The sequence below is a fragment of the Artemia franciscana genome, unplaced genomic scaffold, assembly GCF_032884065.1.
Source record: "Artemia franciscana unplaced genomic scaffold, ASM3288406v1 PGA_scaffold_166, whole genome shotgun sequence".
Classification (NCBI taxonomy): domain Eukaryota; kingdom Metazoa; phylum Arthropoda; class Branchiopoda; order Anostraca; family Artemiidae; genus Artemia; species Artemia franciscana.
Window position 1 is genome coordinate 1 of NW_027062637.1, and position 144,179 is coordinate 144,179.

General features: G+C 35.9%; 4 protein-coding genes across 11 annotated transcripts in view; 2 read left to right on the forward strand and 2 right to left on the reverse strand.

The window, feature by feature from the left end:
- Positions 1-4,836: 4,836 nt before the first annotated feature.
- On the reverse strand, positions 4,837-55,238 carry LOC136041346 (transcription factor IIIA-like). Of its 7 annotated transcripts, none has more exons than XM_065725985.1 (5): positions 55,215-55,238; positions 30,931-31,036; positions 19,638-19,741; positions 11,092-11,271; positions 4,837-5,092 (listed from the first exon to the last, which is right to left on the reverse strand). In XM_065725985.1, the coding sequence occupies exons 2-5, from the start codon at positions 31,027-31,029 to the stop codon at positions 4,867-4,869; spliced, it is 609 nt and encodes a 202-aa protein (XP_065582057.1). In that variant the 5' UTR covers positions 31,030-31,036; positions 55,215-55,238; the 3' UTR covers positions 4,837-4,866. The 7 variants fall into 7 exon arrangements, with proteins under 7 accessions (XP_065582057.1, XP_065582051.1, XP_065582052.1 ...); XM_065725979.1 differs by lacking the exon at positions 55,215-55,238 and adding an exon at positions 55,079-55,212; XM_065725980.1 differs by lacking the exon at positions 55,215-55,238 and adding an exon at positions 55,084-55,210.
- A 44-nt stretch (positions 55,239-55,282) lies between these two features.
- On the forward strand, positions 55,283-101,085 carry LOC136041345 (uncharacterized). The gene is made up of 6 exons (XM_065725977.1): positions 55,283-55,404; positions 75,021-75,262; positions 77,263-77,519; positions 77,926-78,177; positions 86,316-86,840; positions 92,963-101,085. The coding sequence occupies exons 2-5, from the start codon at positions 75,039-75,041 to the stop codon at positions 86,339-86,341; spliced, it is 759 nt and encodes a 252-aa protein (XP_065582049.1). The 5' UTR covers positions 55,283-55,404; positions 75,021-75,038; the 3' UTR covers positions 86,342-86,840; positions 92,963-101,085.
- On the forward strand, positions 71,999-72,691 carry LOC136041343 (uncharacterized). Its single transcript, XM_065725973.1, has one exon. It carries the CDS (start codon positions 71,999-72,001, stop codon positions 72,689-72,691), a length of 693 nt encoding a protein of 230 aa, XP_065582045.1.
- Positions 101,086-117,728: 16,643 nt separating the features above from the next.
- The window catches only part of LOC136041344 (eukaryotic translation initiation factor 4 gamma 2-like), a 61,165-nt gene continuing 34,714 nt past the window's right edge, over positions 117,729-144,179 (reverse strand). For both annotated transcript variants that reach the window (XM_065725975.1, XM_065725976.1), the window contains exons 11-15: positions 137,013-137,304; positions 133,675-134,087; positions 128,188-128,374; positions 126,763-126,884; positions 117,729-118,171 (exon numbers count right to left, since the gene is read on the reverse strand). In XM_065725975.1, coding sequence (XP_065582047.1) covers positions 118,112-118,171; positions 126,763-126,884; positions 128,188-128,374; positions 133,675-134,087; positions 137,013-137,304 — 1,074 coding nt within the window. In that variant the 3' untranslated portion in view covers positions 117,729-118,111. The remainder of the gene's footprint in view (positions 118,172-126,762; positions 126,885-128,187; positions 128,375-133,674; positions 134,088-137,012; positions 137,305-144,179) is intronic.

Sequence of the window (144,179 nt, forward strand, 5' to 3'; positions counted from 1 at the left end):
ATCTTAGACAAGTTTTTATTCTTCCCATCCAGTTTCATCCTGATCTCACAGCTTTAAGTATTTTCTAAAATTTCCGGTCCCCCCAACTGCCCCCCCCCCCCCAATTACGCTTGATCCGGTTGAGATTTAAAACAAGAGATCAGAGTTACGAGGTCCTTCTAAATATGAAGTTTCTTGAAGATCCGATCACTCCTTTGTAAGTTAAAAATACGTCATTTTTTCTTGTTTTTCAGAATTACCCCCCCCCCCCCCAATAGATCGGATCCGTTCCAATTATGTAAATCACGTATGTAAGACTTCCGCTTATTTTTCCCACCAAGTTTCATCCCGATCCCTCCAATCTAAGCGCTTTCCATGATTTTAGGTTACCCCACCCCAAACTTCCCCCAACGTCACCAGATCCAGTCAGGATCTAAAATAAGAGCTTTGAGACACCATATCCTTCTAAATATCAAATTTCATTGAGATCCGATAACCCGTTCGTAAGTTAAAAATACCTCATTTTTTCTAATTTTCAGAATTAACCCCTCCCCCAACTACCCCATAGAGAGCGGATCCGCTCCGGCTATGTCAATCACGTATCTAGGACTCGTGATTATTTTTTCCACCAAGTTTCATCCCGATCCCTCCACTCTGAGTGTTTTTCAAGTTTTAGGTTTCCCCCTCCCAACTCCCCCCTCCTATGTCACCAGATCTGGTCGGGTTTAAAATAAGAGCTCTGAGCCACGATATCCTTCTAGATATCAAATTTCATTGAGATCCGATCACCCGTTCGTAAGTTAAAAATACCTCATTTTTTCTAATTTTTCAGAAATAACCCCCCCCCCCCCCCCCAACTATCCCAAAGAGAGCGGATCCGTTCCGTTTATGTCAATCATGTATCTAGCACTTGTGTTAATTTTTCCCGCCAAGTTTCATCCCGATCCCTCCACTCTAAGTGTTTTCCAAGTTTTAGGTTTTCCCCTCCCGACTCCCCCCCCCCCAATGTCATCAGATCCGGTCGGGATTTAAAATAAGAGCTCTAAGACACGATATCCTTCTAAAAATCAAATTTCATTGAGATCCGATCACCCGTTCGTAAGTTAAAAATACCTCATTTTTTCTAATTTTTCAGAATAACCCCCCCCCCCCCCACTACCCCAAAGAGAGCGGATCCGTTCCGATTATGTCAATCATGTACCTGGGACTTGCGCTTATTTTCCCCATCAAGTTTCATCCCAATCCCTCCACTCTAAGTGTTCTCCAAGATTTTAGGTTTTCCCCTCCAACTCCCCCCAATGTCATCAGATCCGGTCGGGATTTAAAATAAGACCTCTGAGCCACAATATCATTCCAAACATCAAATTTCATTAAGATCCCATCACCCATTCATAAGTTAAAAATACTTCCTTTTTTCTATTTTTTCCGAATTAACCGGACCCCCACTCCCCCCCCCCCCAGATGGTCAAATTGGGAAAACGACTATTTCTAATTTAAGCTGGTCCCGTCCCTGATATGCCTGCCAAATTTTATCGTCCTAGCTTACCTGGAAGTGCCTAAAGTAGCAAAACAGGGACCGACAGACAGACCGACAGAATTGGCGATTGCTATATGTCACTTGGTTAATACCAAGTGTCATAAAAAACGATCACAAATTAAACGAAAAAGAAAGTTTTTTTTAAAGTGAAAGTAAGGAATAACACTAACACTTAAAACGAACATAAATTATTACGTGTATGAGGGGGTTCGCCCCCTCGCCAATACCTCGCTCTTTACGATAAAGTTGTTTTTAGTACTTTCACAAGAGCTATTGGTTCTTACTAAACGGCCTTTGTGCTTCACAGGTCATTCTTAAAGAATTGGAACAAAATTGGAACTTAAGGAATTCAAAATCAGGAAAATTAAGGAGTCTAATTCAAAACCTGCATTTATTCAAAAACGTTCAGAAATTAAATAAAAAACAAATTTTTTTTTAAACTGAAAGTAATGAGCAACATTAAAACTTAAAACAAACAGAAATTATTTGGTATATGAAAGGGGCTACCCCCCTCTACGCCCCGCTCCTTACGCTAATGTTTGACTCTTTGTCACAATTCTGCTTTTTAAAACAACAAAAAACTTTAGTGTAAAGAGCAGGGCGTTGGAGAGGGGGCAGCTTCCTTTCATATACAGAATAATTTCTGTTCTTTTTAAGTTTTAATGTCGCTCCTTACTATCAGTTAAAAAACTTTTTTATGTATTTAATTATCAATTTAAAGCGGCTTCAGTACTAATACGGTTCAGAAATTCTGAAATAGCTCGAGTTGTTTTCGAAACAAAGATTAAACTAGCAAAAAGTGCAATATTTTTGTCGGAATAGCTACCAAGAAAATGCCGTGAAGTTTTAAACGCGGCAAGAGACTGCTTTGATATACTTACTGTGTGAACTGACCGCAGGCAAATTCTGGCCAAAACATCTGGTCCATTAATGATACGAAAGATTCGATCATTCGCATATTGTGTTTAGATATAAGCAGTTTTTTCATCATTTATTATTTTTTGTTATGCTATATTTTTTTCTTGGTTTCAAATGTTCATTTTAACATTTAATGCCAAGTCTAGAATTTGTTGTGAAAATTTTGCGCTTGAAGGGCCTTGAAATTTTTTTTTTTTTTTAACAATCGTGCTTCCCATGTATCGGATGCTGCTCCAGATAATGAAGTTGTAAGATTTCCGCCTTCTAGTATGAGCAAGTATGTTAATATATCAAGTGACAATGCAAATGATTTTATAGTTTGTAGTTGGAATTGCCATATTACTGGTTTTTAGTATGACATAATTCCGTCGCAGGGTTTCCTTCTGTTAATATTCTTGCAATTTGTGAAATGTTTTAACTGGGAATACTCTGCTGCTGTCTTATAAGTGCCAAGGTCCGTTGAGGGTGGTCTAATCTTGTAAGTATCTGGTTATCTTCTCTATTCTCTATCTTGAATCCCAGTTTACGGATATTAAATCACAAAATAAGGATCTTAAAGTTGGTAATGTTAATAGATCTCCGATTGGACCCATCTCCTATTTTCTTCAGATCCTTAATGAGCTTTTGGATTTAATAAGATGACGTTTATGTGACCTTGTAATAATGGGGACTTTAACTAGATCCTGACTGATGTCTCCTCTACTACGGTGGATTTTTTTTTTCAACTATGCTCGCTGCTGGGGCTCTGCCAGCAGCCTGAAACCCGATACGTTTAACTGATGCTTCATCGTCTTTAATCTATAACATTTCCCCCGTATCTTAATTTGGTTCAGAATTCTGCTGTAGTGAGTGACATTTCAGATCATTTTCTTGTACTTTCCAGTTTTGGTCTGGTTTGGTCAAGTTCGGTCAAGACGAAGATTGGAATACCCCAGCTTCTGTTTCAGCTTCTTTTAGGTCTGTTTTGAATGAACAGATCCGCCTCTGATCCCATTTACCTGATAATTCATGGAATATTTTTGGCGAGGAAAATGATTTCTGTTCAAAGTTTGATTCTTTTTATGAGTCAGTGAAAACGTCTAATTTTCGTTTATGTGCACTGTCCCTTTCTACTTCAAGGTCAAACAGATCTGTTTCTCTTAACCTATGGATGACCCCCTTCTTATAAGTTGGGGGGGGGGAATATGTAAGTCAGCAAAGCCATCTTCCATTACTGCACGTCTTTTCAAGTTCTACACGAATGTTTTTACCTCTTTTTGCCGGAAGACAAAATCCTATATTATTTAAAAAAAAAATCGCGAAATGCGGGATGGATATCCGAGAAACCTGGCAACGGATTAAATCCGTCCTCAAACGTTTTTTTTCAGGCTCCTTTTGTCCCTCCAAGTCTGGTAGTTGATAGTGTGGTTGTTGAGGGTGGTCCTTCTATTCAAGAAGCATTTATATCATATTTTACCAATATTGGGAAAACTATTGCTTCTTGAGTCAGGTCTTTGTCGTCGCAGCCAGATTACAAATCTTATGTAGGACCACCTTGTCTCAAGTCGATGGTGTCGTATCCTGCTTCTCATGTTGAAGTAGTTAGGATCGTCCATACCTTCCCCAGATTTCTCCAGGTACCCTTTTAAAGCTGGGTTGACTCTGACTGAGGTTAGAGAGTCACGCAACTGACCCCCGTCCCAAACCAAAGAACTGGCTATACCAGGGATCGCACCCGTGCTCCTTGGACAAAGAAGTCTCAAACCAGCGCGCTAACCACTTAGTACCATCACTATTTTACCAGCCTGGGCATTACAGTCCCTTAATAAAAAATGCTACATTTCTAACCAGGATACTGTTCTATTCTAGCAGTTTCTAGGACACCTACTATCACTATTTTTCCTTACTGGACATTAAAGTCCCCTAATACTATCTTTCTAACCTGGATCTTGTCTTGGCCGTTGTGCAGCGGCACCACTATTCTGTTAAAGCGCCAGCCAGCCTCGGTAAACCGAAGTCTAAGAAAGCATTTGACAAGCATATTATTTCCTTTTGCGCTCTTTTTATAGGTGTGTCTGTTTTTATGTTTTAAAATAAGAATATTTTAAGGTCTTACTTATATAAACATTTAAATCTTATTTATAAGAGTATGTTTTATTCAAACTGGCTTCAATCGCTTTTGAGCACCAAATAATTTTTGCCATCTTACATATTTTAAGAAACAAAGCACGTAAATAATCAATATGGCTTCAGAGCAGCTTCGTTTTTTTTTGTTCTTTTTTTTTAATGCTAAGATCGATGACACACAACAATTTACATGCACAGAAGCACTTTATTCTACAATCTCCCCAAAGTTTAAAGATTTCTCCATAAGTTTTCGATATCAATTACAATTTACAGGTTCTGGGCACTTTTTTCGAAGCTTTACCCCCGTACCTCCTATCGCAAAAATATTACGTATTGCGTGACCAAAATAATAGCGTTTTCAACCAAAGTGGATTAATGAACTCAAAAATAAACTTACTCTTTTTATGAGCTTTACTTTTGTGTGAAAGAAGTTCTGACCAAGTATTAAAGTGTTCTTGACAGCCATCCATGCTACATCTGTATCCCTCGTGTATTTTCTGGTGTCTTTTTAACTTGCTCGAAACCAAAAACGACTTGTCACACTTGTCACATCTACAATTATGTAAGTTGCATAATAAAATTTAATTTTCTACTAGATTTATTTAGGTTTTCTATATCTTTGCAAAAGAGTTGTTTATCGTTTTTGTTTATTTATAATACTCCGTACTTTGTGTTTTTTATGCTTTTACGGGTAATACAGTCATTCATCCATTCATAGAGCTATATCTTTATATCTTTGCAATATGATAAGGAAATAAGGGATCTTGCTAAAACGTTCATAATATCATTTAAGGATTTTATCAAAAGTCACCTCAAATTATTTAATACGACAGGAACCAGCGTTGTGTACGAAATGACCTTTGTCAAGGGTTAAATTGTAACTTTATAATGCAAACGACTGCTTTTTTTTGAAAATAAAGGAAATGCAAAAAAAAAAAAATACGAAGCGCTTCTATAAAGTAGAGAATGGCCATCGCGCAGCGTTCCATTCGAAACCAATAAACTCAAAGAGACAGAGTAGACTTTAGAGGTCTTGTCTAAATATTATATCGCGCATCAGTCCCATCAAAACAGCGAGCGCATAAGGATCGATCGTTGTGCGGTGTTATTTTTTAATGATCACAGGGCAAAAAATGAAAAAAAAAAAGAGTTAACGACAGATCAGGGTTATGAAATAAAACTCTGTGTACCCTGAGGAAAACTGTTTGAGAGAATTTTGCGGTGATTGGGAACGTCTGAGGAAACATTGCCATGTCATAAGGCTTTTCGCTGACATATTCGCTGACATAATTCAAAGACGAGAGGGAGATTCAAGACAAGGGACGCTCTCTGGTTCAGCTTATACTTAATTGGGGGAGAATTAAGTATGCGCATGTCAACAGTGCACAAAATTGTAACTGAGAATCTTAACATGAAAAAAACTTTGCAAAATTGGTGTCAAAAGCATCGAGTGATAAATGAAAAAAAAAGACGAATTGGCATGTGATGTGAAACGGTGGACTTTGTGGAAGGCGAAGCACACTTCTAAGACACCCTAATAGACCCAAGGGAACTGTTTTAAAGAATAAGATGTTCATCAAATATAGCGATTAAATTGCAGTTTATAAACGCAGTCTCATTACTTTTTGCCTCAATAGGATCAATCAGTTTGAACAGAAACCAGAATTCTAACAAACGCATATACTCAAGATAAAGTATTGTAGATATTAGGCTTTTCTGGTCCATTACAAAACCGTTTTATGCTAGGACACTCTGTGTTATAAAAAATGTGTATGATGACCGAGTCCGTTGATTTTTGAATTAAAAAAAGGGAGTAGTTGTGGGAAAAGTCAAAGTCATGGCCAATTCTAGAAAAAGCCGACAGATTGTCCAATCAAATGGGCATCAAGTGCAAGGTTAATTTTAACCCTTTGATTGCCGTTGTTACTGTCTCCAACTTATGCTACACCTCTCATGCATGTCACTCCACAATGCTGAACTAGAGTCAACCAGTTGAGGTTCTACCTTGCCTTTTCGCAATTATAATTGCCAATTTGATCATATTATAGACAATTGTCGATTATAACTGACGAAGTCAAATTGTTTATATATAGTCCAATTCGCCTATATACAACCAAATGTAAAATGTACGAGATTGATATCTACAATGAACAGCGGGTATAAAAATTAAATGGAATTCCCCCAAATTGAACTGAGAATCTTGGACCTAAAAGCTTGCATAGTGCAACATCAATATCTATTGGCTACAGAAGAAATGAAATAAACGAAGAATGTCCAACACAAAAATTGGAACCTGTATCTCTGGCAGTATCATTTGTCTTCCAGATAGACATTCTCCATGTCTTTTGACCTTCCCATCAGAATTCATTTATGATAGATTTAACTCAATTTCCAAACCTACGTCATTCATTGACCGGAGATATTTCGAAGACATTCGTTTCAACCTCTTTATTCATTCACTATCCTTAGTTGTAAGTAACTTGGAAAATATTGCAACTTAGGTGATTTGGATTGTTGTTTGCAATCTTGAACTATTGACTATGAAAATCACCGATAATGGGATTTTATATATTCATGGATCCTACTAAATGTGCAAAACAAAAGAGATAAAACTTTATTTTTGCACTATGATAGTGCGAAACTGTAAAAGACTAAACAGACTAAACTATTTTTTTAAACACGGTATTAATGAATTGCTAAGCAGCCCTTACACTAGTCAAACTATTGAGATTAATTGGTGACAAATGACATGGGCACCAACTAGGACCTAGAAACTAACGCCAAAATTAGTTTACATTTATCAAACAGTTCGTGGTAACGAACTGTAGTAAGGAGCGACCCGACTCAATAGTAACCAAAACTCTAAAAAATGGTATTTTGATATCAATAGCTACATCAAAAGAATCGCATTTCAATGCTGATTTTAAATATATTAGTTAAGTTTAATTAAGTTTAGTCTTACCCATAAAAATTTAAGAGCCTGAGAAAATTCGCGTTATTTTAGAAAATAGGGAGAAACACCCCCTAAAAGTCATAGAATCTTAACGAAAATCACACCATCAGATTCAGCGTATCAGAGAACCCTATTGTAGAAGTTTCAAGCTCCTATCTACAAAAATGTGGAATTTTGTATTTTTTGCCAGAAGGCAGATCACGGATGCGTGTATATTTGTTTGTTTTTTTTTTCCCCAGGGGTGATCGTATCGACCCAGTGGTCCTAGAATCTAGTGAGAGGACTCATTCTAACGGAAATGAAAAGTTCTAGAGCCCTTTTTAAGTGACCAGAAAAATTGGAGGGCATCTAGGCCCCCTCCCATGCTAATTATTTTCCCAAAGTCACCAGATCATAATTCTGAGATAGCCATTTTATTCAGCGTAGTCAAAAAACCTTGTAACTATGTCTTTGGGGACGACTTACTCCCCCACAGTCCCCGTGGGAGGGCCCACAAGTTACAAATTTTGACCAGTGCTTACATATAGTAATGGTTATTTGGAAGTGTAAAGACGTTTTCAGGGGGATTTTTAGGTTGTGGGGGGGGGGGGGGGGGGGTTGAGAAGAGGGGGATATGTTGGAGGAACTTTCCTTGGAGGAATTTGTCATGGGGAATAAAATTTTCATGAAGGGAGCGCAGGATTTTCCAGCATTATTAAAAAAAAACAATGAAAAGATAAATATGAAAGTTCTTTTCAACTGAAAGTAAGGAGAAGCATTAAAACTTAAAACGAACAGAAATTATTACGCATATGATGGACTCACCTCCTCCTAATACCTCGTTCTTTACGCTAAAGTATTTTTGGTAATTTCAACTATTTATTCTACCGCTTTTGCAATTCAGGGGTCATTCTTAAGAAATTAGGACAAAATTTAAGCTTTAATGTAAAGAGCGAGGTACTGACGAGGGGCCGAACTCCTTCATATCTTCTATATATATAAAAATAAGTTGTCTGTGTGTGGATCTGTGGATCAGGTGACGTCATGTTTGTTCGCATATGACGTCTGAATTATTTCACACTAATACAAAAGAAGAAAAAAACTAAAAAAGGTAAAAACTACAAAAAAAACTAAAAAGAAAAAAAAACTAAAAAAGCTAAAAAACTAAAAAAAACTAAAAAAAGGTAAAAATCTAATAACTAAAAAAAACTGAAAAAAATAAAAAAAGGCAAAAACTACAAAAAAATAAAAAAACTAATAAAAAAACTAAAAAAGCTAAAAAAATAAAAAAACTAAAAAAAAACTAAAAAAAGGTAAAAAACTAAAAAAACTAAAAACTAAAAAAGAAAAAAAACTAAAAAAAAGGAAAAAACTGAAAAATAAAAGAGAAAAAGAAAACTAAAAAAATATGAATAAATATATATAAAAATAAGTTGTTTGTGGGTTATGTCTGTCTGTCTGTCTGTCGAGTGACGTCGTGTTTGTCCGCATATGACGTCTGAATTATTTCACACTAATACAAAAGAAGAAAAAAAACTAAAAAAGGTAAAAACTAAAAAAAAAAACTAAAAAGAAAAAACAACTAAAAAAGCTAAAAAACTAAAAAAAACTAAAAAAAGGTAAAAAACTAAAAACTAAAAAAAAACTGAAAAAACTAAAAAAGGCAAAAACTAAAAAAAAACTAAAAACTAATAAAAAAACTAAAAAAACTAAAAAACTAAAAAAACTAAAAAAACTAAAAAAAGGTAAAAAACAAAAAAAAACTAAAAACTAAAAAAGAAAAAACTATAAAAAAGGAAAAAACTGAAAAATAAGAGAAAAAGAAAACTAAAAAAATATTAATAAATATAAAAAATATAAATATAAATATAATATAAATTAGCAATCAACAAAGCACCGAGACACAAATGACGACCGGGACACAGGGAGTATAAATGACGACCAGGACATAAGTAAAAAAAAAAAAACTAAAAAAACTAAAAAAATGGTAAAAACTACAAAAAAACTAAAAACTAATAAAAAAACTAAAAAATCTAAAAATCTAAATAAACTAAAAAAGAAAAAAAAAAGAAAAAAGGAAAAAAATAAAGGAGAAAAACAAAACTAAAAAACGAATGTATATACAGACCGGGACACCGGGATACAAATGACGACCGGGACACAGGGAATATAAATGACGACCGGGACACAGGAACACAACTACAATGGGGACGCCGGGGGGCACAGGGGGATATAAATGACGACCGGGACACCGGGACACAAGGAATATAAATGACGCCTGGGACACTCAAAGAGAAATCACAGACTGGAACACCGGGACACAAATGACGACCGGGACACAGGGAATATAAATGACGACCGGGACACAGGGACATAACTACAAAGGGGACGCCGGGGTGCACAGGGGGATATATAAATGACGATGGCGACTCAGGGAATGGTCGATTAGCAATCACCATCAACAAAGCTCAAGGGCAATCATTAGAATCATGAGGTATAGATCTGAATACGGATTGTTTTCCCATGGACCATTATATGTTGCATGTTCAAGAGTCGGTAAACCTGACAATCTATTTATATGCAAAGACAATGGGACAGCAAAGAATGTTGTATATTCGCAAGTTTTACGTAGTTAAATATATATATATATATATATATATATATATATATATATATATATATATATATATATATATATATATATATATATATATATATATATATATATATATATATATATATATATATATATCTATCTATCTATCTATATTCACAGGTGGGACATAGGGACACAACTACAATGGCGCGTAACTAATATGGCGTGTAACGACTTACGCACGCGGGGGGGCTTGGGGGGGGCGCGAAGCGCCCCCACCAACTAGGTGTTGGGGTGGCGCGAAGCGCCACCACCAACAGCTAGTACGTAATAAAAACATGAGAATACAGAAGTTCGTTACGTCAGCTAATTTGTATGTTACGTATATCTTTTACTAATAAAAACATTTGTAAAAATTAAAAGTTCTAGTTGCCTTTTTAATTAACCAAAAAATCAGAGGGCAACTAGGCCTCCTCCCCTGCTCCTTTTTTCCTCAAAATCATTCAATCAAAACTACGAGAAAGCCATTTAGCAAAAAGAAAAAAATATACAAATTTCGTTTTAATTATTCATCTGCGGAGAGCCAAAATCAAAACATGCATTGATTCAAAAACGTTCAGAAATTAAATAAAAAAAAAAAGCTTTTTTAATGGAAAGTAAGGAGCGACATTAAAATAAACGAACAGAAATTACTTCGTATATGAAAGGGGATGCTTCCTCATCAACGCCCCGCTCTTTACGCTAAAGTTTTTTACTGTTTTAAAAAGTAGAGTTTAGAGAAAGAGTCAAACTTTAGCGTAAAGAGCGGGGCGTTGATGAGGAAGCATCCCCTTTCATTATTATAGGAACCATGTTGTTATTGAAGATTCATATAAAGTCAATTAGTCAAGTTTATACAAAATTTGGCTACTTTTTTATCACAAAAATGCTTATGGTGAAGCAAAGAAAGCTAAATTCAAGGGAAAGATGAATCCATGTAAGCTCAAAGAGATTAAAATCAAAATTAAACAGAGGATATTTTACTTGAATGGTTTTATTCCTGTGTGTTCATATTCATGTGATTTTAGCTGCTGATGCTTCTTGAATTTTTTTGAGCAGACAGGACACGAGAACGGTGTTTCTGCACCAGTGCAATTGTCATTTGTATTCGTGTTCCCATGAGATGCACTTTCCACCAAACAGATAGTATTGGTTGAAGATTTCCTACAATCAAAGAAACAAATCTATAAAAGACAATTAATACATGATGTAAAAATTCAAAATAAAAGCATAAGAAATTCTGAATTAGAAATTCGCCCTAAAATTACCGACACTACTACTATAATTGCTCGTTGAGACTTTTTATTAGTGGTCAAATGGAAAAATGTTTGAACAGAAAAAATACGAATACAATTCGTACGTGTCTTATAGAATACAAGACACATACGAATTCTACAAATTTAATCAAGAGCTAAAATCTACGCACATTCATTAGATTTAAAGAAACATTTGAGGCATAGTTATTGTGACTTCTTCTACTGAAAGTAAAGGGTTATTTCTGGTTGGTTTTTAACTGAATTGAGAATTTAAACGTGCTTTATTTAATTATATAGATGTACCCACACGATGTTACAGTGCCCTGCTATCACTACAGTAAAGAGAAACAAAAAGAAAAAAGACATGTCAGGGCTCTAAGCACTTTTTTCGGATCCCCGAGAATGTATGTTCCACTTAACTTTTACTATGAGGATAAACACAAATGGAATTTATCATTCTTAAATAATCTTGGAGTTTGAGTTAATACATTTTTTACTAAGCAGTTTCATTTCAAAATTTTTCTTTTAATTTTCATTCAATGACAGGATTGGGAGGAAGAGCATTCAAGAGGGGAGAAAAATTCTACATTACGATGAAGTTATGAAGTTGTATAGAGCGCAAAAATATAAACATTAGCTTTCAAATGAGCTCTTAAACAGTTCTCCCTTCAATGTTTCAGTGCCCCTTCTGAGTAGAAAAAAGAAAAATAAACACTTCAGCTTTACAACCACTTTTTCAAAATTCCCAGCAAGTTGATTCGTAATTGCCTTTTACTGTTAAGGTAAACATAAATACAAATTATCATCCCTGAATCGAATTTAAATGAAAACTTGTTTTTATTAGGCAGTTTCATTTTCAAATTTGTCTCTTAGTTGTATTTTTTTTATCCCTAAATTTGCGGCGCCAGGTAATTTTAAGTATGTGATATGCTACTAATTTTTTTTTACATTGTACCTTCACAAGGCTGTAAATTTTTTCCGATTCTTCTTTTGAACGAGTGGACATAGAAGTATTTTTAAAGAAAACTTCCCCAGGAAAATCGCTACAAATCAAAGTACACTGTCGGTTGAAGCTGTTCTTCAAGTTCGAAGTTCTTGGCGTGTTAACCAAAATAATTGGGACAAGCTGTGTGCCCTCGTGTCTGTCTTGTCGGTCAACAAACGTGGGTCACAATACAAAAAAGCTCTAGATAAGCAAGTGAGTTCATGCGCTTGTAGAAAACAGCCATCGACACTCCATAAAACCTTTCGCTAAGTGACAATCAGAGATATATAGATATTTAGAGATATATAGGCAACGACTGAACCATCCCTATTAGTTTGTTGTCACTTACTAAGTGGGTCGGAAGAGAGATTAAACAAAAATTGCCTCTAGAGATTATAATCCTCTGGTTAAGACTTTTCGACAGTGGAGACTAGTATGACCCTTTTTATGCTTCCCAGCCTTTCCACTCCACCAATGCAGCTAAAGTGCCATTGCACTTTGGTGTCATATGGCACTTTACGATGCAGTTATGAAGACATATTTATAGAAATAACGAGGGTATAAGTAGTAAATTTTAAATAAGCCATCAAACATCACTATACAATTTTGCAGTTGCCTACTAGCCCTGGCGGAAAATGAAAAAGACATGATTGCTAATTAAAGCGATTTTTTTTAGTTTTTAAGATGAAGGTTCAAGGGTTTTCAGCCATGGGTGTGCTACATTTTCATTTCAATGAGAAGCTTTTGCGAATGTTTAAAGCTCCTTTATGTAACCTCCGGAACACTTTTTTATTTTTCAGATGAACCTGAATAATAGTTATTATTCTTAAAACCACCTTTAAATGAATTTTTTTCCACTAGATAGCATCTTTCAAACTTACTTTTAAACTTTGGGTTACTTTTGTCTGTGGTTTGTGGTTTACTAGGTTCTAGCTATTGCCACAGCCATACCTTGTGTTTTCAACCTCACCAATTCCACAGATGAATTTCCTTTTGATTCCCCCCCCCCCGTTACACAAACTGATATTCTACGGGAAAAAATATCATGACAAACACGATCATGGTAAAAACGCGAGGTGCTGTATAGTTTAGGAAACCTGTACAAAAAGGGGGTTAACCTCAGGCAAGTTGCTATGCCAATTATTCTTTCACTAACCGACCTGCTAGTTCCAAATCCAAAAAGTCTGCCATTCTGTCTTTTACAGATTTGAGTTTTTATGTTGAATTTGAGGTTGAGGTAAAAAAAAAATTATTAAGTAAAAACCACCAAATGCGGTCAGATATACCATTCCGTCGCTTTTTTTACTGATGAACATGAAACTAAATATTTCAAGTCAAATGAGTTGTTTGGGGTTCAAGGCTCTGAGAAAAAGTGGGCTTGAGACAGAGGTAGAGCCTGCATGCGTATGTTAAACATGGCTTATGGCAAAATAGTTGCAGTCTCGAGCCTGTGGTAACATCGACGACTGGGCCCAGGTAAATTCCAGTATGTCTGAAACCCATAATTTTGTGAAAGTGAATAAGAATGAGGAGGTGGAGGGGAAGCTGAAAGGAATATTTAACAAAAAAAACAAAAAAACAAAAAAAACACACATTTAGTCGAAAAGCTTCCCTTAGCTGGGATGAAACAATAGTTTCCAAATAGAGATCAGTACAATCAGACATAATGTAACACAGAGATCAATTACATAAGGCAGATAAAAGTCACAATAACACAATGGATTCACTGAGTAGTGGTAAAACTATTTAAACTTGATCTTCTTGTTTACTACCATCGTCTTCACAGTTTTCTGTTTCGCAATTAGAAGAGCTTGTTCCTTTACAATTGCCACAAGCCAAGGTCCATGTTAAGCCATCTTTTTTGCAACAACATCGCAGCATCGAACACTCGCCCTTGCAATTTAAGTGAAACACTGAGATAATAGAAGGCGGTGCCGAGGATCTACCTGAATTTACAGGTCGCAATTTTCCTTGCCAAACAATCTAGCCAAACTCCGAAGGATCCAGTCGACAATCAACATTTTTCAACGATTGTACTTAGAAATATACCGAGGCGAATAATATTTGCAAACGAAGATTGTTGGTGGGAGCGTTTCTACCTCCTATTTCCCGGAACTTTCGATTTTTCTAAGGAACTTTCAGTAGCGGACCTGGTTTCGTTTCATTTTCTACAGCCTTAAAAAACATAAGCATGACCTTCTCTGCAGCTTCGCTAATGTCGTCTTTTGTAGAAGCTGATTTAAGGAATAGTCCAACGATATCCTGAAAGTTTTCTTATTTTCGCGTGGTTCAGTGGTGTAAATTTTCCAATGCCATAAATTCGTGAAGTTGAATCGCATCCGAGAAAGGCAAGGAGGAAAAAATTTACTCGCAAAGGGCGCTACCGAGTTTCAGCTTGGCTGCCAATATATCCCGCAGACAGCTTCCAGCTTTCCGTGACTTTGACTGGAAATAGAAAAATATCGGTTCAAGTTTTTGCTTCATAATTCTATATCTTCAACTATTACCACAGTTGGTTGGCGTTCTTCCGAAACGACCGCAATTATCACAATCAGCAGGTTGGCATAGGCTGGCGACTGGTATACTTTACATCCCTCATAATTTAGGTAGCATGACAGCATGTTGATGATTACCTGGTTGATTTCTGAGTTGCTAAGGAAATCATCTTTATTTTACTAAAAAATGTATCTGTGGCTGAATGCTGATCGTAGGACTGCCTTTAGAGCTGTTGCTCCTCCCTTGCGTCCTGTCTTTCATTAAGGGTCCAGCTAAATACTCTTCAAACGCTATGAAAGCACAGCATATCTTTGCTTCACATGTTCAACGTATTTGGTGGAGATATGCACGTATATGGTACATTTTTTCCGAAGTGAAGGATGTAGAAGGGCTCCACAATCTAGCACATGCAGAAGTTCATCGCAGACCTTCAACTTTGCCCCAGGTCGCATTGGCAAACCCTGGTTTGTCCACCAATCGAAAGAGACCATTCGGCTCAAAAAACGAGGGTGCCGGGAAGAAGAGTTCATACTCGAAAAATATCTCGAGTTGTTCATTTGAAATCTGTGCAACAGTGAATAGCCTTTTAAAAAATAAAGCAGGTTTAACATTGGGCAGTTTTGCTGCTGACACTTTGCACTCTCGTAGTAACAGCAGTTGTTTTCTTCTTGAGTGTTAATGTTTGTATCTTCTCTAGTCATGCCAGTCGGGTTCTCTAAACCTATTGGTATGACTTCGTCTACGTTCACCTGCTCACTCGCGATTTCGCCATTTATTATATTCTTGAGTGGTAGCTTCACTGTGAAAGGCAAACAAATCTAGGAGAAAGTGGACAACTTTTTCAACATCGTTAAAGTCACGTTCAATTCTTGTTACCCCAGTGTCTTTTTGCTGCTCACTAGTCTCAAATATTATTTCCATGAGTTCTTGGAGTGCAGGGCTGATAGCAAACCGCGCAGAAGCCAATACAAGCTATGTTAGCCGCTGCAACTCACTCATAATGTGTTTACGTGTTAAACTTCCACGAGTTTTTAGAGAACGCATAAACACTTTTTCTATGACCAGGTCAGGGGAAAGTCCAGCTCAGAATGTGTTAGAGGCCCTTATCACGAAACCGCCGTTTTCAAATTCGTTGAATATCTGAGGATTTATTTCATCAAGGTCGACAATTTTCTGAAGATAAAATAATAATAATAATAATAATTTATTTCTTACCCACTTACAAATGGGAAAAAGTGGAGTACAAGGAGAAAAACAAAGAACTTCAAATAACACAAAGAACACAAAAAAATAATCTATGTAGGACTTAGTATACAAGTTTTGGTTGGAAGACGCGATGAACCAAATCATCTATTCTCCACCATGGAGGTGAAGGTCCCAGTTGCCTGTTCTTTCAGACAAAATTGAAGACTGGCAGATTTCATGGGAGGAAAAATTCAGGAAGAGGGCTCCGGTCATAACCATCACGAATCACATGGTAAGGCAACAATAAACTACGTATAGGGGTTTTGTCTATAAATGCGACTTTGTAAAACAGTACCCATCAGGACATGGTAGTCAAACAGAAACGGTTAAAAAACCAAGATTTAGTTCAGTGATGACTCAGTAAAATTGGCTACCGCAACTTTTACTTAAATTTGGATTTTTTTTTCTAAGAACAGTCATAAGGTTGAGCACAGACTTTTGACCTCTATGAATGTTAGTAGGGGATTGGGTTCCTCTGAAGAGCATAAATCCACTAAGTGACAATTTATTGGCAAAACAAGAAGCAAAAAATACTGAAAAGCTTAAAGAATTACCACCACATTTTGGAAGCAAAATTCTCCCTAGATGTATATTTCATAATCCGTATAAAAATAAAGGTTAGTTTTCAAGAAACAATAGTTTTTAATTCTGTTACAATATAAAAGTGAGAAATCAGACACCCAAAGTATTGGTTCAGTATTGATTAAGAGTTCATGGTGTTAAGACCTTTTATTTTTAGATTTAAATCTATCATCAGTTGGCAAAAGATTATAGTTTAGTTACAGTAATTACACTGAAAATAACAAATTCAGTTTCAAAGTATAAATATTCCCTTAGGAGCTTTGTAAAGGATTCTTTTGAATTTAAATTAATCGGATGTTGGTTGTTTGACAGCATGGTGAGTAAAAAACTGATTTGGTTCTAGACTTTGGCTTATTATCCATAATTATTGGATATACCATTATGACGGAATATGTACATTCGTTGGTGTTGAATTTCGTGCAATCTAATCTTAAAGAAGGAGTAAGTGTTGAAGTTATTGCTAACCATGCTGATGGTTTTTTCGACGAGAAGTCTATTGTGGCAGCTAAAATAGAACTGTGGTCTCGTGTTTACGAGGGTGAACGTGTACAAAGACATCAAGGCGATCAAGCTAATTATCGTCACATTAAGGACATGATAAAAATCTTCCAGAAATGCAATACCGAAGATTTGTCTTTGTCGACATACGTGATTATTTTGACGACCAAGGTTATTGTTATTCCTCCTGTGGCTTATTCTAGCTTCGCCTCAAAGCTTGCAAGCACAGATTCGGAACTTAAGTAATTTCACGAGAAGATTTCGTCTTATGATCTTAATTTCCCCCCTCTTAACAGTTCCGGCCCTTAGTCATTGAATCATGATCAGACGACCGTTGTTATTTCAAAAGTCCCATCACAATTAAACAATCCTGCGAAGCGTCGCGAAATAATAGACTGTATTCCAGGTCATTAATGCATTCATAGCATTAAGCCTTCCAGCGATAAGCTGGTGGTACGAATGGTTAAGATTGCTGCAAAGGACTTTTGCAATACAATTCCATCTATAATGAGATTTTGTGACGTCTAAGTAAAAAAAAAAAGAAATATATTGGAATCATTAGGTAAAACAACCAATTTTGATGAGGGGATACTAATTGATTGCGGTAATATTACTCATGCAAGACTAATAGGTATTTCTTTGGCTGTTAAGAGTGTTTTTTGAAAACGCTGCTGCGCTCGCTAATGCACTTCGATTTGGCATAAAAGATTGGGTATGAGATATATCGAGTTTACGAATTCCAACGCCCATCCAAATGCTGTTATAATTGCCAATCACCTTATCACTTAAAATCAGATTGTAACAAAGAAAAACGCTGTTCCCATTGCGCAGGGTAACATGAATTCTCGCCTGATTCTCCATGCCAGGCTCCACTAAAATGTGCAAACTGTCAAGGCAATCACGTGTCATTTTCCTTGAAATGCTGAATCCTTTGTGAACGTTTGTCGAAACGGCCATCTTATAATAGAAAATGAGGGCTAAGACTAATACAGCTATTTTTTCAGATGTGTTTATGCTCGTATTTAGTCCCTGATCCTTTTTTATTGGGTGACCCTACGTCAATTTTTAAAAGCGGCAAGGATCCAAATTTGTTACGCTTCGTATAGGCCTATTATGGTTGGTTGTACTTTAAGTAAAGTATCTGAATATATTTTGCTCCCTGATCTCCTGTCTAAAGTCGATTATATGTCTAATCAGTTTAGCTTCAAGCCGTATATAGGATGCTAACATGCTCATCGTGCTCTAATTTCGCTATTACTTGAAGCACATAAAAATGGTTTTGAGGTTCCCTTTAGTGCACTCGATGTTTCAAAAGCATTTGATTCAATATGCCATAGCCAACTTTGGTATTCATTGATCCAACTTGGTGTTAATGTGTCTATTATATCAACTCTTTGTTTCTCGTCTATGTGTCTATTATATCAACTCTTTGTTTGCTAATCCATATGTTCGACTCAAGTCAGGTGATACTAACGTTGGTAATATCTCTATCCGTTCTGATCTTAGGCAAGGAGGAGTCCTATTCCCGTATTTTTTTAATGCTTGTCTTTATTCTGTTCTACCACGTATTAATCTATCATGTTTTTTAGGCTTAACAAATCTTTCGTACATTGCATATGCAGATGATTTACTTTTGATTAGCCGCACTATATCTAGCCTAATTAAGTAGACCCAGCTTGTTTCTAGGTCTTTTGAGGAAATCGGCGTCAAACTTAAGTTCTGAAAAATGTAAATATTCAGTTTTTAATGCTAAACATCAAAGTAGTGATGTTGCTTGTGGTTCTTTTTCAGTTGAGCTTGTTTCTTTGATTCGGTGGCTTGGAATTAGTATTTATTCATCTTTATCGGCCTTTCGATCTTGTGGGCTTAATGATATTAAAAATAAAATTAAAATTGGGTACGCAAAAACTGTCCCCAACCGTGGCAGATTTTCAAAAAAGGCTTTATCCATACTTCATTCTACATATTGCCATCACTCTATATTGTTTCTGTCCGGCCTGCACCCATTTTTAATAATCAAGATTTACAAAATATAAAAGTTCTGAATTTTAGTTATTGCAAATATTCATTGTATCTGCCATGTTCTTAGAGAAATCAGAAGATTAATAGGAAATTTTGTGCCACTGATATTATTTTTGTTTATAAACGACTTAATACTACATTAGGTACTGATGCCTGTCAACACTTGGGTCCTTACCATCCTTTGATTAGATTGTATTATCTGTGTTATTTTGTTCTTCTTTCCTTTTGTGTTTTTATTCCGCTTACATTGTTAAAACAAGCGGGTTATAAATAAATTATCACTAAGTTATTAAAGCTGGAGATTTTTAAAGTTAATGTCAAACGCGAAAAAAATGTTACCAATACAGGCCATCAAAGAGTTATAATACAGTCCTGCAACCCATATAAGACACATTTTTGACAAATGTGACACTTTTTAAATCAAAGTGTGAAAAATAGATACTCACTTTGATTCTACAGGTCTTTGATGAAATGTTACTATATGTCTTTTCAGATGTTGCTGCATAAAGTAAGCTTTTCCACAATCAGGTTCTATGCAGAAGAACTCCCTCTGAAACAATAGAACTAAATAAAAAAAAAAAATCATTGGGCCTACTAACTGTAAATATACACTTAATAGTATAACATGTATAGACCTTTTTGTATCATTTCAAGAAAATGCTTAAAGTGATGAAAATTCTATCATAGGAGCATTTTATTAAAAGTAACAAAAATTCTGTCTAGAACATAAAGCAAGAAAATTCTGCCCCTTTATCTCTTTATAATACTTGCAAAAACTATACAGGGAACGAACCGTTAAAATTAAGCAGGCGATGTCCGAAAATATTGAACATTATCCGACAATTTGACTTAAAACCTGGCATTACAAAAAATAACAAGCCTCTAGCTTCATTGTATTTGTCTTTGACAATACAAACTTTAGCTTAAAGAGCAAGGGGTTAGGAGGGATACCGATCCCTCAACCAGGACTCTTAAATCAAAAATCCCTTCTGCACAGCAATGCTTAAAAGTAGCTCATTTAATGTATTTGCTTTTCGAGACAAAATACTAGATCTACGTTGCATGGGCAACGTGAGGTGCAGCGGCAACCTATGTTCGGCTTCGCCGACTAAAGTGTTGCGAGAGCAACACTTTGGTTTTGTTTCCTCGCTTCGATTATACGCTGAAGTTTTTAATCTGTAAGGATCTTAAAATAAATACTAGGTACACATGCTCGCAAAAGTTGCAAACCCCTCATTACAACTAGCAAAAGTTGCAAACCCTCATCGATGAAGATGATTGTAGCCTAACAGCCGATTATTACTTACAAGTCCCCTACATTTCTTACCACTGGAACCAAATTGGTCTTACCATAAAATACACCAAAACAAATAATAGGTGCACCAAGTAGCAGAAGTTGCGAGCCCCTCATTACCGAAAATGATTATGAGCTAACAGCTGACTGTTACTTAAAACTCCTCTATATGTCTCACTGTTGGTATCGACCTATTTTTGGTTTCAGTGTGTACCTTACTACTGAAGTTGTCAACCCCTTTAAACTTTCAAACTGGTATAGCTCATGAAGGAATTTTTCTACCAAAAAATGAATGGCATATACTCCGATGAGCTCATCAAGAGCTATCGATTGCCGTCGAAAAAAAATCTATCTGTCTTAGTTCAAAAGTTGACTTTTTTGCCGTAGGCCAAGTTTCTAATGTCATCACTTAGAAAGGAGCAAAGGATAAACTCTAATTTCTTTGGCAATAAGAGAATTTTCAAAGTTTAAGAGTATATCTGATACCATTTCTGTGTCGGCTTATTTTTGGTTTCAGTGTATAACTTCTACAGAAGTTGTCAACCCCTTTAAACTTTCAAACTGATATATCTCATGAAGGAATTTTTCTACCAAAAAACGGATGGCATATAGTTTGATCAGCTCATCAAGAGCTATCGACTGTCGTCGAAAAAAAAAATCTATCTGTCTTAGTTCAAAATATGACTTTTTTGCCACAGGCCAAGTTTCTAACGTCATCACTTAGGAAGGAGCAAAGGATAAACTCTAATTTCTTTGGCAATGAGAGAACTTTTAAAGTTTAAGAGGCACAACTGATACCATTTCTCTACCGCAATCCCAAGTGCGAAAAACCCAATTATAAACTCAGTTGAAATCACAAACAGAAATGGGTAGAAACAATAGATTTTTGGCCCCAGACAAGAGTTCTACAAAGCTTTCCAAAATGCAAAGTCATATTCATTAATCCGGCCTAAGGTCCACACTTTCCTTAAAAACCGCAGAAGTTAGGTCCTTACCACTTTCTAGGAATAAGCTGAAATCGTGGTGCAAGGAACAAAAAAAAACAAACGACAAAACCAAAGTTTTGCTGTCGCAACACAATAATTATCAGAATATTTCTATGCTTGCGTACAAGCATGTCAATGTGTATATAGTACCGGGGTCCAGCGGCTTGACAAAAAGGTAATGCTCCCGTCATCATTCATCGAATCAACACGCTACTTTGCTGAACATTGTGAAGATGCCTTGGCTATTGTTTGTCACCTTCTACCACCATATTTCTTTATAATTATGATTTGCAATCCTGATAGGCCCGATATATATAAAAAAAACAGCAAGCATTAAATCTGATGATAATAAGTTTATCATAGAAAAGTCCACCCAAGATAATCATGATCTCGTTGCTCGAGTTGCGAAACTAAAATTTGAGAAAATGATCGATGATATTGATAAAAGGCAGATATTTGGAAAAGTTGCAGCACATGTGTATACAATTGAATTTCAAAGACGTGGACCACCACATATGCATTTGCTACTGACCACGAGTATTCGTGATTAAATCTGTAATCCAGTCGAAATTGATGATCTTCTTTTGGCTGAATTTCCAAACACCAACGATGTTTTACTAGGAGAATTAGTTTCAAAGGGTATGATGGATAATCTGCGTGGGAATTGAATCTAAATGCGAGTCGTATGGTCAATAAAAATTGAAAATTGCAGTGCCGCTTCGGTTTTCTAATCCAATACAGTTCAGTTACATCTCTAGCGGACGATGAAAAACCAAAGTATCGGCGTCGTTATGATCCCAAATTAGACGAAATGAACAAAGAAGAATTTTTACAAGACCGTGCTAATGGAATCACTTTAAATAGAATCGAAAACCGAGTGTATGGGAACCACGAATCCCTTGACTGAGTGTCACCGGTCAAATTCATAACGTAGATTTTCTAGATCATCCTAAGTGCATCTATTTGCAAGTACTTCTCTATCATGTGAAAAATGCAACATGTTTGAAGATCTCAAAACTATGAATAACATTCTTTGTACCGCAAACAAACAAGCGTGCTTGGTTCATGGCTTTGAACTCGATTATCGGTTCGATGCCCAAAAGAATATCCAAAATATTAATAATAATAATAATAATTTATTTATAACCCACATCATAACAAGCTATGGCACTTGTGGAGTAACACAAAAAAAAGAAAATGAAATACACCGCAAATAAAATACACAAAATCACAAAATCAAAGAACACTGCTGTAGAGGTTTCAAGCTCATATTCTTGATTGAGAGTTCATACTGTAAACACCTCTATTGGATATAATCTGAACATAATCCCATTATACACTAAGACTCAATTATGATTCCCTATGGACTTCTCATAATCAACCTTGAACTTGAAAAAATTTGAACTTGGATTATTTAGTTACTTGATTTCCCAACGAACATTTATTGAAAATAGTTTCAGAATAGGAACTTGGATTATTTGAATATAAATTCCCTTGTTATTACGAATTAACGCCCTCGTTTGGTAGGAAATTGGTTTTGGACTTATTAATTAGTTGTACTACGAGTAGAATTGTATACTGAATATGACACGAACCAGAGCTGCTTCTGTCTGCCCTGGATGTGAGAGGCCCAAGAGCCTTCTGTAATGTGAATATTATTTGCACAGATTCTTGCTTTCGGAAATCCTGCTGATCCATAAGCTCTTTGGGAAAGATTCAAAAATCATTTGACAGAGGATTTTATTCGGCGAGCGTGACGAATTAATATATCTAAAGATACTGCAATTAAGCATGCTATCGTATTATTGCATCCAGGTTAAGTACGGTGGCAATAGAACGATGAAATTTTAGTTTTTGGGTGGAATGATATGGCATGGACAACAGCGGCACCTACAAAAATGACTCGTCATTGGAATCAGTGCTTCCACTCCTCCCGATTTATCGGGAGATCTCCCGACTTTTTGGAAAATCTCCCGACTGAAATTTCCTCCCGATAATCTCCCGATTTCTGTTGAATTGATCTCTGTCCAACTTGAAGTTTCTGATCTTTCTTGATTGTCTGGCAGAATGCAAAATATGTCTTTGTTGCCCGTAAAAGGGGGATTTCAAAGCCGACAGCCGCGTTTGATTCGAGGAAGTCAACTGCGGACCCTAATTAATGACCTAGTCGGTGACAGGATTTTTTTTAGGGTAAGTACCAAGTTTCCTGGAACTGGACAATTATACATCCTTGCACGTGGGCAACCCAAGAAGTAGGCTACTGACCTGTCCTAAGGGGTAGGCGGCTTTTCTGCTTCTATGATCTGTTTCTTTACCAAAATAACATGTTTTAACTTGAAACCAATTCTTAACCTGTTGCCAGTTCAAGGATTCTATAGTACAAATTCGAATACACTATTCTCACGGGTCTTATAGATATCCGGTATTCGCCAGACTACTAGCCTATATCAAAATAACGATTTCGAGTGTCGGCGAAATCGGCTTCACAAGTCACAACAGAGCAAAATAACACTAGGGAGTAGGGTCAAGAACTATGCTTTCCTTGCTTTGCAAACGGGCCATACTCATAGCGCCGCACACTACGCTTGCGACATTTAAAGCGAGACAAACATGCGGGTTTAGAAATTTCTAGTAAAGGTAATATGCGGTCTGCACACGTCGAGGAAACTGGGGAGGTCGTATCTTTTTTTTTGCTTTGTTCAAAATATGAAGTTATTGGAGCCAGCGCTGGTGCAAGACCGATTGAGTTTCAGTAAGGACGTTCACTATCGCTAGTGGTGCTAGTGTGGCTGCTGTTCGAGTGTGTCTCACTTTTTCCAGGTCTTGGCGCTACTGTCTAGTGTTATTTTGCTCTGCTTCACAATATAGGAGGATAGGAGGATGGATTTTAAGATGTAGGCCAAAGCCAGCCATACCAAATCTGTTTTCAAAGGGACAAATCTGTTTTCAAAGTGCCGATATGTCTAAATTTTATGTCACAGTGTTCAAAGTCTATTAAAAGTGTATTATTTTGCTTTTCAAAGTGTGTTATTTGTTCTGTTTTGGGGAGACCGGAAATCTCGAAAAACGGTTAGAATGGTGGGATCAGCGTATCAGGGACCCGATCAAACTGACTTGTAAATACAAATTTACTCGGTCCGATAGTCGTAGGGGGAGTGGAGGAAGGGGGAATCCGCAATATTGAGTCATGCGTAAATTTGGAACGGGTGATCAGATTCGAGTGAAATTTAATAATTGAAAAGAGGACATGTCTCTGGTGATCTTTTTCATGTCCGGACCGGATCCGACAACTATTTGGGGGGGGGAGGATACGTGACCGGCTTAGACTGGAGAGATCGGGATGTAACTTTGTGGAAATAAAAAAACAGATGCTCTGGATAAATCATTTACAGAAAAGTACGCATCATTACAGCCAAATCCAAAAATAAAATACTTTTTACAAAACGATACATTCTCGTGATTTCCAAGTTCATGGTCATTTTTATCTCAAGGGTTTTGGTTTCAAATGATCAGAACGAAAAGCAAATTCTGTATTTCATTTTCTGAACCAGCCTTGCAAGTGCCATACGAGCTACTAGCTCTTGTTGTGTTTCATATCATTCCTTTTAGATTGTTTTGTATAACTCTGCTGGAATTAACAAGTGGGCCAAAATTAAATAAATCATTGTCTGTAGGTAGCCTACTCTCCAAGTTCCAAGGCTAGACAGCTGTTAAAATTAGAAACATTGTGAGAACAAGTGTTATAATGACTCTTGTTTTCATCAGTTGTGTTAAAGTGATGGCTTACCTTTTGTGGCGTGAATTTTGTCTAGGGTATGTGGCCTACCGCCCATTTGCGCTCATAAGTAATACCTCTGAAAACTATAGGCCTATACTCCTGAAGAATATTAATGATTCAAACCACCTTAAACTTCCAATGTTCAAACTTTCCAAAATATTAGTCGTTTTAACTAACAGCTCTCTCCTTAAAAAAATATAAACAAAAGGAAGATAAAACAAAATCACCTTAGTAAACAGGAAAATATTAGTTCCTTACTTATTCAAGAAAATGGATTTTAACGCACGGAGAGAACCAATAATTTTTTTTTTCAATTTGAGCCCCAAAGCGAACTGTTATGGTTTTTGGGATCCCAACACGTAAGTGGAGGGATATCTATGACATCGCAAAAGTTGTCCGTCCGTCCGTCTGTTAGCACGATAACTCTCGATGGGGTAGAGATATTTTCTTCAAATTTAGTATGAGGATCAATTGGGTCAAAGTACAGGCCAAGTTTGTAGATGAGCCCTGTAGCCCCATATCTAGGGGTGGGGGAGGGGTTTCAAAATAAGGAACGAAACAAATGTTTTAAAAAGCCAATGAGATAGTCCATATAGGACATGCTGAATCCATATCTGAAACTTATTTTCTCGCCGGACAATTAGTTCGTACGGAATCCGGCCAAAACCGGAAAATTTGTTAAAAGTAAAAGTTTGATTTGAAGTTGATTAAAGGGTCGATTAAAGGGGTAAGAAGACATGCTGAATTCGTACATGACAATCGTCAACTACTCGGACGATTTAGTTTGCCCGGAATCCGGCCAAAGCCGGAAAAAAAATTAAAAGTTTTATTTATAGTTGATTAAATGTTCAGTTTAGGGGTAAGAAAATATACTGAATCCATATATGACAATTATTTTCTACCCGGACATACAGTTCGCCCGGAACTAGGCCTAAACCGGAAAATTTTAAAAAGTAAAATTTAAAGTTAATAAGAGGTTCGATATAGTGGTAAGGAGAGCAAATACGGCTCGCCGGGCAAATAGTTCGCCCGGAATCGGCCAAAACCTGATTTTTTTTTTTAAGTTTAAAGTTTATCTGAAGTTGGTTAGAGTTTCGATATAAGATTAGGGGGATGTACCTAATTTATTTTGAGGTTTAGTTTTTGCTGGACAAGTAGTTCACCGGGAATCCGGCCGAAAACGGATATTTGGTAGAAGCAAGGCAGGAAGCTTTGATCAAAGATAGGGTAAAAACCATATGCTGAATCCAAACCTGAACTTTGTTTTCTCGGAAGACCAGTCATTGGTCAAATATTAAATAGTACAGATATTCAAGGAGTCTGGCGAAGACTGGATCTACAAGACGCAATTGTCTGGATCAAATATAAAATTTATGGGATCTCATCGAAACCTTTGGTCTTGTTATGTTATATTTTGAGAGAACCCTGCAAGTCAGGAGTGTTGATAGTGAGATTTTGACCAATGACCAGTCATTGGTCAAATATTAAATAGTACAGATATTCAAGGAGTCTGGCGAAGACCGGATCTACAAGACGCAATTGTCTGGATCAAATATAAAATTTATGGGATCTCATCGAAACCTTTGGTCTTGTTATGTTATATTTTGAGAGAACCCTGCAAGTCAGGAGTGTTGATAGTGAGATTTATAGTCAGAGCGCATTGCAGTGGACACGTGCTGTACTTTTGTCATGTATATAAGTCTTATATACATGACAAAAGTACAGCACGTGTCCACTGCAATGCGCTCTGACTATAAATCTCACTATCAACACTCCTGACTTGCAGGGTTCTCTCAAAATATAACATAACAAGACCAAAGGTTTCGATGAGATCCCATAAATTTTATATTTGATCCAGACAATTGCGTCTTGTAGATCCGGTCTTCGCCAGACTCCTTGAATATCTGTACTATTTAATATTTGACCAATGACTGGTCTTCCGAGAAAACAAACTTATATTATAAGTGCACATGAGCCTAAACAAATACATGTTGCAGTATGTCCAGTAACAAACAACACTTTCCAGGCTCATGAGAAATGTCGGACGCAGATTATTCTGACTCCAATGAAGCTCAGGATATAAAACGAAGGAAAATTGAAAAGAAAATCGAAATTGTTCCTAGCAGTAGTGGCTCAGATGAGGAATTGATAATTGTGGAACCAAGCCCCAAGCCCCGAAAGAAAAAGAACAGTGGAAAACGTTACGAGCAAAAGTATGTGAAATCCTGGGAGATGGAAGATACATTTAAAGGCTGGCTTTCGAAGAAGCACGGATCTGAAGTTGCTATCTGTTTGTGGTGCAACGCTGAGCTTTCCTACAAAAAGGGTAAAACAGATCTCACTGCCCATGCCCGTACTTCTGTGCATGTTAAAAACACAGTGACCCCAAAAGCTATGCCTCCTGCTATTTCAGTGTACATGGTTCATGACGAGTTTCCGTCTGTGCTTGAGACTGAAGCTAAAATTGCTTCATTCCTGGTCAGCAACAACCTGCCATTTTCCCTTTCGGACCAGTTGATTCCCCTGCTGAAAGCGATGCCACCAAAATCGGTCCTTGATAAAGTGCGTCTCGGGAAACAAAAAGTTGTGAATGTTGTTCGTCAGGGACTCGGTCCTTACTACAAGCAAAAAGTTGTCGAAGAAATGAAGGTGAGACCTTTTTCTTTGGTCATCGACGAAACGACGGATGTGGGAACCGTTAAACAGCTCGCTGTATGTGTTTCCTTTTGTAACAACGAAATGGAAACGGATATCGATGTCATTGATTTTGTGGAGTGCTCAAACGGATCAGCAGTTTCCATTTTCACCAAACTGGAGGAAACTTTGGAGTTTTTAAGAGTAAGTGAAGTGCCTTTACGGAATTGGGTCGGGTTCTGTAGTGATACCACGAACGCCATGATGGGTTGTAACAACTCAGTGGCGACTCTGATCCAAAGAAGCTACCTTTGGGTATTAATAGTGAAGTGCAGTTGTCATTCCATTCATCTGTTCGCCTCATACACCTGCATGAAACTGACGAAGACTCTAGAAGACCTGTGTCGTCATGTGTACAATCATTTCAATATGAGCGCCAAGCGTACCGCTGTCCTGAAAGAATTTCAATCGTTTTCAGAGACTGCGGTCCACAAGATATTGGCACCAGGTCAAACAAGATGGCTTTCGCTACAAAACTGTGTCCACCGAATTCTAGAGCAGCGGAATGCCCTAACCTTGTATTTTACCAGTGCCCATTTTGAAGATCCGACTCACGGCAGTGAGTTAGTTCTGAGTGCCCTAAAAAATCCATTTATGAGGATCGTCATGATGTTCCTGGACTACGCGTTGGGACTTTTGAACGACTTCAATACCCTTTTCCAGTCCCAGGCGCCTATTTTCTACCGACTGAAAATCGAAGTCATTCAATTGGTGGAAACTCTGTTGAAAAACTTTATGAATGCTCGCGCAGTAAGGAGCTGTACCGACATCATGAAAATTGATGTTGAAGACGAAGCCAGTTATGTAGATCTGCGAAAGGTCTACCTCGGCTTAGATGCCGAAGCAGCAATGACTGGCCTTCTTGCGTCTAGTGATGGACGAAATGCCAATCCGACGAAGATGACAAGGTTTATTCTACCGCGAGAGAATTTTACAAGGAAGTGGTGGTCCAGATTAAAAACCGCTTCTCGTTCGACTCGGACATTTTCGCCTTCTCAGAACTACTTGACCCTGTTCAGGCTCAGGATCTGAATCCTCCTAGCCTGGCACCATTTTTGGCGAAATATAGCTTACCCTCCTGGTCCAAAAGTCTGATAGACAGAGAGTGGAGAGAGCAGAGCTCTGTAAGACAGTCAAATGGCGAAGATACCAGTTCGCTCTCAGTAACTGACTACTGGAAGCTTATATTTGCCCAGAAATACTCTAACGGCAAACCAAAGTTTGGTAACCTGAGGCTTGTCGTTGAGTACCTGTACGCTCTACCGTTTTCGAACGTAATAGCGGAGAGACTGTTAAGTGCTTTGAAGGACGCCAAAACAGACAAACGTAACTGCCTGTCGACAGTTACGATTAGTTCAACGCTTCAGACTAAACTTGGCATGAGTAGGCTTAAGGTGACACCTCAGTCTCTGGTCGTAGATGGGAGCATGAGGCACTTACTGAAAGGCGTAGTTGCTTCCGCAACCACTACTGAAGCTAGTGCCACTATCTTGAAATTGGCTTCTTTAGCGCGAGCTCGTCTGGCCCCAGAAAGAGCAAACAATACCGTTGACGATCAGGATTAGCTGCAGTGTTATCTAGTGAAAATTCTGACTGTGATTCGTATTCATAATTCTAGTTCAAGTTATGTGATCAAGTAGTTTTAGCTGCAGTGTGATACAGTGAAAATTCTGCCCGAGTTCTGTTACTCGTAATCGTAATTCTAGTTCTAATTATGTGAACAAGTAGTTTTAGATGACTTTCAATAAAACCATTTAGTTTGCATAAGTTTTGTATGAAAGAAACATTGTTCCTTGTTGATAGCTGATTTTGGAGTAATAATAAGTCTTCACCTTCCGGAATCTGGGTTCCCAGATTTTCCGAGATTTTTTTGAATTTCTTCTGCGATACTTCCAAATTCCGGAAATCTGGAAGTTCAAAAGCCCCTCTTTTCCGGATGATTTTGATATACTTTCGGACCGATTCATATTCGAGATGCAAGAAGAAGAAGATGTCAAAGAATAATCTGGAAGCCCAGATTCCGGAAGTTCCGGGAGGTGAAGACCGGACTTAAGACTCTAAAACATATTTTCGATTCTACTTTGTTCTGTCTCTCTATTACTGACATTTTTACCACCAATACAACTGGTATGTGAGACAAAACAGCTGTTTAAAACCTCCTGATTTTTTCCCCGACTTAAAAAAAACCTCCCGATAATCTCCCGACTTTTTCGGAGTCGTTACAGATTTTCAGAAAAAAAAGTGGAAGCACTGCTTGGAATTTCTAAATTCTAGTGAGTTAGCTGCAACTAGAGATAGTATGTATTAGCTTCTGCAAGGGAAACTCCTTGAAATCGTAGATAATATTTTACAGGCTGTCTTTGATCCTGATTATGTTGGAAAAAAATGTTTTTTTTTGTAAAAAAATTTGTTTATAAAACATTGTTTCAAGTTCTGCTTGACAAAAAAAGCAAAATAAAACACATGTCTTATATAGGAACAGCATCAACTTTATTGCCCTTTGGACTAACAGCACGCTAGACCTTTGGCTTAAAAGTCTGCTTTCTCCAGATTCAATTTATAAAACCTGGTTCAAACAAAGCTTTGGAATTAGCTCAAGTAGAAGTTTTCCTACTGACAAAGCACGGATATTACCCAAGCATAGCTTGCAAATATGGATCTGTTGTTGTGGTCCATTGCAAATCCAAACTTACCAGTTGGATGGAAAATTATAGTTGCTATTGTTAAAAATTTCCAATAAATTTTGCAGAAAGTACCAATAAAATGTGTTTACTTCTAAGACAAAAAAGTACCAAAGGTGCTACTAACCATATCTCATCCTCTTATGTTGTATTTACTTGGGTAATTTAAGACTATCAAGCTGCAAAGGTTTTAAAAGATTCCTTAAAATGCTGTCTTGTAGAGAATGCCTACAATTTTTTGAATTTGCACAACTGCCAGCAAACATGATATTTTTAAACCACACCTAAAGACTAAAATATACTCACTGCCCCTTGATGGACTCTTATATGGGCCTCCAGTCTCCATGGTCTTGTGAATGAAGCTTGACAGCCATTTATGTTACACTGATATTTGCTTCTGTTCATTAATTCTCTGAAAAAGGCCTAAAGTGGTTAATTTTAAGTGCAGCAGCCAATAGCCCATGTTTATGATTTGCCAGCAATAAATTACAGAATTTACATTTAACTTAAAGCATGTTTTTTTTTACATTTGTTCCTTAAAAGTTCCATTCAACAACCATGACCCATTCTAGTTTTTTGAATATACCCTCAAAAATTGTCATATTCTTTTTACTCTATTTTCTAATATTGCCAAAACTTCAAATCACATAAAGAGGAGGGGGGGCATGATTTTGGAAGCTTGTGTTTCAGCCTCTTGTTGATTTAAATCCCTGTAATGAAGAAAATTCGCATTTAGTTTTGTTATAGCTAGTCTAAGAAGTGATCAATTATGATTCTTAACTTCTCCCAATGAGACTCAAAGAGATTAATTGACCACAAAAATCATCTTTCAAAGCAAAGCTATTAGTTAGTATTCTATATTTAGAAGACTGCTTAAGACCATATGGGAATACACGAGTTTCCAAATGCACAACGAAACTTATTTGAAGAAACTTTCCGTTGATGCTGTAATGAGTTCGATACTAGCAGTGACAGCCTTAAAAGAGCAGCAGTAAAGACCATGAGGAGTCATAGTAATTCAACATCACTCTATGCCATCTGTTCCATCTGATTATCAGTAAATATACTCTAGAGGATTGATATTTACTAGATCCCACTCAAATACTTGTTTATTGGAGCACAAAATACGCAACTATAGAATTCCCCTCTGGAGCACATATTCCCCTTGTGAAACAAACAAGCAAACTTAACATAGCCATCACCAAGCTATGCATAATCCTTAACTACTATGAGTTAATATGCTCTCTTGAGCTAAATGTTCTTTCAACTCTTCTCTCTTGAGCCCAATGAAGAGAAAGTTATACTTTAATCAAGGCAATTATTTCAGAGGTCTTTAGCAAGTTTTAGCTCTTCAAGGAATCGACCAAATAACATATCGAGCAGCAACATATATATATATATATATATATATATATATATATATATATATATATATATATATATATATATATATATATATATATATATATATATATATATATATATATATATATATATATACTAGCTGTTGGGGTGGCGCTTCGCGCCACCCCAACACCTAGTTGGTGGGGGCGCTTCGCGCCCCCCCCCAAGCCCCCCCGCGCGCGTAAGTCGTTACGCGCCATAATAGTTACGCGCCATTGTAGTTGTGTCCCTATGTCCCACCTGTGAATATATATATATATATATATATATATATATATATATATATATATATATATATATATATATATATATATATATTGCGAATATACAACATTTTTTGCTGTCCCATTGTCTTTGCATATAAATAGATTGTCAGGTTTACCGACTCTTGAACATGCAACATATAATGGTCCATGGGAAAACAATCTGTATTCAGATCTATACCTCATGATTCTAATGATTGCCCTTGAGCTTTGTTGATGGTGATTGCTAATCGACCATTCCCTGTCCCGGTCGTCATTTACATCCCCCTGTTTCCCCCGGTGTCCCCGTTGTAGTTGTGTCCCTGTGTCCCGGTTGTCATTTATATTCCCTGTGTCCCGGTCGTCATTTGTATCCCGGTGTCCCGGTCTGTATATACATTCGTTTTTTAGTTTTGTTTTTCTCCTTTATTTTTTTCCTTTTTTTTTCTTTTTTAGCTTATTTAGATTTTTAGATTTTTTAGTTTTTTTATTAGTTTTTAGTTTTTTTTTTCTTTTTAGTTTTTTTGTCCCGGTCGTCATTTATATCCCCCTGTTTCCCCCGGTGTCCCCGTTGTAGTTATGTCCCTGTGTCCCGGTCGTCATTTATATTCCCTGTGTCCCGGTCGTCATTTGTATCCCGGTGTACCGGTCTGTATATACATTCGTTTTTTAGTTTTGTTTTTCTCCTTTATTTTTTTCCTTTTTTTTTCTTTTTTAGTTTATTTAGATTTTTAGATTTTTTAGTTTTTTTATTAGTTTTTAGTTTTTTTTTCTTTTTAGTTTTTTTGTAGTTTTTACCTTCTTTTTAGTTTTGTTATTTTTTTTTTTTACTTATGTCCTGGTCGTCATTTATACTCCCTGTGTCCCGGTGCTTTGTTGATTGCTAATCGAACATTCCTTTTGTCCTGGTCGCTTTCTCTTTGAGTTTCGTCATTTATTTTTTTCTTTTTTAGTTCTTTTAGTTTTTACCTTTTTTAGTTTTTTTTAGTTTTTTAGATGAAAATTTTTTTTAGTTTTTTCCTTTTTTTCTTTTTAGTTTTTTATTGGTTTTTACCTTTATTTTAGCTTATTTTTCAGTTTTTTCCTTTTTTTTAGTTTTTTTTTTATTTTTTATTTTTTTTAGTTTTTTACCTTTTTTTAGTTTTTTTATTTTTTTTAGTTTTTTAGCTTTTTTACTTTTTTTTATTAGTTTTTAGTTTTTTTTTGTAGTTTTTGCCTTTTTTTAGTTTTTTCAGTTTTTTTTTTAGTTTTTTATTGGTTTTTACCTTTATTTTAGCTTATTTTTCAGTTTTTTCCTTTTTTTTTAGTTTTTTTTTAGTTTTTTTAGTTTTTTACCTTTTTTTAGTTTTTTTAGTTTTTTTAGTTTTTTAGCTTTTTTTTTTTTATTAGTTTTTAGTTTTTTTTGTAGTTTTTGCCTTTTTTTAGTTTTTTTTTAGTTTTTTAGCTTTTTTATTAGTTTTTAGTTTTTTTTTGTAGTTTTTGCCTTTTTTTAGTTTTTTTAGTTTTTTAGCTTTTTTATTTTTTTTATTAGTTTTTAGTTTTTTTTGTAGTTTTTGCCTTTTTTTAGTTTTTTCAGTTTTGACGTCACCTGATCCAGTTTTTTCAGGTGACGTCACCTGATCCATCCACAGACAGACAACTTATTTTTATATATATAGATATATATATATATATATATATATATATATATATAGGATATATATATATATATATATATATAGTATATATATATATATATATATATATATATATATATATATATATATATATATATATATATATATATATATATATATATATATATATATATATATATATATATATATATATATATATATATATAATATATAATATATATATGTCTTGGTTACAGTTTACTATTTCAGGAGGATATGTGTTCTTGAGTTTGGTTTAAGGGCATTTACTTGCATTTTCTTGCTCTTTACACCTTGATTCAAATTTGAATCATAATGCTTTGATTTCAAAAAATGAACAGAACCTCTAGAAAAACCAACATTTTTGTAAAAAGAGGGAAGCTATCATCATATCAAGATCTACATGACATTTTTAGTTTTAATATATTCTTCTAAATAAAAGGAGACCAATGACTACCTCCCCCTCTCCATGTTTGTTTGAAGCATGTCTCATGTCTAAAAATACATTTTGAGTATTTAGGTGATTCCTCCCCCAACAAAGATCTGATATCCCTCTCCACCAATAGCTTGCATATAATTATATAACACTTTTTAAATGTCAGTTTTACCGGCTAAATGGGTTATAACAATGGATAGTTTCAACTGCATGCATGTTCAAACAACATGAAGAGACTTGAAACCCACATGCACTGAATAACAAAATGAAATGCTGAACATATGAAAAGGAGCCCTGTCTCTTCAAGTAGCATTACAATAAGAACCCCCATACCCATTTTTTGCATTGGAAGCAATGGCAGCGCACTCAACCCATACCCACCCAACAAGTAAATAAACAGACCCTGCTAAACCTGTCACACAAAGAACACCCAATTCACCCTTCCCTGAGTACCAAGTTTCCCTCACAAAGCGTCATATTCATAGAAATTCATCTTGCAGTCTCAAAATCAGAGTCATAAAAACTGGCCAAAGAACCTCATCCTCATATCTAGAGATGTGAGAGCTACCTCTGCTACCATGCCCAGCTAGATTACAAACAAGATTTCCATCAAGTGATACCATAGAAAAAAATCTTCATAAAAATAACATCGAGTTCAGTGGTATTGGTTTACCTTGTTTTCGTAATCATCTTGATACAATTTAAGCCAAAATTTGGCTCAATAAAACACAAATATATATAATCAGTTTTTATAACCCAATTGGCCATCCAGCTGAAGCATCTGATTTGTTCAATTACATTAGTAATTCTAATGTACTGGCAAATTTAATCATATCTGTTTTCCTGATTTGTGTTTGATTGTGTATTTTGTAATTTTTTTTACATTAAATTATGAATTCAGATCAGATGAGTTTTTATAGAGATTTTTTTTTCAAATAAAAGTGCTATCTTATCTTAATAACTCCTCTTATGATAATGTAAGGAAAATCTGTTTGCAACAGTTCCCCTCAAATTTAATAACCAACACCCATAATATGCCTACCATAACAAGCACGAAAACTATTTATCAACCTTATCAGGAATCAGAGTGTATTTTCTTACCTTCTGAAATGAATTAGCTCAAAAGTACAAGACATTACAGTAAAAGGAAAACATGTGATATACATTTGACATAGATTAAAAACATCAAACTAATTTTCAAACAGAAACTTTTAACTTGTTTTAGTCTTGCATGGTACACATTAGTAAGCCCCAAGATCTGGAAATGATATCTCTTCTGCCTATTCTAGACAAAAAAACTTCCTACTTCTTCAACTGTAATAACTCTAATGCAAGGAAAGTTCATAAAGAATATCATCTATTATTAACTTCTATGGCCTGTAGAGGGTAAAATATGATGCCTCAGAATCAAACTGGCTTCAGCAAACGCCATTCATCCACAAACGTTTGGTTTCTTAAAAAAAAAAAAAAAAAAAAAAAAAAAAAAAAAAAAAAAAAAAAAAAAAAAAAAAAAAAAAAAAAAAAAAAAAAAAATCTATAGAGGAAAACAGTTCCAAGAATCATATTCTAATTGCTGCTATTTTTGGATTTCAAGAGTGCCTATGATAATATGGACCATCAACTACTAATTGCCAAGCTTAAAAACATTGGACTACCTCCAACAGTGCTTTCAATAATCAAATCCTATATTGAAAAGAGATCTTTCATTGTTCAGATTAATACAGCTCTTCTCCCAGAGCAATAGCCATACACCTTCTAGAGGGTATAGTCCTCGGTTGCCTGTTATTCACACCTTTCCTCTGTGAAAGGATCCTCCCTCATACAGATATACCATATGCTGATGACTGAGTGCTATGAATGACAGGAAACACGTTTAAGAAACCATCAAAGTTACAAAATTCCCTTTTTCCATTTGAGAATTCTCATCTCTGTGAGATGAACACAGTTGAAATATAACAAAATAAACACTGATTTCTGAGCTCTGTGTGCAAGTATAGTCAGATAGACACTTAGCTGATAGTGTGATTTTGTGGTGTTTGAAGCACCTTAACAGTTTATATTGCAGGATATACTATGCAGACGACAGCATATTACATTTAAATAGGCAATGGTTGATTGTTTCAGTTTTTAAATTACAATACCTGTAAAGAGGGGAAGAGGGAACTCAGCCACTTGAATTAGGGAACTGATATGAAAACGACTGGAAATTTGGCCCATTCAAGCCAGACTAAATTCTATGATAAATTTTAGAAAGGTACTTATTGGGGAAGGGCAATAAAGTTGTATTATTCTTATTTAACAATACCTCTGATAATCTCCAGCAGTATATGTCTCTAATGGGGATTGGTCTCCCACTTGCTTGGTCAATATTCAAAGCATGTTTTTTGCAATTTCATCTGCCTGATGGTTACCAATTATACCTGTTCTCCAAGCTACCTTTTTGTTCTCCAGTTAATTTGGCACTCTTTTGCCCACCGTGCTTTAGGAGTGTGTTTGAGGTTGTTTTCCTGGGTGCTGTCTATGGGATAGAATGATTAGCTCTATTTGTTAGTATGGATGTCAAAACTTCAGCATGTGTGTCAGCTGTTACCAGTGAAACATATGATTCCTGGGCGAGACTTAAAATTTCATCAATAAGCTTATTTTTGAAGCGATTTGCTTTAGTGTTAATATATTTGAGGTTGTGAATCTTAGCTGGTTCATTTAATGAGGAAACTATGGCAAAACGGTCTTTGCAAAGGTTGTCAATTCTATTTATATAAATATTACTCAAAATATTTATTGACACAATTTGTAGGTCAATTGCGGAAAATTTACCACTTTTGGTGGTCAAAATATGTATTTAGATTCGGAGGGGTAGCAAATGCAAATTCAGTATTATTTGATATCAAACTTTCAATAAACTTGCCAGTTTATTTGCTGACTTGTCCCCCCACAGAAGGCTGTGCGCATTAAAATATCCATAAATAACTGTTTTTTTTTTAGCATAACCTATAAGTAAAGATTATAGTCTCTACCAGACCTACAGCTAATATTCAATTCAGTAACCAAGGGATTATATTTTGAATAAGCGGATCATTTTTCTTCTTGAGTGAAAATTCCCTTGGGAACTTTGATTAAGAATTAACCTGAGTAATTTCCCTAGAGTCCTTTAATATCCGATTGTTTTGATTTATTTACTATTGACATTTTTGCAATTTGAACTCGGTGTACTCACTAGCGATATTTATTATGGATCTGGAGCAGTGTGGTATCTGTTTAAAAAGAATTACAAGCAAAACAGGCGGCGTGCAGTGTATCAAATGTAATAAATGGTCTCATTTTAATTGTGGAAAAACTAAATACTCTAATGACTTGAAGAAGACCTTTGTGTGCGTAATTTGTACACAAAAAGATTCCCCAAAAACCTTTACTCTTAAAAAACTGAGATCGAAAAATAATAGTCCGAAACAGCAAGGTTTGAGGCAATTTTTAGCAACTGTCCTGAATATTATAATACTCCAGCTCCATTACGCCAATTAGGTTTGAGTGATCACCTGTGTGTTCCTTGGAAACCCAATCATTTTATCCCAAATAGACAAATAAACAGTGTGGTGTACAGGCCTTTCACACCTGAACTAGTAAATCTCTACAAGAAATGGCTCACAGATCGTGACTGGCGTGATATTCTCTCATTGTCTGATGGTGACAAAATGGCAAGTTTATTCTGTAAGGAACTATTCGAAAAATACTGTGAAATTTTCCCAAAAAAAAAATATATGTGAAATCTAATGATAAACCATGGATGACTCAAGAGATTCGGAATCTGATAAAAGTGAGAAACGAATTGCATTTAACTGGACCCGTAAAAGATTTCAAAAAAGTAAGAAATTTAATTGTATATAAAATAAGATGTTCACGTAAGCAGTATGGGTCAAAAATAATAAGCAAAATATATAAATCCAACCCAAGGAAGTTCCATGTCTCAGTTCAGAACATTATCGGGAAAAAAGTAACCAGAGTTGAAGAGAGAGATATCAATGGTATACCCCTATTACCTAGTGAAATTAATGACTTTTTTGCATCTATTTGTAAAATTCATCCGCAACTAAGAAAATTACACCGAATGATTCAGTTTCAAATATCCCAATACTAGAGATTTGTTCAGTTGCTAAAAAGTTAAAGGCACTTGATTCTCGTAAATCTAGTTATCCTAGTGAGATACCAATTAAATTGATTATTGAGTGTGCTGATCTTTTATCTACTCCTTTAACGGCAATTTTTAACCAGTGTTTTATTGATGGTATTTTCTCATGTATTTTTAAAAAGGCGTATGTAACGCCAATCCCCAAATGCAAGACACCTAAAGATATAACCGAGACGAGGCCGATTTCGAAAACTCCAGCTCTCTCAAAAGTATTTGAAAGTTTTATTTTTGATTGTTTATTTGAGGACATAAATGATAATATTGATCCCCAACAATTTGGATTTAGATCCGGGCATAGTACTGTTCATTATTTGGTTGCATTGTTGGATACTATTCTTAAGTACTTAGAAAATAATGGGGCCTGTGTTGATGCATTATTTGCAGACATAGTTAATGCTTTTGGTAGTCTTGATTATAATGTAGTTGTGGAAGAAGCAAAGGCTATGGGTGCCCGTCCATTTGTTGTACGAATGCTCGCTAGTTTTCTTTTTGAAAGATCTCAGTGTGTTTAACTTCCTGATCATGAGCCATTTGAATTTGTAAATATTTTTTGTGGTTCACCACAAGGGACTAAATTAGGCCCGCTTTCTTTTCTTATTGTTTTTAACCGTATTTTAAAAACAATACGTGAGCGTTTTCAATTTGGTGATGATTTAACTGTTTTATCACTGCAACTAAGCCCTCCGACTACTGAACAGTCTGACTTGATCAAAATCTATCATGATCTAAAAGCTGAATTAGGAAAGGTAAAACTGACGGTCAGTGAAACTAAGAGCTCTTATATGACATTTTCCTTCCTAAAGGGTAACAACCACTCTTCTCATAATTCCATACTGCCAACAAAGAAAACTGTTAAAATACTTGGGATTCTTTTGGACGATGATTTAAGATGGAATTCGCACGTTAACTATCTGACTAAAAAAGGCGCCTCGCTTTTACATTCATTTTCCAACCTAAAAAGATTTGGTACACCAACTGAGGTTTTAAAGTCTTTATACTGCAGCTATGTCAGACCTTCTCTTGAGTATGCATGTCCTGCTTGGCATCCGGGATTGACAAAAGATCAAACAGATAGACTTGAGACGATACAAAAAAGAGCTGTAAAAATTATACTTGGACAAAACTACTCAACTTAAGAAGATGCACTGAAACAACTCAATTTGGACGCACTTGATAGTCGTTGACATGGCTTAACATATAGATTTGGACTAAAGTGTTTAAATTCCCCAACTCATTGTCATCTACTACCCAACTTTGTGAGCCCCCCAACTGAAGGACCAGTTACTAGACTGCAACAAATAAAAAAGAATTGTCCACAGTTACTGACTTGCTCAGCCTATAGTACTGAGAGATATTGCAAATCATTTGTTCCATATTTTACCCGTCATTTTAATAATATTGACGCGACTAATATTTAATGTTTGATTAATATAATGTTTGTTAAAATTTTCCTGTGAGTGTTTTTGAAGGTATAAATTATTTTTGTCATGACATGCTAATGCTAGCTCCGGCTATTGTAGTGAATAAATATATTCTATTAGAATTAGTTTTATAACTGAAGAAATCCATGGCATCTGTAGTTTGGCCATTAGGGTTATAAAAGCTTATTATGGAAGTTTTGGCATTATTCAGCCAAACATTGAATCCAAATGCATCAACACCATTTAAAAATTCTGGAAAGATAATGCCACAAAATTTGATGTTGTTATTTATTATTAAAGCTACACTACCTCCTTTTCTCTCTTAAGACCTATCCTTTCTCTGGATAGCATATCCTGGAGACTTTGTTTGTTGGTTTTTGGTCAAATGGGTTTCCTGAAGGCAAGCAATATCAATGGATGTTTATTCATAAAAAATATTAGTTCATTTAACTTATTTTCTGAAAGTGATCTTACATTCCACTGAAGTATTGAGATGTGCTGCTTTGTTGCTTTAGTTTTCATATGACTGTGTGTTTAGCTTTGCTAGGAGTAAAGCAAGATGCTCTTTTGCTTTGATAAGCATGTGATTGGGTAGGTACATGTTTGCCAATTTATTTGTGATTTTTACGTTCTGTTGCAGTTGTAGGTTCATAGACTAAACTGTATTAGAGTTTAGTATAAAGAGGCATATATTAGGTGTTAGCTTGTTTTGATTTTCATCCAGATTGACATTTAATAGGGGATTAATTCCTGGTAATGCTTCTGATTCATTTCTGCTTGGGAGGGGTTGCCAGGCTAACCTCCTACTACTGAATGTGGAGGCTAGTTGGCTCAGCTCTGGCAATCCTCTCGGATAAGAACATGAGCTGGGGTGTTTTGAGAAAAGAGTCTTATGGGGGGGGGGGTGCTTGTTAATTTCGGTAGGTTGGGTATTCTGCAAGTGAAAGTATTGGGTAGTTTCATAAAGGGTTTAGTTTGGCATGATTGGGCTGCATTTGCTTCCATAGCTGCAAATGGGTAAGGTATAGCTTTTTCTGTTGCTATTTGGAGTGTTAGTGCTCGTTTTTTATATGTAGAGTGTAGTATTTTATTGGAATAATCACGAGGGTCTTTGCAGTTTATACATTTAGGCTGATCGTTTTTACAATTTGCCATTCCTTTGGGATGTGAGCTTTTACATTTACTGCAGGCTTGTAAGATTTCACTGTATTTGTTTGTTGTGTGTCCTAGTTTTGAACATTTTTGGCACTGGATAGGTTTTGGTTTGTAGGGCTTGTGAGATTTCATTTGTTGGCCAGGTAGACGAATACCTGGCCAAGGACATGTTTTTTTCTCTGAGTGTGAATAAGAAAGACTTGCTTGACTTTTGGCCATTAACATCTGGTTTGCCCAGTAGAGGGACATCTGCAACTAGGATTAGGTTACCAGTTCTGTCAGAGAGCTCTTCCTTTAGCTCCTGAATAGGTATTTCTGGAGGGATGTTATACACAACTATTTTAGTTGGGTAGTAGTTTTGAGTCCACAGAGCAAACCTTATGGGGATGTTAAGGAGGGTTTTTAAATTAAGTAGTATTTCTGCTGATTTAGAATCTTGGAGAGCTATTAGCAAAGGGACTTTTTTTGGGGGGGTGTTCTATGCATTCCCTATTTGAATAAGCTTTAATACTAACAAAGGAAGCCAGAACTGTCTGCTTTGACTGTCTGCAATAATACCAGACTGTCTGCACTCCGTGAGGGGAGGACTTCACCATTCACAAAAAAACACAGATGATGGTTTGGTGCATGATTGGTTGGATTAACTGCTGATAAATCGAGATAAATATTCACAAGATTTTTTATTATAAATTTATTAATGTAGTCTTTTTTTGCCTAATTTAATTTTTTCTTTCTCCTTTCCCTTCTAATGTTTCTTTGATAGTCTAATCTTGATTTGCAGACTTATCTTCCTATTCTTCCAAACTTTTTTAACAATGAAAAAACATCCTGAGCCTTGGCTATTCTACTTTTAACTAACATCTTCCTTACTTCCACTATCTTTATTAAAAATACTACCAAGGTAAGTGAAGCTGTCCACCTGATAAATCTTTTCATTACCCAACGCCACCATTTCATCTTTGCTTATTCCTAACCTTAGCAACTTGATCTTCTTCCCATTAATTTGCAAATACAACGTCTCCCTGATCACAAATCTTTTGGGGCTGTGTCACTCCCAACTAAAGGCACTTTGATTTTGCTCAGCTAGATTACAAACAAGATTTCCATCAAGTGATACCATAGAAAAAAATCTTCATAAAAATAACATCGAGTTCAGTGGTATTGGTTTACCTTGTTTTCGTAATCATCTTGATACAATTTAAGCCAAAATTTGGCTCAATAAAACACAAATATATATAATCAGTTTTTATAACCCAATTGGCCATCCAGCTGAAGCATCTGATTTGTTCAATTACATTAGTAATTCTAATGTACTGGCAAATTTAATCATATCTGTTTTCCTGATTTGTGTTTGATTGTGTATTTTGTAATTTTTTTTTACATTAAATTATGAATTCAGATCAGATGAGTTTTTATAGAGATTTTTTTTTTTTGTAAATAAAAGTGTATCTTATCTTAATAACTCCTCTTATGATAATGTAAGGAAAATCTGTTTGCAACAGTTCCCCTCAAATTTAATAACCAACACCCATAATATGCCTACCATAACAAGCACGAAAACTATTTATCAACCTTATCAGGAATCAGAGTGTATTTTCTTACCTTCTGAAATGAATTAGCTCAAAAGTACAAGACATTACAGTAAAAGGAAAACATGTGATATACATTTGACATAGATTAAAAACATCAAACTAATTTTTAAACAGAAACTTTTAACTTGTTTTAGTCTTGCATGGTACACATTAGTAAGCCCCAAGATCTGGAAATGATATCTCTTCTGCCTATTCTAGACAAAAAAACTTCCTACTTCTTCAACTGTAATAACTCTAATGGAAGGAAAGTTCATAAAGAATATCATCTATTATTAACTTCTATGGCCTGTAGAGGGTAAAATATGATGCCTCAGAATCAAACTGGCTTCAGCAAACGCCATTCATCCACAAACGTTTGGTTTCTTAAAAAAAAAAAAAAAAAATCTATAGAGGAAAACAGTTCCAAGAATCATATTCTAATTGCTGCTATTTTTGGATTTCAAGAGTGCCTATGATAATATGGACCATCAACTACTAATTGCCAAGCTTAAAAACATTGGACTACCTCCAACAGTGCTTTCAATAATCAAATACTATATTGAAAAGAGATCTTTCATTGTTCAGATTAATACAGCTCTTCTCCCAGAGCAATAGCCATACACCTTCTAGAGGGTATAGTCCTCGGTTGCCTATTATTCACACCTTTCCTCTGTGAAAGGATTCTCCCTCATACAGATATACCATATGCTGATGACTGAGTGCTATGAATGACAGGAAACACGTTTAAGAAACCATCAAAGTTACAAAATTCCCTTTTTCCATTTGAGAATTCTCATCTCTGTGAGATGAACACAGTTGAAATATAACAAAATAAACACTAATTTCTGAGCTCTGTGTGCAAGTATAGTCAGATAGACTCTTAACTGATAGTGTGATTTTGTGGTGTTTGAAGCACCTTAACAGTTTATATTGCAGGATATACTATGCAGACGTCAGCATATTACATTTAAATAGGCAATGGTTGATTGTTTCAGTTTTTAAATTACAATACCTGTAAAGAGGGGAAGAGGGAACTCAGCCACTTGAATTAGGGAACTGATATGAAAACGCCTGGAAATTTGGCCCATTCAAGCCAGACTAAATTCTATGATAAATTTTAGAAAGGTACTTATTGGGGAAGGGCAATAAAGTTGTATTATTCTTATTTAACAATACCTCTGATAATCTCCAGCAGTAGGCTATATGTCTCTAATGGGGATTGGTCTCCCACTTGGCTGGTCAATATTTAAAGCATTTTTTTGCAATTTCATCTGCCTGATGGTTACCAATTATACCTGTTCTCCAAGCTACCTTTTTTGTTCTCCAGTTAATTTGGCACTCTTTTGCCCACCGTGCTTTAGGAGTGTGTTTGAGGTCGTTTTCCTGGGTGCTGTCTATGGGATAGCATGATTAGCTCTATTTGTTAGTATGGATGCCAAAACTTCAGCATGTGTGTCCGCTGTTACCAGTGAAACATATGAGTCCTGGGCGAGACTTAAAATTTCATCAATAAGCTTATTTTTGAAGCGATTTGCTTTAGTGTTAATATATTTGAGGTTATGAATCTTAGCTGGTTCATTTAATGAGGAAACTATGGCAAAACGGTCTTTGCAAAGGTTGTCAATTCTATTTATATAAATATTACTCAAAATATTTATTGACACAATTTGTAGGTCAGTTACGGTTAAATTTACCACTTTTGGTGGTCAAAATATGTATTTAGATTCGGAGGGGTAGCAAATGCAAATTCAGTATTATTTGATATCAAACTTTCAATAAACTTGCCAGTTTATTTGCTGACTTGTCCCCCCACAGAAGGCTGTGCGCATTAAAATATCCATAAATAACTGTTTTTTTTAGCATAACCTATTACTAAAGGATTATAGTCTCTACCAGACCTACAGCTAATATTCAATTCAGTAACCAAGGGATTATATTTTGAATAAGCGGATTATTTTTCTTCTTGAGTGAAAATTCCCTTGGGAACTTTGATTAAGAATTAACCTGAGTAATTTCCCTAGAGTCCTTTTATATCCGATTGTTTTGATTTATTTACTATTGACATTTTTGCAATTTGAACTCGGTGTACTCACTAGCGATATTTATTATGGATCTGGAGCAGTGTGGTATCTGTTTAAAAAGAATTACAAGCAAAACAGGCGGCGTGTAGTGTATCAAATGTAATAAATGGTCTCATTTTAATTGTGGAAAAACTAAATACTCTAATGACTTGAAGAAGACCTTTGTGTGCGTAATTTGTACACAAAAAGATTCCCCAAAAACCTTTACTCTTAAAAAACTGAGATCGAAAAATAATAGTCCAAAACAGCAAAGTAACAATGATAAAATCCAGGATCAACTTAAAAAGAGCACAATCTTCCAAGTAGAAAACTTGTCATCTAAATCTCCAGGCATTCCTGGCGGTTCACTGAGAATTATGGATACTATAGAAAATATCATCGAGGAAAGAAATGACTCCTCAGGGTCCTGATCTGAGCTGCCTCTTATGTGACGAACCGACAAAAGACAGCCCTTCGTTTGATTGGCATCTTTGCTTACACCGCGTGCATGCGGTCTGCGCTGCAATTGATGCAGACATAGTCCTTGCTCTGCAGAAACCCTCGGGACGTTTCTTTCTTTTTACCTGTGAGAAGTGCTTAAACCAGGGTAATATAACCAGCTCTAAAGTTCTCAGTAATAATGTATCTGTTCAATGCAGTAGCTTTCTTACTAGTCAAACACCACAAACCGACCTAGAGTATTCTCAGTCTCCGCATACAGATGAAGAGGGTCTTAAAACAGATCATATTCCTGAACGACGTGTCTGCAGATTTCACATAAGGCAAGGCTGTAGAAAGGCGGAGAATTACACGCTTCTCCATATTTGCTTGGATTATTTCAAAGGCATCTGCCGTGATGAGTGTTGTATTCTGCCTCACAGATCTCTGTGTAAAAAATTTGCTCATGGCCTTTGTTTCATGAACTGTTGTCCTAATGTGCATCTCACTTCCCCCAGAAGGAAAAAGCTACGTTCCAATACTGAATTTCGAAGTTCAAAAAACGGGGAGCGAAAAATTCCACCTCTGTTAAAACATGGCTGCCAAAGACAACAATTTACAGTCCCACTTATGAGCTTGAAGCTCAAACCACCTATCTTAAATCAGTCAATGCAGATCCCTCCCCCTCATACCAACCACTCCTCATGAAAACTTGGAGAAACTGGCAAAAACCAACATCTGCCAGCCTTCCGACAATATATCCAGTACTAACAACCAACCAGTTTGGAATTTCAAAGAAATCAAAGATTCACCCACCCCCAAACCATGTCTTCCGAGTATCCCAACTTGGAACCGATTCAAAGTGCTGGCAAGGAGATTCGAGACGGCAGTATAAGCCCTTCTTTCATCCCTATATATTTCAGAAAATACTATTATCAAATGTCCGGTCACTTATGAACAAATTAGAAGAGGTTGAACTTTGCTTGAAGAATGAACTGGTTGATATTGCTTGTATCTGTGAATCATGGTCCGCGACTGAAGATGTTGTAGCATTTGAAGGATATGATACCTATTTCAAACCTAGAATGACACCCAATGATATTTCAGTAACACGGTGGTGGTGTTGGTATTATTTGTCGATCGTCTGTAAGAAATCGAGTTCTCACTTTCAGTAATATACCAAATAAGCATGGTTTTGAAGTATTATGGTTGTGGTGCAGGCCTAAGAAGCTTCCCAAGGAAGTGGCATCACTGGTGATATGTGTTGTTTACTATCCACCCCGTGGCCCCTATCGTAAAGACCTTGTGAATTACTTACAGAATTGCACTGACAATGTACGATCCTTGTATCCTAATGCTGGTATCATAATGTGTGGTGACTTTAATGACTTAGATGCCAAATGGCTAAGTAACTCACTATCACTTAAGCAGGTTGTCAATGTGCCCACAAGAGGTAACAGTATGTTGGATCTCATTTTTAGCAACTGTCCTGAATATTATAATACTCCAGTTACATTACCCCAATTAGGTTTGAGTGATCACCAGTGTGTTCCTTGGACACCCAATCATTTTATCCCAAATAGACAAATAAACAGTGTGGTGTACAGGCCTTTCACACCTGAACTAGTAAATCTCTACAAGAAATGGCTCACAGATCGTGACTGGCGTGATATTCTCTCATTGTCTGATGGTGACAAAATGGCAAGTTTATTCTGTAAGGAACTATTCGAAAAATACTGTGAAATTTTCCCAAAAAAAATATATATGTGAAATCTAATGATAAACCATGGATGACTCAAGAGATTCGGAATCTGATAAAAGTGAGAAACGAATTGCATTTAACTGGACCCGTAAAAGATTTCAAAAGAGTAAGAAATTTAATTGTATATAAAATAAGATGTTCACGTAAGCAGTATGGGTCAAAAATAATAAGCAAAATATATAAATCCAACCCAAGGAAGTTCCATGCCTTAGTTCAGAACATTATCGAGAAAAAAGTAACCAGAGTTGAAGAGAGAGATATCAATGGTATACCCCTGTTACCTAGTGAAATTAATGACTTTTTTGCATCTATTTGTAAAATTCATCCGCAACTAAGAAAATTACACCGAATGATTCAGTTTCAAATATCCCAATACTAGAGATTTGTTCAGTTGCTAAAAAGTTAAAGGCACTTGATTCTCGTAAATCTAGTTATCCTAGTGAGATACCAATTAAATTGATTATTGAGTGTGCTGATCTTTTATCTACTCCTTTAACGGCAATTTTTAACCAGTGTTTTATTGATGGTATTTTCCCATGTATTTTTAAAAAGGCGTATGTAACGCCAATCCCCAAATGTAAGGCACCTAAAGATATAACCGAGACGAGGCCGATTTCGAAAACTCCAGCTCTCTCAAAAGTATTTGAAAGTTTTATTTTTGATTGTTTATTTGAGGACATAAATGATAATATTGATCCCCAACAATTTGGATTTAGATCCGGGCATAGTACTGTTCATTATTTGGTTGCATTGTTGGATACTATCCTTAAGTACTTAGAAAATAATGGGGCCTGTGTTGATGCATTATTTGCAGACATAGTTAAGGCTTTTGGTAGTCTTGATCATAATGTAGTTGTGGAAGAAGCAAAGGCTATGGGTGCCCGTCCATTTGTGGTACGAATGCTCGCTAGTTTTCTTTTTGAAAGATCTCAGTGTGTTTAACTTCCTGATCATGAGCCATTTGAATTTGTAAATATTTTTTGTGGTTCACCACAAGGGACTAAATTAGGCCCGCTTTCTTTTCTTATTGTTTTTAACCGTATTTTAAAAACAATACGTGAGCGTTTTAAATTTGCTGATGATTTAACTGTTTTATCACTGCAACTAAGCCCTCCGACTACTGAACAGTCTGACTTGATCAAAATCTATCATGATCTAAAAGCTGGATTAGGAAAGGTAAAACTGACGGTCAGTGAAACTAAGAGCTCTGATATGACATTTTCCTTCCTAAAGGGTAACAACCACTCTTCTCATAATTCCATACTGCCAACAAAGAAAACTGTTAAAATACTTGGGATTCTTTTGGACGATGATTTAAGATGGAATTCGCACGTTAACTATCTGACTAAAAAAGGCGCCTCGCTTTTACATTCATTTTCCAACCTAAAAAGATTTGGTACACCAACTGAGGTTTTAAAGTCTGTATACTGCAGCTATGTTAGACCTTCTCTTGAGTATGCATGCCCTGCTTGGCATCCGGGATTGACAAAAGATCAAACAGATAGACTTGAGACGATACAAAAAAGAGCTGTAAAAATTATACTTGGACAAAACTACTCAACTTAAGAAGATGCACTGAAACAACTCAATTTGGACGCACTTGATAGTCGTTGACATGGCTTAACATATAGATTTGGACTAAATTGTTTAAATTCCCCAACTCATTATCATCTACTACCCAACTTTGTGAGCCCCCCAACTGAAGGACCAGTTACTAGACTGCAACAAATAAAAAAGATTTGTCCACAGTTACTGACTTGCTCAGCCTATAGTACTGAGAGATATTGCAAATCATTTATTCCATATTTTACCCGTCATTTTAATAATATTGACGCGACTAATATTTAATGTTTGATTAATATAATGTTTGTTTAAATTTTCCTGTGAGTGTTTTTGAAGGTATAAATTATTTTTGTCATGACATGCTAATGCTAGCTCCGGCTATTGTAGTGAATAAATATATTCTATTCTATTAGAATTAGTTTTATAAATGAAGAAATCCATGACATCTGTAGTTTAGGAAATCCATGACATCATTAGGGTTATAAAACCTTATTATGGAAGTTTTGGCATTACTCAGCCAAACATTGAATCCAAATGCATCAACACCATTTAAAAATTCTGGAAAGATAATGCCACAAAATTTGATGTTGTTATTTATTATTAAAGCTACACTACCTCCTTTTCTCTCTTAAGACCTATCCTTTCTCTGGATAGCATATCCTGGAGACTTTGTTTGTTGGTTTTTGGTCAAATGGGTTTCCTGAAGGCAAGCAATATCAATGGATGTTTATTCATAAAAAATATTAGTTCATTTAACTTATTTTCTGAAAGTGATCTTACATTCCACTGAAGTATTGAGATGTGCTGCTTTGTTGCTTTAGTTTTCATATGACTGTGTGTTTAGCTTTGCTAGGAGTAAAGCAAGATGCTCTTTTGCTTTGATAAACATGTGATTGGGTAGGTACATGTTTGCCAATTTATTTGTGATTTTTACGTTCTGTTGCAGTTGTAGGTTCATAGACTAAACTGTATTAGAGTTTAGTATAAAGAGGCATATATTAGGTGTTAGCTTGTTTTGATTTTCATCCAGATTGACATTTAATAGGGGATTAATTCCTGGTAATGCTTCTGATTCATTTCTGCTTGGGAGGGGTTGCCAGGCTAACCTCCTACTATTGAATGTGGAGGCTAGTTGGCTCAGCTTTGGCAATCCTCTCGGATAAGAACATGAGCTGGGGTGTTTTGAGAAAAGAGTCTTATGGGGGGGGGGTGCTTGTTAATTTCGGTAGGTTGGGTATTCTGCAAGTGAAAGTATTGGGTAGTTTCATAAAGGGTTTAGTTTGGCATGATTGGGCTGCATTTGCTTCCATAGCTGCAAATGGGTAAGGTATAGCTTTTTCTGTTGCTATTTGGAGTGTTAGTGCTCGTTTTTTATATGTAGAGTGTAGTATTTTATCGGAATAATCACGAGGGTCTTTGCAGTTTATACATGTAGGCTGATCGTTTTTACAATTTGCCATTCCTTTGGGATGTGAGCTTTTACATTTACTGCAGGCTTGTAAGATTTCACTGCATTTGTTTGTTGTGTTTCCTAGTTTTGAACATTTTTGGCACTGGATAGGTTTTGGTTTGTAGGGCTTGTGAGATTTCATTTGTTGGCCCAGGTAGACAAATACCTGGCCAAGGACATGTTTTTTTCTCTGAGTGTGAATAAGAAAGACTTGCTTGACTTTTGGCCATTAACATCTGGTTTGCCCAGTAGAGGGACATCTGCAACTAGGATTAGGTTACCAGTTCTGTCAGAGAGCTCTTCCTTTAGCTCCTGAATAGGTATTTCTGGAGGGATGTTATACACAACTATTTTAGTTGGGTAGTAGTTTTGAGTCCACAGAGCAAACCTTATGGGGATGTTAAGGAGGGTTTTTAAATTAAGTAGTATTTCTGCTGATTTAGAATCTTGGAGAGCTATTAGCAAAGGGACTTTTTTTTTGGGGGGGGGGTGTTCTATGCATTCCCTATTTGAATAAGCTTTAATACTAACAAAGGAAGATTATAATACCAGACTGTCTGCACTCTGTGAGGGGAGGACTTCACCATTCACAAAAAATCACAGATGATGGTTTGGTGCATGATTGGTTGGATTAACTGCTGATAAATCGAGATAAGTATTCACAAGATTTTTTATTATAAATTTATTAATGTAGTCTTTTTTTGTCTAATTTAATTTTTTCTTTCTCCTTTCCCTTCTAATGTTTCTTTGATAGTCTAATCTTGATTTGCAGACTTATCTTCCTATTCTTCCAAACTTTTTTAACAATGAAAAAACATCCTGAGCCTTGGCTATTCTACTTTTAACTAACATCTTCCTTACTTCCACTATCTTTATTAAAAATACTACCAAGGTAAGTGAAGCTGTCCACCTGATAAATCTTTTCATTACCCAACGCCACCATTTCATCTCTGCTTACTCCTAACCTTAGCAACTTGATCTTCTTCCCATTAATTTGCAAATACAACGTCTCCCTGATCACAAATCTTTTGGGGCTGTGTCCCTCCCAACTAAAGGCACTTTCATTTTGCTCAGCATCTTGTCACAGCCTCAACTAAAGGAAGGACTCACTTGACACATTTTTCCAATCACGGTAGGAAAACCAATTTGATCCTGTATTTTGAGCCCTAGGTGGGGATGAGTAAAAGCTAGTAGAGGAAGGTGGTCAGAGTAGAATCCTTCTTTAAAACTTTGACCTCATGACTGCCAAACAAAGCAACAACATGGTCTAAGTTAGAAGTTGAGGAAAGCAGCCCAACATATGAAAAGTTGTCATTCTTAGACCATACACAAAAAAGTTACCTGTTTTGATGTAAGTTGGAACCAAATTCTTGGTTCCAATTTCAAAATACTTGGGGAATACTTGTGGGCAGATCCTGGTGGATTCAAAACATCCGTTCTTTTTATTTTACTTCTTTGGTTTTCTACAACTTTTCTAAATTTTTAAATGTATACAATATTATTCAGATAGTGGAAGCAAAAAACTGAAAAAATTGCCTCAAGTATAAGGATAAAATTGGATAATCATGTGACCTAGGTCTCTATAAAATAATGTTTCCATCTTTTATGTGATTGTGTTGTGCTGCAACAAAGTGAAAAGATCATTTCAGTTGAGCTCACTTCCTACTTGGCAACAATAAATCACACCTTGAAATGTGCTGAAAGAATGTTGAAAGAAATGTTCCTCTTTGATGTGGTTGTAAAAAGTCTCATCTAGAAGATTGGCAAGAAATAGAGATATAGAGAATGCATGTAATTCAGCCGAGCTATGGCTTTCTATTTGAAATGACTGTGGTCACCTGAGAGATGGCTTAGTAAACGACTTGAGGCTCTGTACAAAACAAATTTGTAGGTGAAAACACTCCAATTTAAGAAAATTAAAGTTTTGTACCCTTTTCTGATAAAACATCAAACTTCTAATCAAGCAGTTAGATTTGTAGATGTTATTCCTAAATACTGAAACTCTTTTCAAACAAAAGCCTTCTGGAGTAGAAAAAGTGGTTCAAATCATCAGTATTTTTAGCCCATATTATATATGATTTATTTATTATGTTAGCCAAAATTAATTTTGTAAATGTGGCCCTTAAATATGTTCTAAATAATTTTCTGCCTAGTTTTAATTTAGAAAATTGTATAACTTAGTCAGACTCAATGTCAAGCATTGAGCTCTTGGATCAAGCATGTTCCTAGTTGCTCAGGTATGATGGGTAATCATTGTGCAGATGAAACTGCTAAAAATTTCCTATAGATTGACCAGCCAAGCAGAAGATGCATCCCCTTAAGAGGTATCTCAAAATGAAAATTATTAGAAACCTATTTAACAAACATTGAAACAAATTAGTCAAAGTTTTCCACCAAATTTCCATCCAAACTTATGATGGGATCTATGCAGGTTCAAATGACCCCAAGCTGCAAACTTTTCCTTATTAAATCCCTTATGAAACTGGCTCTGGTGCTAATGCTGAATTCTCATCCACAGAAGAAATCACTATAAAAGCCAAAAATAACTTACAAATTATGAAATGCTTACTTATATAATTCCTAATAGCAAATTACTTTACCTCCACCCCCCCCCCTCAAAGTTTGAATATATGGCAAAAAGTATACATTTTATTACATGTCACTCTTTTCCTTAAATAGATTTAACAGAAAAAAAGCAATATTAACACAATCCAGAAACAGAAAAACAATAGAGAATATGTAATTTAGGCTTTTTCCCTTTCTTGATAAAATACAAGTAGAGTCATTAGATTTATTATTTTATGCTCTTTCTAAATATTATGGTTATATTTCTGTCAATGCACCCCACCCCATTGGTAGACCTATACATAGCCCTAGGCTACATACAAAGCTAAAAGAAAACACAAAAAACAGTAAATTTTCACTTTATGTATACAGGATGTTCAATTCAATATCAAATTATCATCAATATCAAATTCAAATTATCACCAAAATAATTCTGTCCTTTTCCATTGTTATCCATATTTTAAAATCATTTTAAACAATATTTCAATTCAAATTATGTACTTAGTCATTCAGCCAAAACTTTTTTTTTATATTCTAAACAGCCAAAACTGGAGGGACTTGTTACATAATGGTGAAATCCAATGTATAGGCTTTTTGCTATCTTGGCAAGGAGTTGAGATAGGGGAATAAAACTCTCAGAATTGTATCTAGAAAATAAATGTTCTCCTGGAAGTACCAATCTCAACTCTTTCCCCTAAAAAGGGCATTAGCCTTTGATGATGGCTAGAAAAGCTGACCTGCCTACCCTAACATACCATAGAAAGAGAGGAGATGGCATCCTTGCATTTAAGATAATGACCAACAACACCATTAAGTCTGTTTTCAATCACAATGAATACACCAGAACATGAGTAATCCCATAAAACTGCATCAAAAATTTTGCAGAAAGCATGAGAGGTTTGACTTCTTCACTAATAATGTTGTTTGAATCTGGAATTCACACAGCACATCTACTGTGTCAGCCATATCAGTTGATAGCTACAAGAATAGTATTGACCATGATTTGAGCAGCAGGTCATTGAAGACACAGTGGGACAAACCACTGTCACCAAGCAGGGTCTAGGAGTTACAAACTCCCCCTTTTAGCCCTTAAACATACCCAGCTGGTGATACATCTAATGATACCCAACAATAAAGCCAAACTTTCTTGTATATATGTACATAGTGATGATCCACTCATGAACTGTGATATGAATATCAAATCAACATTACCTGGCAACATCTACTGGTTTTTCAAACTTAGTTGCTAGAAGTTGCAACCTAAGATAATTTAAGGTATGACCTATTATAGTCTTTGGGTTTTAAAAGCAAAACCCCTCAAAAAAATCATCTTCTACACAGGAGGCACAAGCAAGCTAAAGTGTTTTAAGCCTCATACCTTTACTTACTCTCAATTTATAAGGATTTGAAAATATGTAAGACTATTGTCTTACATACGATCTTACGATGGAGTGGAAACTACACTGGGAGGCCAGTGGATCTACTCAACAGAACTAGACAACGCACTTCCACCTCCATCACTCAACCGGCGAATCTACAGGATGTTCACCCAACCTTATTCGCCGGCCAGTGCAATTTAAGGTAATTTAAGGTAATTGTGAAATTGTCAGAAGAGTAGCTATGAAATTTGGGGTCAAAGTTCTTATTACCTGAACAATTGTTTTGGGTCATGAAACTATTGTTAATAGATGCATTTTGACTTTTGGAACATCTTTTTGCTCTTGAAAAACTACTGCAAACTCACCATTATGGAGTTATTATATATTTGCACATTAGAAGGGTGGGGTAAAGCATAGCATATATTATATACAGCAATGGTTAGTTTACATATTTAATATATGATATGCTTTACCCCCACCCCCCTAATTTGCAAATCTATAGCCAAAATTTGTTTCTAAAGTATTACATAGCCTATTTGCAATTTCAGATATCTAATCAATGGAAACAGAAATGATTGCAATTCTATATGTGTAAATACAAGAATATTTGGGCAGGAATAACTCCATGATGGTGAGTTTGTGGTAGTTTTGCGAGAAAAAAAAGATGTTCTAAAAGTAAAAATGTATCTATTAACAATAGTTTCATGACCCTAAACAATTGTTCAGGTAATAGAAACATTGACCAAATTCAGAAAATGGAAAAAAAATAAGAAATATATTGTTATCCCCTATTTATTTTATATTAAGATGCTCTTTTTAAAAGAGCTGAACTCCATATTGTAACCAAATTAAGCATAGGATAAGTACGCAAATGCCAAACCAACAGAGTTTTATGTAAAGCCTAGAGATACATCAATTCACATAAAAATGAGGGACACAGTCAATAGGGGTGCATAGCTATTATAAATTATCATCAAAACCAACATTGATTATAAGCTAAGCTCATTTTTTGACAAGGCTCCGCTAATTAAACAAACTACCCAGAAATTATTGATAAAAATGCGTCCTCGTAGTCCTAAGCTTAATCCATTTTCAAAACAAAGCATTTTAGCAGAACTTCAACATGGTTTAAAACGCAAAGTAAAAGGTTTGAGCAAAAATTGTTACCAGACCATTAGGCTGTCACGCGGTCCTAATTTAAATTTAATCTCTTCAATATTTATAATTCACCCTGATTAGCTTAAGTTATCAAATGAAAAAAAGTGGCTTTGAAAGTAGGCCTAGATCAAATTCTTCTTCTTACATATTGTAAATAGAAATTCTCTAGTTGAAATGTCAATATCTCCAAACGTTATTTAAGTATTTCAATTTACGATTTAGATTACAGCAGCAACCAGCGTATAAACAAACAAAATATCTGTTGGAGGGAAATAGTAGATTACTGTTGAGTAGTCTGTTTGAACTATTAGGCACTTTTTGTCTTAATATAAATGGTAGGTTTTTGTCTTTGTTTGATAAATCTAGGCTACACAATACTTCTGTCATAGGCTAATTTTAATTTAGGCCTAGGCTAGTTTAGAATCATTAGGCTTACTCCTTATGTCTACTGCTCATGGAGCCTAATCTAGTGCATAATCAATGACACTCAGGTTTGCTATTCATTTAAAAGAAGTGAGAATTTACTAGAAAATAAATGTTTTAGTCTACATTGCTTGGCTAGAACCAAGGTGAACAAACCACTCACTGCAAATATACCAGCCTAGGCTACTACTAACTACTTACCACAACACCACTCTGCCTGAGGCCAAAGTAGCTATACATGCTATGGTAAAATTGATGCAAACAGTATCACTGGTTTTCATATAAAGTGAATATACCACTCAATGCCTTTTTTAATGCTGTTTACAAATATAATAATTGTTTCTACTGCAAATTCAGATTTAAGCACTTTTTGACCTTTTAAAAATGACCTATATATGGGGTCATTATGTGTTTGTGCTGTTGCACTGGTGATTTCTCATTAAAATTCAATGTGCACAAACACATAAAAAAAAATATACAGCAATGGTTAGTTTACACATTTAATATATGCTATGCTTTACCCCCATCCCCCTGATGTGCAATTATATAGCCCAAATTTGTTTCAAAACTATTACAGATTTGTAATGACCCTATATATAGGTCATTTTTAAGAGGTCACAAAGTGCTTAAATCTGAATTTGTGGTAGAAGCAATTATTATATTTGTAAAGAGCATTAAAAAAGGCATCAAGTGCTATATTCACTTTATATGAAAGCCAGTAATACTGTTTGCACCAATTTTACCCATGCTCCTCCTCCATGCCAATTTATTTAAAGCCTCCATCTTTACAACCTCCCAGCAAGTTTAAATTTCTCTTAAATCTTATTTTACAACATCCTCCTACCCCACCTACTGGCTTCCTGCTTTCTTTTTAGCCCTAGTTCTACATGGTGCTACTTTTAAAATCTTCACTACTCCTACCATCTTTACTAATATTACTGCCAAGGTAAGTGATACTGTCCAATTGATCAATCATTTTGTTACCCAGTAAATATACTAGGCCTAATTGCTCCCATCACATAAACAACAAATCATGTTAAGATGGTAGAATTTTAAATGAACATTTTGGCCCTATGTCCAAGGACTGTCCTTAGGACAAGACAAACCAAAATATAAAAGACAAAATGTAAAATACAAACTTGAAAACAAAAAAAAATAAAAAACTTAAACAGCCATAGCATCATAACTTCAATGAAGTTCAACTATGACTCTCTAGAGTCCTGGTTGAACTTTGGCAGTATAGTCTTTCTTGCAATTTGCTTCCACTATAATTCCCACTGCTGTCCATAACAGACTGGTATATAGAAAAAATTTTATTTAGGCTTGTCTACTAATTATATTTTCAATAGTGCAGCTCTTGTCTTCATGGTGCTTGTTTAGCATTTGCTGTTAAATTGATAAGAAGTACAGAGTTGTACTATTTAAAATATATATGCAGTTTTGGCTATAAATTTGTCTATTAAGGATTGAGAGGAGGGCTATTAATTGCAATGGAAGTTATTAGTATTTTTCAAAAGAAGATAAAAATGTATATTAGTTGGTGTTTTCGCCTTGATTGTAGCTAAATAATAAAAATTTAGGTAAATTTCTAGTTGATTGACTTCTTACTATCTCAGAAAGGGGTTAGGTTAGGAAAATGAAACTTTCAGGGATGGGTCTACTGGCTAAAGTATGTCCCAGGAAGGTTTTTTAGAGTACCCACCTCCACTCCTTCTCCCTCTAGAGAGCCCTGAAATTTGCCTACATGAGAGGTACCTATTGAAATTTTAATATAATTTAATTTTAATATGATATAAATTAACTTTAAAATACCTATTGAAATTTTGACAAAACAACATTTTACCTTAATTTTCAGTTACCAGTTGCTTTTTCTCTGCCTTTAGTTCTGAAAATGCAATTCCTGTTATTTGAGCAGAATTCTGAGCCATATCAATATTTTCTTTTCAAAATTTAGGAAATGTATTTGCATATCTTTAAAACCTTATAAATTGGGATTGAGTAAAGTTGTGAAGCTGAAAACAGTTTTGTTGTACTTCATTCAAGCAGAAAATCTATTTTACAAGATTTCATTTTTATAAAACACATATTTTTGAAGGTCATTAAAGGTCAAGGCCCTCTAGAGGGAGAAGGAGTGGAGATGGGTACTTCAAAATACCTTCCCAGGACATACTTTAGCCTGTAGACCCATCCCTGAAAGTTTCATTTTCCTAACCTAACCACTTTCTGAGATAGTAAGAAGTCAATCAACTAGAATTTTACCTAAATTTTTAATACCTACTAAATATTCCTTACTTTTTAGATTAAGGTAAGTTGTCCAGTAGTTAGACTGCTACTCACCACTTCAATAGCTAAATCACAATAAAATTTCTGTTAGCCCATTGGGATTGTTTGTCTTTTTGATTTTTATGTTGATTCCCTGTTTAATTCATCACCTTAACTTGATTACCTTAATCCATTTGAGAGCTTTAAGGTCCCCCAGACCTATAGTTCTCTTGAGTTGATGACTCCTAGTCAAACTTCCGCTGCTTCTTCTCCTGCTCCTTGTCAAGTTGATCTTTGAAAGACTAGATAGAAGGAGTGCTGACAATAAAATCCTTATATTCATTCCACTGGTTAATTATTCTTCTTGAAAAATGCAGTTGACAGATTCTTCATCTGCAGCTTAATTTTGGTAGCTTCTTTGAATGTCCTCTTGTGAGATGATGGCTGATACTGTGGTTGCCCTTGAAGATGGTAGAGTTTCCCTTTAGGAGTTTATAAGTCAGTTTCTTGTCACTATGCATGTGTCTATAGACAAGGGTAGGTAGCTTAAGCTGCTTGAGATGTTCCTTGTATGAAGCTGATTTAAGGCTTTTCATACACTTTGTTGCTTGCCTTTGGACATTTTGATATTTTTTAATAACTAACAAATGATTTTTTATACTGCTATTTTGTTATTGTTGTTCTTTGCCAGTTCTTAGTTTCTGCATTGTATATTTTGTGATTTTTTGTTTGTCATGTTTTTACTTATTAGCTTTAAATTTGGGGCTTGTAATAGTAATTTTTTATAAAAAAAAATGTCTACCACCTAGAAAGTGATCATTTCTCCAATAGGTTTGTCTAAATTTATTAAAAAGTAGGCTGTTTGATTAGCTTGAAGATTTGATAAATTTGGAGAATTTTAAGTTACTGAACTGCAAATAAGGTGAACATACATCACAATGCCTTTTTTATGCTCTTTCCTAAAGTAATGTTGTTTTACTTGGAAATTTAATTTTAGACCTTGATAAACCCTCAAAGATGACACATTTTCTCTTTTTTTTTGCTATAAAATAATGATTAAAAACTTACTATTTGATTATAAATCCATTTTGCTAAAATTATATAATCCACATGCATTGATTCATCATGATCCAATTGAATAAACAATTTATAAATCTGTAAAGATTTGACCCTTATCATGGTAAACATAGCCCACACCTTTTTGACTAACTGGCTGTCCACACTTAGTATATGCTGAGACAAGGCATATACAGCATACAGCAGAGTACACAAAACGTAATATTAGACATTGTTGGTAGGATTTGAACCTACATTGGGAAACCCCATTTTATTTCACTTGCAATATACAATAGCCTACATTGATGATATGATGCATTGTCTCAGCATATTTGAAGTGAAGAACAATAGTTAGCCTAGAGGTGTAGACTATGTTTACCTTGATTGGGTTTGTGACCTAGGAAGCTGTCTTGAGCTAAAAATAGAGGTTAGAGGTTTGGGCTTATGTGCCTCTATAGGAGTCAACATAAACAAGTAAGGTACATAAGTTCAATAAAAGATATGTTTATTAAAGTGATGTACAGGTTACACTAGGCTCCATTGATAAAAGGCAAATCAAATATAATACTCATCAAGCATGTAAAACAGTACAACTAATAATTTTAATCCTTCATTGCCCATTTCTTGTTATATATTAAAAAAAAAACCTGACTGCTGACCCAAATAAAATTTTGTTTTGATGTCTTTGAGACAGGAAGCTTTTCCAAAATGGAAAGGAAAAATGCTTCAACGTTTTCTGGAAAGGAATGCTTGCTTGTTTTTTATAGAAATTTCCATGAACTTTGTATCAATTTTGAGCTTGACTTCTCAGAAAATTATTGACTTTTGGTTTCCCACATAACATTGGCAACTTTATATACACTGGTAGTCAGCAGTGGATCCTAATCATGGATCCCATGGCAGAATTAAAAGATATATTAATTTTGAAATATATGGAATCAATCATTTTTGATAAATAGTCTACCTATTGAATATATAACTTGGAAAAAAGTTGATTTATAATTGTTTGGTTTCTTATTAACCACTTTTCTTAGGTCATTTCTTTTTCCAAAAATAAGGTAGAAGATGTCCCCTTAGGATCCATTAAAGGGCTTTAAAATTGATCTGTGAGTTTATTTAGAAAAAGTATTAAAATACATCAAGTGGTGTGCTCACCTTGTTGCTACCTTGGTTATTAAATCTATCATACATTTGCTGGATTTTAAAGTTAGAACTAAGTATTTAGATTATAGATAGACCCTGCCATGGATACATTCAATTTAAATAGTTGTCATGTGGAAGAATAATTGTATTACAAAGGGCATGAATGTAAGGGCTACTTGTCATTAAGTTTAAACATAAAAAAAAATATATATATATATTTCCTTGGGTAGTGGTCTGCCAATTGTAACTAGCCAAGTCTAACCATGAACCAATCCCAATTCTCTAAAACTATCTGAAGGGATAGAATGTTCTCCCATAACCACTTGAACTGTTTAACCACATTACATACAGTATTACCTCTTTACTAGCTCATTGTTGTTTGCTACATAGTGCAACCAGTAGCATAGTGGGCTCTGTGCATGCTATGTAAAGATTCTATGTCCCAAATGCAATATATCTTGGGACAAATAAACACTACATGATATCCAAAAGTTGGAACCTTCTATCCATGGTTCCAAAAATTATTTGTCCATGATTTGTTGTGTATTTTGAATTTTCTGTGTTGTTGTTTGTGCTGCAAAGTTGCCAATATAATTTTCTTTTGGGCAAATTTGAAAATTCAGCCATAACTTTGGTATCCTAGTGTTGATTCACTGATCATGCAAGCAGAAGAGGGTTGGTCACCTGCTGCAAGTGCCAGTGTACCTGCCAGGAGTAAAATCCCTTTAATTATAAGGATGAGATGAGCAGGGATCAATGCTTCCCTTGCTGAGTTTACTCTGAGGGTAACAACCTGCTTTATTGCAGTGAAAACTAAAAAAATATTTACATTACCCATCTTGTCTGTAGTTTAAAATGCTGCCCTAAACAAACAACAAGAGAATCTGGCTAGGTCCTAAAAAGAACAAGGATGAATGTGGTTGCCATCAGAATCAACTTGATGAACAGTCTTTGGTCTTATCATGTGATGGTTGTGACAAATGGTTATGCATAGAGTGTATTAGGATATCAAAGTCAGAATATGCATTGTTCTGAAAAGTGACTGATAGTCTTACATGTGAATGGTTTTGCCTGGTTTGTAAGGCTAGTGGAAATACCATCCAAAAGCTAATTGAGACAAATGTCTCAAATGTTCTGGCTGCCTTGCTTAATCAGTTCCAAGAAGATCTCAAGCAAGAGCTAGTGAACATGAATAACAGAATTTCAAATTTAGAAAGTGATGTTGCAGGCAAATGTTCCCTAGCTGAAACTAAAAATTTTCGGCTAGGATCCAATTATCTGGAAACTAAAAAAAAGGCATAGTTACAAGTAAGCTGAGCCAGTCTCATAATGACAGTAGTAAGAATTTTGAAATTTATGTTAGAAAAACTATGAGGGCAGAGAAAGACAGAAACATCAGCTTAGCATTGTGGCATATGGAATACCAGAATTGTGTGAAGAGGGTGCTGACATCCAAATGTTTATTCAGGACCATCTTGCCCTATCATACACAGGGCTGCCAATTTTTTTTTAAGGGCTGTGTCATATTTTTTCCGAAAATGTGCTTTTTGTGTCATCTCAGATTCCACAATGTGTCACAAAATGTGTCATTTTTTTGCTACAAGTGGTATCATATTTAATTGTCAAATCTTTATTTAGAGTTTTGAAAATATAATCTTTTCCAAATCAGTTCAAAAAGGAGTAAACTTAACCTTAAACTATTATCTTGGGATCAAGACGTTTTTATGACATTATGAAAGTAATAGGAACATTCAATTAGATTAATGTTAAACACTATGAATTTGTGTCTGAGCAGCCAACAAGGCGAGTTTACATTCATAAAAGTCTTAGGGACAATCAATTCCGACAGTAAATTAAAGACTTTTCGCATGACGTCGTAATCGGCTAAGCTTTAGTTGACACCTTCGAAAATGGAAAAATACAAGACCACTGTAGGTGCGTTAGAGCTTTATAGTTTGCAAGCATAAAACTTGTCCAAGACCTGGATTCAATCGAGAAGAAATTCATAAAAATGAAGTATAATGCCTGAACATGCTTCTTTTTTTAACATGCTTTGTGCCTACTTTTCTTCTCTTGTACAGTATGTCACTTTGACTCGGCAATCAGAACTTAGTTCCCAGAAAAAACAGTTCCAACTATCTGTCTATCAGCTTGTCTGTGGTTCATTGTGCCGTCATTGAAGATTAGCTTGAACCAACAATACTACTAAGCTGTCTTCCTGTCTTAATGGTTACAATCGTACTTCTAATGGACCTAGAGGCCAGGGAAAAATGTAAGCCAAAATCAATTGCATATTTGTACTACAAATTACAGATTAATATCAGATATATAAGCACAGAACAACTTGGTAACCTCTCACACTCAAACCCCTCTCCCCAGAACTTCAAGTATATTTGACCCTGGCTATATCTAGGGCTCATTGGTCTCTTCTTCTTTCTCCTTGTACCAGGCCATAAAATTCTTCCACATATCGGAAGGAATTTCCTAGTTGTGCATGGTTCCTGAGGTATGAGAGACCAGCTGGTTTGCATGCATCAGGAAGTCTATCTTGTCGAGAAGTAGACTGTTCCTGAGTTTTGTTTTTATATTTGATAGAAGTGAAAATTGACATTCTGCAGCTGCACTGGAATGCGAAAGAGCAAACAGATTTAGCATGAAAAGGGACAGCTCTTTGAACTGTGGCTTGCCTTGAGCATCTTTTGTATTCAATAACGTCTTCCAAAATTTCGAAGGACACATTTCAGTTCCCATGCTTCTGATAATCTCATCCCTGTGCTCACTCATCAACATCCACTGAGTCTCTATTACATTCCTTGACCTTTCCACTTCACCTTCATGTTTCCCAAGTAAGCTGCTGAACCATCCAGTCAGTCTCACTAGAGTGTCAACTTTTCTGCTCAAAGCAGTCACTGGGTCTAAACAAGCCAGAGCTTTTAAAGTGGGGTCAGAATGATCAATTAATTTCCTCATTTGTTTGATAACTTCTACTAGGAAGTTCAGGCAAATCAACCTAAACTGTTTGAGATCATTCGAGTGTATCACATCCTTGTATTTCAGCACGTGTATTTTGGTATTTGGACCAAAAGAAATCTCGAAGATTTCCTTAAACCAGCCTGAGATCATGGGTATGACAAAAGCATCATCATTTTCTAAGATGTCAGTTTTGACAAAAGACTTCATGATAGACTTCATAGTTGCCCTTGAGCTGGAAAGGAGTTTTTGAATGCGAGTGTCACTACTCTGGAACTCCAAATTCCAGAAGTTGATCTTGCTGACCTTTTTCATCATTTTTAAGTGAAACAAGGTAAGGTTAGAATGAAGTAATCTTGTTTGAAAATATAATTATGTTCAGTTACAAATTTTGAAGCTATGTTTATTTACTCAATATATAAGCCATTCAACTAGCTTCAATCTATTATTTCTGTCATATTTGTTGGTGCATTTTTAATCCAGATGGATTATTCTGAAGGAAAGACTTCTCTGGAAATTTGTAATCTTGTCCGAGTTGGGATACCCCTCCTGTACTCTTAAAAATATGAGTTGCTGCTTATGCATACAGCTTTGGTAAACTGCACACTGTTTACTTTTTACTATTAAGTACGTACCAGTTTGCTACATCACATTCTCAATCAAGCAGCCAATTAAGTTCAGATATTCAATGTGCATTTTGCTTTGAAATTTCCACCTATGGCTGGTTTCTTCACATGGTTTAAATTTTAAATATGGTTATGGCATCTGTCTTGTATCCGCACTTTTTGTGCACTACTGCCACCATTAGGCAGTGCTATTCCCCTCCGTTAATTTGTAGCTTTTCTGGGGGTAGAAAACTAAAATTTTACTTTTCTTTTATTACCATTTAAAAAACAAGACTTTGATGACAAAATTGTGTCATATTTTTTTTGAAAAATGTGTCATTTTCGTTGATTGTGTCATTTCTTATCGAAAAATATGTCATTTGCGTCAATTATGTCATCGTTTCGACCAAATGTGTCATTGTGTCATGCAACATCAAATTGTGTCATTTTGACACAAAATGTGTCAATTTGGAAGCCTAGATCATACAACCTACCATCTGTCACTGTTCTGAAGCCACAGCAACATGGAAACAATTCTCTAAAACCAGGTGACTACTTTAGGCCTGTTCTTTTCCTCATAGACAGTTACAGGGTTAAAAAGGAGATTGTGACTAAATCAAAGCTGGAAGGGGATGTGCAGTTTCACTTTGATCACACAAAGGCAGAAAGAGAAAACAGACTCAATTGTCAAGGAACAGGGTAATAATGGAGCATTGACTTCGATTCTAGTAGTGTTTGTGTTGATGATGATAATAGTGATGCTTTCCATTTGTGTTTTAGCTCTAGCTCAACAAACATAATAACAACCCAGTCAGTGGAAAGTAAATGTTGAAACTGTTTTACATGAACAGTAATACATTGACAAATAACCTTCTGGAACTGAAACTGGTAGACACCACTGAAGATTATGATGTGCTGTGTATTTATGAACTGGCCCCTAAGAACTCCAGCAACCCACTGGCAGAAAGCCATATCAGGATACTTAGATATTGCCTGTTCTCAAATCTGTCTATTAGCCCCAGGAGAGGCACCACCATCTACATAAAGGAGAGAATACAGGTTAGAGATTTATCTTTCATTCATGATTATTCCCATGAGTTGAGAGTGTTTTGTCAGTGTTATTAATGAGGGGAAAACCATTACTGATCAGTTGCATATATAGAAGCCCCAGTTCCCAGATGCCCTTGGGATCTTACCAAGCTCTAATTCAGTTGACTGAACATGCATCCAATCATGATAATCAGGACTTAATTCTTCTTAGAGACATGAATCTACCAGATGTAAAATAGGTTAAGGGCTTGGGTTATCAACAAAGGTCCATCGTGGGTTATCAACAAACAACCCAGGATTGTTTGTGAATACTGATTACCCCCCCCCCCATTGTCTGCATCTGCTATGACTTGCTGCTTAGTCAACAAACAAGCAATTACCTTAATTACCTTAATTTGCACTTTGGAGTGAATTAGTTGTAAGAACTGTGATGCTCCATAGTTGATGATGGAAATAGATCTGGTCATTGTGTTATGGTTAAGTGACAAACCATCAGGACTAGAGAGTGCTGGAGAGATGCAATTTAAGCTCACTTGGTAATGGTGATTACATGGTAGGTGTGGTTCAAGAACCATTCCCCAGCAATTTAGAGTTGGCACCACTATACAACAGCAACTTTGGATTTAGTGTGTGAGAAGGTTGGGTATGCCTGGCTGGATCATCCTCCAATCTGACTCTCTGTTGTCTTCACAGAGTGTTATGCTAGTGAGGGCTGGGACGGTATTCCCACTGGAATCTCCATGGTTTGGCCTCCTATTCCTTGTAGAGCTTCTTTTTAAATTCCTTGGGCAAGGTTGCAGAAATTGTCTCTTAGCTTAGTTGGTTCCAATCATTCACCACTTGCTGGCTGAAAAAATCTAATCAGACCTTAGTATTAACAGTGGTTTTAAATAGCTTTTGGAAAGTCCTTGTGTTTGTCTTTGGTGGTGAGAGAAGGTAAACAGTTTCTGGTCTGCTTGCTGGAGGTAGTTATAGGTGAGCATCATGCCATTATGCCTATGCCAAAAAACAAATGTTGGTAAGTTAGCAGATTGTAATTTACTGCAGTAGGACTGACTGTGTAAACTGTTGATGCATTTGGTGGCCTTCCTTTGGACATATTCAATGAGCTGGATGTCACTCTTGTAGAAAAGACCAGCAAGACATGTTCCAAAATCCAGAATTTGCCTGACCACAACTTTGTATAGTTTCAGAAAAACTATGGAGGATTGACTGCTGATGGTTCTTTTCAGGAGTCCCAAGTTTGTGTTTGCTCTCGAAATTGCTTGGATGTTGTGTTCATGGAATTTTAAACTGTCATCTAACAGAACTCCGATGTCTCTACCACTACAAGAAGTAGGAAGCAAGACTCTCAATGATGTTTTGCTGTTGTACAAACGTGAACATTGTGACTGTACTAAACAAACTTACACCAACTACAGCAAAACCAGGGAGGTAATGCATGCAGTAGGATGGGACCAAGTAAGTGTCAAGAGAGACATTGAGCTAGTCTGGCAAAATTTTAAGAACACTCTGCTTTAGACTGAGCAAACATATGCTTCAAGTTCATTTGTGAAGGCACCAAAAACACTGCCATACCTGAACCAGCCTATTAAAAGGACTGTGAGCTGCAAGAAGAAGGCTTTTTCAAAGTATAATAAATGCACACACCACTGGGACTGTTTTGCAAGAGCAAGGAATAAGCTGAGGCAACTGACTAGGCACTTCATAGCTGACTATGAAAACAACTTGACATTGAACATCAAAGAAAACCCAAAGAGGCTCTGGAAATATGTATCTGTTAAAGATAACAGAGTAGACAAACTATTCCATTCCTGGTCAACATTAAAGGAAAAAAGCAGAAAGATCTGGAGGATATTGCAAATTTGCTGAAAAACACACTTGCATCCAACTTCTTAGTGGACCCCACTTGACCCCAGGATGGTCAAGCACCCAATTTACAAAAGCCAATCACAAATTTATATCACAATGGAGCCAATCACAAATTTATATCACAATGGATGAAATTAAGAAAAGACTGAATAAACTACTACTAATAATAATAATAAGTCACTGCAGCACCAAGCTGCCTCAGGCCAACACAGCTGCGCAAAGTCCTCCTCCAACCCAATCTATTGAAGGTCTCCCTCTTTACACCCTCCCTGGAAGTTCCCATTTCCTTTAAGCCTTTATTTATGGTATCCTCCCATCCCAGATGAGGACGACCTGCTTTCTGTTTAGCTCCAGACCCCAACAAAGCTAAAGGCTCAGGCAGTATACATCCCAAGCTTCTTAAAGAACTTGCAGATATTGTAGCCAAGCTGATCTGTTTGCTATTCAATCTGTCTCTTCAGACTAATAGCCTACCTGCAGATTGGCAGACAGCCATAATTATTATAATACATAATTATTATATGTCAAATATTATACTGGCATGTTGATAAATTGAAAGGGAGTAGTCAATCCAGACTAGTTCCAGTTAAAGATAGCAATAAGGCCACAGTTAGTGATAAGGAAAAAGTTAAAGAAAGATGGGTGGAACATTTTGAGAATGTGCTAAACCGAGATACAGTTGCAGGAAAAGATATAGAGCAAAATGAAAAAGTTTGTGATACCTTGGATGTGAAGGAAGATTTGTTTAGTAAGGAAGAATTAGCGACAGTACTAAAAGGATTAAAAAATCATAAGGCTCCAGGTGCTGATAGTGTAATAATTATTTTATTGAATATGGTGGCTCTGAGGTTAGGAATAAGCTACTGAAGATTATGGATATGATTTTTGAAAAAGGGGAAGTACCTAATGATTGTATCAGCTGTATGTATCAGCTAAAGATCAGAGTAGACAAACTATTATTATCCTGCTCAACCCTGAAGGAAAAAAGCTGAAAGATCTGGAGGACATTGCAAATTTGCTAAACAACACATTTACATCCAACTTCTCAGTGGACCCCACTTGACCCCAGGATGGTCAAGCACCCAATTTACAAAAGCCAATCACAAATTTATATCACAATGGATGAAATTAAGAAAAGACTGAATAAACTACTACTAATAATAATAATAAGTCACTGGAGCACCAAGCTGCCTCAGGCCAACACAGCTGCGCAAAGTCCTCCTCCAACCCAATCTATTGAAGGTCTCCCTCTTTACACCCTCCCTGGAAGTTCCCATTTCCTTTAAACCTTTATTTATGGTATCCTCCCATCCCAGATGAGGACGACCTGCTTTCTGTTTAGCTCCAGACCCCAACAAAGCTAAAGGCTCAGGCAGTATACATCCCAAGCTTCTTAAAGAACTTGCAGATATTGTAGCCAAGCTGATCTGTTTGCTATTCAATCTGTCTCTTCAGACTAATAGCCTACCTGCAGATTGGCAGACAGCCATAATTATTATAATACATAATTATTATATGTCAAATATTATACTGGCATGTTGATAAATTGAAAGGGAGTAGTCAATCCAGACTAGTTCCAGTTAAAGATAGCAATGAAGCCACAGTTAGTGATAAGGAAAAAGTTAAAGAAAGATGGGTGGAACATTTTGAGAATGTGCTAAACCAAGATACAGTTGCAGGAAAAGATATAGAGGAAAATGAAAAAGTTTGTGATACCTTGGATGTGAAGGAAGATTTGTTTAGTAAGGAAGAATTAGCGACAGTACTAAAAGGATTAAAAAATAATAAGGCTCCAGGTGCTGATAGTGTAATAATTATTTTATTGAATATGGTGGCTCTGAGGTTAGGAATAAGCTACTGAAGATTATGGATATGATTTTTGAAAAAGGGGAAGTACCTAATGATTTTAGGAAAAGCTTAATTAAACGACTGTATAAGAAAACTGACAAGGGTGAGTGTCATAATTATCGAGGCATTAGTCTGGTCTCTATAGGTAGCCAATTACTTAGTAATATGATACTTTTTAGACTGAGAAATGCTGTAGACAAAGCTTTAAGGGAAGAACAGTGCAGTTAGAAAAGGTAGAGGATGTGTTGACCAAGTCTTCACTCTTAGGGTAATAATTAATAAGTCCCTTTGTTGTCAAACACCTTTGGTACTCAGTTTTATCGATTATGAGCAAGCCTCTGGTTCTGTTGATAGAAGAGCGTCAGCAAAAGTCTTATCCTTATATGGTATACCAGAAAAATAGATTAAAGTGATTTGTGCTATGTACAAGAATAATGCTGCTGCAGTTAAGGTAAGAATTGAGGTTAGCAACCGGTTTTGTATTTAATCAGGAGTTAAGCAGGGTTGTGTTCTATCACCCTTTATATGGATCATTTTGATGGACTTTGTCTTAAGGAGCACAGGAAAGGCAATTGGAGACCTGATAGTGTAATAATTATTTTATTGAATATGGTGGCTCTGAGGTTAGGAATAAGCTACTGAAGATTATGGATATGATTTTTGAAAAAGGGGAAGTACCTAATGATTGTATCAGCTGTATGTATCAGCTAAAGATCAGAGTAGACAAACTATTATTATCCTGCTCAACCCTGAAGGAAAAAAGCTGAAAGATCTGGAGGACATTGCAAATTTGCTAAACAACACATTTACATCCAACTTCTCAGTGGACCCCACTTGACCCCAGGATGGTCAAGCACCCAATTTACAAAAGCCAATCACAAATTTATATCACAATGGATGAAATTAAGAAAAGACTGAATAAACTACTACTAATAATAATAATAAGTCACTGCAGCACCAAGCTGCCTCAGGCCAACACAGCTGCGCAAAGTCCTCCTCCAACCCAATCTATTGAAGGTCTCCCTCTTTACACCCTCCCAGGAAGTTCCCATTTCCTTTAAACCTTTATTTATGGTATCCTCCCATCCCAGATGAGGACGACCTGCTTTCTGTTTAGCTCCAGACCCCAACAAAGCTAAAGGCTCAGGCAGTATACATCCCAAGCTTCTTAAAGAACTTGCAGATATTGTAGCCAAGCTGATCTGTTTGCTATTCAATCTGTCTCTTCAGACTAATAGCCTACCTGCAGATTGGCAGACAGCCATAATTATTATAATACATAATTATTATATGTCAAATATTATACTGGCATGTTGATAAATTGAAAGGGAGTAGTCAATCCAGACTAGTTCCAGTTAAAGATAGCAATGAAGCCACAGTTAGTGATAAGGAAAAAGTTAAAGAAAGATGGGTGGAACATTTTGAGAATGTGCTAAACCAAGATACAGTTGCAGGAAAAGATATAGAGCAAAATGAAAAAGTTTGTGATACCTTGGATGTGAAGGAAGATTTGTTTAGTAAGGAAGAATTAGCGACAGTACTAAAAGGATTAAAAAATAATAAGGCTCCAGGTGCTGATAGTGTAATAATTATTTTATTGAATATGGTGGCTCTGAGGTTAGGAATAAGCTACTGAAGATTATGGATATGATTTTTGAAAAAGGGGAAGTACCTAATGATTTTAGGAAAAGCTTAATTAAACGACTGTATAAGAAAACTGACAAGGGTGAGTGTAATAATTATCGAGGCATTAGTCTGGTCTCTATAGGTAGCCAATTACTTAGTAATATGATACTTTTTAGACTGAGAAATGCTGTAAACAAAGCTTTAAGGGAAGAACAGTGCAGTTAGAAAAGGTAGAGGATGTGTTGACCAAGTCTTCACTCTTAGGGTAATAATTAATAAGTCCCTTTGTTGTCAAACACCTTTGGTACTCAGTTTTATCGATTATGAGCAAGCCTCTGGTTCTGTTGATAGAAGAGCGTCAGCAAAAGTCTTATCCTTATATGGTATACCAGAAAAATAGATTAAAGTGATTTGTGCTATGTACAAGAATAATGCTGCTGCAGTTAAGGTAAGAATTGAGGTTAGCAACCGGTTTTGTATTTAATCAGGAGTTAAGCAGGGTTGTGTTCTATCACCCTTTATATGGATCATTTTGATGGACTTTGTCTTAAGGAGCACAGGAAAGGCAATTGGAGACCACAGAATCAAATGGGGAGGAAAAAAATGCTCCTGCACTTACATTATGCTGATGATTTAAGCATATTAGATGAAAGTTTGAGCAAAATGAATGAATTTTTAGAGGTTTTACAAGTTGAGGGTGCTAGAATAGGCTTGAAAATTAATGTGAAGAAGACTAAGTCACTAAGGCTAGGAATAAGTGAAGATGAAAAGGTGACGTTGGGTAATGAAAAGATTGATCAGGTTGGCAGCTTCACTTACCTTGGTAGTATTATTAGTAAAGATGGTCGGAGCAGCAAAGATGTTAAAAGTAGAATAGCTAAGGCTCAGAGTGTTTTTTTCACAGTTAAAAAAAGTTTGGAAGAATAGAAAGACAAGTGTGCAAACCAAGATTAGAATATTGGAAGCCACAGTGATGACAGTGGTCAAATATGGCTCTGAAGCATGGGTGCTCCGAAAAGCAGACGAAAATTTACTAGATGTTTTCCAGAGAGATTGTCTATGGATTGTTCTGGGTACCTGACTGACTGACCATATTTCAAACAGTATTTCGCCTTAGAGGGCTATAATGAAAGATAGGTTAAGATGGCTAGGCCGCATTCTGCCGATGAAGGATGACAGATTGCCGAAGATTGTCCATAAACAACAAAGAGAGATAAAACTCCACAAAAAAAGCTTATCATCAATGATTACCCCAAGGTCATGCTCTTCTTCAGCGATAATTATGGCAGGGATTTTTTGGAATGAGATGCAGAACTTTGCATTTGAATGGGTTGAACTTGAGCATCCAGGTTTTTGCCCACAGCCAGGGGTTGTTGAGATCTTGCAGAGAAGAGCAATTTTCTTTTGAGGCTGCCAGATCAAAGAGTTTGGAGTCGTCTGCATACAGTTCTAAGCCATTCTTGACCACCTCAGGAGCATCATTTACATAGAGGTTAAACTATGTTGGGGCTAGTTTGGTCCCTTGGGGGAAATCACTCTTAGTGTGAACTGGTGTGGAGTAGATTAGGTCATCTCTTTCACCATATAAAGCAACAATCTGGATTCTATTGCATAAGAAGCTGTGGATTCATTGGGCAACATCATTGTCTATCTGATATACTGACAGCTAGTGATAGTAAGGACCATATCCTTTTTCAAATCAGAAAGTATTTTAATGTCATTTTTTGTTATATCATTTTCAATTTTTCTCATGTTTTTTTTTAGTTTTGTTTTATTAGTAGTAGTATTAGTAGCATAATTATTCCAATATTCAAGAAAGGATCCAGAACCCAGTGTGAGAACTGTCAACCCATTAGCCTGACCTTGGTTGTAGCTAAACTTATTGAAGAGTTAGTCAATGATGCAATCATAGTGCATATGACCAAGAAAGGCCTTCTTTTTGGTGGTCAGCATGGCTTCAGGAAAGGCATTTCTATCGAAACAAATCTAATGCTGGCTTATGAATCTATAACTGGTCTCCTGGAGCTGGGTTTTCCAGTTGACATGTTCCTACTGGATTGCAGCATTTGATAGAATGTCTCATTGCTACCTCATGATCAAGCTGTCAGTATATCAGATAGACAATGATGTTGCCCAATGGATCCACAGCTTCTTATCTAATAGAATCCAGATTGTTGCTTTATATGGTGAAAGAGATGACCTAATCTACTCCACACCAGTTCACATTAAGAGTGATTTCCCCCAAGGGACCAAACTAGCCCCAACACAGTTTAAACTCTATGTAAATGATGCTCCTGAGGTGGTCAAGAATGGCTTGGAACTGTATGCAGACGACTCCAAACTCTTTAGTCCGGCAGCCTCAAAAGAAAATTGCTCTTCTCTGCAAGATCTCAACAACCTCTGGCTGTGGGCAAAAACCTGGATGCTCAAGTTCAACCCATGCAAATGCAAAGCTCTGCATCTCATTCCAAACAATCCCTGTCATAGTTATCACATGATTGACTCTGCAGGTGCCAATATGCCTCTTCAGAGTGCTGAGGAAGAGCATGACCTTGGGGTAATCATTGATGATAAGCTTAAATTTCATAATCATTGTTGGAACCAATCAGCTAAAGCAAACAAGGTCCTAGGTTTGATCAAGCATTCAGTGGCAATTTGCCAACTAAGTGGTATCAATATGCTTCACACAACCCGTGTTTGTTCCCATCTTGAGTTTGGCATTTCAGTTGTCAACCCACATTTAAGTGTGACATGGAGATGGTTGTGAAGGTTCAGCATAGAACAACCAAGCTCCCTTTTATCAAACAAAAAATCTACATGAGAAGTTCAACTTCTCCACCAATTGTGTTGTTCCACTGTGAAATTCCCTCAGTAAATCTGCCATGTTGGCCAGATCAGTTGACAAATTCAAGATTGGTGTTGACTGTGATTTGAGTGGCTAGTCATTGAAGATGTAGTGGGGTGAACCAGTATCATCCAGCAGGGTCTATTAGTTTCCACCTACCCTTTTTAGCCCTCAAACGCGCCAAGCTGGTGATACATTTAGTGACACTCAATAATGAAACCAAACTGTCGTGTATATATGTAAATAGTGATGATCCACTCATGAACTGTAACTTGAATATCAAATCAACGTTGCCTGGTGACATCTACTGACTCTTCAACCTTAGTCAGTAGAAGATGCAATTTAAGGTAATGATTTGGCACTCTAATTACTGGGCCCCAAATGCTATAAAATTCAAGATACAGGGTTTTTGTTTATCTTAGAAAGTAGTAAAGGCAGGTGAATAGAACTTGACTGAATCTACAGTCATGATCATCCCTGGGGAGACATTTGAAGTACTCAAATCCACCAATTCCCTCTCCAGAGGGACTGACCTTTTCCTATCTTTGTTTTATAGGATTACAACCTGGGAAATAGATGCATTGCTCAAATGAGGCACAAGGAAAGTGTTTACCCATAATGATAATATTTGAGGCAGAACAATGAACTTGGATTGGCTTTGATAGGCATTTCAATAATGGTGTATAGTCACAAATATCAAGTTTTATCAGTATCCTTTAAATTTTGAACCCTATAAACTTTAAGTTGATACAAATGTTCTATCCTGAATGGAGCTACCAACCCAGCAAATTAATCAAAAAATTAAAAGATTATTTTTTATGGTCAAAATTCCGGAAAACGGTTTTTTAAATATATTTTATGTTTTGTATATTTATATTTTATGTTTATGTGATATATATTTATATTCGACAGAAAAGGGCTACTGTACAGGTAGCTACTAGTACAAGGAGTACTGCGCCCTGGTCAAAAGTAGAAAAGAATTAAACCCCAGGGTAGGTCTTTCGTTGTTTGGGTGTCTTCAGATCATACAGAGCTGAAGTTGGACAGTGAATGACCAGTTCTTTAAATATTTTTTTGATAAATTCTGTTAATCTGGAGTATATGCCTAGATTTGTGATTTTATCAGCAAAAATCGGCGATACAACTCATCATAATCCCACTTAAAGTGTAGAAAATTGTTTTGGTAATTTTAGTGATTTTTTTTTTAACTTTAAGTGGGCCAGATCAAGTGTTGCCAGTTAACCACGGAAATTTTTCATCTGTGTATTACCTTAATTGCCTTAATTTGCACTTTGGAGCAAATTAGTTGCAAGAACCGTGATGCTCCATAGTTGATAATGGTGATAGATCTGGTTGTTGTGTTAAGGTCAAGCGACAAACCATCAGGGCTAGAGAGTCCTGAAAGATCCAGTTTAAGCCCACTCGGTAACAGCAATTACATGGTAGGCGTGGTTCAAGAATCATTCTCCAGTAATTTAGAATTGGCACCACTGCACAACAGCAACTTCGGATTGAGTGCGAGATGGTTGGGTATGACAAGCGGCATCATCCTCAAAGCTGACAATTTTGTCTTCCAAGAGTGATATGGTAGTGAGGGCTGGGAGGGGTTTTCCCACTGGAAAACCCCTATTGTATTGTATGCTTGTATGGGGTACATCTAGGTCCCAAAGAAAAATTCAAAGTGTTGGTAGCTGAAGACTGCATGCTGGGATAGGCATTTCGTTGTTGGGGTTTTTGAAGATAATGGGCAGGACATTATCTTTGTGACTGTTTGTAAATGCAATTGGGATTAAGGGTAAGCCTAGATTTCTGAGTTTAACAAGCAAAGCTGGCAAGACACTTTATCAGGAACTTAGCTTTTACTAGAATTTTTGATTGCTCTGTAGTGTGTTTTTCAGGTGTTCCATTGGGGCTATAGACAGTGCTGTTTTGGGTAATGAAGAAAAATTTGATTGGGCACCAGTCCACTGTTGAGTGTAGACAGCAAAGAGTATTGGGGCTTGCAGAAAGCCTCTAGATTGATAAAGTAATATTATATCCACAGAAAAGCCTTCATCAATGTCTTTTATGATTTTTCATGAATTTACATCAAGTTTTTATTGGTTGGTCTTTGTGTTGCAAAAGTATACTAAGCAGAGCATTTAAATTAATTGCAGTGTTTCCCGGTATTTTAAAAACCTCTGAATCCTATGCTTGCTACTCCTCTACCCTCTGTACTAACTAAACTTGTTATCTATTCTTCTCATTTCAGGAAACTTTATAGGAATTTATGTTAATATACAAGAAAATGAATGCATATGACAGAATTCGTCTAATGAAATGTACCCCTTGCATCAAAGATTCTTTAATGCCAAAATATGTACTGTCTTCAATGCTTGCCGAAGACATAATTGATGAAGAAGATTTCAGAGATGTATTATCGTCAAAGGGTAGAGAAAAGCAAGTTCAGAAACTTATTGAAATTCTTTCCCAGAAAAGTTCTCAGGCATTTCGGTAAGCTTTAGTGGTAGTTTTTTTTTTTACTTTTTGGCTTAAGGTGAAATATAATAATGTCTTAATAATAGTCCAAAGGCTAGGTTTTCTACCCACAGTATGAGTGTTAGTGAAAACTATGACTCTTGCAGTCACTGTGATAGCAACGGCATGATAAAGAGTGATGGGCCTCCCTTGTTGTGAATGGTAAAAGATGTTCAATGGGTGGTTCCAAATTTATGAGGTGTATTATCAGGATTTCTTGTATTATCGTCATCATTGTCTTTATTATAAGTGAAAAGATTTTCAAAAGCAGGTTATGTTAGCTGGTTCCAGAGCCATTCAAAGAGAGGGGGCAGGGCGGCTGCCCGGGCGCCGTGGCTGGGGAGCTGCCCATTTTGATCAAGGTTTCACTTTGATTTGGCCTTTTTTTTGCTTATTTGAGATGGAAGAGAAGGGGGGCATTGCAATTAATTTTACCTGGGCATCACCATCCTTAGGGACATCTCTGGTTAGTTCAAATATTATTATGAGATAATTGCCACTTTATAATTGTGAATTTGGGATCCATCCAGTAAGTTATTGTTTTTTTAAGATGCTCACAACCTTATCAGAGTCATAAAATATCAGATAATAGCTCCATAGCTTTGTTTAGAGTTTTTAGACTGATTTAAAACATAGTACAAATTAGTTTACTATTTTGAAAGGATAGGAAAGTGTATAGAGAGAACAGAAACTGATACCTAATAAAACTTGAAATATTAATTGGCAAACTCTTTAGTATTCAGTAAACTCTTTAGTAACAGATTAAACTGAACTAAAAACTATGTGTTAAAAAAAAAAAAAAATTAGTGCCTTTCTTTAACTTTGTCTACTTACAGGATCCAACCTTAAAAAACAAAACAAAAAAACATGCCTGATTATAAGTAACTGTGTGAAGTAATGCTATGCCTATTATTTTTTTGCAAGAGAGGTAGCTGTGGTCTCAGTATGGATTTTTACCAGTAACATTTATTAGTATAAAAAACGAATCATTCAAATAAAGCATGAAAGATTGATTAATGTATCTTAAAAGATTTACCAGAGACTACAAAAATAAAACAATAACATAAAAGTTGATTTTATTTCCAAATATTCTGGTAAGTTATTTTTTCCTTCTCCCTGGTATAGTTGAACTTATTATGACTGAAAATTGAAAATATGTGCTGGTTATGACTGTTCAAGGATGCCTTTGTTATGACTATATCGTTTTAATGTGAAAGATTCGATTTTTTTTTTTGTATTGCAGAAAAGACATTTTTACTTTTTATTGCATTTGGAGATCTCTTTTTTTTTTGTCTTTGTCATAAGTATAAAAAGGAGCAAACAAAACAAATACAAAATACTAATTAACTTTATAAGAAACAACAGAACATTCTTAGAATTAAATACATTCTAATTTTGTTATATGATTTAAAAGGACAATTATTTTTAAAACTATCTTTCCTTTGATTCATTTCATTCATTAGTATATTTACTCCTCACTTTCATTCTTATGCATACGTTTTTTTCTTTTTAAACTATGTTTCTTTATCTTATGTTGTTTTGTTTTAGATGTAAAGCTTCATAGAATTTTCGTGTTTTTTTTTTTTTTTTATTGTGAGATTTTTTTTTTTTTTTTTTTTTTTTTTTACTCAACAAATCTTTGTGAATGTAATAGAACGAATCTGCTGAAAACTTGAAGAAAAGACGCCTTGAATGCTTTTATATTTGAAGTTTCCTCTACCTAAAAAAACCCACTTCACATCCCCTCATCTTTGAGCTGCTTTCTACTTATGGTTGTGCTTTTTTGGCATCTATTCCTGTTTTTTTTTTGGGAGGGGGGTGTTTTAAATGTCATATGAAATTCTATAGAACGTATTTAGTTTTTATGTCTCTGGTTTAAAAAAAAGAAACGAATAAAAAAACAACCTATCTCAGCTTTGATGTAGTTATGCTTCATATCGTAAGCTAATATTTCGAATAGCATATTTTGGTTTTAGGAAGTTTATAAAAATCCTTGACGAGGATCATGATTGGCTGGCAGAAACAATTAAAAGCATAGAAGTTTCTGATGACGAAGTGGAATCATTCTTTGCTTCACGAGGTAATAATCCTAAAAGGATAACCAGTGATTCTGTTCAGCAACAAGCATATATTGATGAGGCGAGGGGTATTGATGTGCAAGACAGTGTACCAATGAACAGACGACCTGCTGCACAGCAACATGTGGTGGAACGACCTCAGAGTCAGAGCAAAGGTTTGATATTCTGTTTATTCTTTGCTTGTTCATACATCTTGTTCTATTGATCTGTTTACTTATTCTATTGTTCATACATCTGTTATTCTTTTGCTTGTTAAAAGATTTTTTCTATGTAAAAAATACTGTGACTGCTCTTTTTTTTAAGTAATGATGCTAGTTTTTTACATTAAATTTTTGTTTAGTCAGTTTGATAATTGATATTCCTAGACTTTTCTTACAATTTACTTATCGAATTCCATTGCATTATTCCAAGATCATTTAAAAGTCAAAGTTCTAAAGATAAGGCTGAGATTGTATCCTTGACTTTTTTTTATTTTTTATTGCAATCTTTGATTATTTTAAGTATAATTGCAGTATGTAAATGTAGCTAAATTTAATAAAAAAGATTGTTTGTTTTTTTCAGAGATAACGTACGAAATGTTGACTGTACTGCGTCGGAATTCTCGGGTGGTACGTAACTGGTGTGCTTTAGCTCATCGTTTGGGGTTATCAACACAAGTAAATTCCATACACATGAAAATAAATATGAGAATGGAAAGTGTTGACTTAGCTATCATTTATTTGATGGAAGAATGGAAAGGCATTCAACCCAAAGATTACAATCTAGAGCAACTCGTTCGGATTTTACGTGAAGAACAATTCAATGATGTAGCAGGTATTTTTCAATTTTTGAATTGTTAATTTTTTTTTATAGCAAAACCTTTATCCTGTTTTAGCCTTCCTCCGAGGAAATTTTTAATGTGAACTCAAGAAATAATATCGATAATTAAGAAAAAATAACTAAATTTCCTTAAGACAGGCTTAAATCAATTCAGGGGATGAGGGGAAGGGTGTCTACTGCAAAAAATACCAGCATATAAAGTATTGACGAAAAACAGAGTGCATTCCAATTATATCATCTATTGTACATCTATTAAAGACAATTATTGCCAGTCTCCTCCACCTTCTGTATACCTAACCTGACCTAAAACTTCAACCAGTGGATAATTACACACTAGTGGAATTTGTATCACTTACTTACCTATTTTTACAATAGTTTGAGATACTCGCAATTTTTAAGGGCATAGTATTTTGGCTTTGGCTTGGTTTTGTGGACTGCGTTGAAAATTTCAATTTCCGAATTTTAATTTTGTTACCTACTATACTTTGCTTACTTTCTTTAAAAAAAGCAATCGTGTATCGTGGCTGGGAATTGAGTTGAAGCTTCGGGATGGAGGATATTCTGGTAAAAAATTTTGTGTTAGGAGGGAATACAATTTTTCTCCAATCCTAACAAAAGAGTATGAACCACTTTTTTTCGATACTGGTCGTCCGACCGGCTCTTTGGCTTGTCTCAATGAATGGGCGAATTTTTGTTAGCCTATAAAATAAGTCCTGAACATTATCGCGGGACGTTTTGGGCGGGGCCATTCTTTTTGTTCGCTCATGGGCTAAGGTTTGGCATTAATTTTTTTCGATGCAATTCGAGATAACCGTTCCTACTAATCTCTGCTGAAGCTCTCCACGTGTCGTTTTCCTGGCCGATTCCCCGTTTGGAAACCATTTAGCCGCTTCAAGGACGAAAATAGATAAACAGTACAGTTTCATTGATTGATTTTTGTTACTTACTACTAGTTTTAGGTAGTTTAGTTAGGCAAATCAGTTTTTATTCATTGATTTTTGTCAGTTACAACTAGTTTTAGTTAGTTAGTTTTTGTTAGCTAGTTTTGTTGTTAATACTAACTTAGTGCCGGTGCTGGTACTCCCGTACAATCTAGAGCACCCTCGAGAAGTTTGCTTAACGTGAAATCTAAAATAACCGATTTCATAGCAACAAATGACGGGTGACAGAATGCATTGGACTTGTATAATTTGGGCTATATATTTGCACATTAGGGGGTGGGATAAGGTTACATAAGGTTAGCTTGCTTTACCAGCACAGTCATTTTTTCTTTGTTTTGTTTTGATCGCGCTAGTGCAGCACAGTAGGTATGTATAATTTTGTTGCCCATCATAATGCACAAAGGCACATAGCTGATGGAGTAGTAAAAGAGAAGAAAAAGAAAAACACTATGAAAAACACAACTTAAACAACATGACTAGCCTACTAAACGGTTAGAAAAGTACTTTCAAAGTTAAGCACCTCTAGGTATGTCCCGTTTATTTTGTTGACAGTATCCAGTGCTTCGTAGTTCGTGTTTCATAAGTGTCTGTGCTTTCACTCCAATAAACTAAACTGATTTATCGTCGTATCTAATTGCAAAAATATTTTGTTAACTAGTGATCAGTTATGTAGGCAGGGGGATTTGAGAGCCCCCTCCCTCTACCTCCCGATGCTGGATAAATTGTACGATGGAATGTGCTTTTTAGTTTCATGATGTAGTTATCGGGAAGGGGGTAATCTCTCTGCACGGGTGTGTGTATACACGTATAAGGATTGTATAATTATTATTGCAGATACTAGAGTAAAACTGAACGATTCTAAGTTGTGCACCATGTTTTTCCTCCCTTTTTTTTAGTCCTGTAAAGAACCGTAAACCGAACTCAGAAATGAAGTGAAAGGTGAAACTCACTCGAGCTTAGACTTGGATGAGTATTGCAGGTTGTTGTAGAGGTTGATGTTCAAATGTAAATGCACATAAAGAAGGTATACCTCTTTCCGAGCTAATGCTCCCTCTCTTAAAGCTAATTTATTTCATTTTAGCTACTAGCACTAATGTAATAGCCAAACAAAGGGCTCTGAGCTAACAATTGACTAGAGAAGAAAGTTTGTGAAATGAGCAGAGACAATCAGATATACAAAAAAAAATGATCGGTTGCACAGTCTAGAATTCATTTTTTAGGTTAAAATTTATTTGATGTTTTATCTTTTTTTTGTGTCGTTCTTGATATTACGGTAACGTCAACTGGGACAAGAAAGTTAGTTTTTAGTGATTAATAGGATTTTTAAACGAACCTGGAATGCATAACCTTTTTTAATATGCGAATAATTGCTTTTCCGCTTGGTATTATGTTTCTACAGTGTAACTGCTATGTATCTGTTTTTCTAGGCGAGACTTAAGACAAAAACAATAAAAGTGACCCTAATCACCGCCAGGCCACTCAGCGTGTCCCCAGGTGGCGATAGGGAAATGTCCTACGGATACGTAGTTTACCTCCATAGGAGGCACGGACCAGGAGGGGAACTTGTCCCTGGGGGGCCATAATAGAAACTGGGGTACTCTTGCCTGGGGTCATAAATGCAGATGGAGGAGGAAGAAAGTCATTCAAATGTACACTCAACAGGGCATTTCGGCGTGTCCACACGTCCCGTGAGTTACAAACCTTCTCCCGGTAATGGGTTAAATTGTGTGGTGACGTAGAACACCATCGGGGGAGGATCCTTTATAGGAGGACAGTTGCGGCAGGGCAAAAGATCCAGATCTATGGATAACGGCCTCTGCAAATGGCTGCCTCGACCCCTTCGGGGTACCTGCAAGACTGGGGACCTTGCAGTCATCTCTATTTTCACTTGAGGCGTGGTGCCCTTCGAGGAAATCATAGCCTAGTAAACGACACCGCATTCTACGGGATAATTCTTTTGGGCTTGATTTGTTTTGACGGGTGTTTTCGGGCTGAAAAACCTCTTCCTAGTCAATTTGTTTACTATGGGCTGCCTCAACGTAGTAGCATAATAGTTGTAGGCTTGGATATATAATGAGTCGGAGGTAAAAGGCTTGATACTATCTGTGAAGGATTTTGACTCTTGTTGATTGAACAGCATCGCCAACTACTGAAAACTGTGTTGTGACCGAGATGGGCCCAGGATTGTACAAAGCCTCCATTTATACTGAGGGTCTTAGGGACTTCCTGCTGTCTGGTTCTAAGCCGGCTTTAGCACTTCGGTGTAGACTTGAGAGGATATGTGATCCCAGTCCTGTACTGGTATCCCGGATCATTGCTTCTTGAGTCAAAATAATTTCAATGATTTAGAACACATGAAAAATGGAACTTGGAATGTTACGACGCTAAAAAATGACTATCGTATTGAAATTTTGACTGACGAATTCAGACGATTCGAACTGGACTTATTAGGAGTTTCAGAAACTCATATCTCAGGGGTAGGAAGCATGAAATTAGATGACATAAAATTTGTTTACTCAGGCAGGAAGGATGGGGTACATAGACAGGGAGTAGGGCCTATGATGAATAAGGAAGCTGCTAAGTCTTGCTTAGGCTGTGGAGGTATTAATAATATAATACCAATTGCTCATTTTATGACTAAAAAGTTTAGGGTATCAATTATAGTAGTATATGCCCCTGTAGAACTGACTGACGGAGATACTAGTAACTTAGATGAATTCTACTTGCAGTTACAGGAGCAAATAGACAGAGTCTCAGGTATAAATTTGATGTATTTACTGGGAGATTTTAACGGCCATGATGGAAGAAATAGGGGTAGATGGTATCCTAGCCCAGGTAAATTTGGTATAGGAAAAGAAAACAGTAATGCCTACAGACTTTTGCAATTTTGTAGGTATAACAATCTAGTTTTAACCAATACGGTGTTTTGTCATAAAATGGCCCAATAAGTTAACATGGTGTTCACATTATGGTTAGACAGCAAACCTTATTGATTATGTCATAGAAAACCAAAGACTGGCAGGATCAATACAAGATACTAGGGAAGTTATGATGTTGGTAGATTCCAGGATGAGAATTGGAGAGAAACTTTCCAGGAACAGTTTAATGCTAAACTTGAGAGTTTTAAAATTTGTCAGTGTGGAAGATAGTTGGAATACTTTTTGAAAAACAATTTGTGAAGTTTCTGATGGTGTCTTAGGGAAGAAAGTTAGGACTGCTGCTAGGAATATTTGTGAGAAAGCTTTATATTTAATAGAGAGGAGAAGGGGTATGTACAAGAACTATCTGAGTGATAGATTATATCAAAACAAAAGGAATGTAAAGAAATGGGAGAAAGTATTAAAATGTGTACTAAGAAGGTGTGAAATGGAGGCCCTAGATAAAACTGCCTAGGATCCGGAAAATGCAGCTAGGCGGCATAATAGTAAAATATTGTTGTAGCCTACCTGCAGATTGGCAGACAGCCATAATTATTATAATACATAATTATTATATGTAAAATATTATACTGGCATGTTAATAAATTGAGAGGGAGTAGTCAATCTGGACTTGTCCCAGTTAAAGATAGAAACGAAGCCACAGTTAGTGATAAGGAAAGAGTTAAGGAGTGACGGGCAGAACATTTTAAGAATGTGCTAAATCCAGATAGAGTTGCAGGAAAAGATATAGAGGAAAATAAAAAGTTTGTGATACCTTGGATGTGAAGTAAGATTTGTTTTGTGGGGTAGAATGAGCGACAGTACTAAAAGGATCAAAAACAATAAGGCCCCAGGTGCTGATAGTTTGGTAAATGAGTTTCTTAAATATGGTGGCTCTGAGATTAGAAATAAATTACTGAAGATTATGAATATGATTTTTGAAAAGGAGGAAGTACCTAACGATTTTAGGAAAACCTTAATTAAACCACTGTATAATAAAGGTGATAAGAGTGAGTGTGGTAATTATCGAAGCATTAGTCTGGTCTGTGTAGGTAGCAAATTACTTAGTAGTATAATGAGAAGAGAAATCACCAGTGCAACAGCACAAACAAAAAAAAAAAAAAATTCTGTTGATAGAAGAGCTTTAGCAAAGGTCTTCTCCTAGTACGGTATACCAAACAAATACATTAAAGTTATTAGTGCTATGTCAAGAATAACACTTCTGCGGTTAAGGTAAGAAATGAGGTAACAGCTGGTTTTGTATTAAATCAGGAGTTAAGCAGGGTCATTTTCTATTCGCCTTTATGTGGATCATTTTGATGGACTTTGTCTGTAGGAGCACAGGAAAGGCGATGGTAGACCACGGCATCAAATGGAGAGGAAAAATTCTCCTGAGCTCAGATTATGCTTATGATTTAAGCATCCTTGATGAAAGTGTGAGCAAAATGAATTAACTTTTATGGGTTTTGCTAGTTCAGGATGCTAGATTTGGTTTGAAAAAATTAATATTAAGAAGACTAAGTCACTAAGGCTGGGAATAAGTGAAGATGAAAGGTGACGTTGGGTAACGAAAAGATTGATCAGGTGGGCAGCTTCAATTACCTTGGTAGTATTATTAGTAAAGACAATGGGAGCAGTGAAGATGATAAAAGTAGAATAGCCAAGGCTCAGGGTGTCTCTTCAGAAAAAAAAAAAGTTTGGAAGAATTGGAAGATAAGTCTGCAAACCAAGACTAGAATATTAGAAGATACAGTATTGACAGTGGTCAGATATGGCTCTAAAGCATGGGTGTTCCGAAGAGCGGATGAAGATTTGCTAGATGTTTTCCAGGGAAATTGCCTATGGATTGTTTTGGTTACCCGGCTGACTGACCATATTTCAAACAGTAAGCTATACGAAAAATGTGGTTCAATCCGGTTTCTAGGGCTATAGTAAAAGAAAGGTTGAGATGGCTAAGGCACGTTTTGCAGATGAAATATGACAGATTACCGAAGATTGTCCTTTTCGGCCAACCATCTAGGGCTAAAGGAAGGAGATTTAAAGGAAATGGGAACTTCCTGGAAGGGTGTAAAAAGGGAGGCTTTGAACAGATTGGGGTGGAGGAGGAGCGTACGTAGCCATGTTGGACTCGGGCAGCTAGGTGCTGTGGTGAGTTGTTACTAGTATTAGTAGTACTAATTTGACCCCTTTTGTAAATGTTTGTTGTGGTTTTTATGACACTTGGCATTTACCAAGCGACGTATAGCGATCACAATTTTTGTCGGTCTGTCTGTCCCGGTTTTGCTAGTTTGGGCATTTCCAGATAAGCTAGGACGATGAAATTTGGCAGGCGTATCAGGTACCAGACCAGATTAAATTAGAAATAGTCTTTTCCCCGATTCGACCATCTAGGGGGAGTGGGGGAACAGATAATTCGGAAAAACTAGAGAAAAGGAGATATTTTTAACTTACGAATGGGTAATCGGATCGTAATGAAATTTAATATTTAGAAGGATATCGCTTCGCAGAGCTCTCATTTGAAATCCCGACCGGATCCGGTGACCTTGGGGGATTTGGAGGGGGAGCCTGAAATCTTGGAAAACGCTTAGAGTGGAGAGATCGAGATGAAACTTGATGGGAAAAATAATCACATGTTTTAGATACGTGACTGACATAACTGGAACATGTCTGCTCTCTTTGGGGGAGTTGGGGGGGTTAATTCGGAAAAATTAGAAAAAATGGTTTTTTTTTAACTTACAAACAAGTGATCGAATCTTAATGAAATTTGATATTTAGAAGGACTTTGTAATGCAGACCTTTTTTTAATCCCGACCGGATCCATTGTCATTGCGGGAGTTGAGGGGGGGGGTGGAAATCTTGGAAAACGCTTAGATTGGAGAGATCGGGATGAAACTTGGTGGGAAGGATAAGCATAAGTCCTAGATACGTGATTGACATAACCGGACCGGATTTGACTTCTTTTGGGGGAGTTGGGAGGGGGATCTAATTCGGTAATTCGGAAAAATAAAAAAAGAGGTATTTTTAACTTATGAACGGGCGATCGGATCCTAATGAAATTTGATATTTAGAAGGACCATGTGTCTCAGAGCTCTTATTTTGAATCCTGGCCGGATCTGGTGGCATCTGGGGAGTTGGAGGGGGAAACAGGAAATCTTGGAAAACACTTAGAGTGTAGAGATCGGGATGAAACTTGATGGGAAGAATAAGCACATGGCCTAGATACGTTATTGACATAACCGGACCGGATCAGCTCTTTTTGGGGGAGTTAGGGAGATTTTCAAGTATGGGCACTTCCAGATAAGCTCGGACGATGAAAGTTGGTAGGCTAATCAGGGACCAAACTAGATTAAATTAGAAATAGTCTCTTCCCCGATTCGACCATCTAGGGGAGAAGTGGGGGTTAGAGTGAGCGAACAAGATATTTGAGAAGTTTGCCGATAAAGCAAATGGTTGTTCCTCTTAATTATGGCTTGTGGTCTAGGGGTATGATTCTTGCTTAGGGTGCGAGAGGTTTCTGGTTCGAATCCCGGATCTCCCCAATTATTACATGAAGAAGACCCGAAACTATATACGTGATCAATATAGCGAATGCTGAAAGTTGGTAGGCGTATCAGATACCCGACCAGAGTAAATTAGAAATAGTCGCTTCCCCGATTTGACCATCTAGGAGGGGGGGTGGAAGGACGGCTAATTCGGAAAAATTAGAAAAAATGAGGTATTTTTAAGTTACGAACGGGTAATCAGATCTTAATGAAATTTGATATTTAAAAGGACCTCATCTCTCAGAGCTCTTATGTTAAATCCCGACCGGATCCAGTGACATTGGGGGGAGTTGGAGGGGAGACCGGAAATCTTGGGAAACGATTAGTAATGAAACTTGGTAGGAAGAAACTCGTGGTTCTTGGCTCTTCCGACCTCGTCACAAGTTCCATATGAGCTATTGGCTCTTGTTTTTTCATCTTATGTTCTGCAGTATAGAGATATTTCTAGGAGGGGATAGCTCTTCGTTTCATGGACTCTGTCCCATTTGGAAACTTCTTCTTCTGACTAAAAACTATAAAAAAAACTTACCTTTGTCTTGGGCTGAGAATTTTCTGTCCCAGTTCGGCTGAATCGACTTTTTTGTCAGCAATGATTTATTTTATACAGAGTTGAGGTCTATTCTTTTTAGCTTAGTTGTTTCTTCCCTTTTCCTTTTTCTATTTCTCTTTCAGATATGAAATTAAGATCAGATTCATACAAGTAACTGAATATTTATGGATTTTTTTTTCAGACCAACTTGAAGCAATGTATGGATAGTTCAATACATTCCTGGATCCCTCCTTTTGTTCTTTATTTGTTTTCACTTATTTGACTTGAGCAATACTCCCATTTCCAAGTAATTCGTCTTCCTTGATCATTGGAAACCCAGCTAATTTAGATTTACAAAAATGATGAACAACAATGAGTGACCCAGAATTGGCCTTTGTGATCGGATCCAGAAGGCTCGTTGTGATCTCTGATGTGCTGAACAAGCTCAAGTTGTGCACAGTCTCAAGGCATAAAGATGTATGTGTCCATTCCCTCTTGGCCTTCTACAGAGTATTGCTACAGATACATTTGAAGTACCTGTACTTGTTAACAAAGTGTGCTCTAGGTTTCTGAGTTGAAAGTGACATTTTTTCGTTTGTTTAGCCGCTAAATATGTTGTTTTTTTTTCAAATTGGAATAAGTTTTAAAGAGGAAGTTGCCGCCATTCATTTTAATTAATGAAATTAATGAGTTGTCAGCTGTTGTCAAGCCATCATGGAAGGAAATAGTAAGTTTTTCCCTTCATTTCTTTGCTTTGTATTGCAGTTAAATTTTTGATGAAAGCATTAGTTTCTTTTTCTTGATTTTGTAGATGACTAGGTATTTTGGTATATCCTTGCTTGCGTAAGGTAAGAGTGTATCTGTACTATTAATAAAGTTCTGTTTTTGCCATTATACCGTGCAATATAAAATAAATAAGATTGCTTATGTATTTTGTATTTTCTGGATCCAGAGGTGCAAAATCCTTCTGAATTATTTTCCCTCATCCCTATTTTTATGGCGGTCATCTTTACCCCATTTGCACATTTTTTTTCTTTCTTTTTTTTACAATTATTGCATATTTGAAAGGAATTACCTTCATTGAATCTTAATAATACTACTATGCTTATTGAAAAAGTTGCATGTCGATAAACCAGGTTATGCTGTAATCTATAATCTAAATAGTACTAGTTTTCACAATATGTATTTGATGAGTTTTGGATATGATTACATAAGAAGGAAAAGAAAAACTACCGAAAACTTTTCAAGGAGAGTCCTAGAATGTGCTTTTTCTCGAGAGTCTTAATAATTAGCAGCACAATAGTTTATGTAAGGAAATTTATATTAAGTGACTCAGGAACTAGTAAAAAAAGCAAAAAGTTTGTGCATGCACAGTAAGTTCTAAAATTTACATTAGTGCATGTACCTTTGTTGTAGATAAAATAGCACATACCGTTGGATAAAACTATAATCCAATACATGATTAACAAACAGTTGTTGAAAATATTATATCTTGAGAAAAGCAAAAGATCGTCATACTTCTGTTTTATAGTTAGCCAGAAAAGACAAATGTGTCAAATTTAGAACTTATATAGATGTGGGCTCCCGCACAACTGAACCAGTTTAACTAAATTCACGTTTAAGTTAACCCCCATGCAATGCAACCCTGTTCAACCTAATCCTGTTTGACAACTCCAATTCAAATCGACCCCATTTTGTTCAAATATTTTTATAATAATAATAGAGTAATTCGTTTAGGGAGTTAAATTAAGTAGGTAAATTGAAAAAAAGGACATTTTGAATAAGGTTCAGGAGGGTTTTGGGGCAGCAGGTCGTATATTTAGTTTTCAGACTTCTGTTAATAATTATACTTGTACTAGAAAAGGTAAGTAATACATAACATTTATTGATATTACAGAAGCCGTTGATTTTTGGGCTTTTGGTTATGGAAAGTTTGTTAGGGGTCCCATTTGTGTTAGTTTTAGTTGAAATGTATGGGTTTACTAGGCTGGTAGTGAGAGTTGGTAGGGAGGTTTCAAGTATAGTTCGAGGATATAAAGGCGGTAAACAGGGTTGCACATTGTCGACTTTGCATGATATTCTTTGCAGATGATATAGTTTTGGTTGCAGATTCACAAGGGAACCTTCTGATATTATTTGATATTTTAGGGGTTTATTTTGATTAGAAAAAGTTAGAACTTAATGTGCATCAAATATAGTGTTAGTATTCCGTGAATGTGGTAGACTTGAGGAGGACGTTAAGTTTAGTTTTAAGGGTATAAGGGCTTTGTTCCCTTTAAACAGTTGTAGGCTAGTCGATATGGTTAGGTTTTGAGGAGATTTTTCAGGGATAATTGAGGTGTAGGTGATGGCTCATTTAGAAATTTTGAAGTGTGGTTCAGGAAAGTTGTGGCCATCTCCTGCTAAAAATATAGTAGGTCAGTGTGGATTAACTCATTTGTGGTGGGATGGTTTAGGGATTAAGGATACTTAATAAGGATAGAGGGACTAAGTAAGTAGATTAGTTGAAAGGAGTCTACAAGACCAGGAAATACCGGCGTGGCAGGCCCAGTGTTTGTCTTCGGCTTCTCTGGGTCTTTATTGTCAGTCAAAGGAAATTTGAGGTGTTATATTTTTTTAGGTGGGTCTAAATAAAAGAAAATAAAGTTATTAATTGAAATGAGGACTGCGAGTTTGTCACTGGTACAAAGAAGAAGGTTTATTGGGAGGGAGTGGTCAAAGGTTGGTGTGTATTATTATCCTATGTGTGGAAGCTTGAATGAAAATATTTATCACTTGATGTGTGAATGTGAAGAACTGAATGATTGGAGAATGAAGTGTTTGATAGGGACGGTTTTGATTTTGAGTGATTGGTGACCGTGTGTGAGGATGAATGTTTCATAAGTAGAACTTTGGCAAGATTCTTCTTCTATATCGCAATTGATCTTAGAGCTAGGTTTTTGTAGGATTATGTTAGGATTTTGTAATTTCTGTGTATTTGTGTTGTGAAAGCAACACTTTGGTTTTGTCCTGTTTTTTTTTTATTTATTTATATATTTTTTTCTACCACCCTGATTTCAGCTTATTCCTAGAAAGTAGTAAGGGTCTAACCTCTGTGGCTTTTACGGGAAGTGTGGACCGTACGCCGGATTGATGAATATGACTTTACATTTTGGAAAGCTTCGTAGAATTCTTGCCTGGGGCCAAAAAGGATGGTTTTTGCTTGTCCTTGAGCCAGAGACTATAGTGTGTGAAGTGAGGTGGAGTTTTATAACCTATGTCAGAGGGAACTATCTGAAGTTATGTAGTCAAGCTTTCGTTTCATCAAACCATGTTTCTGCTTTCGAGTGGAAAGCTCCGTTCTAGCAGGCAAGCAGGCAGGCACCCGTTTCAAATTGAAGATGGGCTAAAATCTATAAGTGTTAAATATATTAGGCAGCTACCCGGCCCCACAGCCAATATATCTTTTTTGAGTGATAAATAAAAAAAATTAGAGAAACAGAAAAGTGGTATTTTCCCACGGGTTTGAAAGTGCTGCCATCTATTGTTTCTGTCTATTTCTGTTCGTGATTTCAGCTGAGTTTATCATTCGGCTTTTCTCACTTGGGATTGTAGTAGAGAAATGGTATCAGATGTGCCTCTTAAACTTTAAAAGCTCTCTAAAGAAATTAGAGTTTGTCCTTTGCTATTTCCTAAGATATGACGTTCTTGGCCTATGGCAAAAAAAAGACAACTTTTGAACTTAGACAGATAGATTTTTTTCTACGGCAGTCAATAGCCCTTGATGAGCTGATCAAAGTATATGTCATCCATTTTTTGGTAGAAAAATTCCTTCATGAGGTGTACCAGTTCGAAAGTTTAAAGGGGTTGACAACTTCAGTTGTAAGGTACACACAGAAACCAAAAATAGGCCGATACCAATTGTGAGACATATAGGGGAGTTTTAAGCAACAGTCGGTTGTTAGCTCATAATCATCTTCGGAAATGAGGGGTTCGCAACTTTTGCTAGCTGGTGTACATATTATTTGTTTCCGGTGTATTTAATGTTAAGACCAATTTGGTTCCAGTAGTAATACATGTAGGGGAGTGGTTTATTTTACGATCTTCGCAGATTAACAGCGTTTAATCGAAGCGAAGAAACAAAACCAAATTGTTGCTTTCGCAACACTTTGCTCGGCGAAGCCTAACAAAGGTTGCCGCAGCACCTCACGTTGCCCATGCAACGTAGATCTAGTTGTTGTATGTTTTGAATAATTTGCTATGACATATGGGCTTTAAGGGCAAAAGAATTCTGTTCTATACCTGGAAAATGTAGTTCAGCTGATTTGTTTGATGATAAAAGTTGACTCAAATGAAATGGTCTTTCAACATTTGTTAATTTTACTTTTTTTTTATTTTTAATGCAAAAATATTCTGCTTCTCCTTCTAAAAATAGAAATTTATCCTTCTGTACGACATTAAATAAAAAAAAACAGTCTTTTTCAGCTGAAAGTAGGGAGCAACATTAAAACTTAAATCGAGCTGAAATTATTACATAATTGAGAGGGGTTGTCCCCTCCTCAACACCTCGTTCTTCACGCTAAAGTTTTTAGTACTTTTAAAAAGTACTTAAATTGTGATAAGTAGCTTTGATTTTATTGCCATTTCAACCTTTAATGGGTTCCTTGAAATGTCTGTAAAATTAAGGTGGCCAATGGAAATGTTCAAAGCCTTTTACGTACTTTAATTAAACGACATTTGTATTTCAGGAGTCGTTCTCAAAGAATTGAGAAAACTCAAACTTTATTGTACAGAGCAAGGTGTTGAGGAGGGGACAGCCCCCCTCATATAGGTAATAATTTCTGTTCGTGTTAAATTTTAATGTTGCTCCTTACTTTCAGTTGAAAAATTTGTTTTCTATTTAATTTCTGATCGTTTCTTATACAATACCAGGAAATATGGTCCCACCTCCAATTAAAAATCCCCCCTCCCCGTGGAAATATCCTCTAGACAATTCAATCCCGGTGAAAATTCACTTCATACAATTATCCTTAACATTTGCACAGTCGGCAAAGAGAAAGAATTTTGTATAGGAATTCTGGCAAATTCCCCGAGTGTAAAAATTCCCCTGAAGACTCCACCCCTTGGAAACTACCCTTCCCGTGGAAAACTATCCCCGTGGAATCTCCCCCCAGTAAAAAATTGCCCCATCCAAAAAATATATGCACACTTTCCATTAACAAATACTGTACGTATACAATGGGTAAATTTTGTAACTTGAAGACGTTTCCCCTGGGGCTCTGGGGGTCATATTATCTCCAAATGTATTGTTATTGGGTCTTTCAACTATGCTGAAAACCCCCCTTCCCATGGAAAATCCCCCCAGTAGAAAATTGCCCCATTCAAAAAATCAATGCACACTTCCCATTGACAAATACTGTACGTATACAATGGGTAAATTTTGCAACTTGAAGACCTTTCCTCTGGGGCTCTGGGGGTCATGTTATCTTTAAATGTGTTGTTATTGGGTCTCAACTATGCTGAACAAAATAGATATCTCAAAATTTTGATCGGACGACTTTGGGAAAAAGGGGTGTGGGAGGTGAGCCCATTTGGCCTCCAATCTTTTTGGTCTCTTAAAAAGGACACTAGAACTTTTAATTTCTGTTTGAATGGGTCCTATCCCGATATTATAGGACTATTGTGCCGATACGACCACCCTTGAAAAAAAAAATAGGCATCTGCAATCTTTCTTCTGATAAAAATACAAAATTCCACATTTTTGCTGATAGGAGCTTAAAACCTTTACAGTAAGGTTCTTTGATACGCTGAATCTGATGGTGTGATTTCCATTAAGATTCTTTGACTTTCGTGGGGTGTTTCCCTCTTTTTCAAAAACCAGGCAAATCTTGTCAGGGTTGTAGCTTTTGATGTGTTACAGTAAACTTAATAAAACTTATATATTTGGAATTAGCATAATAGGTCTATTGTTTTAATATGGATATTGATGTCGAAATTCCCTTTTTTAGAGTTTCGACCACTATTCGGCCTTGTCGCTCCTTACTTACAGTTCGTTACCATGAACTGTTTGACATTTGAAATTAGCAAAACTTTTCATTCCCAGAGCCTAAGCACACTTAAATTTCGTGGTTGCAGCAATAGTGCTGAACGTGAGGCCTTGAAACAAGACGCTTCCAGGTTCTTCATTCCCTTGTGGACAAAAATCTAATGATAGATCCCCCCCCTTTTCCTCTAGCATTGGAACTGTGTGAACCAATTTGGAGATATAATAGGCATAAAAAGTTACCGTATATCTTAACTGAAATTGTCAATAGGGACTACACAATGTGAATAACGCGATACTGATCACTTGGGAAAATCTGTTTAAATTGTGATAAGTAGCTCTGATTTAATTGCAATTTTAAACTTTTTTTGTGTTCTTTTAAATGTCTATAAAGCTAAGGTGGCCAATTGAATATTTTCAAAGCCTTGCTGCATTAGCGAAACTTCGTAACATGAAATTAGAATAAGTTTAAAGTAAATCAATTAAGTTACAATGTAACCCCAGAGCAGTGGTTCGCTTCTCATTGCTTACATGTGTATTGAAGTGCACTTTTACCATAAATCGTAATTGGAGCCAAGTTTTTCTTTGGATAAGAAAAGGATTGTAAACTTTGTGCATCGCTGAAAATATTCATTACATAATACATAACCATAAAGTATTCTAACTTACCGTAACTTATACTAATATCAATGAATGGAATCGCGCAAACCACACCAGTGTTAAATTTCGGTATCTAGACTTGCTAGAAAAAACCAATGGTTTAATTGAATTTGGCATCCAGGGAATACTCCAAAACTACTCCGAATTTATATTATTTTATTTTTTAGGTACCAGTATGTTCCAGTATGTATAATTCACTTTTACCAGCTGACTGTTGTCGCATTTCCGACATGTTGGATTCCAGTTAGCGATGTCTACTTAGTGTGAACGGCTTTTAAACTATTAGCATCATGTGTATGGAAATGTTTTTTTGGAAAGTAATTAGTACCAAACTTATGTGTAATACGAAAACCTGATTTATAGTTTGTTGTTAGTGTAATTTTGGATTTTCATTTGCTACAATTCATGAATGTAAAGCCTACGCAGTGACTAACGTCTGTATCAATATTAGAAATAAGGATAGTAGTATCTTCTTGACAATTGTCCGTGCACCCAGAAAAACCAAGGGGTGCAAATTTAATGAAAAAAGGCGTTCATCGCATTTTCGAATCCCCTTCCCTCCTCTCCAAACCCTCCAACCTGTTTCCGCCTATGTTTGTAATTAGCTTTTAAACGAAATGAATTCTAACAGGTTTTAAAAGTGACTGGAAGTTTAGTATCAGAACGGAGATAATTTGGCTGAAGTGAATTTATAGTCTTTGTTTTTTTTTATGTTATATTTACCCTTCAAATTGTGTAATCAAGAAAAAATGGTGTATTCCAAGTTGAATAGTAGAATATTCGATACATCATTTTTTGACAATCTTGTTCAAACTGTAGCTCAAAATGCAACCTAAATCGGTAAAATTTAATCGTTTCCACCCAAATCTTAAAGCTTGTTTTTATATTTAAAGAGCCAATATTGTTATTAAATTGAAGATGTTCGATTTGCTTTTAGTGTATTATCGAATGCAATATTACTCAACACCTTACTTTGCATTTGGGAAAATTTTAGTTGAGAGCTTTTCAGTTTCATGAATTTAAAGAAAGCTGTGGCATTTCATCTATGGACTGGCATTTATTATGCCTAGACCTTTGTTTATGTAATTTAGTCCAGCTTCCTGATAGAAATCTATTTTTGCGTTATGACTGTTGCTTCTTTTTTCTTTTTTTTTTTTTTTTTTTTAGAGTTAACTCAATATAATGGACTAAATTGGGTGGAATGTGTGGCTCCTACTTTTAACATTAGTTTCTTTTTCTTTTTTAATATGTTAAGTAATGGTGAAGTACTGTAGTCGTGAAAAATTTAATTCTCTGCTAAATATTCTGCTCCTAAATGCAAAAGAACGAAGAATTTTTTCGTGGACTTAATTCGAGCATGGAAAGTAACAGGTACTCACAATGGGCAGAGCAGGCAGTTATACTGAGATTAAACATATCCAACATTAAAAAATATTATTTTTCAACATTTTTATATTTACCCTTATAGTTTGTCCGTGATGTTGAAGTTCTGTTGCATTTACAAAAAGAAAAAAAGACAGATCCTTTATTGTCATTAAGTTGACAAACTGGCCTCACAGCTGTTAGTCAAGAAGCTTACTGATTTTACAGGTTGATTGGTGTTGAAATCTGATTCTGATGCATTAGAAAGTTTTTGTCTTCTAAAGTGGATTGCTCCTTTTTAGGCAAAAAAAAGTTTAACTTTAATGAAACAAGAGATTGGATGATACTAATTTAGATCATAAAAAATACGCCTACGGATGCTACAAATAAAATGGGCAAATATCTCCTTGAAACGGAACTATCATCACTTATTAAATTTTCGTTTCCATTTCATAAGCATCTGTATATTTGTCAGTATGGAAGCTAAAGGTTTGAAAAAGAAATATAGTAGCTAGGTATATGCAGCGAAAGTGAGGATATTACCTTGATTACCTTGATTTCAAAGGTGGAACTATTTTGTGAACTATAAGTGCTCTTTGAGCTTTGAAGTCACTCTGAATGAACATCAAACTATTTAAGATCTTCATCTAGGAAATTATTTGTAAGAAATTGAATATTTTCTGAGACAATTATAATTTAAAAAATGATTTACGACCAGAGCTATAAATTAAAATTTCTTATGTGCTCGAATGCAAATTTTGCTTTCTTCTTCTTTCTTAGTATATTAGGAATATAAACTATTATTTGAAATAAAAATGAATGATGACCTCAAATATTTAATTCATCTTTTAAAAAAATTTGAAAGTAGTAGCCATACACATATTCTTCAGCTTAATCGAAAATACTCTCTATTTTTGATAGTAGGGCTTTGCACTGTTTGGTTTTTCGGTGATCTTTTAGGAAATTTTACCTGAAGTCCAAGCTTAATGATAAAAAGGGCGTCATAAATGGTTTTGTCTGTAATATCCTTAAAGCAACAGCCTTAGCATAAAATAGGATAAAAGTAGCGGCAGGGAGCTCACAGGAGATTAAAAACGTCACTAATTTTGTGTGCATGACCTATACTAATTTGCTTTCTCTTTGAAAGAGTGAAAAAATTTAACTTTGGGAGACAACTTGTTTTGTAGTAGCGACTCCTAAATGTTATGAACGAATTTGTTTATTTGTATTTGAGATGCAAGTACAAAATTAAGTAGCTGCTTGTTCTGTAGTTTGAAAGATCCATGACTTGTTCTATATATTAGGGTGTTCCTTTGGCAATGTTTTTTATAAGAGCTCTTTTGGCAAAATAATTTTCAAAATAGATGTGATTTTTCCTTTCTCTATTTGAATTTGGTAAATTTTATTACTTAAGAATCAACTAAAAGCGGGAACTTTTATATGTTAGTAAGTGTTATTCTAACTTAATGCCATTGCTAATGTTTTGTGCAGCTCCTTGCTGATTCTTCTGTAAAGTCATTTCAAATAATGTGGTATAGTCCTCGAGCAAACGCTATTAGCCCTGCCAGCTTAGCATGAAGTCTTAGAAATCAAGTGTTCGAAAATATCTCAACGCCTGTCTCAATTATGACGTTTACCTGATTCTTAAAAAGGAAATAAATGCAACAAACTTTCTTTCAGGAAAAATCGCCCATATAATCGAGTAGATAAAAAACGGTGTGATAACATTCAGAGTTAGAAAAGAAATATGTAAACGAAAAACGTTTGCACTTTTTGCCAATTAAAAAATGCAAACATTAGTCTTATATGGCAATGTAAGTTAAATGTGTTGTAACGTTTATTTTTAGTTAAGTCGGATTAAATATAAATGAAAAGGAAATGAAATACTAGTTTGAAACTATTTCAAGGTAATATTTATTGAATGGAACGGGCATGTTCTATAATGAATGAATTTGATATCGTAGTGTAATCGTAACTTTCAGGCCATAAAATATTAAACCAGAAATTGATTCCGAAGGATTGCCTATCAGATCAATGCCAAAATTGGATATTTATTGAAATAATTGCTGATGTCGACTTTGTACCATATTCCAGCAATTTTATCTTTACTGGTACCATATTTCAGTTTATTTTCTTCCATCGCTTGGTACCACATTCCAGTTCCATCGTGTTTTACTATAAAAAGTAGTTGGATAAAGCTTATTCTTCCTCTGATTTCTTTTTATCATATGGAAATCCATTCCGTGCTCTTTTTATATTGACTTTGAACATCCTAATGCAGTTAACAATTGTGGTTACCTTTAATCTTTTACGAATCTGTTTTGGAAGCTACTGGGCCTTCTTTTTTAAAAATAAAGATAGAAAAATAGATAAAAAATAGAGATCCAATAACAATTCTTTTTTTTGTAATAATAGCCCGGTTTTCTTCCTCTTCTTTTGGGTGAATTAGGCGAATAAAGCATTTCGGACCTTCTTTAAAAATAGCCAAGAATCGGAAATTTTCATCAATCTGTATTTTTAAACCCTAGTTTAACAAAGATAAACGTTGGATTTAGAGCTATAGGTTCTATGAAACTTATAGATCTAAATTTGTTTTCATAAGTTCTTACGATATCTTGATTTCTTTTTGCAATTTGAACTTTTTTTAATGGGACTTCCCAAGAACGTTTGATGTTATTGTAAGTATAAAAAAGAATGCTTAGCAAAATTGCGTCTTCCGGTGCGACGTACATTTTTGAGGACAAGTGTGAAGAGGGTAAATTTTAAATTTGAACTTACAAAAAGTAATAAAAAGAAAATCATCTTGGCTTTTATGCTTTTTCTTTTCTTTAAGGAATGATGACTTCAAAATTGCACTTCTATAATATTCAGTTTAACTGCCATGTTGTGACAGATAAATAAAATAAAAGCGACAATTTTGTATATAAGTTTTGATTCAATGTCGTATGTTTAGGTTTATTCTTATAATCTTAGCACAGTAAATGTTTTGCCAAAAAGCTCTTTCCGAACTTTTGTTTCGCCAGAAATTGAACCTTGTGCTGTTTTAGCGAAGTATTATTTTTTTTACTGTATTGTAATCTTATTTTTTTGTCTTGTCCTCATGTTTTGTGTTTTTCCAAAAGGCGATACTAACTTAGATGTATCTTTCTTGTTCTTTAATCAGCAATGCTATCTTTCTGAAACGCTGAAGCTTGGTTCTCACTTAATTGAAATATTCGCCAACGTATTTCACAAGTTCAAATTTTATCTGGTATTTTTGGTAAACGACAGTAACTAAACGAAAAATCAGATATTTTACTGAAACTGAACATAGGTCGAAAGGATTATTTCTTTATAGCTTAGATATATGTAGAAATTGTGTTAAAATGTGATGATTGTGGCTATTGTGTACAAACCGTGTGTGATATTTAAGTGCAATTCAAGAAAGAGGTCCATTAAATGCCATTTCAAGTGGTCAGGATTTTGATGAATCAATATCATTAAAAGCCTCATCTTGTGATCATCTTGGAATCTAACAATCTTTTTCACACGTTTTGATAAACACGCAATGAATCATCTCATTTTTCGTATTAGCCTTTATATTCATATGTTTAAGAATTTTTTTTTTTAGAAAAACTTTTTGTGCATTATTAGTGTTCATGAGCAGCAAATGCATTACTAGATTTTTTGCTGTTTAAAGTTTGATATTCTAAAACATTTGATGTTTGCATGCGGAGTTATGATAATGAAGATTGATGTTAATTTGAAATGGAGGTTGCTCGTTGAAGGCCATTCATGCAATGTTTTTGGTATTAATTTTCTGTTAATGAGTCGATGTTTCGTATGCTTGTTTCGCAAGCAGGGTGTTCTGAAAGTGCGTTTTCAATCAACTTTAGTCGCATTTAAACGCCTACCGTAGTTAAATTCTGGACAATAACCCAAACTAATCAGGCTTGAAAGGAGGAAAATTATGTAGAACTATTTTAGGACGATCAGAATGAATGACTAGCAAAAGATCCGGCTTAAGCTGCTTTTCAACTCGCAAAAAGCCGATTTTTTTTGCTCTTCGCCCTTCGCTTGGGCCTTTGGCTTTCGTTGAAAACGGGCTCAAGCCTCGGTTCACCTCCCTCCACTTGCTTTAGCCTATTTGCTGCGGTCATTAACTCTGCCTATCAGCACTTGCACCCTTTTTATCATGATATTGCGTTTCCATCATTTTATTTTACCCTAGTTTTTTATAGTTGATAAAAATTTACTGAACCCAAACTATTAATCTGCTAGATTTTACGTTCCAAGCTTGAATGTTTTAACTGTAAATGCAGTGGTCGCAATGAACAGAATAAGAAATTGCACTTACTAGTAAAAAGCAATTCCGATGAAAACATAGAGAATTTTGAAGAAAATTCCTTGAAAACGGGCTTCATACCGGAACGCTGATGTTTCTGTTTTACTTTCTGTTGTTTTTGTTTTCTCCAGAGCTATCTAGTCTCTAGGAGGCTACTAGTACATAAATGTCCGGATTTACCCATAGAACCACTAGGCCCGGGCCTAGAGCGCAATAAATTATCACTGAGTGGTTTTTTTCTTAACTGAAACTCGATTGGTGTGATTTATCGCCAAAGTGCCAGGCGCACTCCGCCGCTGCGCTACCTTTTCGCAGAAATGTAATTTTAAAACAACACAGGAATTTCGAGGTCACCTATAAACCGTCAGATGTGTCCCAACAGTGGCGGCTGAGAGTTTGGTATCACATCTCTCACTACTTTTGGCTCACTAGTTGCGATCTGTTCAGTGCTTCTATCTCCAAATTTTTAATCTCGTAAAAATGGAGCGGCAAAAACACTTGAGGCTAGAAGCGTCAGAGCGTTGAAATCTTGTCAAGGACTCAAATGAAAGCTATTGCTTACATTTACAGGTTTATTTATTTTTTTTCTTCTAAAGTTTTTAGGCCACACTGGCTAGACATGCACAAACCAAAGGAAGGCGAAGAACATAACAATTTCAGCCAGTAATATAAAATAGGACAAAAGTAGATTTTTTTGGTGAAGAAATACGGTTAGCTGGAATGAAAAACATTAAACACTGTAGAACCTCGATAAAAAAGAACAAAATATCCGATAGTAAAAACCAGAAAAAAATAAAATTCAAAAAGGTAAAATCAATAACGACAAAAAGGAACCAAGTAATTGAAGGATATTTTACTTGAACAACAAAAGGAAGACTGAGCTAAAAATAAATAAATAAAAAACCGCACAATCAATAGTTCTATATAAAAATGAATCCTGTCAACGATATTTGACTTAGCTAGTGTCGGGATTGTTCTTCATTTACTTGACTACTTTGAAGCTTTTATATCTTTTCACAAAATACGTGTCGATTCTCTTTCAATAAATTAAGCTACTAATAATGTAGGGACATCAAGGGGAGGAGGGTCAAAGATATTTTTCAAAATTTAGGTGGAGGGCAAATTGCTAATTTATCGATTTTTTTTCAATTAAAATGCCAAAAAGGGGTATTTTTCAGTGAGATTACCCAAAAATGTATTTTTCAAAATCTAGAGTGAGCGAAACAGTGTGGGCCAGGGGATAATCTGGTGAACTGCCCCCCCCCCCCCGCCTTCAATTAATATCCCTGGAAAAATGTTTCGTGTATGGTTTCGATGCACTATTTAGAGAAACAATTTAAACTATTTTTTATCCTACATACCGTCTACCTTCCACTTCCTAAATGTTTCTTTGGGCTTGATCCTCTCCAAAAAACTTCCGCTAACATCTTTGTGGAAATCATATAAGGAAACAATATGTTTTGTATGTACTTTTGGTGTTTCATCCAGGTTAATAACCTGGTTATTGGTTTCAATTTTCTATTTCCTCAATGCAAATGCAAAAAATAAACCTATTTTCTGTGAAAATACAAAAGTTATTTTCAAAATATAGGATACCTCGCTGTCCCCAATTGATAATTCCTGTTATCCATATGAGCTACCCCAGGATCAATTAACTCTTAATAACTACTGGGGGCAGGATGAGAGAGTATAACTACTGTCACTTCATTTTTATTTACGTAGGTTCTACTCTGCATACTAGATCAAACAGAGTAATGTTATTGATAGTTATATATAGTAGAATAAATACGGAAAAACTCGGGTCAGTTGGACAGGAAGTCTTAACATGACCGTCGCCAGGGAGATGGGGGGTCACCTGGAAACAAAAAGACATAATAGAATAAAAACAAAGACATCCCTCCCCCTCTGGAAGTCTCTTGGTAGCGCTCTCTATCCCTAGTTGCGCAGGACACTATAAGTCATTCAATTGACTTTTTACAATTACCTCTTTTTACTTAATTTGTTGCTAATTCTCTTTTCTATCTGAATTGAAAATATTTGTCCAAATAGACAATAAGTGCCCTTGTTAACCCTAACAAGATTTCCCAGTTGGAATTCTTGTTTTTCTTTTAATTTGGACCCGTATTCAAAATATGCTTTGAATTTCCAAAAAGAAATATCCTGACGAGTCTAATGGCAATGACGAAGTATTTTTGAGGAGTATAATAGGAGTAGCTGTTGCACTTAGAAAATTATGGCACTCTAGAGAAAGGCTGAGAGTAACCCCAGAGTCACTTTATTCTCCAGTACTATTGAAGTCATCTGATGGTTAATTTATGCTTGCTTGTAACGTCAATCGAAGGCCGCTGTCGGGGCTGAAGTTTCATTCCGAAAGCGAGTCTCATACTCTTTGAGAACCAATGATTATATTTTAATCTCGCTTTGTGTTTTAGAACTTGATTTCTCAGGGAAGGAAATTTCTTGTATCGTCTGATGGCATTGGCATTCTTATGATATTTTACCCGGTTTTATCAAATCCTGGTTAGGATTTTCTATTGGCTGTTTTATTAATGTTCTATTATTTTCTACAAATTGTTTTTGTAGTAAAAATCTTATTTACTTCAAGTGTGTTTTATCAAGGAGCTTATAGGAATGAACCAATTGCACTTGGATTAACGGCTTACTTATTTTTAAACTATCTAGCACTATCTTTTTTTTTTTTTTTTTTTTTTTTTAGCTGAGAATGTGGCTTGGAAAAAACCACGTTACTTTGCACGGTCGCAAGGTTTTAATTCTTCTGAAAAGGTTTAGACCTCACAATATGGACTTATTAAGTCAAATCGGTAATGTCGGTAGCTCCGAGCCAAGAACCTTAGAGGTGAAGAAACATCGTATAGAATCTCCTTAGTTAAATCTGTACACCTGAAGTAGCTCGAGGTAACTGAGTGAATTCTAGAATTGGTCCGTTGATCCTGTAATTGCTGCTATACTGTACCAAAACATTGAGTGACACAGCAAGGACTTTCATTCAACGATTTGTAAAATCTGTACACCTGAAGTAGCTCGAGGTAACTGAGTGAATTCTAGAACTGGTCCGTTGATCCTGTAATTGCTGCTATACTGTACCAAAACATTGAGTGACACAGCAAGGACTTTCATCCAACGATTTGTAACATTGTCCGTGGACATTTTGAAATAAAATCACTTTTCCATAAATCAAGCGCTGCCTAACAGTGCCGTATTTAGGATTTTTGTTCGGGGTGGTGGGCTCCAGCTAAAACCTACCGGAGGTCCAGAAACTTACCAGCAACTAAGTATGTTACTGTCATAGTCACCTTTTTGAACTTATTTATTACTATGCTACTATAAAAGGTAAAATAATGAAGTCAATTAACCAAGTTCTAATCTTGCTAATCCCTAAATCAGATACAAAACAGCATAAGCACAGTAATTACTTCTAATATTCTAATCCGCCTTGATTTCCTCCCAAAATCTCTGAAGCATCTTCAATACCCACCTTGACGTTGCAATTAGAAATTGCAGGACGCAAAATACGTGATGATTAGAAATTTTATTGGGTGGTTAAGAAACGTTGAGAAACTTAATCGAGTGGTTTAGAAATCTCATATCGAGTTCTTCACATAGCTTTTCAAGATTTGGGAAAAGACAAAGTCTTCTTAGAAGAGCACTGTCTGAAGAGAAGAATCACCGACGTTTTCGTCTTGGTATTGAGGCGGGTGTCCCAATTCAGTATGCTGTCTGAATTTGTTATTGTGCAAACCGGGCATGATAATGTCAAAATGCAAGAAAAAACTGTCTTGTATTAATTTATTAATTTAACACAAAAGAAGGCAATAGTTTTTGGGGACTTCAATTGTAATTTACTAAACGTTAGCAACAATAATGATTGTGATACCTTCTTTGAAACATTTACCTCAAGTGGTCTTCTTCCCACAATCCTTTTTCCTACTAGGGTTGATCCTATGAGGTCTACAGCTACTGTAATTGACAACATTTTTGTATCCACTTCCCTGGGAAACCACCTGTCCTCCAGAATAATATTTTCTGACCTGTCAGACCACTTTCCAGTCTATCTCTCCCTACCAGCTACTCAACCCTCTAGAACTAATACCCCTACGTCTAATAGAATATATAATACTGTGAATATGAACCGTTTCACGGATCGTTTGAAATCCTTCGACTGAGTGACTGAGTGATCTTAACATTTCAACCTTTCCAGTCCGTAAATCAAACCGAAAAACTACCCATATACGCCCCTGGATGTCCAGTAGCCTGATAATCTCTTCATACCGAAACAATGACCTATATAAGTTAGCTTGAAAACAAGTAGCGTTATTGACCTGACTAATTATAAAAAATACAAAAACTCAAATACCAAAGTCATACGGGAAGCAAAAAAATTATTATTATTCAAAAATCTTTCACTGCAAAGGGAACTTGCAAAAAAATTTGGTCCACAATAAATGAAATTCTTTAAAAAAAAGGAATTCAACATCTGTACCTATTAACCTTAAGGACATCAGTGGCAGATTAATCGACCCAATTTCAGTACCGGATGCTTTTAATAATTATTTCACAAATATTCAAATGCTAACTCCTGTCCCTTCTCCCAGTCAATACACCCTAGCAAGAATCCCAGATCCATGTTTTTCTCTCCGACTGATCTTAAAGAGGTGCTTCAAGTTATCGAATCTCTCTCTAATAGTAGTACACCTGACTTCTTTGGCATAAGCAATAAGCTTCTTGGGACCGTATCTTCTTATATTTGTGAACCCATTGTGCACATAGCAAACCTGTCTATGACCAATGGAGTCTTCCCAGAAATATTTAAATCAGCAATTGTTATCCCGATTCATAGAAAAGGCGATCCGTCTGAGATAAGTAATTATCGTCCAATCTCACTTCTCCCAGTTATATCTAAAGTGCTCGAGAGAATTGTATTCCGATATCTTTCTCCCTTTTTATTTGGGATTCATTGATTTCTCCTCATCAATATGGCTTCCGTTCCAAATTTTCAACTGCACATGCACTAATAGACGCCACACAGTTTATACGTTCCCAACTTGGCCTTAAAAATACTGTATTGGGCTTATTTCTGGATTTTTCAAAGGCCTTTGACATGGTTGATCACAGTGTTTTATTAAGTAAACTCAACAACTCTGGGATTCGTGGAGTTCCTTTCTCTTGGTTCGGCTCCTATCTCTCTGGTAGAGTAAAGAGTGTGAGTCTGGGCGGGGTGACTCCACATCCCCTACCTGTCCGGAGGGGCGTCCCTCGGGGCTCTGTTCTTGGTCCAATACTTTTTCTCTTTTATATTAATGATTTGGTTACGGGCCTGGGTCCATCAGTGCACCCAGTACTTTTTGCTGACGATAGCAATATTTTCATCACCGGTCCTAATTTAGCATCAGTCGTCACTTATACTCAAACCCTTCTGAATAGAATACAGGGGTGGTGTCTTGTTAACTGAATGACCATTAACAGCGAGAAAAGTCAGATTGTATTATTTCGAACCCCTTACAAAAAAATGAAGCTCGGCAAGCACTTGGCCTAAAATATTCTGCTAATCTCCTCCCGCAGGTCGAAGTTGCCAAGTTTTTTGGTATCCACATAGACTCCTCCCTATCATTTGCAACACATGTGTCCTACACCAGAGCCATAATATTGCGACAGGTAAGTATGATTAATCGTGTGAATTATTTTCTTACTCCCGATATCCTTGTCACCCTTTATTACTCTTTTATTTACCGATATATCTCATACTGCGGATCTGTTTGGGGCAACACTTGTCCTTCAGTTACCAAAAAAATTAAAATCTGCCCAAAACCGTGCCTTCAAAGCAGTTTTTCGGCTGCCCCGACTATATCCCACCCAGGACTTGTACGCCGAGTCTGGTATTCTCTTTTGAACAAATAATACAAAAATTAGATTTATCCCTCGCATACTCCGCTTACCATAAAAATCTTCCTCCCCAATTATTGTCTTATTTCAATAGTAATAATTCTGAAGAGTCTCATCCAACCGCTCCTTCATTGTCCCCAAGTGTGTCTCTAGTTCCGCCCAGCGATCCCCCATTTATAAATCTATATTTCAATGGAATATAATACCCTCCAGTGTCGAGCTATCCACAAGTTTTCGCACGCTGTATAATAATGTACTAAAGTTTTGACATTATAATTCTCTAAATTTTTATTCAATTTGCTTTAATTACCCATGCTTTCTCTTTTCTTTTTTTCTCTCTTCTTCATTTTCAATTTTTTGTTTTTATGGTCCTCCACAAGTTCGCTTCCAAGATCTTTATTATTATTGGTGTTGTTTTTTTTCTTTTTTTTTTATTTGAATAAATTGAATAATTGAATTGATAGACATGTGTGCAACACCATTCACCTGCCCTCTCCTGTCTGATTTCGGAGGTATGTTTTAAGCTGTTTAGCGTGCTAAATGAGCGCTCTGGAGATAGTCATGGTAACATGGAGAATAAAATTAAGAGCGAATGTACAGTTGAAAAAAAAACAAAAAAAAACGTTGTTACATGCACCAGGAGATTCAGAAATTTTATCGTGATGATTAGAAATTTTATTAAGTTGTTAAGAAACGTTGAGAAACTTAATCGAGTGCTTTAGAAATCTCATATCGAGTTTTCACATAGCTTTTCAAGACTTGGGAAAAGACAATGTCTTTTTAAAGGAGCAGTGTCTGAAGAGAAGAATCACCGACGTTTTCTTCTTGGTATTGAGGCGGGTGTCCCAATTCATTATGCTGTCTGAATTTGTTATTGTACAAACCGGACATGATAATGTCAAAACGGAAGGAAAAACTGTCTTGTATTTGATGACCGTCATAGAAACAGAAGAAACGAGAAGAACAAGCAGTTCTTCTGAAGTTACATCACTCATCTTATCAATAATATCGAAAAAAAACGCTTCGCAACTTTCGCTCTATTGAAAATTGGGTCTGGAATGACATTGCCTACACTATCGACGACATCATTCTGCACAAGGGAAGATGTATATGTTGCGCTTTTAGTGGATGATTCGAAATGTTTCCCACAATCTTACTTCTTTAATTGCACTTGTTGTTGGACCAGATGCGGACGCCTCACCCAGTATCTAGAAGACTCCGTACGGTTGACTCCCATCTGTCGCTATTTTGCACCAGATTTCCAGTAAACCGGAGCCAGCAGCTCTCCCACTTTCTGCCAGATTTTCAAAATCCACCAATGGTATCGAGGTCGTTTTAACAGCTGCCAATTAATTCCTGAATTGACCACCAGGATGTGTGTGCCAATTTGGCAAAGGAGCAGCGAGAAGCACTTGCCTGATGATGCGATCATTGGGTCTTCTAAAAACATGGCCAAGCCAATGCAGTTTTCTCTGTTTAACAATCGTGGCTGTGGGCTTGATGTTCCAGCAGTGGTGACGCACATCAGCATTTGAGATTTTGTCAGAGTATCAAATCCTCAGGATTTTCCGTAAACAGCGATGGTCAGACTTCCATACCATGGAAATGAACTGCCTTCAGTGGCCTAGTCTCAACTGCACAGAAGAGAACAGATCTAAAAGTCCTTTTGTATTTTCAACACTTTTTGTAAGATCACTTTGGTATTAAGGTGAAACTTTTGGCGAATGTTTAGGGGGATTTTCAACTAAATCAAAACAAACTAAAGGCATACAGGTTTCAAAAGGGGATAAAAGCAAAATCTTAAGAACAGCTTACATAATTAAGTTGCAGCTTTTAGGGTATATTGAAGGGGAAGATGGACTAACAAAAGGCACTATATGCAGGTTACCACTGTTGCTACTATTACGGATGACATGACTATAAGGGTGGGAAGGTGGTCTAGAGTACTGAGTTGAAAGTTTCAGGGTATATTAAGAGGGATGTTCAACTAGGCCAAATGTGAAATGTGCATATTACTACAACTACGACTGGCATTACTACTACTATTTCTACCATAACTATTACAATGATCACTACTACTACTGAAGCTAAGGGTATTACGGTGAAACCTTCACGGAATATTAAAAAGGATAGCAAACTACGCTAAATTGAAACACACAATGAGTATGCAAGTTATTAAAAGGGCGTAAAAGCTACATTTCAGGAAAGGCTTTAATTATTAAGTTGCAACTTTCAGTGCATGTCCAGGGGGGTGTTAAACTGACCAAAAGGTGTCGTATACATAATGCTACTACTAATTCCACTGCTACTACTACTAAGGGTATTAGCGGAAAATTTTCAGAAAATGTTGTGGGGTATGTTGAATTAAATTGAAACACACTTTGTACATGCAGGCTGTCAAAAGGCCGTATCAGCAGTATCTCAAGAACAGCTTTGAGCATTAAGTTGAAACTTTTAGTGCAGGTTTCGGGGTGTGTTGTAGCAATAAAAATTCCATATATGCGTGCTACTCCTAGTAGTAGTATGGTCCTACTACCAGGGTTCGTACTAATTTTACTAAGGACAATCGTATTAATGTGAACCTTTCAGGAACTGGGCTAAATCAAAACACACTATGTACATGCAGGTTCTCAACAGAACTTCTCAGCAATATCTCAGAAACTGCTTAAAATATTAAGTAGAAAAGATCAGGGCATGAGAAAGGGACGATTAACTACACCAAAAAGGCAAAATGTGAATACTATTACTGCTTGCGACTGATACTACTCCTGCACTAATGTTACTCCTGCTACCGGGTCTACTACTATTACTAATGCTAAGGGCACTAGTTAAACTTCCAGAATTAAAATATCATTTTCTTTATTGACGAAAAAGATTATCCCAATAAAAAACGGAACGAAATTAATATCAGAAAATTTTTCCCACAAAATAATTTTTCAATGAAAAGTAAAGAGATACATTAAACCAAAAATCACCAGAAATAAAGTCAATAATTGTCTAAACGTAAAACACCCAGAAATTACCATCAATAAATAAGTGAAATCCAAAACAAAGAGAAACTAAAATGAATAAACAAGTCAAACTCAAAACGAGCAGAAACTAAAATGAGTAGGGCCGACGTTTCCCACGCCTTCTAAAGACCTGCACATAATTTGCAATTTAGTGAAAACAAAACAAAAATTTTAATTCTTATTTATTTTTCAACTTTGAAAAATTCGAAGTTATTATACTTTCACCAATATATATATAAATATATAAATATATATATATATATATATATATATATATATATATATATATATATATATATATATATATATATATATATATATACATATATATATATATACTATACCGTCAACCACACTTTTTTCAGTAATCATGGTTATGATGGTGTTTCTTGAAAATAGTTTTCGACATTATGAAAATTAGAAACATTCATCTGGAAATAAGGATTGTTTAGCATAGGGCAGAACAACTTAGTATATTTTTTTCCTCCTTAAGGTCCTCTTGGCTCCACAAACAGTCAAGGAAATTGTCAAGTTTGAATCAGATTAACGACGCTTCTTGACTACTAAGGTCCCTGCGTCGGCCCTGCAGTGCATTACTGCAGCCTGATTCGATCTCTTGGTCCCGTATTACCAAGCTGAGATCAAACCCACTGCGCCACCCCAGGACGAAATTGTCAAGTTTTTATTATTTAAGAATTAACGACGCTTCTTGACTACTAAGGTCCCTGCGTCGGCCCTGCAGTGCATTCCCTCAGCGTGATTCGATCTCTGGGTCCCGTATTACCAGGCTAAGGTCAAATCCACTGCGCCACCACAAGACAGAAATTGTCAAGTTTATTTCCAAGCTTGTAGTTTTTAAATTTCCCGCCCAACAATGACGTATTCGCAAATTTATGGGCACAGCTGATGAGTAGCGCTATAAATAGATGAGTACAGCTAAATAGATGAGTGTTTTTTCTCGTGATGTCTAAGCGTACAACAATAAATATGGAGTGCCATGAAAATTTCAAAAGGTCCAAACGTACCCCATAAAAGGGACATCTGAAAGATCTAAAGTCGAACTAGACAGCCATGAAAAGGAACAACAGCAAAAAGAGAAATCTCAATAAAGAAAAACAAAAGGGACTACGGCCAGTAGAAAGAAAAAGATAAAAACTAAAACAACGCGGATATTTCGTCACGTTAAAAACTAAAATAGCATAAAAACAAATAAAACCTAAAAACCAAGAAATAAAAACAACCAATATAAATATCTACAATTGTCGCTACTGCGACTGAGCGTCACAGAAACTAATAGAGCTCCTTCAATGAGAACAGTGAAGCAACTAGAAAAAATAAGATAAAAATGAAGTTACTCACTCTGTTGTGAAATAATCCTATTGTTTGCTACTACTGCTGCAATTCTCCTGATTTTTTTATTTAATCTAGTCCCGTGGTGATTTTGTAAAACTTTATTGCATTCGTTACGTATTGATTCACTCTTAAGGAGAGTGTTATAAATCGGGACAATATTCAAATTACCTGTATGTCTGTTTATTGAAATATTAGCAAGAATATATTTTTTTTTTCTTCTTTTTTTTATGACTAATATCAGAATTTTCACTCATGCCGATTTCGGTGAAAAGAAGAATTGCAATTTCATTGGTTCATTTCACAAGTCTTTCAGAAATTGTTTCCAGGAATACCTTGATTCAGAATTGTTTATTTCAGAAAAATTTATTTTGCAATGGTTATTCAGTTAAATTCATAAGCGAAATAAAAGAAAATAAACACATTAATCATAATAATAAAACAAATACAGTTTCACAGTCTTCAATCTGTCTAAAAGTTTTATTTCTTTACCATATGTGCCGGATCTAGGGGAAACCTTAAACAGATTTTACGCAAATATAATATTGACACATACTTTCAGTAAACAAAAAAAGTAAGTAAGACGGCACTGGACCCTTAAGGTCCAAACCGGTGGTGCTGATCTCCGTTTCATGGCCCTTCATCCAGGAAGCGCAATGGGGGGGGGCAACCATCCTGTGCTTTGACATACCTTTCCTGCTTACAATCCCCAAACTTCTCCTATAAATCGGGACAATATTCAAATTACCTGTATGTCTGTTTATTGAAATATTAGCAAGAATATATTTTTTTTTTCTTCTTTTTTTTTTATGACTAATATCAGAATTTTCACTCATGCCGATTTCGGTGAAAAGAAGAATTGCAATTTCATTGGTTCATTTCACAAGTCTTTCAGAAATTGTTTCCAGGAATACCTTGATTCAGAATTGTTTATTTCAGAAAAATTTATTTTGCAATGGTTATTCAGTTAAATTCATAAGCGAAATAAAAGAAAATAAACACATTAATCATAATAATAAAACAAATACAGTTTCACAGTCTTCAATCTGTCTAAAAGTTTTATTTCTTTACCATATGTGCCGGATCTAGGGGAAACCTTAAACAGATTTTACGCAAATATAATATTGACACATACTTTCAGTAAACAAAAAAAGTAAGTAAGACGGCACTCGACCCTTAAGGTCCAAACCGGTGGTGCTGATCTCCGTTTCATGGCCCTTCATCCAGGAAGCGCAATGGGGGGGGGCAACCATCCTGTGCTTTGACATACCTTTCCTGCTTACAATCCCCAAACTTCTCCAGGTACCCATTTACAGCTGCGTCGACTCTGGCTGAGCTTACAGAGTCACGCCACTGACCCCCGTCCCAAACTAAATAACTGGTCATAACTGGGATTGAACCCGTGCTCTTTGGATAAAGAATTCCCACGCCAGCGCGCCAACCACTCAGCCTATTTACTTTCAGTAAATAAGACCATTAAGTAGTTTCCTAAATTCTGGGAAGGATTTGACTTGTGGCAATTTGGGTAATGAGGTGTATAGTATTCCTTGTTCCTGTTGAAGCTTTTACATTGGCGGAACCCACCAACACTTTGTTGAACGATTTATTGAGCATCGTAACTCAATACAAAAAGCTCTAAATTTAATAAACTTCCATTTCGGCTTTGGCTGAACACAATTTCCGTCATCCTAATCCTTACGTACTATTCGGCGATACCACGACCATTTCTAATGATAGAAGGTTTACATAGTGGAAGGGTTGGGCGGTATTAGATATCGACACATCGTACCAAATATCGATATCGACAACGATATTATTTCATTTTTTTCTGGTATCTACCGGTGAACGTCCAGCAGAAAAGATCCAACATAGAAGATTGTTTCGAAAATGGCCAAGAGGAAGAACAATATTCAATCCAAATGCACCGACTTCTTCAAAAGAGAATCTATTAAGGAAGCAAATATTCTCATCTATTCTATCATTCATGCAAATGTACACCCATCTATGTGGCAAAATGACTGTGAAAATGTTCTCGACATAATAAAAATACTAAAAGAATGTGATGTAAAAAGCATAGAGCTACCGACTTTTGTCATTGCCGAGTCTCAGGAACTCCCTTCATGCGGAAGTCAAATCAGTGCATTTGTTACAAGAAACATTAACGAACTAAATACATAGGTAGACATCCTTATTGCCAAGAGCAAGGAGCTAGCCACACCGAGTGAAAAATCCCAAACGCCGCCAAGATTCACCTATGCGATCGTTTTGAAAAAAAACCGCTACCCTCCGCTGCTGCGAGGAAAGCTTTGATTGAGTCTTTGTGTAATAATGATTCTAGCATAACGGAGCAGGTCGGAGAACTGAAACAAACCCCAACTAAATGGCGATTATGTTTGAAAGATAAACAAGCGGCAGAAAAGCTCAGAGTGGCTATTCTAAATGGAGATAATGCAACAGTGGATCCCAAAACGAAAACTCCCACATTTACGGGTATAGCTCGATTTATATCTGTGGAAATTGATGCGGACAGTCTAGTAACCATGATCCCAAATTGTAGAAAAGCAGAGCAAATCCGAACAACAAGATCGTTCAAATTACAGTTTTCCGCTAAGGCCGATCTGGAACGTGCTATACGAAACTCTCCTTGTTCGGTTATGAACGGATTCGTATCGATGAATTTATTCATGTTCCACGCCACAGCTATAATTGTCAGGACTTTGGTCATCTAGCGGCTAAATGTCAAAACACTGAACGTTGCGCAAGATGTGGCGAAGAGGGAAATTCATCAGAAAAAAACATCCTTGTGAAAAATCAATTCGCTGTGCGCTTTGCACATCTGATAATCACTCCTGTTACAGCATCCGTTGTCCCGAAGTGTTGAATGCAACAAAAAATCGCAATGATATCTGGCAATATTCCATCTCTCAAAGTAGTATCTTGGAACATGAACGGAAATCTGACGGATAATTTACAGATTCTTAAAAAGTTTGCTGAGGACCTTGACGTAGTTTCAATACAAGAACACTTTTAAGCAAAGACAGCTCAGGGTATGTTAAGTTCTCTGACAAGTGTCAGTTCTTTATTAAAGAAGCAAGGTTTACTGGAACTGGAAGGCCTTCTGGAGGCATCGCCATTATAATTTAAGATAACCTTACCTCCAAACTTTTTGAACAGCATGAAAGTTTTATTGCAGAGGAAGTATGCGGGCTTGTTTTAGTCTGTGCGTACCTTCCCACGAACTAAAAAAATGAAAACTCGGAGAAAAAATTCAACCTATCCTGTAGGAAACTTGCCAAGTGCGTCTCGAGAATAAAGCAGTTGGGTCATGACTATTTAATTCTTGGCGATTTCAATTGTGGTCTCACTGATTTTGATAACCCAATAACGCAAGTAGCTTTCGGGATATTGCCAGACGGTTACAAAGTTCTGAATAAAGATAAAAACTTCACTTATTGTCATAACAGTGGCTCCGTTTCTAATCTTGACCATGTTGTGACGTCACTTGATGTGCAGAATCTATCTGCGTCAGTGTTAGTCGATGGCACACTTAGTGATCATTTACCCATATCCCTGCAGTTAAACGGCCCATTTCCCTGAAGTACAAACATAAGCAGCATCAAAGTTCAATGTGCGAAACTGGAAGCTCGATCATGCTGCAATCCAGTACTATCAACAAGTGTGTGATAGTATACTTGAAAAGGTTAAAGTTCTCTTCCCAATATGAATGCCCAACTGTAGCCTACCGGCAGCATAGTAGAAACTTCTGTTGAACATTTATTCCGCTTCAATAAGCCACGCCCTTCGATGTGCAGAGTCAGCTGCAATACCTTCTCGAAAAGTTCGCGCAAACGCAGAAATGTTAAGATTGTCCTCAAACTCCAATTTAACTCGAGCATGTCAACCTGCGAAGTTTGGGTTTCATCTATGGTACGAAAGTGGTAGGCCCCGATCCGGACAGACCTTCATTGTGTAGAACTATACCAAACGTATATTTGCCAAAACTTTATCTAAGCATCGCAGAGACTTCATTAAAGAATTTAGCAAAAAGAGTGACACCGATCCAATCTAATCTAAAGAAACTTGATGAAGTCAAGGGAATCATCCTCTAAAGCTCTATTCATGACCAAAGAGGTCTGGAGTACTTACTTTGCGGATCAGTTTCAATGCCCCAATTCAGTGCTACAGAATTGTTGTCGAAAATGAACTTGATGAAATACTCAAACTACCGAAGGATAACACCATGTCTTGATGTAATAATACCCATTCTGAAACCAGGGAAGCCTCACACAGTTTGGGTTCCAGACATCTCTGACTTGTGATCATGCGCTCTATTCATTAGTTTCTATATTAATGAACGCAGAAAGCAATAATGATTCTCTTGTCCTAGCAGGACACGATCTTGCTCGTGCTTTTGATTCATCCATTCATGAGCATATTCTGCTTTCGGCATCACAAAGAGGAGTCCAAGCATGTGTTCTAAAACCCTTTGACTCAATGTGTGGTTCACTTCGAGTTAGAATAGTGTCGAAATGTAAATTGTGATGTACTAGTTGAGTCTGATATACCGGTAAAGAAAGGTATAAGGCAAGGGGCTGTGAACTCGCCAGATTTGTCCAGTAGCTCTGTTATTGAAGATCGATATAAAGTCCCAACAACATGTATTCTTTATGGATTGATGAGTCGCTCATTAGGTATGCAGATGATAATTTAAATATTAGTAGGACTCTACAAGGAATAAAAAGTTGTTTCAGTGCTTTAACGGATGAATATTCTCGTATTGGCCGTTCGTTTAACCCAACAAAACGGAACTGTGGTTTTTTAACTATAATGTGCCAACCGATGATATATCTGTCATTCTGGAGGGTACTGAAGTCAAACCAGTTCAAGCTATTACTTACCTTGGAGTCCGAATTGGTACGTTGCTCAAGGTTACGCGTGAACTAGATATTGATGATACCCTTAGGAAAATTCCTAGTGCATATGGAAGGCTTGTCCCAAACAAGACAAGATTTAATCGTCATATCCTAGCCTGGTTATATAATCCATTTGTTCTGCCACATTTTGTATTCATATCTCCGCTTTGTCAATGTTTCACTCGGACAGATAAGAAAAAGCTGCGTATGATTTAGTTTAAGTATTTTTTTGGGCTAGCACCGTGGACCACCAACCAGTATTTGATTTAAAGATATGGTCTGATAGATCCAGATGTTGCTGTCCCTATGAGAGTTATTTTCAAAATAAGTTCCAGACTCTAGATCAGCCTTGGTTGACTCTTCAGAGTATCTTTTAATTTAGAAATAACTTTTAATAGTTGAATATTATATGTATTAAATCTGTTGTATATATTTGAGTTAAACTGTATTTTGCTGCCTTTTTCTCTTTTTTTTTTTTTTATTCGTACTCTGCTCCCCATTGTATTCATACAGTTTTGGAAGGCAATAAATCTATATCATATCATACCATACGCTGATACACGGCATGTACAGCTGTATCCGTAAGTTGGCATAGCCTGTTCTCAAACTACGATTAGTGAAGGTGGACTCTCAAATGTTGCTGAGAACCTTAGAAAGGATTTGCTAGATAAAATATCTTCTATTGCCACATACCTTAATCTGCTTTTCTAGAAACTGTTTATTACCCCTAACGATCATCTCCAAGTAGAGTAAAATAGCAAGAGACATAGATTGGGCCTTACTGGAATCTATATCAACATTTGCAGGTGCCGAATCAAGTCCCTTTGATTCAGACATTAAAGAATCAAGCCAATTTGGGGGAGGGGGAGGAAATCACATGTGTAAGAATCTTGTTATTGTTTGCCAGGGGTTTAATCTCTTGTTTACCAGGGGTTTAATCTCTTCTTGGTATAGCCTTGGAAGTGTTTGTTGTACGAGTTGATTCTTGCTAAATAACATGTGCGATTTGAAAAACAGTTTTTTTTTGTATAGAAGGATAGGAGGATTTTGGGGAGAGTTAGTCGGTGTTGGTACTTGGCGAGTGTGGTAGCTTGGCTTGCTTTGAAACACGGAATTTGGTAACAATAGATACATCAAATGAATTGGCTTTTTATGCCAATTCCAGATATATAAAATTCATCAAGTTTCATGTAGCCATCAAAAGCTAGAAGCCTGAGAAAATTTGTACATATTTTATTTTAGACAGGGTGGGACCGCCACTAAAAAGTCAAAGTATCTTAATAAAAATCATACCATCAGATTCGGATGTCAGAAAATCATACTGTAAGGGTTTCCAGCTTTCGTCTCCAAAAATGTGATTTTTTTTTATATTTTCCCAGAAGAAAGATCCCAGATGCGTGTTTATTAGTTTTTTTTTTTTTTTTTTTTTTTTTTTTTTTTTTTTTGTAAGGGTGATCATACCCAACCAATGGTCACATAAGATCGGGAAAGGGCTTGCTCGAACGGAAACAACAGTTTTAGATCCCCAGTTTGTGACTAAAACGATCAAAGGGCAACTAGATTCCCCCTTCCTCCCACGCTCCTTTTTCCCAAAGTCATCCGAATCAAAAATTTGAGATAGTCATTTTGATCAAAATAGTTGAATGGTCAAGTATTCATGTCTCTGGGGATGACACAACCCTGAAAGTCCCTGGAGAAAGTGTTGCAAGTTTTAAAATTGTCCTGTATTTAAATACTGCATTTATTATTGGGTAAAGACATTTTTTGGGGAGGGTGATTTTTCTGTGGGGAGGGGGTATTTTCCCAAGGGAGAATTTACCATGGGCAGGGAAGTTTCCAAAGATGAACTTTCAAAGGAAAACTATACTCGGGGGAAGTTACCAGAATTCTTATACGTAATTCATTTTACTTTAGCTACCGTACTTTCTTTTCCCAATTCAACATTTGAAAATATTCCAGGGAAAAAGCCCAGGTAAAATTTTCAAAGGAGTTGAAATTGTCAGGTAGATGTTACCGTGGTGGGGGAGGGGTGGTTTTCCATAGGGAGGATTCTCCATGGGGGAACTTTACGTGGGAGAAACCTTCTACTGAGACATTTGTATGGCAGAATTTCCACGAAAAATTTCCCACGGAGGGAGGATTTATGGCATGATTTGAAAAAGAATTATAAATTAAAAGTAAAACAAGTCTTTTTTCGAACGAAAATAGGCTAAAAATAATTTTCCTGACGGAATTGTCCGCAAGAAGTTTTTTATGGAGAATTTTTAGCACGAATAGAATTGTCTGGTGGAAGGAATATCTTAAGAGGGTGAAACTTTCAAGGATAAATTGTCTTGGGAGAGATTGCACATGGAGAGAAAAGGTGTATTTTTTGGTGTTATTTGGAAAAAGACCAGAAATTAGATAGAAAAACTAATTTTTCAACTTGAAGTAACAAGCAGCATTAAAACAAACAGAAATTACCCCGTATACGAGGATGGATCTCCCTCCTAAATACCTCACTCTTTACGCTAATTTTAGCTTTTGTCCCAATTATTTATAAACAACTGCTGAAACACAAGGGCGTGAAATGCCAGATATAGAGGAGGGGTTTTCCCTTTATATACGGGAAAATTTATGCTCTTTTAAGTTTTAATATTGCTCGTTGCTTTCAGTTGAAAAAAAAGATATTTTTTTCATTTAATCACTGAAAGGCTGAATCAATTCTCAGGGGAAAATATTGACATGTTGCTGATTTGAATATCCAAAAATAACCAGTAGCATATTTTTCTTTATCCTGATCTTGAGTAATTTCAAATCAGGGTTTTTGTCATGTTCATTCATGTAATGGAAGTCTTTTTATTGTATTCAAAATTTGAAAAAAAAGTGCAAAATACTCTTTAATTGTAAATTTCGTAATTGAGTTTTGACAAACCCCAAAATTAATCTGAGCAAAAAATTTATTGAAAATATCGAAATCAATATATTGATTATCGAAAGTAAAAATATCAATATATCGATGGATCGTTAATCAAAATACTGCCCAACATTACACAGTGGGCTAGGGAGACAATTGAAATAAAAAAAAAACAACATATTTTTGCTAACATTTCAATAAATAGAGATACATGTAATTTGATTATTGACCCAGTATATAACATTCTCCTTAATAGTAAACCAATAGCTTGTGAGGGTAATAAAGCTTTGCAAAATCACCAGGGCATTATATTTAATACAAGATTTAAGAGAATTGCAGCAACAGTAGCAAACAATAGGATTATTTCACAACAGAAAAATTAACTTCATTTTATTTTATCCCATTGCTTTGGTGTTCTCAATGAAACAGCTCTATTAGCTTCTTTGACGCTCAGTCACAGTAGCAACAATTGTAGATATTGATTGCTTTTATTTCTTAGTTTTAGGATTTTATTTGTTTTTAGGTTATTTTAGTTTTTATCTTTGTTTTATTAGCATTGAAGACGCCTCTATTCATACAGGCGAAATATCCGAGTCGTTTTAGGTTTTATCTTTTCTTTCTACTGGTCATATTCCCATTTGTTTCTTCTTTGTTGAGATTTCTCTCTTTGTTGTTTCCTTCTCTGGGATATCTCGACAGCTGCCCTTAAACCTCTTTCTAAAGCCAATGAACAACCGTTTACGCAATTCCAAATTCACAACTTAATATTTAGACATTTAGCAGGTCCTTACTTAAGATGTGGATATAAGATGGAGGAAGTTCAATGGTAAAAGCTTTTTTACGAATAAAATAACTGGTACGAATACTGGGGAAAGGGTTCAAAGCGCCTCTTTTTTCCGAGTTTCGACACTCAGGGCAGCATTCCTCAAGTTTATTATATAGACATGTGGTTTTAGATGTAGATTTAGCCAGTAGAAACAACAAATCAAAGAGCTATGTATAAAATAGCTCATAATATAAAACGGATGGCAATTTTTAAGAGGGCCTCTATGGCTTTGGTATCTTATATAGTCTAATTTGGACAAGCTGCATGTTATAAACTCGCTTCCTACTCCCCCCCCCCAAATTCTATTTTTACAGTGCATTTCCTCATAAAATTAACCAGATGTAAAAATATTCACCAAAAGACGGATTTATTTCTCAAATTAAACTAGATGTTCTAAAGACAAAAATTAAGGGAGTAGAGCAGCCCCCGTTAAACAAGCGCACTATTAATCATCTAACGGATAAATCACATACTGTCATTATAATTTAATCTTTTACATTTTTTTTAGGTTTTCTTTTATCACCCACTTATTTTAATTCCATCACCTTTACGAAACACAGTTACACCAGACGTAAAGAAAGTTCGTGGGCCAAGAAACGCCAAACTCCTTTGGCCAGAAAAATAAAATAAACTAAACTAATTGACTTAATTCAAACTAGATGACTCGTAGAGTCTAACTAAACTTTAACCTAAAGGACAGGATCAGAAAACTGACAACCAATCCAGTTGAACATCAAGCTTCCTCCTCTTCTTCAGAATCTGCTGTCTCTAACCATGTCAACCAACTGTTCACCTAAAAAAGAAAAAAAAGAAAAGAAAAATAGATTCAATCAAAAAAGGCAAACGTCAGATCAGTTTCAATATTTTTTGGATTTGCTCCTGAAAGTGAGACGCATATAGAATCAAAATAGCTCAAAATCTAAGAAAACGACCAGAAAAATAAAATGTAAGCATAAGAATATCGGATGAAATTCCTATTGCTGGCGCTGGCTTTAGTGGCCTTTTTGCTAATATCACTTTCGTGCTACTCTATGCTCAAACGAGAGAAACACCGGAGGAAGTCAAAGAGGGCTTCTACGCGTTGCAGATCGTCATACAGATAATACCCCTAATGAAAGACGGTCTCGTCATAGGCGGCGACTTCAATGCCAGAGTTGGCCGGAAGCTGGATAGTTCCTAGTTCTCTATTGGACCTCGTGGGTATCATAACCGAAACCCTAGTGGTACAGGTCGGCTTACTTTCATTATGCGGAATAACCTCGTAGTGGCAAACACTCACTACCAGCGCAAACATATTCATACTATAACACCAAGTTCAAGCGATAGACAAGCAAAAGTCCGCTTAAACTATCTCCGAATATAAAAAAGGTGGAGGTCAATGACACACGAGACTCTCGCGTTTTCAGAGCTGCAGACCACTAACTCCTTAAAACGTCAATAAAACTGGTACCTCAAGGCTACGGTCTTGTATATGACCCCCCCCCCCCCGAATCGATGTCTCGAAGCTTGTGTCTAGGTATGACACAAAGTGAGTTCCATTTACTTTTTTCAGTTTATAGAAAGCCTACCCACAATGATAGGTATTTGAATTTTCACTCTTGCCACCCTATCTCAGTGAAACGAGGGGGGGTTGTGATTGCACTGGTGGATAGAGCTTTCAGAATTTGTTCCCGGGAGTTTTTAGATTCTGAGTTGTTATATTTGAGGGATGTTTTATTTTGTAATAGTTACCCGATTAAATTCATTGATAAAATAATAAAAAATAGACGCATTAAACACAACAATAGGGTTATTGGGGTGTCACAGTGCACAGAATTGGACTTACCGAAACGTTTCATTTCTTTACCTTATGTACCTACTTTGGGGGAGATGCTTAAAAGAATTTTGGGTAAACATAACATTGATACTTGTTTCCAATCAGTGAGACTATTAGGTAGTTTTCTTAATTCTGGGAAGGATTTAACCCGGGGGGATTTAGTTAGTGGGGTATATAAAATTCCTTGTTCCTGTGGAAAGTTTTATATTGGTAGAACTCACCAACAATTTACTGAAAGATTTATTGAGCATCGCTACTCAATAGAAAAAACCCTACAACTAAGAAAGCCTCCCGAAACTTTTGTTTCGGCTCTAGCTGAACACACATTCTTTTATCCTGAACATTTTATACAATTTGATGAGGCTACAGCTATTTCTAATGATATAGGTTTTTCTCAGTGAGCGAGGGAGGCTATAGAAATTAAAAAACATATATTTGCTAATATTTCAATAAATAGAGACACAGGGAATTTAAATATTGACCCAATTTATGATATTCTTTTAAAAAATGAACCAATAGTCGATGGGGGAATTAAAATTTTACACAATCACCAGGGGACAAGATTACCCACTAGACCAAAAAGAGTTGCTTCAATTTTAGCTTACAAAAGGATTATTTCGCAACAGAATAATTAACTAAGTTTCAATTTTCATAAATTTTCCTCAGTTGCTCTTTGATTCTCATTGAAGTAACTCGCATAGCTGCTTTTCCCTACGTGGATAAGTAGCGACAATTGTATTTATTATATTTGGTGGTGGTTTTTATTTGTTTTTAGATTAGTTTTCTTTTAATTTTCTATCTTGTGCTGAAGACGCCTTGTTTTATACAGGCGAAATATCCGCGTTGTTTTAGTCTTTTAATTCTACTGGCCGTCGTCTCGTTTGAAGTTTTCTTTTTTAGAGTTTTATCTCTCTTGATTTTTTATTGTCATGTCTGGCCAGTTCGGCTTAAGAACTTTCGTTCCTTACCTTGGCCATAACAAACCATTTTGCTGCCTTGGCCGACCTCGATGATGATGAACCACCGACAGATGGTTGAAGTGTTCTCATTTTAAAGAAACTGTCGAATCTACAGCCAAAGAGGTCTTAGGCACCTGGAAAAACAAAACCAAGAAATCGCCACCCTATAAGGAACTGCGCAAAGCTTGCCACCTATCGAGGAAATTTTGGGACGGGGTAGCAATGGAAATTGAAAAAGCGAGATGAGAGACGATACAAGAAAGACACACCAACCATTTGCTGAAGCCACTGAAAAAAATCAAGCATATTAAAAGACACAGACGCACCCGCTCTAAAATACACAGACGGGAAAGTTAGTAATGACAGGGGGTTGAGGATTTAACGATGGTGAATATATTTCAATTCTTTGCTGAGTCTGCACACCCCCGAAAGGATCTTTCTGAGCCTGGATTTGGAACCTCTGAAGATCGGGGAGATAGGCGCGATCATACAACTCTCGACGAACAACAGATCACCAGGCGAAGACTCAATAGCACCTGAAATCTCTAAGCTCTTCCTCCCTTAGAAGTCCAGGAGTCAAACCAGACAATGCGGGAAGTCTGGGAGAAGAAATATGCACAACTTGACTGGAGCCAGTCTACTATCGTGCCAGTATATAAACAAGAGCTAAGAGCTCATATGGCAATTGTGACGAGGCGAGAAGAGCAAAGAGCCAAGAGATCATATGGTATGAGTTCTGACAAAATTCTATGAATCAATAGATTGATTTAAAAAGGAACATAAGAGGCTTAATGTCGGTCACGATTTAAAATAAGAGCTCTGAGCCACGATGTCCTTCTAAATATCAAAATTCATTAAGATCCGATCACCCACTCGTAAGTTATAAATATCTAATTTTTCCTCTCCGTTTAGCCCCCCAGATGGTCGAATCTGGGAAAACGACTTTATCAAGTCAAATTGTGCAGCTCCCTGACACGCCTACCAATTTTCATCGTCCTAGCACGTCCAGAAGCACCAAACTCGCCAAATCACTGAACCCCTCCCCCAACTCCCCCAAAGAGAGCGAATTCAGTACGATTCTGTCAATCACGTATCAAGGACATTTGTTTATTCTATCCACCAAGCTTCATCCCAATTCCTCCACTCCAAGTGTTTTTCCAAGATTTCCCCCTCCAACTCCCCCCAATGTCAAACGATCTGGTCGGGATTTGAAATAAGACCTCTGAGACATGAATTCCTTCTAAAAATCAAATTTCATTAAGATCCGATCATCTATTCGTAAGATAAAAATACCCCAATTTTCACGTTTTCCAAGAATTCCGGTTTCCCCCTCCAACTCCCCCCAATGTCACAGGATCTGGTCGGAATTTAAAATTAGAGCTTTAAAGCACAAGATCCTTCTAAATATCAAATTTCATTAAGATCTGGTCACCCTTTCATAAGTTACAAATACCTCAATTTTCAAAATTACCCCCCCCCCCCCCAATTCCACCAAAGAGAGCGAATCCAGTACGATTCTGTCAATAGCGTATCAAGGACATTTGTTTATTCTATCTACCAAGCTACATCCCAATTCCTCCACTCAAAGTGTTTTTCCAAGATTTCCCCCTCCAACTCCCCCCAATGTCAAAAGATCTGGTCGGGATTTGAAATAAGAGCTATGAGACATGAATTCCTTCTAAAAATCAAATTTCATTAAGATTCGATCCTAAGATTCCTAAGATAAAAATACCCCAATTTTCACGTTTTCCAAGAATTTCGGTTTCCCCCTCCAACTCCCCCCACTGTCACAGGATCTGGTCGGAATTTAAAATTAGAACTTTAAAGCACAAGATCCTTCTAAATATCAAATTTCATTAAGATCTGGTCACCCTTTCGTAAGTTACAAATACCTCAATTTTCAAAATTACCCCCCCCCCCAATTCCACCAAAGAGAGCAGTTCCGGTCCAGTTATGTCAGTTTCTATCCTTCCCATCCAGTTTCATCCTGATCTCACCGCTTTAAGTATTTTCTAAGCTTTCCGGTCCCACCAACTGCCCCCCTCCAATTTCGCTTGATCCGGTTGAAATTTAAAATAAGAGATCTGAGTTACGAGGTCCTTCTAAATATGAAGTTTCATGAATATCCGATCACTCCTTCGTAAGTTAAAAATACGCCATTTTTTCTTATTCTTCAGAATTACCCCCCCCCCCCCACAATAGAGCGGATCCGTTCCAATTATGTAAATCACGTATGTAAGACTTTTGCTTATTTTTACCACCAAGTTTCATCCCGATCCCTCCAATCTAAACGTTTCCCATGATTTTAGGTTCCCCCACCCCAAACTTCCCCCAATGTCACCAGATCCGGTCAGGATTTAAGATAAGAGCTTTGAGACACGATATCCTTCTAAATATCAAATTTCATTAAGATCCGATCACCCGTTCGTAAGTTAAAAATACCTCATTTTTTCTAATTTTTCAGAATTAACCCCTCCCCCAACTACCCCAAAGAGAGCAGATTCATTCCGGTTATGTCAATCATGTATCTAGGACTCGTGATTATTTTTCCCACCAAGCTTCATCCCGATCCCTCCACTCTAAGTCTTTCCAAGTTTTAGGTTTCCCCCTCCCAACTCCCCCCCCCCCCAAATGTCACCAGATCCGGTCGGGTTTAGAATAAGAGCTCTGAGCCACGATATCCTTCTAAATATCAAATTTCATTGAGATCCGATCACCCGTTCGTAAGTTAAAAATACCTCATTTTTTCTAATTTTTCAGAAGTAACTCCCCCCCCAACTACCCCAAAGAGAGCGGATCCGTTCCGTTTATGTCAATCATCTATCTAGGACTTGTGTTTATTTTTCCCACCAAGTTTCATCCCGATCCCTCCACTCTAAGTGTTTTCCAAGTTTAAGGTTTCCCTCTCCCAACCCCCCCCCCCCCCCAATGTCACCAGATCCGGTCGGGATTGAAAATAAGAGCTCTAAGACATGATATCCTTATAAACATCAAATTTCATTGAGATACGATCACCCGTTCGTAAGTTAAAAATACCTCATTTTTTCTAGTTTTTCAGAATTACCCCCCCCCCCCCAACTACCCCAGAGAGAGCGGATCCGTTCCGATTATGTCAATCATGTATCTGGGACTTGTGCTTATTTTTCCCATCAAGTTTCATCCCGATCCCTCCACTCTAAGTGTTTTCCAAGATTTTAGGTTTCCCCCCTCCAGCTCCCCCCAATGTCATCAGATCCGGTCGAGATTTAAAATAAGAGCTCTGAGACACAATATCATTCCAAACATCAAATTTCATTAAGATCCCATCACCCGCTCATAAGTTAAAAATACTTCATTTTTTCTATTCTTTCCGAATTCACCGGCCCCCCACTTTCGGTCAAATCGGGAAAACGACTATTTCTAATTTAATCTGGTCCGGTCCCTGATACGCTTGCCAAATTTCATCGTCCTAGCTTACCTGGTAGTGCCTAAAGTAGCAAAACCGGGGCCGACAGACAGACAGACCGACAGAATTTGCGATTGCTATATGTCACTTGGTTAATACCAAGTGCCATAAAAAGGAAACAAGGCGGAATGCAAAAACTGTAAAGGAATCTGCTTAATTGATGTAGAGGCAAAAATATTTGCAACTATATTAATAAACAGGTTCCGCGACAACTGCGGTAGAAGAACTAGACCTAACCAGGGAGGCTTCAGGTCTGGGATGGGTTGCTCTGACCAGATATTCAACTTAAGACAGATTGTAAAGTACATACTCAAACACAAGCAAGAGACGATCCAGGTGTTCATTGACTTCATTACTGCTTTAAACGTCTTACCAGTAAGACAAGGATACTTTTTACCCCTAACCTTGCTTTATTTCGTATCAAAGTGGATCATAAAAGCAATTGGAAGGTATCAATGATTAACGATAAATCCTTCCCTGTCAGGAACATCCCTAGATTATACCAACGATCTTGGTCTACTTGTCGATTCTATCCAACAACACAATCCGTCCTAGGCGACTTATCTAGTCTATCAATCTTCAAAGATCTATCGGCCTTCATATACGTCAACAGAAAACGGGAACGACGAGGAAAAGCTGCATTGGAGACGCACTTGTTCTTCTCGATAGAAATACCATCGAAGATGTTAACTCTTTTAAATACTTAGGTTCTGGCAACACCGCTGAAGAAATCCGAGCTCGTTTTACACCAGACCGGGCTGTTTTTCTCTCTTTGAGAAAACCCTATGGAACAAGCAACAAATTACATTGAAGACAAAATTCCAAATATATAATGCAATGGTGGTATCGTACTACTATACGGCTGTGATACCTGGCCCTTAAAAACCTCAGAAGTCCGGTACATGGATGTCTTATCTTAAATGCCTTCTTAAATGTCTGCTTGACAAAATTGAAGTCTTATGGATGTCTTATCTTAAATGCCTTCGGTATATCCTAAGGATCAGGTGATCTGCGAGAGTCAACAGCAATACCATCAGCATTAAAACTGTAAACAGGCACCCCATATCAAATGTCATCAAATACGGACGCCTCTGGTGATTCGGCCACGTACTACGACGCGATATGGAAGCGATGCCTGAAATGTCTTTCGTTGCCATTGTGGAGGAAGCGAGCCGGTGTCAAAAGAAAACCAACATGAAACATGTACAAACTGAATAAGTAGTATACCAAACACCAAGCAAAATTTTTTGTAAGAAAAAAACTGTTTTCAAGGTTTAGTTGCTATTAGAAAAAAAAAACAATATTAAAAATAACAATGAAGACTTATTCGTAGAGAGATGAGTAAGAAATGGGATCACATCCGTTTTGTCTGTATTTGTTTCTCTATAGCAGTTGTTGGCTGGCCTTCGAGCCAGTCTCCCCACCGGTAACAGTATGTTAATAGTGTTGTTATTATACCTAATAATAATAAAGAACTTGAACTATAAGACGCGCACCCCAACTTCCTCACTGCGGTAGCGAGAAATTTCATTTAGCGAGAAATTTCAAGTAGCCACCAATACAAACGGTGCACAGTTAGATGTCAGAGGAAAAGAAGTATATTATTCCAAAATGTATTACTATTGAGGAAAGGAAAGCATTAAAAACTACCAATAATTCTATGAGGTTTCCATTAAAAAAAAAGTTTCATGCAAGGTTTTATGCAACCAGAATTCTACTCAGTTGCTTTGCCGGTACGAGACCTTTTTTTTCTTAAAATTATTTCCAATAGGGGGGAGGGGGTCACTTGGGAATTACCTGGGAAACAATAAATATTTCAGAAAGCACGATTTGAATGGGATTTCTTGCAGCATGTGCTGACAGTGTCTAAGGGATGACTTAAACACGATGTAAAAGTTTTCAAAATGCTTGGCTATCACAAATAATGACCGAAAAAATAATGCAACCCAATAATTCTATATTTTGTCTACGATAATCTACGATAATTTATTACGTTACCCAGCCATAATAAATACTAATATTTTTTTTTGTCGCTTTAATAGATCATCAGCATTTTGGCAACGTGCGCATGGTGTAATTTTTCGCTGACCATTTAGCAACCATTTTCAGTGGCTTGTCACATGTACCATCTTGCACTTTAACGAGGTCATGATTGTTTACTGTTCTTTGCTCGCCTCTATAAGCATTTTCATATAGTTCTTTAGTTTTCCTTGGATATTATAAAGCATTTGGGTGACAAACTTTTTTTTTACCTTAAATAGACTTAATGTTTTGTTCATGTAGTTAGTTATTTTCCTAAAAAATAAAATACAGCAATCGTTGTTAATTAGTGTAAGTGATAAGAACCATCGGTTCAACGAACGGCTGAATGAATTGTAAATTATCAAAGGTCAGAATACACATTGTCTGACAAAACCACAATCCTTGAAGAAACAGAAAATATTAAATTATCGGAAATCGAAGTGTTTGGATCTCCGTTCTAATGGTTCCAAAATTATTCGGCATATATTTTCAAAATTTGGCTAATATATATATATATATATATATATATATATATATATATATATATATATATATATATATATATATATATATATATATATATATATATATATATATATATATATATATATATATATATATATATATATATATATATATATATATATATATATATATATATATATATATATATATATATATATATATATATATATATATATATATATATATGTTTCATAATTGAAATTCAAAATTCATAACTTATAATTGGAGGGATTCTCAAAGTATACTGTCGCTAACAGAAAAAGAAACATGTTCAATTATTTGCTGTTTTTATTTTGTAAAGAAGGTAGAAAGAAAAATCTTCGACCAAATCAACATAGTCCATTTGCAATGCATGACAAGACTCATTCGAAGGCAGGAGCTACTTGTTAAAAAGTAGCTCACCCTCCTCACTTTTCATAGCAGTAAAATACATGTTTCAAAACTTTCACAATAAGAAATAGTTTCGATGTCTATACCAAAGTTTTTTATCTTTATATAATTATGGTTCTTTTTCGTACAAATGTTGAATCTCTAAATTTCGTGGATTGTCCCTCAGTTACAAAAACTCACAGTTGAAAATTTAACCCTATGACTGTTCTTGTAACATGTGTATTTACCTGAAAAAGAGCTTTTCCTTTTCCCGGAACATCGGTTTTAAGATCTTCCTTCCACTTGAGAAAAGCCTCCTCTTCAATTATTTCCATGTCATATAAATTTCTAAACCACCTGAGAAGCATTCCTGAAAGATTTGCAAATAAGCAATGGCATGATAGATTAATATATCCAACCCCACGACTATTAGGCAGTCAAAGGAACGGTCTTGACTAATCCTAGTTTCTTCGTTCTATATTCATTCAGGCCTAGAAGTTATTAAAAACAAAAAAGAAAACAATAAAGTTAATGTTATTTATTTCAACAAGAAGCGACGAGAGAAATAAACAAAGGCGATGAGGGAGAGAAAATAGGGAATTAGAGAGACACCAAGGAGGGAAAGAATTGAAGAGGGAGAGAGATTGAGAGAAAGATTTGTTATATTTCAACTAATTTTTGAAAAATAAGGACTAATTCTTGTTGAATTTCCTCGTATTGACGAAAATATGTAATTTAAAAAGACTCTTCAGCTATATATTACTTTAACTATTATGACGCAGGCGAGACTTAACTAATATCCCTACAGGGAACAGCCTTGGCAGACAATTATTAAAACTGAAACATTTCCTCTTCTTTCAAAAGAAGTCAACTGCTTCATTAAGTACACATAAGGAGGGTTCGTATCCAAGTGAAAAAATATGAGCTTAAAAAGAGTAAAACCTGAAAATTTTTCAATCGAGTATACTAATTCCTGTCAAAACCTCTTTTTAGAACTTGGGAGGTGATTCAGTTCCGGCTCTAAATAGAAAAGACCGAATAGTATTGAGCAAAGACCGAATAGTATTGGAGAGGCAACAAGGTGTAACAAAGTAAATCATGGTTACAAAATCACCAGCAAGGGTCCATAATGGTACGCTTAGAGATCAGTTAGGCCTATATGCTAATAATCATATTTGAAAAAGCTTTTTTTTTTTTACCAATTTTTATTTGTCTTTTTTTTTCAGAAAAGAAGGAAGGTTTGGTCAAAATTGTACCTAGGATTATTTTGGCTTTTCGTTTATGAGTTTGACTATAGGCAATGAGTATAGGATTAAGAACACTTCGAATAATGGTAACGTTGGCCAACAGCTTATTTCCGTGATCTTCATCCTAAACACCATATAAATCATGCCAAACCTCAGTCGACAAAACTCCTGACAGTTAGGCACCGGGTAGCACTAGGAAAATGTTGCCCAATATAGCTGAGCCATCAGTTTTGCCAAAACTCTGCTTTCAACTTTCTTTCTTTTTTTCTCTTTAATCTCAATTCGTTTAATTTTCGGATGTAGCACATCTAGGAGCGACTTTTAATTATTTCTATTTTCATGCTATATTTTTTTCTACGGAATATTATTCATCATTGCATGCTAAAAGAAGTCTGCTTGACAAAATTGAAGTTAGCGCACCATTACCTTTAGGAAATTGAAGTCCATGTATAAACGATTGTAGAGCATATAGAGCTGTTATCTCAAGCTGTACTTGATCATTTAAGAAAGACCCGAGGACAGGTCTATACTTCTCAAGAAGCTCCTTTTCTTTTTCAAAAACTCCTTTCATTTTATCATTTCCTGCTTCACCACACTCAGCAGATCCGGATTCCTAAAAAAAAGGCAATATCAGCAAAGGATCAGGTAACTTTAATTAGCGTAATGCTACCCTGTCTCAACAGCTCTTCTAGCTATAGAGATCTTTAGAACAGTTCTCTCAGTGAAAAACGTCCAAATTTATTATTTAAGAGTTACTTAAGCCTAGTTTTCGGATTATCAACATTTTAATGAATCCATCTAATACTTCAAGACACTGTAACCTTACTATTGAATATTCTCATAAAAAAATGAAAAATAAACCCCTTTATAGTATATCTTATTCCGTTAATAGTTTTAAAATGTTACTGAGTGAAGCTTTTTGATACACAATGAAGTGGACTAACGAATGAAGGTAATGAAATGGAAAAAAGAAGAGCCTACCGTCAACTACAACCAAGAGAAAAAGTAAATTCTATACGCTAAGCATTGGAGCCTAATCATTTCGCTTATAAAAGATATCCAAATTGTTGCCCCAGATTCTCAATTAATAGTAAATAACGATCTCTAGCCTCACCAATAACTGGAAATTTAAAAGCACGTTAAAAAAATCGTTTCAAGAGACTAAATTAGTTAAATTCTTTTCTTCAATTTTACAGCATATGCCCTTCAGCAAATAGATGTACACACTGAAGATGATAGTACCTGTCAGGTATCAAAAGAAACAATATGAAGCATTGTATTTATAAATCACCTTCTAAAAAAACAGAAGAATAAAGAAAATCCATTTTCTAAATTGACCAAAATGTGGAGTCTATTGAGAGACAAAAAAAGACACAGTAGAGAGAAAGGGGAGGAAGAGAGAAAAAGGAAAATTATATTCTATTTTTCAATGCTCCTCATCCCCCTTCATTATACAAGAAGTCACCCTACCCAAAGCCTTGCTCAATATTAAAAATTAAATTGTTGTCAGAAACAAGGTCTTATTAGATCCATACAGAGAAAAAAAAAATTAATTGCCCCAATGTACTATCAATTACACTTACGCCAGTTTTTCCAAGTTCATGAAAACAATTAGATGAAAGCTAAAATAAAAAAGAAAAAGGAAAAAAACCCCAGCAGATTGACACTAGACAATTTGGTAATATCAGCCATACTTCAATCAATAATTACTTTGTACACTTCATAGTGCACAAAAACTTCATGTGTTTTTCGTTAGTGTTAACAGATAAAAGGTGGGTGGAAAGGATTGTAGGATCATGAAATACAATGACATTAAGGAATCTGGCTAAGTATGTTGATGAAGGGCTGAGTACATCGGGAAAGATGTATCTCTTTATAAATAATTTCGTGAAGATTCCTATATAATGACGTTTTTCTTCTTAATTTATTTGTGTTTTTTTGTTGGTTTTGTTATGTTTATATTCTGTCGTTGTTTTTCATATGGCCCGACGGCTTTTTTTTGGAAATACATACACACATACATACATTCTATCGGAGTATCGACGTAAGACAAACCCACAAGTGTCTCCCATTTATCTTATTATTAAATTAATTTCTCTTCCTGGCCCTCATCACATCAGATCTAAATTTCCAGATGGCTATTATAGTCCTCGAGCCAAAGACCCATAATGCTCAAAACAAGATTTGGGTGGGGGCAAGACCCCCCCCCCTACCAAAGAAGGGGATCCAAAATCTTTACCCGATTGGCTTAGATCTTGTATCTTCAGGTCCTTGGGCCAAGGGCACCTAAATGCATAAGAAAAAAAAAAGACTCGCTCGCTGATCAAAGGACCTCTTTTTCCAGATCCGCTAAAAGCTTACATCCATAGGCTCCTGGGTCAAAGATATAACAAGACACAGTTCGTGGATCTACCTCTAATCCATCTAAATCAAATCGGATATCTTATATCAGCTTCTACTGTTTGATTACATAGTCTTGTTATTACGTTGTTGACTCAATTGAAAATATACTTGAGAAAAGCTAATTGCTTAGCTAAATTCAATTTCTGTCGATCTTCAAAAACCTTCGGCGCTGTTAATCATATATAACTTTGTTAATAAACTTAATTAATGACTGGTTCCTTGTAAAACTGGTTGCCTTTTTATATAACTAATCATAACCAGTCAGATATCTAAATCCTTATTCTGATACCACCCCTTTCACAATGTTGTAACCCAAGGAACTCTCCTTGGTCCCCTCCTATTTTTGGTAATAATTCGGCGGCATCTTCTGATATTCTGCCATCCCCTCATGAAGATTTAGTTGCCTTCGCTGACAACAGCAATATCCTATGTGCTGAAGACACGGAACAAGCTTTGGAGGTGAAACTTCACATGCTTATGGAGGGTCTTACCACTGGTTTTATACTAACTGACTTGCTTTCAATCTCGCTAAATCAAACTTTCTCATATTTTCTAGAACTGGCAAGGTATGCCCGTCCTTATCAACTATATCTACCTCGTAAGGACCTTTGCCTCGACCTAACGTAAAATACGTGCGTTTCCTTGGAATTTTGTTGGATGAGAATCTTTCTTTTAGAAACCACATCAAGATGGTTCAAGCAAAAATATCAAGTAATCTTGGGATTATTCGGAAACTTAAACACATTTTTCCTGGATCTATTCTTCGGACCCTGTATTTTTCACTCATTCAGCCATATTTAACTTACTGCATCTCGATTTGGATGTCTACTTTCCAGTCTCTGCTCCATCCGATTAAAGTAATTCATCAAAAGACTCGCCAGTTAGTTAACGAATTTAGTAAAGGACATCGAAAAGTGCTTTTGAATACTTATGCACTCTATGTCGTCTCTTGCTCTTCAATGATTTTCAAATATCTTCATGGTGAACTGCCTCGCTGTTTCAATTTTTTTCTTTCCCGATTTAGTTAATTCCGATGAGTTAATCTCATAATCTACACAATAAAGACCACCTACTATTACCTCAAACTAAGACTGTCAGATCAGATTTTAGTCCCCGAATAGCATGCAGTAAAGTATGGAACAGTCTCCCTGATAATGTCCGTAGCATTCATTCGTTTGATGCCTTTAAAACCCAGCTAAAAATATTTTTGATTGATAAATATAATGGGGAATAAATTTGAGAATTTTTTTTATTTTTGAATTGGTTTGAATTAATATTGTTATATGTTTAATAATAAGATGAATATTGAGGGTAGGGCAACATCCCTAGATGCTAGGCTTGAGCACGTTTATTCATTTGTTTTTTATTGTTGTGATTTAGTGATGGTGGGAGATGGTGTGGACTTGGATTTGAATTTCGAGGACGGAGTTGTAAGTAAAAATAACACAAAATTATTTAATTGGATTTCTTGTATGTTTTTTTTTTAAGAAGAGACTCTTTATTTGGTATTTATTTTTGTTTTAACCCCTATGTAACGGACCAGGGAGCTTTGTAGGGATAGAGAGTTATTGTTGTCCATTTATTTTGATGTCAATAAACTGAACTGAACTGAACTCTAATCATTTCCCCAACATATCGAAATTTTTTGGCGACTCAATGGTCCCAGAGGCCTACTATAAAAACTGAATAACCCTACAACTATCCTCAATAACTTAGCATATGCCCAGACCTAGACATAATGATCAATCCATAGTGCGAATAAGTTTCCCGAAATCACCGACCCTTTTTCTTAGCCCCATCTCTAACAAAAATTTCTCGCTAAAATATGTTATAACTTGAAGAATGATATTCATATTAAAATATTAACCCGAAGTCAATACACCTATTTTCCTAAGAAAACTCCTTAACAGATTTAGCCCTTACTCTCAAATCTTTGCAGCTTTATGCCTCCTTTATTCGCCCTCATCTCGAATTCGCTTGTCTTATTCTGCGTCCTCACATCCTAAGAGAGGATTCTAACAAAATTGAATCCATCCAAAAAGGGTTTACAAATAATTTTTAAAGATGATTAAGTCCCATAGCAAGGAAAGAAATACCTGAGTACAGAAAAATGATGTATCTCCATTTCTCCTAGAACAAGGTACTAATCCCTAATGCTAAAAATATTTTCCCCAAAAGACACTATCCCCGCAGTTACCTCCTGTCCCAAGCTACGTCTCACCTATTTGTCCCTATTTTGTCCAGCTGTACCTCAAGATATGAAAAAAACTTTCCCCCAACATCCATGAAAAGATTAACAACCCATTCCAATAGTTTTCCCCCATTTTTTTTGCAGTCTCTACCCCTTCCCTCGCTTATTCCTTTTTACGGTCTTGTCCATGGGTTTGATTTTGTTTTATATTAAAAGAAAACGCTTTATGAATTAAAATTTTTTCTATATTTTTTATCATCTTTCATCCCTAGTTACCTGTTGACAAATTTTGTAAACGACTTTTCCTGTAAACCTTTGTTATATTTTCTTGATATTACTTTACCTAAATTGTTTTCCTTTTTTCTTCTTTTTTTTCGGCCTGTTTTTTTTAACATATTGTATTTAAGTGATTGGCTTGTGATAGTGATTACAAAATAAATCTTATGTCCATGCATTAAAAAAATGAAGAAAGAGGATATGTTTGCCCTAAAATGAGGCCCAAAAGAGGGATAAGAGATTTTTTCCCAGAGGGCTTTAAATTTACATTTACAAGTTTTTGGATCAAATGGATCCAAATGAACAAAAATTAAACTGGACTAGGAGCATGGGTCCCCAAAAGTGGGACAAGAAAAAGTGCTAAAAACTTTTTCCTTATCGACTTGAAAATTATATCTTTAGGTTCTTAAGCCAAGAGGATCCCATTAACAAGAAAAATTAAAATAAATATTTGGTTTTCAGTCAGACCAACTTCTAATTTATATTGTTTGTTTTAGCCTTGAGTAGCACTGAGCTGCGGTCTCGGTTATAATCTTTGCCATTTTTTTTTGTTCTAACTGACAAAATTTTCCTCCTTTATTTCTTCAGTTTTTTTTTCATTTGGGATCTATGTTTATGAAACCGAACCAGTAGAAGGTCCAGTATTCAACCCCCTTACCCAACACTTGGTCAGTATTTAATTTACTTACTTTTTACTAACATACGTCGAGAGGAAAAAGTAATCTAAACTCTAGCTAGCAACCTAATCTTACAATCCTTCCCGAAATCCTAGATCATTTCCTAAAGAGAGCCGTACAGGTAGTGAATTACTTTTCTATCCAATTTTTACTTAAGCCTAATGAGCCATATTTTTGGAAAACACTATAAAACGATTTCCAGGATAATGTTAATAGAAAAAGAACATAATTAAAAGTATTTAGAAGCAACTGAAAATAAGAAAATGTGAAGATTAGTATAAATGAAAAGAAATGAGAATATATTAAGGGGCCTTGATTATTACCAGTAACTAATAAAAAAATCAATTAATTACAACTTTATCTTACCTGGGTAATATATTTCACTATCACAGTCATTAGAGAAGAGATAAAACCAGGAGAACTGTGTTGACCTGCATCAACGTTATCCTTAATCCATTTATAGAACAGCTGTGGACTAGACTCCACTTGAATTTGTTTCCAAAGGTCTGTCTGTATACGCATCAAAGGAAACAAGAAACTTAGTCCACGATCATCAAGAAGCTCTGCTAATTTTTCACCTGTCCTGTCAATTTCAGGCAACATGGAAAGCAAGCTAATCTTTGAGTTTATGAATAACTGATAAAGCTTATCTTTGTCCATGATCTTTGATAGCTGCTGAAGGGTCAGCAAAAACAGCGGGAAATGGGCACCAGCCTCTAAAGGAGTGGCCACTTCGGAAAGCGTCAGAATTTCGTCATTGACAGAACGTGCAATATAGCCTACAAAAGATAAATTCTCTTTTAGGTTGAAGTTTGCATTCTGAAATTGCTCTAACTAAGTTTGGTTAACAGGACTAGGCATTCCTTAATGGAAACGTTAATTGTAGCCCCAATGCCGCAGAACATTTCTTTTTACTTAAAAAGCAGTAACAATTAGCCCATATCATAAGTAAATCAGTCATTTGCTAAATAATACATTATAAGTCGCCAAACAACAACAAAAATTTTACATTCCACACTGTCTCCCATAAACATCCTACAAACGCACTAGATTATTCTTGATATACCATTGGCAATAGACTTTCGTATGGACCACAAGATCCATCTTTCACTCGACAAAAATGACTTAAATCCAATACTGAAGGCATCTAAAAAGACGTTAGTCAATTTATCGTTAATCGTCATTGCGCCTCAATCTCTGAAATAACCGGCAATATCCACACTTTAATGCAAATAACAATAATAAATCGCTATAAACAATTCCACTAAGAGTGAAATAAATCTCCAAAAAGCGAAATACCAGGGGTTATCGCGGGATCAAAAGTAAAACAAACGCGCGAATATTCTACTGATTGAATAGCTGGACTAATGCAAGTTCCATTAATTTGCTAAATGAAAACACAATATAAATGTTATCTGCCACCTAGGCAAATTACGCCAAAAAGGGCAGGCCTATCTCACCTTCCTACCAAAATTATCCACAGACGGATAAATTGTCGCTAATTGCCGTATCAATAATCTCATAACCTTTGACACTGAAGACCATCTTCAAGTCCGCTAAATTTACTCGAACTTCAATCCAACTTTTGTTTTCTTTTACCCGTTCTTACACCCCATAGTATTTTTCTAACATGGAGAGATTCCACAACTGCAATCTCAATCCACCGTTATATTCAATTCATTAATTACTTCAACTTTATTTTCCAAATCTCAACACTGTCTCATTATTCCGGCGAAGACGGTCGACCGGTTTGTTTTTCTCTATTTCTTACATTGTCTATTAGCCAATGCCTTAACCCCCCCCCCCCACTTTTCACAAGTACGTCTTGAAAAGAAAATCCACTAATTAGCAAGCTTCTGAAAAATGCAGACAAGAGATGACAGATATAAATTTGGCTTTCAAAATCCAAGAGTAAAGGGCCATTCATTGCCTTTGGTCGGAGCTACGCGAACCTCCGCGGGAGAGGCAAGTCGCGAAGTGTTTTGTTTGATTTTGTTCATAGTTTGTTTTGTGATTCTCTTTCGAAAAGAAGTAAGCTTATTCTTTCCACTTTTGGCTCCTTTTTTGACCAACCTAGAGTTTGAGATAGGTTATTTGATTGACTAGAGCAGTGGTTCTCAGACTGTGGTACACGTACCCCTTTTGGGTACGCCAAATTTTTAGGGGGTACGCGGCCGGCCAACAAAAAAAAACAACAGCCCTTTAACTCTAGGACGGGGGCAATTTTATTTATATTTTAGTTATAGTTTACTTAGTACCAGCAACTGAGAAGGAGTACCTAAAATGTTTTGTGGGCAAAAACGGGTACACTGTCTAAATAATTTGAGAACCACTGGACTAGTTTGGTACAGGAAGAGGTCCTGTATGTTTTGAGATATTTTCCTGAGGGAAAATAAAATTATTAAAATAAAAATTTGAACTTGATACCTTTGACTCATAGTGTGGCACATACATACCACGGTAAGTACAGTTGTCGTATCCCTACTCGTTATAGCTGTGGCAAAACCACAACACGAATATCCGTGCTGGAAGAACTCGTAGAATCCGTGGCGCGTCAGAGTTGACCGTGGCACCGTAAGCCGTGTTACTTACACTGGTTACAAGAGTTGGTGCCAGAGAACTTACACTAGTTTGCGTACCCTTTTGGGTACGCAAATTTTTAGGGGGTACGCGGCCGGCCAACAAAAAATAAAACAGCCCTTTAACTCTAGGACGGGCAATTTTATTTATATTTTAGTTATAGTTTACTTAGTACCAGTAACTGAGAAGGGGTAACTAAAATGTTTTGTGGGTAAAAACGGGTACAGTGTCTAAATAAGTTTGAGAACCACTGGACTAGTTTGGTACAGGAAGAGGTCCTGTGTGTTTTGAGATATTTTCCTGAGGGAAAATAAAATTATTAAAATAAAAATTTGAACTTGATACCTTTGATACTAGTATGGCACATACATACCACGGTAAGTAAAGTTGTCGTATCCCTACTCGTTATAGCTGTGGCAAAACCACAACACGAATATCCGTGCTGGAAGAACTCGTAGAATCCGTGGCGCGTCATAGTTGACCGTGGCACCGTAAGCCGTATTATTTACACTGGTTACCAGAGTTGGTGCCAGAGAACTTACACTAGTCGCTTAAGGGCTGATCCTGGCAGCCTATTAGATTACGAATTGGTGGCAAACTAGTCCACGAGAGACCTCGAGCCGCGATACCACTAGTACACTAGTACCCTAGTACCGTCAGTAAATGTACTGGGGGCGCTATGCCATCAACCCAGACGACACCAGGTAATTATACTGGTGGTGCTAGGAACCCATACTTACTCGAAAAGAAAGTTAACACAAGCCAGTGTGTAGTGATCCACTCTCTTCGCCACTTATTCGGCCAGAATCATTTTAGTAATCTTCTCGATAGATAGATAGATAGATAGATAGATAGATAGATAGATAGATAGATAGATAGATAGATAGATAGAGAGAGAGAGAGAGAGAGAGAGAGAGAGAGAGAGAGAGAGAGAGAGAGAGAGAGGGGGGGGGGGAGAGAGAGAGAGAGGGGAAGAGAGAGAGAGAGGGGGAGAGAGAGGGGGAGAGAGAGAGAGAGAGAGAGAGAGAGAGAGAGAGAGAGAGAGAGAGAGAGAGAGAGAGAGAGAGAGAGAGAGAGAGAGAGAGAGAGAGAGAGAGAGAGAGAAATATTGGCCAGACACTTACCAGCAACATAAGACTTGACCCTAGGAACTTCAACCTCCAGCAAGGAAAGCGAAGTTAATATCTCCTTGTAACTCTCAAAGAGATGATTTGGTCCAATGATGGCATCTCGTTTGAGTTTCAGTATGATCTTACTGACAGCATCGCGTTCTGAATTTGATTTGTGAAGAGCAGAAATCATCATATGTGCGATAGAATTTGTGGCAAATCTTTCTGGGATTTTCATATCACGCCAAAGAAGAACTACTTCGTCCATGTCCTTTAATGCAATGGCTGCTTGAAAGAAATGATCGACCTAAAACCAGAACGAGAGTTAAAATAGAAAAGACTTAGGAGAATTTATAAACTGTTTCCACCTAGTGATGGAGATAACCCGATAAAACTGAAAGAAATTATAAATTTTACAGTAAGGAAGTATTTAGAACAACGAATATTTCAACTATAGGTTATTTAGGAGCTGAAATATCTTGAACTTTTGGCATGAATACAAATTCTGCAATACTTTTCAATACTAAGTGTTTTGCTCGTTAGGTAAAACACTAAATGAATCAACTACATTTTCTTACAAGATGTTAATTAGTAATGCTATTTAAAGACAAAACGTTCACAACACTATGGCTATCTGTTCATTAGAAAAGCAGAAATCACACGGATTCCATAAGCGAATACTCAAAAATTCAATTCCTATTTGTAAACTAGCCAGGAGTGTTGGACACGTGTGAAAGTTAAACTAATGTAAATACAGGCCTAATATCATCCTGACATGACTAATTCTTGTTCAATGGCAAAACTTGGTTTTACGAAAACAAAACTAGGTGAGGAAACATACAATAATTTCATTTTTCTTAGAAAAATAAAAATACCTTTCCAATATTCAATTTTAATTTTAATATTCATACTAAAATTTAAATTTTAGCTTTAACAATTTGGACCCCTTTTTATTGCGAGAAAAGTGTTTTCCTTGTGACAGAATTCGGAAACTCATTTTCAAATCAAACACTTCGTGGTAATGAACTGTAGTAAGGAGCGACCCGGCTCAATAGCAACCAAAGCTCTAAAAAATGGAATTATGATACAATAGTTACATCAAAAGAATCGCATTTTATGTTAATTTTAAATATATAAGTTATATCAAGTTTAGTCTTCCCCAGCAAAAATTACGAGCCTGAGAAAATATGCCTTATTTTGGAAAACAGGGGGAAACACCCCCTAAAAGCCATTGAATCTTAACAAAAATCACACAATTACATTCAGCGTATCAAAGAACCCTACTGTAGAATGTTCAAGCTCCTATCTACAAAAATGTGGAATTTGGAATTCCAAATTTGGAAATGTGGAATTTTGCATTTTTCTGATGCGTGTTTGTTTTGTTTTTTATCTTTTTCAGGGGTCATCATACCAACCCAGGGGTCCTGAAATGTCGTGCGAGGACTCATTCTAACGGAAACTAAAAGTTCTAGTGCCTTTTTAAGTGACCAAAAAATTGGGGGGGGGTACCTAGGCCCCCTCCCACGCTCTTTTTTTCCCAAATTCACCGGATCCAAATCCCGAGATAGCCATTTTGTTCAACATAGTCAAAAAACCTAATAATTATGTCTTTTGGGACTACTTAATCTCCCACAGTCTCCTGGAGAGGGGTTGCAAGTTACAAACTTTGACCATTGTTTACATATAGTAAGGGTTATTGGGAAGTGTACAGACTTTTTCGTGTTGAGGGGGGGATAAACCCCCCCCCCCTCAACAAGGTAAAGAACCAGGCGTTGAGGAGGGGACAAACCCTTTCATATACGGAATAATTTCTGTTCGTTTTAAGTTTTAAAGTCGCTCCTTACTTGGAGTACAAAAAACTTCTTTTTACTTAATTAAAAAAAAAAAACTAGGTCAGGAAACATTCAATAATTTCATTTTTCCCGGAAAAATAAAAATTGTTTTCATATGCATTGACCGTAGTTCAATTTTTAGCTTTGACAGTCAGGACCTCTTTTTTATTGCGAGTAAAGTGTTCTCCTTGTGACAAAGTTCAATAGCTCACTTTTGAATTCAAAAACAAAACTAGGTCAGAAAACATTCAATAATTCCATTTTTTGCAGAAAAATAAAAATAGTTTTCATATGCATTGACCGTACTTCAATTTTAGCTTTGACAGTTTGGACCTCTTTTTTATTGCGAGTAAAGTGTTCTCCTTAAGACAGAATTCAATAACTCACTTTTGAATTCAAAAGTAAAACTAGGTCAGGAAACATTCAATAATTTCATTTGTCACATAAAAATAAAAACAGTTTTCATATGTACTGACCGTACTTCAATTTTAGCTTTGACAGTTTGGACCTCTTTTTTATTGCGAGTAAAGTGTTCTCCTTGTGACAGAATTCAATAACTCACTTCTGAATTCAAAAACAAAACTAGGTCAGGAAACATTCAATAATTTCATTTTTCGCAGAAACATAAAAATTGTTTTCATTTGCATTGACCGTACTTCAATTTTAGCTTTGACAGTTTGGACCTCTTTTTTATTGCGAGTAAAGTGTTCTCCTTGTGACAGAATTGAACAGCCCTCTTTAGAATTCAAAAACAAAACTAGGTCAGAAAACATTCATTTTTCGCAGAAAAATAAAATTTGTTTTCATTTGTATTGACCGTACTTCAATTTTTAGCTTTGACAATCTGGACCTCTTTTTTATTGCGAGTAAAGTGTTCTCCTTGTGACGTAATTCAATAGCTCACTTTTGAATTCAAAAACAAAACTAGGTCGGGAAACATTCAATAATTCCATTTTTTGCAGAAAAATGAAAATAGTTTTCATATGTGTTGACCGTACTTCAATTTTAGCTTTGGCAGTTTGTACCTCTTTTTTATTGCGAGTAAAGTGTTCTCCTTGTGACAGAATTCAATAGCTCACTTTTTAATTCAAAAACAAAACTAGGTCAGGAAACATTCAATAATTTCATTTTTCGCAGAAAAATAACAATTGTTTCCATATGTTTTGACTGAGCTTCAATTTTTAGCTTTGACAGTCAGGACCTCTTTTTTATTGCGAGTAAAGTGTTCTCCTTGTGACAGAATCCAATAGCTCACTTTAGAATTCAAAAACAAAACTAGGTCAGAAAACATTCATTTTTCGCAGAAAAATTAAAATTGTTTTCATTTTTATTGACCGTACTTCAACTTTTAGCTTTGACAGTCTGGACCTCTTTTTTATTGCGAGTAAAGTGTTCTCCTTGTGACATAATTCAATAGCTCACTTTTAAATTCAAAAACAAAACTAGGTCAGGAAACATTCAATAACTTCATTTTTCGAAGAAAAATAAAAATTGTTTTCATATGCATTGACCGTACATCAATTTAAGCTTTGACAGTTTGGACCTCTTTTTTATTGCGAATAAAGTGTCCTCCTTGTGACAGAATTCAATATCTCACTTTAGAATTCAAAAACAAAACTAGGTCAGAAAACATTCATTTTTCGCAGAAAAATAAAATTTGTTTTCATTTGTATTGACCGTACTTCAATTTTTAGCTTTGACAGTCTGGACCTCTTTTTTATTGCGAGTAAAGTGTTCTCCTTGTGACATAATTCAATAGCTCACTTTTGAATTCAAAAACAAAACTAGGTCGGGAAACATTCAATAATTCCATTTTTTGCAGAAAAATGAAAATAGTTTTCATATGTGTTGACCGTACTTCAATTTTAGCTTTGGCAGTTTGGACCTCTTTTTTATTGCGAGTAAAGTGTTCTCCTTGTGACAGAATTCAATAGCTCACTTTTTAATTCAAAACAAAACTAGGTCAGGAAACATTCAATAATTTCATTTTTCGCAGAAAAATAAAAATTGTTTCCATATGTATTGACTGTACTTCAATTTTTAGCTTTGACAGTCAGGACCTCTTTTTTATTGCGAGTAAAGTGTTCTCCTTGTGACAGAATCCAATAGCTCACTTTAGAATTCAAAAACAAAACTAGGTCAGAAAACATTCATTTTTCGCAGAAAAATAAAAGTTGTTTTCATTTGTATTGACCTACTTCAATTTTTAGCTTTGACAGTCTGGACCTCTTTTTTATTGCGAGTAAAGTGTTCTCCTTGTGACATAATTCAATAGCTCACTTTTGAATTCAAAAACAAAACTAGGTCAGGAAACATTCAATAATTTCATTTTTCGCAGAAAAATAAAAATAGTTTTCATATGTGTTGACCGCACTTCAATTTTAGCTTTGACAGTTTGGACCTCTTTTTTATTGCGAGTAGTGTTCTCCTTGTGACAGAATTCAATAACTCATTTTTTAATTCAAAAACAAAACTAGGTCAGGAAACATTCAATAATTTCATTTTTCGCAGAAAAATAAAAATTGTTTTCATATGTGTTGACCGCACTTCAATTTTAGCTTTGACAGTTTGGACCTCTTTTTTATTGAGAGTACAGTGTTCTCCTTGTGACAGAATTCAATAACTCACTTTTGAATTCAAAAACAAAACTAGGTCAGGAAACATTCAATAATTTCATTTTTAACAGAAAAATAAAATTTGTTTTCATTTGTATTGACCGTACTTCAATTTTTAGCTTTGACAGTCTGGACCTCTTTTTTATTGCGAGTAAAATGTTCTCCTTGTGACATAATTCAATAGCTCACTTTTGAATTCAAAAACAAAACTAGGTCGGGAAACATTCAATAATTCCATTTTTTGCAGAAAAATGAAAATAGTTTTCATATGTGTTGACCGTACTTCAATTTTAGCTTTGACAGTTTGGACCTCTTTTTTATTGCGAGTAAAGTGTTCTCCTTGTGACAGAATTCAAAAGCTCACTTTTTAATTCAAAAACAAAACTAGGTCAGGAAACATTCAATAATTTCATTTTTCGCAGAAAAATAACAATTGTTTTCATATGTATTGACTGTACTTTAATTTTAAGCTTTGACGGTCAGGACCTATTTTTTATTGCGAGTAGTGTTCTCCTTGTGACAAATTCAATAGCTCACTTTAGAATTCAAAGAAAAAGACTAGGTCAGAAAACATTCATTTTTCGCAGAAAAATAAAAATTGTTTTCATTTGTATTGACCGTACTTCATTTTTTAGTTTTGACAGTCTGGACCTCTTTTTTAGTGTTCTCCTGGTGACAGAATTCAATAACTCACTTTTTAATTCAAAAACAAAACTAAGTCAGGAAACATTCACTAATTTCATTTTTCGCAGAAAAATAAAAATTGTTTTCATATGCATTGACCGTACATCAATTTAAGCTTTGACAGTTTGGACCTCTTTTTTATTGCGAATAAAGTGTTCTCCTTGTGACATAATTCAATAGCTCACTTTTGAATTCAAAAACAAAAGTAGGTCGGGAAACATTCAATAACTCCATTTTTTGCAGAAAAATGAAAATAGTTTTCATATGTGTTGACCGTACTTCAATTTTAGCTTTGACAGTTTGGACCTCTTTTTTATTGCGAGTAAAGTGTTCTCCTTGTGACAGAATTCAATAGCTCACTTTTTAATTCAAAAACAAAACTAGGTCAGGAAACATTCAATAATTTCATTTTTCGCAGAAAAATAAAAATTGTTTCCATATGTTTTGACTGTACTTCAATTTTTAGCTTTGACAGTCAGGACCTCTTTTTTATTGCGAGTAAAGTGTTCTCCTTGTGACAGAATCCAATAGCTCACTTTAGAATTCAAAAACAAAACTAGGTCAGAAAACATTCATTTTTCGCAGAAAAATAAAAGTTGTTTTCATTTGTATTGACCTACTTCAATTTTTAGCTTTGACAGTCTGGACCTCTTTTTTATTGCGAGTAAAGTGTTCTCCTTGTGACATAATTCAATAGCTCACTTTTGAATTCAAAAACAAAACTAGGTCAGGAAACATTCAATAATTTCATTTTTCGCAGAAAAATAAAAATAGTTTTCATATGTGTTGACCGCACTTCAATTTTAGCTTTGACAGTTTGGACCTCTTTTTTATTGCGAGTAGTGTTCTCCTTGTGACAGAATTCAATAACTCATTTTTTAATTCAAAAACAAAACTAGGTCAGGAAACATTCAATAATTTCATTTTTCGCAGAAAAATAAAAATTGTTTTCATATGTGTTGACCGCACTTCAATTTTAGCTTTGACAGTTTGGACCTCTTTTTTATTGAGAGTACAGTGTTCTCCTTGTGACAGAATTCAATAACTCACTTTTGAATTCAAAAACAAAACTAGGTCAGGAAACATTCAATAATTTCATTTTTAACAGAAAAATAAAATTTGTTTTCATTTGTATTGACCGTACTTCAATTTTTAGCTTTGACAGTCTGGACCTCTTTTTTATTGCGAGTAAAATGTTCTCCTTGTGACATAATTCAATAGCTCACTTTTGAATTCAAAAACAAAACTAGGTCGGGAAACATTCAATAATTCCATTTTTTGCAGAAAAATGAAAATAGTTTTCATATGTGTTGACCGTACTTCAATTTTAGCTTTGACAGTTTGGACCTCTTTTTTATTGCGAGTAAAGTGTTCTCCTTGTGACAGAATTCAAAAGCTCACTTTTTAATTCAAAAATAAAACTAGGTCAGGAAATATTCAATAATTTCATTTTTCGCAGAAAAATAACAATTGTTTTCATATGTATTGACTGTACTTTAATTTTAAGCTTTGACGGTCAGGACCTATTTTTTATTGCGAGTAGTGTTCTCCTTGTGACAAAATTCAATTTAGAATTAAAAAAAAGACTAGGTCAGAAAACATTCATTTTTCGCTGAAAAATAAAAATTGTTTTCATTTGTATTGACCGTACTTCAATTTTTAGTTTTGACAGTCTGGACCTCTTTTTTAGTGTTCTCCTGGTGACAGAATTCAATAACTCACTTTTTAATTCAAAAACAAAACTAAGTCAGGAAACATTCAATAATTTCATTTTTCGCAGAAAAATAAAAATTGTTTTCATATGCATTGACCGTACATCAATTTAAGCTTTGACAGTTTGGACCTCTTTTTTATTGCGAGTAAAGTGTTCTCCTTGTGACAGAATTCAATAACTCACTTTTGAATTCAAAAACAAAACTAGGTCAGGAAACATTCAATAATTTCATTTTTCGCAGAAAATAAAAATTGTTTTCATTTGTATTGACCGTACTTCAATTTTTAGCTTTGACAGTCTGGACCTCTTTTTTATTGCGAGTAAAGTGTTATCCTTG

Bases quoted from the DNA above. Each gene is read 5' to 3' on its own strand.
- LOC136041346 (XM_065725978.1), bottom strand. From the start codon at position 55,017: ATGCTTTGTTTTGAAAATGGATTAAGCTTAGGACTACGAGGACGCATT. The intron at 31,048-54,951 runs GTAGTTTGTTTA...TAACCACTTTAG, and splicing joins TTTTTATCAATAATTTCTGG to GCCTTTTTCAGAGAATTAAT. The intron at 5,093-11,091 runs GTAAAATATCCT...ACATAATTGTAG, and splicing joins ACAGGAATAAAACCATTCAA to ATGTGACAAGTGTGACAAGT.
- LOC136041343 (XM_065725973.1), top strand. From the start codon at position 71,999: ATGTCTCATTGCTACCTCATGATCAAGCTGTCAGTATATCAGATAGAC.
- LOC136041345 (XM_065725977.1), top strand. From the start codon at position 75,039: ATGTTAATATACAAGAAAATGAATGCATATGACAGAATTCGTCTAATG. The intron at 75,263-77,262 runs GTAAGCTTTAGT...TTTTGGTTTTAG, and splicing joins AAAAGTTCTCAGGCATTTCG to GAAGTTTATAAAAATCCTTG. The intron at 78,178-86,315 runs GTATTTTTCAAT...TTTTTTTTTCAG, and splicing joins ACAATTCAATGATGTAGCAG to ACCAACTTGAAGCAATGTAT.